Source organism: Pipra filicauda, unplaced genomic scaffold (assembly GCF_003945595.2).
Source record: "Pipra filicauda isolate LSUMZ 115617 unplaced genomic scaffold, ASM394559v2 scaffold492_size439525_pilon, whole genome shotgun sequence".
Lineage (NCBI taxonomy): Eukaryota > Metazoa > Chordata > Aves > Passeriformes > Pipridae > Pipra > Pipra filicauda.
This window is the reverse complement of record NW_024104634.1, coordinates 188,948-312,116: the sequence shown is the minus strand read 5'-3', so window position 1 is coordinate 312,116 and position 123,169 is coordinate 188,948. Positions and strand designations below refer to the sequence as shown.

Sequence of the window (123,169 nt, the reverse complement as noted above, 5' to 3'; positions counted from 1 at the left end):
AGAGTAAGAAAACATTGGAAACTGTCCTGCTGAAAAGCACAGCTGCCTCTGTGCTGGGAGAAGCGAGCTTGCTTCTATGGGGTGTTTTCCAAAGGACTCTATTTTGGTCTGCAAATCTTTGCACATATTTGCTCTGTTTCTTAGTGGGCTGCTTGTGGGTTTAAGAAGAGCTGGACAAAGGAAGTTGAAACATCTGGTTAGGACTAGTTTTAAATGCCTTGATTAATGTGAGAAGCAGGAGTGACTTCCATTTGGAAGTAAGATACTTCGCAAACTTTCAGTATATGCCTCTCCTTTTAACTCCGTAGCTCCTCTTATTCCTGTTTCCCTCTCCTGTTTGCAGAGGTACTTGTCTGCCTTTTCTTCCCTCAGGCCTCCTGGAGCAGCAGGCCTCTGTTGTGCTGGTCCGTGTTCTCTACCTGGTAATCTTTAATATACCCTGGCTGCTCTTGCTGGAGATGGGAACACCAGTTCAGGCCATGTGTGCAGATCTAGCAGCTGGCCAACTGTTCCTGCAAATACCTAGATGCTTAGAGCTGTCTGCCCTTATGAGATGGGGAAGAGGTAAGACTTGAGGAAGATCTTTCAGGACATGTTGGTGCCATCTTTTCACTGCAGGCTCTGCGAGAGGATCCAGTTCCCCCAGGACCTGAGTCCAGACAAGCCTGTGGTGGGTTACACAGCTTTGTCAAGCCATCACTGGTAACATCATCAAGCTGTATAAAGGCTAAGCCATGTCTGACTCGGCAAGCTTTAGCCTCTGCTTGGCAATTTTTCTGGGCCAAATTTTTGAGCTGACGCTTATGAAACTGAACTTGTTTCAAGGCTCCAGAGGATATTCCTACAAGTGGTGTTCTGGCTGGAGAGGAAAGGGAGCTGTGGTCTTCAGCTTCTCATTGTACACCAGTCATTGCTTTCAACATGATGTGGTACTTTCTTTATGTTTAACTGAGCTATGTTGTTCCTAAAGCCGTGTGCTGTTAAATCAGCAGCAAAGTCTCTGGGGATACCTCTTGGAATTGCTCACAGGGATATTGTGGGTGAATTTAAGGTACCTTTGGCACCCAGTGTGATGGGAACGGTTTCAAAATCCCAGAACTCCTGGATCCTTCCTGAAGTTACTCCAGGATTTCCCTTGCAGCTGTTCCCAGACTTGCCACAGTCTAGCTTTTATGCAGCAGAGAATGTTCAAACAAGTCTCTTGCACTGTTTCTTCTCATGTTGGGAGGCTACCTTATGATGTAACCTAGCATCACTGTGTTGACTTGCATGAATGCAAGGCTGATTTACACCAACAGGACTCTCTGGCTGTGTTTGCCTAGCCCTGAATATGGCAGAGTATGACGTCTGTCTGGAGTCAACATGCGGCAACAATGATGATCTGATCCACGTCTCCCTTTTATGAGTGACCACAAAGTGCCACGTCCTCCTTTCTATCACCAGTCCTCCCTAGGTATATTTGCACAAGTGAAGTCCCACCCTCTGTATTGCTTTATTTTCCCATCAGTAGCTGATAGTGTGTGTTTTAGATGTCTTCACCTTGATGTGAGGTTGTATTCACCTCTGCCTCTGTGAGGCTGAGCCTTTTAAACTTCAAATCCATCTGTTGCAGAAAGCCTGCTTAACCCTGGGTCTGGCATTCTTGGTCTGGACTGGCACTGTTTGGCCCATTGGTGTAGGACCCGGCTGGGTTTCTTAAAGGCTTCCTGGTTCTCATGGTGTTTCTAGTCTTGTGGTCTATAAAACATGCAAGGTGACATGGAAACCACTTACTGATGTCAACAAGACAATGTGAAAAAGAAAACCCCTGCCTTTACCTCATGTGTGTGCAAAAAGAGGACTTAAAGGCAATAAATGAAAACAAAGATAGTCTCGCTGGTCTTCAATTTGGTTGTCAGTGACAACCATTCTGGCAACTGTGTGTTGCATGGAACCTGTTTTTTATTTTTAGAGGACCCAGCAATCCTTTCTTTAAAAGAAGAGGCCTCGGAACATGGCTCAGGGATAAACAAATCTCTCACATTAGACCCTAGGACAGCGTCTTCTTCCTGTGTGGCAAGGATTGGCAAAAAATATCCAGAGCTTGGTATTCTGCAGGAGAAAGGTGGGAGGTGCAATGCTCCAAAAAAGGGACTGAATGGTTGTGTGTCTGCCTATCTTTTGTATTATGGATACACACACCATCTCTTTATATCAGACACTTTGAGGGGCTCTGGAGAGGGTGACGTAGAAAATCGTTTGGACTGCATTAAATCAAGTGCAAAATGTAACGTGGCATCTGGATGCTGTGTGGCTCAGCCTTCAGTAGAGAGGTAGAAGAGGTAAAAATGCATATTTATTTACTAAATTTGGAACTGTGCATGTAATGTTGGTCTGCTTGAGTGAAATGGCAAGCTGGAGAATGTGCACTGAAGGAAGAAACGTGATGCTTGGCTGAAAAACTTCTCTCTGGCAAGATAATTTAGTCTAAAGAAACTGGTTAATCATAGAAGCCATGTGGTGTGTGAGTACACAAGCCTTAAACTGCCAAAGCTTCCTTGGTGCACACAACAACCAGAGGGAGGTACAGTGCAAATAAGGAGTGCTCTGTAGGAGACAAGCATCCCGTGTATTAGTGGTGAAATCTTTGTAAATAAACCACCTGGCTCTGTTTGCTTACAGAGGAGCTAAAAAAGGAGCAAGGATACTGGGAGGATAGGCATCCTATCTGACAGCTGGTGAGAGATAGATTGCTTTGGTGAAAGATGGAGGTGGTGACATCTTCCTCCCCTCTTTCCTCTCCCAGCTTCACCCATGGCAGGAAATATGTAGGAATTATGTTATTCCATGTTAGCATTGTGCTATTGAATATTCCTGCTTGGTGTTCAGTAACCCCCTCTAGGGCAGGTTTTGCAGATAAGAAGAGGCCTGCAGCATGGCTTGGGGAGCAGGCACAGCAGATAGCCCATCTATGTCCTTGGCCCTGGAGCAATGGATCTGGGATCTTCTGGCAGCTCCCCTGTGGGCTGAACAGGTAGGGCACTTCTGGGGACATTGCAGGAGGCATAAAAAGGGACCAATTCTTTTGAAAGCACAACAGAGAGAAGGAAATGAGAGCCTTGAGGGCACCTCCTGCTTTCTGTCTGCCCCTTTATGCCACTGTGCACCTCCTGTGCCTACAAAAGCCACAACATAAGGCAGTCCTGCAAGGAGATTTGTTTGCTGAGTGAGTGACTCTGAGCTTCAGGCTGAAATTACACAATCCTTGTTTAAGTGGCTGTCCCGCAGCTCTGCAAAGGTGTGATAAAGCAGGTAGGGTAGAGGTGTGCAGGTGTCTGTGCTGCAGGTAGTTGCGGGGGGGGGGGGGGGGGGGGCAGCATGGCAGGGCCATGACATGGGGTGCTCGTTTCTCACTGATTTGGCTGGAGGTGTGGCAGTACCCCCTAAGTGTCAGCAGTCTCTAACAGCATAGTACTGTGACTTTTCAATGGTGACAGATGGTGTCCCTTGCTGTCCCAAGGAGGTGAGGAACATCCTGTATTGGACATGTGTTTGAGCTACTTTGCCTAGGGCATGCCATGGGGAGTTGGTCAACAAGTCAGTCAATGCCCCGGGCTGCACTGTGGGTTTGGGAACAAGTTGAATTCTGCTGAGCTCTATGGAAGAGACATTTTCTGTCCCTGTAATGTCAGCTGGATGCACTACATAACATGGATACATCATGGGTACTCTGGCTTTACAAAAAGCTCTGTTTCTCACTCAACATTGTCAGCTCTCCATAACTGTGACTGTCGTGTTTGCCGATGAGGAGTGCACACATGCCAGCCACTTGGTTCCCATGTGGAGGACAAGCTTGTGTTGCTTGGTGGGAGGAGAGAGTAAAGAAAACCTTTACTCTGCCCTGAACTTCCTCATGGGTTCCATTATGGCCTGTATCCCTGCCTGGCCGCTTGATTAGGCCTCCTGTGCCTCCTGGTTGGGCTGTGCAAGATGTGTTCTTGCCGTATGGTTTTTGTTGCCATGAGTGAGTGAGTCCAGAAATCTGATACATGAAAGCAATATCACAGCTGATTTCCTGGAACCAGTAAGGACAGGAATTGGAAAAATAACTTGGCATGTTTCAGCGAGGTGCTTCTTGTAGCATAGCTTTAGGCTGGGAAATGAAAAGCAGAAAGTAGAGGGTGATGAACTGTGACAAGGACACTGCAGCAGGTAGGAGGGTTTTTTTTTTAATGTGCATGTTTTTAATGTGAGGGACCCTGCTATAAATTTGAGAGGAATATGCTCCTTTACTGAGGCAAGTCTAAGTGAAATTTTCCCTGTTAAGCATCAAAGTCAGGCTCTGTGGCCAGCATTGCCCTGATAAGCGTAACTTGCTTTCCAACCAAGTAAAAAGGAGAAACCCCAGGAAACTGGCCTCATGCTTTGGATGGCTGTGAAGGTCAGATCAAAGAGGAATTCATAAATGAGCTTGCAAAAACTGGAATGAAAGAGAGTCCACCCACCCTAGCTTGTCCTTAGGTTTCCAAATGGGGAAATGAGCATCCACGGGGTTATGTTGTTATAAAGAAGTTAAAGATATGCAGGGTTTTTTGTGGCCAGGTTTGGCCAAATCTGTATGTTATTACGTTACCTCCAGAACAGGGTAGCCATGTCCATGCTGCTGCTGGAAGTGCTGTCTGGCCTATGCTGAATCTTGGATACCTGCAAAACGAAGCTACTTGGCATGGACTGAAGCCATACCAAGGACCATCCTAATAGTGATGGTTCCAATTCTCAGTCAACCCAGAAACTGCCTCCTCCTTACTTTAATCCAGTTGATCTATATGAGGACAGTAGGAATGTTCAAGCTCTGTGGCCACCTGGACAGGAAAAGACTGAATTTACCTAATGGAGTGTCTTTTGGGCATTTGGTGGTGTCTGATGGTAAGGGGTTCCTCTGGCTGCTCATCTTTCCTGCAGCAGTGCCAGCCTTTCCTGCTGGGGAGCAGGCTTACTGTCACACCAAAGCCTGATGTGGGGTGCTGTGCTGAGGCTGGTGTGCTGGAGAACCTCGTGTGTTGCTATGGCCTGTGATTGCTTGGCAGGTTAATAGGATCGATTTCTCACCCCTACTTCAGCTTTGTTCGGATCAACATCTCAGCTTTAAACCAAATGTTTTGAAATCAGTCTAAGAAAAAGTTATTTGCAGCTGAAATGGGATTTGCCAGGTCTGTGTCTGCAGCAAACACATGCCACAGCTACCCTGTCAGCTTCATTTGCTGCCCAGCAGCACCCACAAGCACAATGTCTGGCAGAGCTCCCACCTTCACCTTGTCTGTAAATATTTGTATCCTTTCCTTGTCAATCAGCAGCCTGGTATTTGCACAGAGAGAAGATAACAGATGTTTGAAGAATTAATTTTCTGTGCAGCCCATTTCCAGGAGCTGTGTAGGAAGGCTTCTGGGTGGGACTATGGTGTAATAAAGCAGAGAAAGCAGCATCGATTCTTTCTGCTGTGTAATTCTGCCAAGGGGCACGGTCTCAGCAATGTTCCTCTGGGGATTTATGCACTGAGCCTATCTAGCACCTGCCTGCAAAACAGGAGGTCCTTTCAGCTTGAAGCACTGGTGTTTGTGGGCAGGTACAAAGAACAGGGCTCTTTGTATACTAATGACATGTCTAATCTCTCATCTTTTAGTGCTTTCCTGAGTCAAGCTGGTTACAGGTTTACAGTTTCTTTTTTCTGTCTCACCATGGGTCTGCAGTAGCCCAGTTGCCCAGCAGCAGGACAAGGTGGGCAGGCATCCCTTGCCAGCACTCCTGCAGAGCCACGGCCCCTCTGGGATCAGCAACATTCCACTCCCAGTGCAGGTTTCTGCTGCCACGTGGAGCAAAGGGACATGGTGGGGCTCTGATTTGAGCCTCCTTCTGGGATCTCAGCAGCCTTAACTTCCTGGGGCCCAGCTTGGCAGTTCCTACCTGAACACCACAGATTCATCAACACTGAATGCATGGATTCATCTACATTGCCTTGATCCACAGCGTGAGGGTTGTCACCCATGTGATTTCTGCCTAGCCTTGTCCCATCAGTGGCTGTGTGGTGGATTGGACCATGTGTCTGCTCCAGCTTAAAACCCTCTTCTCTCCTGATGGATTCTTCATCGTCCTCCCAAAACCCAGACATACCTTGTTCCATCATACCAAAAAAGTGTCTGATAGTTTTCAAACTCTCATGTTGTCTTGATCCCACTCTTAGGGACAGTAAAAGGAAGAAGGATGAGGAGACAAGCCAGGCACAGTGAAAGTCATTAGCTTAATTTCTTCATCTCTAAACTGCTGTAATTGCTGTAGAAGATGTAACTTGCACCTTTAGGGCACATCTACATTGCAGTCTTTGGACAAAGCTGGTTTGTGGATTGGTGTGTGGACTGCTAATATCACCCTTGCAGCGGTCTGGAGCATGTCAAGCATCCCAAGCAGGATGGCTGTTCCCATGCTGATGCTGGGGAAGGCTCTCTATTACCACATTCTTCTGAAGCAAAAGGAAGCATCCCTGGGTGTTAATGTACTGCTAAGTCTGCTATGGTCTGCTTGACAAGATTTCATTTCCATCGTTTTTCTTGATGCTGTTCAGGAACACCCACCCTCTCCCTGCTCAAGTAAAAGAAGCTTTTGGGGAAACATTTGCCAAATGTTTCTCTTTGCAGGAACACAGGCTTAACTAACGCTCCCTGTTCTTGCCTCCTCCTTTATCAACAACACCAGAAGTAAAACAGAACTGATCCAGGATAAAAATAACCTTGTAAAACTGATGGCTTAAGTGTTACTGCTGACACCACATGTAGCCATGGTCAGAGACGTTAGTTAGGTGGACTTCCCAAGAACTGCTCTAGGATTTTGGGTACAGGCATGTTTTGTCTGAATAGCTACAAAGGCTGGTATCAGAGAAGGGTTTTGAGAAATGTGCAGCTGCTTCTGCTGGTGTGCAGCTTTTGAAGGTAATGACAGCGTATTTCAGGGCAAGGAAGCCCACCAGAATTGGCCTAAATGAGTGTGAATGATGCACCAGGCAGGTTCTAATGTTGTTCCATTTTCTGATTGTCTTGCTGGGGAGATGTTTGCCCTTATTAGAGGGGTATAACACTGTCCCAGAGTCAGAAATTCTTTTATTTTGACCTAGTGAAGGGAAGACAGGAGCAGAAGGGGTTAGCCAGCATTAGCCCCTGAGGAGGCAAGAAGGCAGCTGGCATTTTTACTGGTAAATCTCTGCCTCCTCCACTTGCACATTTTCACACTGTATATTCCCACTTCCTGAGGAAGTGCTCATTTCTTTGAGTGTAATAGCAGTTTCATTAATAGCTTTGCTGGGTTGAATGGAGAGATACTTGCTTTTTCAGAAATGGGTTGTTGCTTTTTTTGCTCAGTGCAGAACAGCTCATGGCCTTGTCTTGGCAAGTCCAGCCATGGTCTGTCCATATTTTTTGCCTTTCTCAAGGCACTGGAAGGAAGATTTTTTAAATACTTTCTTTTGTTTTATTTCTTCTCATTTCTCACCTTCCTTGTGGGTTCAGCTTGGGGCAACCTGGGTGAGAAACTGGCTCTTCTTGTTTGCCTGAATGTAAGGACAAACTGGTCTGCGTGAGAAAGGTCCGGTCTGCTTTCCTGCTAAATGAGACAAGGCCAGTCTGTCTGTAGCCTGGTTGCACGTGTGGTTTGGTTCATGGCCTAGTGAAACTGAGCAGTGCTCTCCCAGTGACAGCTGGGCCATGGCTGGAGGTGGTGGCATGCAGCAGGTTGCTTAGGGAATGGGATGTGTGTGACTGCCGCAGGGTTGGCTCCTTCAACCACCCCCATGCCAGGGCAGTAAAAACTGCTTGCAAGAAAGGCTGTAGCCTTCATATGATTTAAGGAATGGGTAATTAGGGCCACAACAACATGGTGTGGGGCTCAGGGGAATTCCTGCCTGCTGTAACATGGTGGAGCTAAGCCACATCTCTGCCTCAGCCAGAGGTTGTCTCCAGCCTCTCTATTTAGAACCAAAGAAAGTGTGGAAGCCCCTGGGAAAAGCTGGAAGTGATATTGCTGTTCCCTAGCAGGTTATCCTCTTCCAGAGGAGAGTCCAGAGTATGCTGGAGGTAATCTTTCCTCCTCTTGTTCTCCTTGGTTGCTCTGCACCCATCCTTGAAAAATGGTGGGGACTGGGAAGGTACAAGCCTCTAGGCTACTTGCATCTCACATCAGCACATCAGTACTTCAGTGTTTACAGGGACTCCTGAAAAGGAGAGTGCTGGGAAAGCCCCTTCCCTCAGCATACTACACTTCAGCGTCTCTTCAGAGGAGAGAGCTGGGTTTTTCTGAGGACTAGAGGGAAGTTAGGTGCCTGAGCCTGACCAACAGGGACATAATGTCTGCTTCCCTTTGACCTATTTCTGTAGCTCATCCATTTGGTCTGTGATATACTGGGGAAACTAGGCCTGTAGCATGGGTGGAAATTCACTTCTGACCTTTGTGGGTTTTGCATGTAGCCAGTGATCCACCAGAAATGTTCCTCAGTTACAGGTCAGGAGTAAATTGCTGTGTGTTTTCTGCCCTAGTAGGTGTTTGGTGAATGTGTGAGTGAGTGTTCTTCAACAAATGACAACACAGTTGACTTCTGGGCTGAAACATCCTTGGTTTCTTGGGGTGTGGTAGCATCTTGCCATAAGCTGCCACCACCTTTCCCAGCTGTGGCTGTGCCTAAGATCCCTGCAGAAGCATCTGCCATGCTCCTCCCTGGAGGCAGAAGTATTTCATTGCTGGGCAAAAAAACTGTGTCAACAGCTGCCATGCTTGATTCTTCTCCAAAGGCTACCAATTAATTCCTTACAACACAAACCATCTGTTCTCAGTCTCTAAGCTGCTTGAGTTAGGGGCTGTCTTTGCAGTGTGTGCTTGAGCAGTGCTGCAGAAAGGAGTCCTGGCCTTGAGCATGGTCATGGTAACAAGAAGAACATTAAACTTTTGGTGAAGTGGCTGTGAGTCCTGGTGCTACTATAGGCTGATGAAGCTGTCACCGGAAATGGCCTATTCTTGTCCTTTTGACCACCTGCAGAAACCATCAGAATTGCAGAAGTATGTCTGGTCAGTTTAGAAGTGTTTTGCTCTCCCTTGTACAGCTGCTGTCCTACCATTCTGGGTACTGCTAAACCATGTAGGTCTTTTTCATGCTGTTCTTTTACTGTTATGTTTTAAGTTCTTAGGCTCTTCTGGAAGCGTGTTAGAGTAGCTGAGATTTGTCTCTTCACATGTGTGGTCCTCACATAACTGTATTTCAAGGCCCTGTTCTCCAGAATGAAGTGAGGGCAACAGTTCTGCTTGTCACATGCAGAACTGCTGTCACGTGCTGCTTCCTGTCCTTTGCAATGTTTGTTCCCTGGGCTGCAGGCTGTGGTTTGAAAGCTCCTGGTAACAACATCAAAAATATCCCAGCCCCATGATGCAAGGCACTAATGACCCATGCAAACTCACTTTTCTGGTTCAGATTCATTAAGTACTTTTGGCAGGCTGATGGGAGAGCCTTGTGCCGCATCAGGAGCTGCCTGTCTCTGTGTCCCACTAACTGTGTGTTGGACCACATACTGCCTGTTTTGCTGCACAGAGACAACATAAACTCTATCGACCATGGCTAATTGGGTAAGAATTAGATGTTCTACTCATGCAAAACTGAGATGAAGTGTATGCTGTTGAGTGGTCTGGGGCACAGATGCTAGTTCACCACAGTTCCTGGTGGTGAACGTTTAGCCCTAGCACTTGGATGCTCTCCCTGTGTCTTGGCACAGCCTGCTGGGGTAAGAGACCAGTTGTAATCATGTCTTGGGAGACAGTGCTGCTTCATCACTGGGTCTTTTACACTGCTGGGAGTGCAGGTGTGGATGCTGACGTGGCTGAGCTGAGATGTGATAATTCTTTAAGTCCCCATAGGTTTTAGCACTTGAAATCAATTGTTTCTTTCACTGTAAAATTGTTGCTACATGATTTCACTTTGCAGCCTTTCAAATAGGCACATCTGTCAGACTTTGTTTTCAGTGTTTTATCATGTGGTATTTTCTTTTTATTAAGAGTGGGGCTTTTACCCAAAAAAACAATCTTAATCACCATCTCAGTTAAAACAGTACATCTGAAGGTCAGCTTACCTGAAGTCCTCTTGGGGACTGTTTTATCTTAAGGACAGCATATAAAAAACCCAGCATCCGTGATCGTAAAATCTGAACAGCTTTTGTCATTCTCCAGGCACTGGCAGAGAGAAGATGTGATCTGCTTCATTTTCATCCTTGACTTTGCCTATATGGGTAACATAATGTCTATTCGAACACTAGGAAAAAAATTATATAGGACACCTTCTGTGTATACATGGAATTGGAGTCCCACAACTGATGTTCTGACCTTCCCTGTGCTTTCCAAGCCAGAGTGTGACATGCCACATCATCCCATGGGAGCGTGAGGAGAAGAGGGCAAGGGAATCTTTTCATAATTGTTATGGTCATCAAAAAGTCAGTCCCTACAGCAACACTTATCCTCGGGAGCTCGTTGCCAGCTTAAAGGCTGGGTCATGTGATGTGGATGCAAATTCAGTGCAATTGAAAACTGAGTTAAGCCAGAGGGCTGTTCAGTAAGCCTGTGGAGAACAGCTGTTGTGGCAGCAAGTAAATGAGTGGGAAGGGAAAAACACTCTTTTCTTGTTTCAGAGAGAGAAGAATCTCTGCCTGGGGCCCTGCTATGTAAGGAGCCGTGGGGCTGCATGTCAGGCTGGGGTTTGTATTGCAGGATCAAGATGGGAACAACTATCTTGGCTATAGACCTGAAAGGATGGAAAACCCCACACTTTTGTTTCCCAGAGTACCTAATATGTGTCCAAGGGAGTAGGCAAAGTGATAGTGAGAGGCTCCAATGCCACCAGAGGAGCAGCTGAGGACCGCTTGGATATCGGAAGGGTTAAGCAGTCTGGACTTGAGGAATGAGCTGTGGTGTTCCTTCTGTGATTCAAAGAAGGGAAAAATGTGCTCTCCCTCTCAGATGCTTCCTTCTGTCCAAAAAAGGCTAAATAGGCTCAGTGAAAAACCAGCAGAGGCATTCCTCATATTCTCTGGAGTAACTGTATGTAAAAGCCCAGATTTAAAGGGCTAGCTTGCAGCAAATTAAATGCAACTCTGAAAGGAATTCACCTTCTGTAGGAAAGCTGACTGTGATTTCGTTAAGGGAGGACAAGCTGGGGGCTAACTAGAGAAAGATGAGATGGATATTAACAAACACAGATGATTCATAAGTCATCACAGATTATTAAACACAGGAGGCCTGTTCATCTTCTTTACTTTATTAAGGACAGCTTACATGCACAATCATAACCCCAGGACTCAACTGGGCTCAGCAGGTTAACAGGCTCAGCACCCAGGTTAACAGCACCCTGATGCAAAACCTGCTCATGTCAATGGGGGACTCTCTCCTGACTTTCAACATGCTTTGGAGCACAACCAAAGTGAGTTTAATGAGCTCTTAATATATTCTGTGATCCTTCTGCAGCCAAACAGACTGTATTTTGTTCTCTGGGCCAGGATTGCAGGCACTTACTACACCATTTGCTGGTGGCTGTCTGCCTGTTGCGAAACACGTGAGGGCTGGTTTGCAAAATCACTTTCACGCAGAGAAAAGCCACCTCTGCCAGCCAGCAATGAGTCACAGAGACAACCTGGGGACTGAAGGAGAGGTGAGGGGCAGACAAATCTTTAAAAGTGAAAGGAAAATTAAGTAAGTAGGAGAAAGGGAGGGTGAGGATGATTGTCAGTGTGATGGAGAAGGGAAGAATCTCTGGCAGACAGGTACTGTGTTGTGGTCCTTCCTTCTCATCTCCAGCCAGCAAGAGATGAGAGGACATTTTCACAGTGGATAAATAGCTGCCTTGCCCTCCCATCTGGACCAGAGCTGGAGAGAGGTCCGCTCCACTCTGCTTGTTGCCCAAAAGCAGAATTTCAAGGAGGCTGGGCTATGAACCATCCTTGTCCTTGGGCCATCCTTGTCCTAGGGGATGAGCAGGAAAGTCTCTGTAGGCCGAGGAACCTTGTCAGGTGGCACATACCACCTACTCTGGAAAAGAGTAGGTGAGGTCTACTACACAACAGGCTTTGCTACTGGAGAGACATTGGATGCTTGTTCCATCAGCCTCCACACCTCTGGAGGAGGGGTTGGTGGCTTCTTTTTAGGTCCCAGTTCTGTTTGAGGTGGAGTTTCCCACTCCTATGAGAGTTCCTAGTGAGCATGGTTAAAACTATGTGAAAAGTGAAGGTTAGAGGATAAAGTGTGGGAAGAAGGAAAACAGTTGGTATGGGAGTTGGAGGAGGTGATCTGGAAAAATGTTTCGGTCACTTTGGGTGGCAGTTTCTTATTTCCCTTGGGCAGAATGACTTTCTGGATGAGTGGGATGCAGAAGACCAGGTTTCTTCATCCCTGAAGTCGGGGCTGCCTTTGCTTGGGCCTTTATATATGGGAAAGAGCCTCAGGAAAGCATCCAGAAGAGAGACCGGAGATGCAGGGAATGGAATAGTGTGTCACTCCTTAGCTGATAACTGCCTTTGTAGGGTAAGGATTAAGCTCTTCACCCTAGTGGCTTCTGCAAATGCCAAGCCTGGGCAGCACATTCTCCCTTGCAGTGCCTGGACAGAAATGTTGCAGTTTCTCAAAATCTAACCTATATCTGTTGGTGAGTTTTACCCTGGAAAACTTGCTTGCAGGAAGCCAACCATGGGGCTGCCAAGCTGCAGGTCCTTCCCCACTACCTGCTGGCAAAGTATAGGTTTTTGGGGTGTTTGACAGAGCAGGGTCTTCTTGCTGAAGGGCCTACTGGAGCATCTCACAAGGGTCACAGTCCCTTGGTCACTTTGCATATGACTTGGAGACACCTTAGGAGCAGACTGCATCCATCCAATGTGGGGAGTGCACTCTGTCCTGGCTCCTGCACACTCCCTGAATGGTCCTGACATCTTGATGACAACTTTGTGCAAGGCGTTCAGGAGCAGTTACTGACGCTTGGCAGCACTTCCATGCCAGTGCTGTGCGAAGGCTGCAGATCAGATCCTCTCAGGGAGCTCAGCTGGGTGAGAACTTTCTGCGCATCAGTGTCTGGTGGTTCTCTGAGCAGTTTCCCATCTGATTTCTGTGTTTATTGTGTGCCTAGAATGTAATGTATATGCAAGCTTTTTTCTAAGGAAAGGTGTTAAAAGTTACTACCATGAGCAGCAGGGTTGGCTTCACTTTTTATTACTGGGGAAAGAAAAGAATTGTCACCAAATTGAAGTAGCTTTTTATGTAAACTAGATTGCTAAGTGCCCACCTGCAGCAAGCTTAAACCGAGAAACTACCCTCTCCTTTTCCCTCTCCCCTGCCAAGTGCCTGACTCTAGGCAGATCTATGCTACTAGAGTAGCACCCCACAAAATCTCATAGATCTCCTATTAGGTAAAGCGTTGTCCAGAGGTGGGAATACCCCCATAGGTTTTCTGTCAGAGCACAGCCAGCCTTGACAAGGTTATGAAGTTAAACATGAGTGTGTTTAAAGGGAGGGAGAAGAGATGGTTTGCCTGGGCTTTTACTTGCAAGGAAATGCCATTTCAGAGGAGCCTTGGGAGAGGGATGCCAGAACTCAGGGAGCAGGACACAGTGACTTCCAGAAGCTGCAGAGGGGGAAGGACTGCAGTGAGGTTAATTTGGACCTCTGCAAACTGAGGGTGTCAGGGAGTGATTGAGCTGGCTGTTCTGCTCGTGACTGCCTGCAACACTTTGCAGTGCTGTTGAAGTAGCTTATTAAATGGCAGATCCTGGTTGCCCCGCCTGAAATTATCCAGCTTGGATTTGCCAGATGTATTCCAGAGGAGACCATTCCTGGCTGGCTGAGATGGAGTGGCTAAGGGGTCTTCAGGCAGACAGTTGGCTTGCCTGCAGCTGGAGATAGCCAGCCAGGGCCAGCATCCCCAGGGCTCTGAGCAAAGAGTTGAGCTGGTGGCTGAGCCGGGAGCCGTGGTGGGAGTCCCAGACGGCCCAGCAGCTTTGCAGCACTTCCTTCCCATTGTGCCTCGGTGCTCAAGCACATGTGGAGTGCATGGGCAGAGCATCCTACTGGGAGGAGAGAATTGCTGACCCTTGGAAAGTAAAGGGCAAAGAGAAGCCTGGTTTAAAATAGCTTTGTTGGTGAGACCTATTCCAGCCCACATGCCTGCAAAATCAGCTAATTTAGTTAAGAATACAAGAAGGGGTGTGTTTGTGTGTGTGTGTGTGTGTGTGCGTGTGTGTGTGTGTGTGAAGGCCTGGTTCCCCAGATCTGAGGGTGGGTAGAGGCATAGGGCTTCCACATGGTTGCTGGCTGGGCAGTGGAGAGGCAGTACCTGGTGCTGCTCCATGTGAGGCTGGCTGGGAGCTGACTCAGACCAGCGAGCATCTCTGGGATGTCCTGATGTGCCCAAGACACCCACCACCTTCACAGAGGGAGCCAGACAGTCCCACCAGGGGAAGGGAAGCCTGTTCTCTCTGCTTGACAGCAGTAGCATCAGAGTCAGCATGGCTGAAATATGCTCACTGGCCTACCCTGGCCTTGAGAGACTGAGCCATTCCAAGCACTGAATAAGTCTGCTCATCCCTTCAAAGCCTTTTGCTTGCTTGTCAAGACCACAGGCTTTTCTTGGAGAGCAAATACACATTGTTTAGCATGGCATCGATGTAAAAGCTGGAGCTGATCCACCTCTTGTGATGACGGAGGTCAATACTAAAATCTCAGATACCTGTAAGAAGAACAGGTCCTGTGTCTGAGTCCAGATGGGATCACAGCATGATTAGCCAGTGTGTCAGCCAAAACCCCATTTCTTTGTTAGAGAACACCCATGATATCTGTGAAGACAGAAATGGTGTGGATTTGGACGGAGCACAGGGCAGAGTGTGGGAAGCCTTCATCAGTTTGTGCAACACTGATGCCAATTTGTAAATTGGTTCTTGGTGTTTGCCTTGGTTTAGTCTTTCAGAAGGACATCAGGGTGACACTGGCAGAGTCTGCTGTCTTGAGTAACCTGGAAGAGGAAGGGAGAGGAAAGACAGAGTCAGGAAGTCAAAACACAAATGGAGAGGATGAATCTCCTGCCTGCACTGAATCTCTTTCTGGCTGTGCTGAAGTTATTTTCTCTCAACTTGCAGACTTCTAAGGTGCTTGGATCATCTTTCCCCTCACCCCTTGTTTTTAATTTTTCAATCTGAAAAGGCAATTACTAAGTGAAACCATGCGTCTGGGACTTAGTTAGGAGTGTGAAGCAGTCTTTGCAACAGCAAGTGCCCAAGGCTCCCAGCTGTTGAACTTGCACACCTGGGCACAGGTGAAGTGCTCAAGGGGTTTATTTTTTCGTCTACAAGTCTCTTATTCTGCTCAATTTAAATTGTCTGCTGCTCTTTCCTGCTGGTTCTAACTGACCTTTAGGGGAGTGTGTATCTGGATTGCAGGCATGGTCAGGGTACAGGAGCCAGGAGTATATCTCTCCAACCCACCTCATATTCCTGGCTCTGAGCCAGGACCCTTTTCCCAACTTTATCACGCCCTTTATTTAATTTTTATATTTCTATGACTTAATAGTCAGTAGACTGAAATCACAGTGCATCTATCGCTCTCCTTTGCTCATGATGTGCATCAAATCTCTGCAGGAGGCTTGTGTCTCCATTTACCCTTAAGGAACCAGACTGTACTTTTCTAGCAAAAGAACCAACACCTTGATTCCTTGGGCACCAGTAAAATCCCTGACATGTGAGCATCGCTTTCCTGCTGCATGAGTGTGTCATAAAAATCATAGAATCATGAACATGCTTTAAAAACTTGAGAGTGCTGAAACCTACCTTCTAACAATTTTTTTCTCTATGGGCAGAAGACAGTGTGTCTCTTCTATTTGTGCTGCTTTAGACAACAGCGGAGATTTCTTTGCAGTCACAACTCTGGTCTTTGAGGAAGAAGCTCCCGTCACAAGAGTCATGAGTGTTGCAAGCTGGAAAATATCTTCCACTTTCCCTCCCCTGTCTTGTAAAAGGAAACAGGTAGAAACCCTTGCTTCTTTCTTTATGTCAAAAACAGCATTGAAAGGGGTTTATGGTGGAAAATACAAACCCAAGGAAGATATTGCATGACCTCTTCCCCATGACTGACCCTTTCCATGTGGCTGCCCTTTTCCTTTTCCTTTATGTCATGGTTTGAGATAGCCCCAAAATCTAATTTCCTAGTCTCAACCTAATGTGAGATGGGTTTTTCCAGACAAAAACACGCCAGACTCAAAGTGGGGGAAAGGGAATATATTACAATGACTGTACAAATAAATATTATAATACATCATACACACAATCACAACTATCTCTACCATGACATATAGTATTTACAATGGATCAGATCTCTTCTCCCCTCCAAATAAAAGTCCAGGAGGGAAAGAAGGACAGATCCCTTCCACATTTAGGGCAGCAGCTCCTCTTCTGTCTTCCATGCAGCAGTTACTGGGTTGTTGTAGCTGGATCTCTGTTCAATACACACAGGGGGGTCTCCAAGCCCCTCGGCTCTCCTTCGGTCCAAGTGAAGGCCTCACCTGTGGACTGCCAGCAGGGACAAGACTCACATCACCACAGGTATATCACGAAATGCAGGGGCATCTTCGTGAAAGTCCCTTCCTCAGGGGATTCAAATTCCCCTTTGCAGAGCTCTGTGCTCTGTCTCCAGGCAGCGGGGGGGCGAAGCCCTCCTCCACATTCCTTTGGCTGTCCTGGTCCAGCTTCAGGACGCCTTTGAGCTTCTCAGCTCCTCTCTGTAAGTGCTGTAGCACTCCAAGGCTCTTTCAAGTAAGAGTCCATCATCTTCTCCTTCCAGGAGGTCTCAAAGGAGTTTTGGGGGGTCTGGTATCAGTTCTTACCCCAAACTCTGTCTGTAGAGCTAGTTCTGCTCTCATCTGCTGCTGTTGGCTCTCTCTTGGCTCTCTGTCTCCTTCCAGGAGTTCTCTCTGTGTGCTGCATGCTGTTTGCTGTTTGGTTCAGTTCTTATCTGTCCTGGCTCTCTGCCACCGTTTCTCTGGTCAGTGCCGGCTGCTGCTCTGCGCCCATGGAGAAAAACATCTCCTGGCATAACTACAGGCACCTAACTCAGCTTTATGCTGTTCCAGGTCCCCACAGGCCCCTGCTGGGGGCTGGGGGCCAAAGCCCCCCCTGTGAGGCTCTGAGCCCCTTCCTCGTGGCTCTACAACATGGCCACCACTCCTCAACAACCAAAACTACAACTCTCCCCTTCCGGTGAGCTTGTGGAATGTTGACATTTTTGCAGGAGCGCCCATTGGACAGAACTTCAAAACTTCCAGGGGTTTCCACCCCTTGGGGTCTACCACTTTTCTTAGCCTCTGGGGGAAAACAAGATTCAAACCACTACAACACTCCACCCCTCGCTCCTGCGAAATGTCAACATATCACAACAACTGAAAAACTCTAATCAACATGCAATCTTCAATAAACTAAAATATAATCAAAATCTCTCTACTACACATCAATATAACATTATCACAAACTTAACTCTACTCTTAGTACTTAACTTACATTACTATAGCCTTACTCTCTCTAGAATGGTACAGTCTGTGTTTTGTCTGGAAAACTCTTTCTGTTATAACAAGCATCATGGCTCTTATCCCGATGGTTCGCAACCATCCTCTGCTACCATTTATGTCTTTTCCACAATATTTCCTATTTGCATCTCTGGGAAAAAGCAATACTTTGAGGCACACATTTTGGCTGTTGCAGCAGTGAGCAGGGCAGGTTTCTCCCCCTTGGCCACCAGCCCTGGCCCTCTTGACAGTGCTGGGCTGGCAGCCCCATGTTGGGGCAATGACTCAGTGCCTGGCAGAGACAGGAAGGGCAGGCGGCAGCCCCCAGCCTGCAGCCGAACAGGCTCAGCTTTGTACTGGACATCTTAAAAGGAGCTTTATGAGTCCTCTCAGCACAACATGAGCCCCAGCTCCTGCACAGGCTCCTCTTTATGGGGGGATGACGTGGTCACTGGGATGGAGGCAAAGCCAAGCAGGAGGTGGGGAGGAGCCCTGCTGGCAGGGTCCCTCAAAGGGACTGAAAGTGGGAGAGGGTGAGAGCCAGGATGAGGAAGCAAGACCCCAGGATGCTTAATTCTAATTCTCCCAAGAGGAGGTAAGCGCGCTAAGGGTGCACCAGGGATCTGATCCATCTGTAAGTTGATGGTGGTCCCTAAATGTCACTTAGAGTCACTGAATGCATTGTTAGGTGCAGAAGACTGCAACTCTTGCAAGCTGGCATCAGAGATCCCAGCGAAAGATAGGGGAATACTTAGGAGGGCACACCTTGCCAAGAGTCTCCTAATTATGTGTAAATAAGCAAAATCTCATCTCTGCAAGGTTTTTATTCACACTTCCTCTGCTTGGTTTCACATTAAAAATCCCACCAAACCTCTTGCAGCTGCCTTCTCTCTTGATTGCAGGGGCAACTGTATGAGCAATTGCCTTTGCAATTTGTCTCTCACCAAAATAGCAATTTTTGTTTTGCTTGAACTAAAAGGTTTCTGGATCATTCTTTCTGGAGATGGTTTCTCACTCTTTTCTCACATATTTATATCACTGGGTAATGAGAACATGAGATGTTCTCAGCTCTCTTTTCCTGATGCCTCTGCCCGGGTGGCACATGTTTGTGCAAGGCACCTTGCTTGGAAACACAATGGCTAAAGTTCCCCTTGCTGCCTCTCCCATTGGCCGTAAGCACCTTAATCTCTCCCTCAGCCTCACCAAGCAGACATCTGCTGCTGTTTTTCCAGATGGTGTCATGCTGGGGTGATAAAGCACAGAGACGGCTTCTACTGCTAAACTGCTTCTTAAGACCACCTAAGACCTAAGCTCACCAGCACAGTAGCGCAACAGAGACAAACGCTAAGACCCATCATTCAGCCTGCATTATGCAATGCCAGAGGGTCTTGAGGAAGGGAGCTATTCCACACTTCTGCTGATGGACTCCTTCCTCAAGGGCTGCACTGCATCATGTTAGGATGATACCCATGTGTTGATGGGGTTTATTGCAACATAGGGGTGGGAAATGTCCCTTCTGCAGCTGTTGTCTAATTTTGCTTGAATTCCACTAAGCTATACAAGAACTCCCAGGCAAGGAGCTAAAATACAAGAATGTTAAAACACTGTTTGCAACCAGGCCACTGCCCACTCCAGTGTTAGTGCTCTACCTCTTCTGTGGTGTCACCTCAGTAGCTGCAGGGCATTTGCATGGCAGAAAGCTTGGAGTGATGCAAGATGAACCTGGCCTACATGTGTAGAAACAGCTGAGACTGAATAATTTGTCTCCTAGGTATGCCACTGACTCTGAAGACAAGGCTGTCAGGTGCTATGACAATACTTGAGTGATAATAGCAACACTTACAGCAGCCATGCTGAGGTCTGCCAGTGCTGGGCTGGTGCCCAGGTGGACGTGGGAAGCACCAGTGGTCTGCAGGTGAAATACCTCTGCTTACAAATCCAGACCTTGAGCCAGGTTTCATGTCTTCCTTGTGCCCTGCAACTGGGTACAACAGTGATGGCAGCATGGACTTGGGAATGGATCTGCAAGAGTGTTCTGAACCAGTGGATGTGAGGCATCCCAGACCCCCAAGTTCAAGCATGAGTTGCTCTGCCAACCTCACCAGCACTCCTGGATTGAAGCTCACGGGCAGGCTTGAGTCCTCATGTCTACATCTAGTTCCAGCCATATAGGTGATGTCCCAGTTGGTGAATCCCTTCCTTAGAACCAAGAATTTTTCTCAGAGGAAGCATGAATAATGAAGATAAATCCTGATATGACTGAAGGGAAAAAGCTGTATACAGGACTCCTGGAGGAAGTAACAAATTGCTTTGTGAACCGTCACATCTTCCTATCCTTGACTTGCCATTGTATCCCAGACAAGAGCAATTTGTGATGGCATTAGCAGCAGAGGAGGGTCAGGACAGGCAGACAATGCCAGCAGAGGTGCCTGCTCGGGTCTTGGTGCAACGTCTTGATTACCCCAGTGATAGCTCTGTATGTGTATTGGCAGCTTCAGGGGCATTTTCAGGCTCCAAATCACAATATCTGACTCTGAGGGCCAGCACTTGGCCCAGGAGAAGTGGGCACAGAGCTTGTCATGCTGCTGGACTTGCAACAGCATGGGAACTGTTACCCATCCATCAGGTGATGTCCAAGTGTGCTTGTGGTCACATGGCTGGACACAGCACCCCCTCTTTTCCCAAGCTGCTGCATTACAAAATTTACACATCCTAAGCCTTTTCAGGAGCAAACCTAGATGGGCAGAGCACTGCTCAGGTGTGCAGGAACAAAATCATACAGGGTTCTCCCCTTCTTTAAGGCTTACATGAGTAACCTTCTCTGGAGCAGCCCCCAAAGGCATCAAGCTTGTTGAGCTTTGATTGGACCACACAGTATGTACTAGGTGTTACATATCGGGGGAATCCTGGGAATTCCTCCTGTCTCCGATTAGTTAGTCCTGTCCTCTGATTAGATTAGTGATGTTTTTGGACTGGACAGGATCCATAAATGAAAGGTTTTCCCCAAACTCAGGTGGGAGGTACCAGCCCTAGAGTGCTCAAGGCTGGCAGGATGGGATCACACCCTTTTGTAAGCCTGGAAATACTGGTGCTGGGCTGCCCATTGGCATTTTTGAGAAGCTTTTAAGAAAAATAGCTATTATACATGGGCCTCTGCCCAGAAACCCATGCAGCTGTATGGCTGGGAGGAGCTGGATCACCTGAAACTGCTGCAGAAGAGCATGATGCTTTTTTAAATGGCCCCCTGTCCTAGTTAGAGCAGCCAGGACCAGTTCATCACCGTGTCAGTGTAACCCAAACTGTGTATTCTATACCCTCTATGTCATTTTCCAGAACCTGTTAACAACAGACCATTTGCAGCAGCTGCCCAGAGCACACCTGACCCCTCAGGCTATAAGCTGGGTGTTAAGAAGCCTGTGAGAGAGGGGGATGTTCCTATCCTTGCAGCAATGACTCAGGTGTGATAACTCTCCTCTGGGGAGTCATTAGCACCTTCACACCCAGCCTGAGGGGTCATGTTGCTAATGGGCCATCAAGGATTCCAAAAATATCTCATGACTTGCTATCACCCATCTGGAACTCCCTGTGCTGTGGGAGGTACTGGGCATTCCCACTCGAACCTGAATGTATATAATCTTGGGGTCTTGGGACTTCTGGGCCTGACTCGTCGGATCCAGAGGAGGACCAGAACCTCGACCGGACTGCAACCACCACTATTGACCGGACTGCGATCACCACCCTCGACCAGACTATGACCAGCACTCTCACCAACAGGTTTTCCTTTCCTTTTGCTTTGGACTCAGGGGGACCACATCGGGCTCAGCACAGGGGCCAACGAACACCATTCTGTTCGTGCCCCAGGGTGTTGGGTTATACATCTGGGTTTTGTGGGTTAAAACCAATTGTTTGTCTGTATAATTGTATTTGTTATTAAATTGTAACTGATTTATAATCACTTTTGAGCTGGGTTCATTTCTCCTGCCAGTCTACCTTTAAACCAGCACACCCCCTCATCACAGATTACAAGCTAATCATGGCCAGTCTTCGCGAACGAAGATTTGGGAAAGGTCTCTACCCACATTTGTTACAAGCACGCTGGTGATACAGGGCTTTGCAAATGCGGGTAAAGCCTTCGAGCCTGCGCAATGGATTTTTTAGGTGAGACACAGTGTGCGCTGAACTGAGCCCACCCGTTAATCCTAAAGTACATCTGCCGGGGCCGAGCGAGCTTGGACGGTGGCAGCGAGGTCCTCAGGACGTAGGTTTGTTTAGAGTGACCTTCTCTTAGATGGATGGCCTTACAGGGCTGAACGAGCTCCATCTGCCCGGGTTTAGAGTTGTCCTTCTCTTCTGTGTGTTCTGGGGCTCCCCTCTCATCTCCCACAATGGCACTGTCTGCACAGGCGAAGCTCCCATTCTCTCGCTCCTTTCAGCGCCCGAGGCCGGGCTGCACCGCCATGCACGCCACAAGCTAATACTTCAAGTGAAAAAAGATACAATATAACACACCTCTTTAAAGTGGGAAATAGTTCACTTGCAGACATGGGCATGCTAAAACCAGGCAACAGCTAAATTAACATGACTAATAGCCACCTTTTTAGTTCTTGAAAGGGGCAAGGTATATTTTTAGCACCAGAATTTTAGATGTTTTAGGTACAAAACCACCTCAAAGGCTGAAAGTCAAGCCTGCTTTACTGAGCCCCACAGCTGTGCTTGGGGAGCCAGGCATTAAAAAAGTAAAATCCATGTAGCTGGAGAATTCAAACACCATCTGTTGCAAACCTTATTTGCTAGGAAGATGAGGCAGGGACAGGGAAAAATTGGTTAGAGACATTTTTCTGCTCTTGTACCTCTGTGTCGAGAAGGGTTTGAGGAGATTTAGTGAGAATAAAAGCCCAGCTCCTGCAGCAAGGGGTATCATAGCTCACCAGGGCATGTACTGTCTTCTGACTCTTGATTTAGGTGGCACACAAAGTCTGAGTGATGAAAGCTGAGCTCTTGAGGAAGGAGGGGAGTTTTAATCTGGTACTGTGAAATGACTTGCTTTTGCCAAGCTATTTGAGGGAAATAGCTGACTATTGTGAGAGAGATTTGTGACCAGGTCTGCCTTGGAAGTTCCTCTTTTCTGAGGAATACTGCGGCTCATCGCTGTCTGTGGCACAGGTATCAGTTAAACTAAACCTGTATAAAGGCTGCAACATTCTCTAAATTAATTTTAAAGTGGACTTTTCTCGGGATAGCTGCAGCAGAGTCCTGAATCTGTGCTGGTTGGATGAGCTGCGCTGAGGAGCTGGGTGGGTAGCTGGAAGGGCTGATGGGTCTCATGCTCTCCTGCCACACTGTGACAGGACAGTAAATTTGGCTGTAGGGCCTGTGGAATGGCCAAGCTTATTTTTCTGTATGAAAATTTACAAGGAGCAGGGGAGGAAAGCAATCCTAAAACTTCCCTCTCCTAGCTTTCCTCAAAACTCCCAGCAGAGCAAGCAGTCACTTGAGGCACATCCACACTTGGGCCCACCCAAGTTTGTTGAGTCAGGAGAAAAGATATAAATTCCATCCCACCAAGTCTCAGGTTTCAGGAAAATACTTTCTTCTTCTTTATGTCACGAAGGAGGTTTCCCTCAGTTGAGAGCACTGTGACATGCAATTTGCAGGACTCCCACAATAGAATTTAGAGGGCAGGAAAATTCTCTCCATTTTGCAGGTCCTGAAGGAGCAAAAGGCCTACACCCAAAGTGATGATATTCCTGCATTAGGATCCAAGGCTGCTGGTTGTCCTTGGAGCTGGGCTGGAAGAATCCCACAGGAATTGGAAGGAGACAAGGTAGGGAAGAGGTAAAGTGAAGATGGAGGGAGACAGAGCTGGGTACAAGGAGAGACAGTTTGAGATATTGAACAGGTTATTGAGCATGTTAAAATTGTGTTTCCTGGCATCCTGTACAAACCTTCCATGATTTACAGGGACAAAATCTATGTTTTTCAGCAACAGCAGTTTAAGTACAACCCTGAGACTGATCTTGGACCCTCATGCTCCCCTGAGCAGGCTCATGCCTCCTGTGGGGAATGTCACATGACCATCAGTAGAGCAGGTCCATCAAAGCAGTGCTGTTGTCCCATCAATGTCCTCACGTTCTGCGGCCATAGGGACCCGGGCTTCCACGCAAACACTCAGTCCTGAGTCTCTCACTCTGCTGGTTCCTCTGCTTTGCTGTGAAAGTGCTAGTCAGAATATATGTTTCCCCCTCAATGTGCTTCAGATGCTTTAAGGTGCTGGGCTGTGACTGGTCAGGCTCAGAAGGAGAGTTGGAGGGAAGATGGCCAGGTGGGTTTCTGGTGGCCATCCCCAGAGTGGGTGGGACATAGGTCAGACAATCTCAGGAGAAGGTGAGCTGTGGTGGGAAAGGTCACCTAGACCCAGGAGGAATGTGGCCCCTCTGTGAGAAATAAATAAGACAGTTTTATTACAAGCAGGGATTTCCATGGTTACCTCATGTTGAGATACCTAGAGGTCATTTTTGAGGAGATTGAAGAGCCATTTTGTGGTCAGGAGCTGGTAGGTTGCAAGTTGTTCTGGACACTGTTACTGACTGCTGCTTACTGCCTTGTTTGCTATTCTTATTGTTCTGGTTGTTCTGATCCCTGTTACTACTGCTGACTTACCGTTTTGCTTACTGGTCTAGTAAGAAGGTGAATTGGAAAGTATGTAAGGCAGTGAGACCAATTTGGGCTCACTGCCAGGGGACCATGAGGCCGGGGGCAGGGAAACAACCTGACAGGTGGATGAGAACAACCAATGAACTGTACCAAAAGGCCTTTTGAGGAAGAGGGGAGCAGGGCCTGGTGTGGGAGGTGTGAGGGAGTGGTTATGTAAATCAAGAGACCTTAAAAAGGCTTGTCCCCTCCCAGTCAGGTGTGCTCTAATCAGGTCATGAGTTCGGTGCACCCAATGCTGTTAATAAAGTTCTTTGTTTCACTTTATTTGGCCATCTCCAAAATTTTAATTAGAGATATTTGTCGCATCTATAACAGAAAAGAGGGACGATAGCAGTATTTGAGATAGCAGTATTTGAGATAAACACTTTGTCTCCTGCTAATTTATGTGGCTGATTCCTGCTCACTGAGTCCAGACAGGCCTTTTGGGGAAAGTTAAACAAAGCAAGCAGGGCAGCTCCAATACACAGGGCAGCTCAAACACAATGTTGGGGGTATGCTGAAGGGCATTCACATACAGGCATGGTGGACAGGGGCCCTTCCAGGTGCTGGAGGTTCAGTGTTCAAGGCTGCCTTGTATTGACTCATCAAATATTTGTTTGCATCTGTGACCTTCAGACTTTCTCATCATGGGGATGATTTCAGCTGCGGGTATGCTGGCAGCCACTTTGAATTTCAGTATGGGCCAAGAGCAGGGAAGGATAGAAGAGCTCTTTATGAGTACTGTTCCTCTCACAAGGTTTAATTCCAGATGTACCCAGTGTCAGGCCCTGGTAAAACTCACCCCAGCCCTGGGGGCAAGGCTCTTACCAGCACTCTTTTTTTCAAAAAGTTTTTCTTGAGCAAAGGTGGTGCCAGGGGAACCTCTGCAGCTGCATGAACTAGACTTGGCCACCCCTATTTCCAACTGGCAGAAATGACTGTTGCTCTGAACAGCAGTGGGGAGCACTGCTTTATCCCTGGTCAGGACACTCTCTTTATTCAAGCAGGCAGAGAGTGGACTCTCCTTACTGAGGCAATGTGGTGGCCAAAGTGCTCTTTGTCAGTTCAGTGGAAGAAAAGCACAAGCCATCTCATGATGCTTTACGGGCAGGTGAACACCTCTGTTCCTTTCAGACATCTTATTTGCCCCGAGGGAGAATTTGAAGTCAGTGGGGTGCAGCTGTTACCGTAAAGGTCCTCTCATTGACCCCTAGGAAAAAGGCATCCCTTCTCCTGAAAGGTGGCTTCCCTTCAGACAGATTTTTGTGCTTTTAGAAAGGGAGCTTCAGTCTTTCGCACCTCAGGCATATGGCTCCATTTTATACAGGTTGTGGTGAGGTACAGGACAAACTTTTCACAGCAGTGGCTTCTCTTAGGGACTGACTGATTCTCAATGTGTGTGTCTGTTTCCTTTTGTGTTTACCAAGTGTAACCTGCAATTCTTATTAATTATGGCAATATCCCCAGCTGCTTATAGCTATTTAGACAGAACCATTTATGTGCTTTCCACTAGTTAAATGCCGCATTGCTAACTAGACTATTTCCTGATAATACTTTTTTCTGTGTTTCTGAGGAAGCTTCCCTTTATCCTAGACCTCTCTTCTTCCTAGCTCAGGACTCTCTTCCCCAGCCTGGCTTGCTCTTGCTCCTTGGCAGGGTGCCTTGCTGACTTGGTAACTTGCTTTCTTGCAAACTTATCTGAACTCAGCCATGACTTTCTTGGCCACTCTGAGTTTGCCTGTTCCTTTGTAGCATAAAAAAAGAACAAGCTAAGCAGCTGGTGATGGCTGCAGCTACCAGCAGTGATGCAGTTTTTGTTTCAGCTTCTGTTTCCTCTTTCCAGAAAAGCAAATTGCTATAACTGAGCTGTCAGTGACTATGGACAGAGGCCAGGATTTGGGCTGGCTGTGTGATTTTATGTAGGCTCTTGCTTTATGTGCCAGTTGGGAATTACCAGTAACAGTGCTACAAATCTCTGATGGTCAAGGCTTTTGGCAGTGTTGAAAAAAATTCACTTGGTTTTATGCCCTGATGTTGAGGTGCTGCTTTCATATAAATACCCTTACCAACCCTGGAGCGTGCACCTTTTCCCCAGGATTTATGTTTAATATACCAACTGGTCAGAGAAGTGGGCAGCAATGTTCTGCAGTGTTTTCTGATATACCTGCATGAACAAGTGTCCACACTGGACTCAGGCTGGACATCAATCAGGAAAACTTGTGACAGGACCTTTGGATGTGATTTGTTTCAGACAACAGCTTAACATGATTTAACACAGCAATGTGAAGTCCATAGAAAACTAACTCTCTGTATTTGAAAACACAGCTCTTTTTCCTCTCTTCCTCTCTTTCTTAAGATATGTGCTGCAGCTTGACCTCAGTCAATCCCCCCTGGACAGGGAGGGGAGAAGCAACTCTTGCCCTAAGATAAACTGCTGCCAGTGATGGAAGGCATCTTCCTGGCTAGTGCAAGCGTCTTACCAAAAGATTTCACAAAAATATTTTCGATTCAAACTTTTCATGCCTTTCAGGATTTGTATCGTAGGTGTTGTTCTTCTGCATCTTTCAAGGTGGCTGAATTGCTCTGAACAACCACGTCTTCTGTGAGGTACTTTGCCTTTATCTCTGGAGAAGGTGCAACACTACTATGAAATCATTCATAGAAGTCCGTTCTGGGAGATGGGGTCTCTCTGGGGAGAACAGGGATAAATGACCATCAGACTACATATCCTGTAAGTCCTTGATGCAGTATGTTTTGAATCCACCTGATTTGGAGCATTAACCAAAAGAAGTTTGGGGAATTTCCTTTTCCCATCAGAAAACCACTTGAAACCCTCTACAAAGTGACAATTTTCATGAAAACATATGCAAAAAAGTGAGCTGGATATTAAAATCACCTTTTCTATTCCTAGTAGCAGATTTGCATGGCTCTTGTGGGGTACTACATTCCATTAGGAGTCACTGATGACAATTTTAATCAGTCAGTGTTTCACACTGCATTCTGTAGCAGTCCCCAGCAGGCTTTGATATGACCTGGTGAGCAGCCTGACTCCACTGGGCTCTGCTTATTAGGGTGTTATGCACTGGGACAGCAGAAATGCCTGGTTCCACAGCCTAGCAGTGCAGTTAACATCAAAGTTTTCACACAGCTGGCACTGACAGCAGGTCCGTCCTTCTGCAGCCTGGGGTGTTGGGGATGCACCCTCACAGGCAATCTGGATGTGCCACACTGGACCGAGGAAACCTCTTCATGCCACTTGGCTTGCTTGGAGGCACTTCACCTCAATTTTCCTCTGCATCCTTTCATTCCCTGTGTCTGTTTTCATGCTCAGCTTAGTTGCTGTCTCAGTACCTGTGTTCATAGTGAACAGGTTATCAGTGCTGATTCTGGTCACAATGTGTTGATTCAAGTGATAGTACACTGCACTCTTTTATTCAAGTGGGTAACAGTCCCCGAGAAGATTTAGTGTTTCCTAATATCTCTCCTTTGGAGACAGAGTTGTGCAGAAACACCTCTGGTGGGGACACTCACTTTTGTGTGCTCTGTGTGGCCATTGATCTATTTTTTTTAAACTCTGAATAGTGCCTGTTTGATGGACATTTAACTTGTTCTTTTAAAAATATCCATGTCAGTATGCTGGTCAGTAGAGCTGCTGAAAGGTGACATTTAGAATCATAGAATCATTTAGGTTGGAAAAGACCTTTAGGATCATCAAGTCCAACTATAAGGATGTGAGGACCAGGGCCATTCACTATCTTGGTAATTCATCATCAGCTCTTGCTTCATCTTACCACTTTCCATTACGCAGGGTGTTGCTTTCTGTTCCACACCCCCAAAACCACTGGGCAGTTCTATCAATGTAGTGCAGATTGGCTGCAGAGGTAGTGGTGGGATGTATTTGGCCCCTCACTACAGCATCATGAGATCTTGTATCTTTATGGTTGTGCTGCTGTTCCCCTCAGGCCTCCTGGCTGGACATTTGTGGTAGCTGCTGAGTGATGTGGCCTAGCTGTGGCAGGACCATGAACCTGTCCTCCAGTGTGGTCCTCATGCTGTGGCTGAGCCCTGTGCTGTTGTATCCTGCCACATCTGCATGTCAGCATTGCTCTCATTCAGCTCTGAATTTTCAGGACTAGTATTGCAATTTCTGGTATTGTGTCAGCTTGTGAACTGAAATCCAAGGTAGAAATGAGATTGGTGATGTTTAGGGAGGTGTTTGAATAAGTACTTCTAGCTGCAAAGAAGAAAGATCATGTGCAAGTCTGATGCCACACAGATGGGGGATACACACAGGGGGGTCCCTGCTGATGCCAGGGAGTGTTTCCCCTCTGTGGAAAGCTAGGAAAGGCTGTAAGTTCAGCCTTTCAAAATACTTCCATGCCAGCCAAAAGTCTCTTTCCACATGTTGGAAAGACAAATAAAATGTAACACCGGGGAGCAGGAAAAACTGGTCTTTTATTGCCAGCATTTCTTGGCTAGTCAGTGAGGAGGAAAGGATATTTCCCTCAGACCTTTTTTACATCCCTCTGTCTTGAGTTTTCCAATAGGAAATTGTGAGCACATGAGTTAGGCAGAGCCCTGGGGAACAGCAATCTCCATACAGAGATTGCTGGCAGGGTGCAAAGCTGGTGGCTGGGTAGGATGTGCATGTACTCATCACACACTTAGCATCGCTCAGCTGCTTCACCAAATTCCTTCCCCTCCCCTCAACCCAGACTATCTTTCCCCAGTTCCCGTCACTGTGGGTGGTTTGGGAGTAATGCCACCACATTGGCATTACTGGGGAAGGTCCTGCAAAAGTAATCCCTGCTTCTTCTCTCTCCCTGGTATTTCTTTACAGCTGGATCCGTTCCCTGATCAAGTTATGCCCCCAGTCAGGGACAGAGTGAGCCATGACAAGTGGCCAGGAATGGGGAGTGGGTGTGCTGCCCATGGCTGTGGGGAGCCAGGCAGCACAATGCTGCCTGGTGGGTTTGCTACCAAAAACCCTGCTAGGGAGAGTCAGGGAAAGGCAATAGCTCTCTTCTGGTTGGCCCATGAGTCATTGCACTCTTCCCCCCCGCCCGGCATTCTGAGGCCATTCGGGCTGCAGCCACCTTGCTCTGTCGAGGCTATAGCTATGGCTGGTCCATGCTGTCCATGTGGGAAGGAAGTGATGTCTTTCATCCCTGGCATGAGCCCCTAAAATCTCTTGGGAAAATCGGCACCAAAAATACTGATTGATGCCCTCCAAGCAGTGGAGACTCCTGGAGCTGGCATGGCTGCTGTTACATACCCTGGATGTCTGTGGGAGCCAGAAAAGCCTGCAGCGTCAGAGGGGCAGGCCCTTGTTAATACGCCTGAATGATATGTTGCCCTGTGTTGAACCCGAGAGCATGTGCTGGCTAATGCACGTCAGCACAGAGTCCTTCCAGGCTGGCCAGGAAAACCCCAGGAGATGGAGAGATTGCGAGATTTATGCTGGAAAAATAAATAAGTGTACTTTCTGTGACGATTCAGTCTCCAGCGGACTCCTATGCAGCACTTCTCCCCTGCAGCTTCTGCCCAGGGTGTTAATGCTGGGAGATATCCTGTGTTACTTAGCTGTCTCCTGACATTGCTGGAAGGAGCAGGGAAGTGAACAAAGCCTGTGCTCTCTCTGCAAGATAGCAGCTTCAGCCACGATAACTCAGCTGCTGGAGAAAGGAAATCTGGAGCTGGAGGAGACAAAGCCTCTGCTGCTCTAGAGAGTATTAACAACAGTTTCCAGCTGCTGTGGGATGGGCCCTCAGTCTGGATCAGCTACCCAAGGAGTGAAATATGTCCTGTGTCTGCCCACTCATCTGGACAGCACCAGGCACAGTGGGACCTCCTCCTCATTACAGGTCTGCCTGCAGAGCACCTAATCCAATACTATTAATGACAAACAGAGCAAACACGATGTAATTTAACCCATTAGGCTTCTGTAAAGGGATTACTCTGAGGTGTTGACCTGCCCAAGGATGGTGGAAAAACATTATTTTGTATAGAGAAAAAACCTCCTGACACTTCAAAATGCTATGGGAAGGAGGAAATAACTATCAGAAAATAGAACAGACCAGGTCTTCCTTCCTCTGATGATCTGGTGGGTGAGCAGAAGCACATCAGCTTACAGAGGCAGAGATATAGCTGCAGGCAGTCTGGGATGAGGTTTTTCAGCTCCTACTGCTGTAGCTCCCTGAAACGTGACAAGGAGCTGGAAACCTTTGTCTTCAGGCAGGAACGTGCTCAAAAAGCGAGCCTCAGAAACTGCACAGTGTTGTTCCCTCCCTTTCCCATTAGACCTGCTATCCAGCCCTCGCTGGCAGGGAATGCACACAGGATGCACAGGAAAGCCTTACCATGTGTGTGGATGCTTTATCTGGCAGACAAGCTTTTCCTGGGAATGCACAGCCCACTTTGATGAAGGATGGGATGCAAAGTGTGAGTATATGCCTGACAACAAGCTGAGAGCTCCCTCTCTGGTGATTACAACTCTTGCTTATAAATGCAAGAGCTCAAAAGCCCAGCCTGATGGAGCTAGTCTTGAGACTTGAATCCTTGCCATCCCCCCAACATTCCAAGGTATGGATTGCTTTAACTCTCTGGGGTCAGGTAACTTTAGTGTGAGGATGATTTCTTTTGGTTTTGCTTTTAAACACTTTTGAGACAGTGGGTGACAGCACTCCTCCCTGTCTTTGTAGGGCATTTGCACTCATTGGGATCATGTGATGCAGAGCACTAAAGCTTTCACACAAAGAGAACCTGCTCACAGGTGCACAGAGTGAACCGAGGACTCTACCATGCAGATACAGGCAGTGTCAAAGCTGAAGACCTGTAAATATAAGCTGCATATAAGCAAATATGAGCCTGGAAAGCTGGAGGAGATGCCTTGCTTGGCTCTTCTGGCAAGTAGTTGTAGTAATCTCCTTCAGGGCCCTTTGGTCTTGGCCTTCAGAGAAGTTCTGGCATGCACCTGGCCTGAGCCACTGCTGAGATGGGACACTAACAGCAGCCTTACTGACACGCATCTGTGTTGATGGAGAGCTGTCTTTGACTAGGAAATACTGAAAAAAACCTGAGACCTTCTCTGACCAGGTTCTCACCTGTTCTCTATTAGAGAGATGGCTCTCTATTTCTTCTGGGCCATTTTCTGTAGTTCTAGGTTGTCCTCTTGCATTTCTCTGCCTGGTTCTGTCTGCAGCAATGTAGTTTGCTTCTAGCAATTGCTTTTCTTTGGCCAGAGTGTTAGACTTGCTCCGTGGCTTGACCAGCATGTCTCTAGTCCTTGGACAAAAAATACAAGGGGCAGCATGGGAAATTAACTTCTCAAACCCTTCCTCTAGCAAAAATCGGGCATCTCTAACTCTGGGAATGGACAGGATGGGAGACATTTCTGTAATGCTGATTGCCCTTGCGCATATGTGTCCCAACCCTCCCTGGCAGACTCACAAGTCGTGAATGGAGAAGTCAATAGGAAGAAGAACTGTAACACTGATGAATGCTAGGAGATCATACTGTGCCTCAGTAAAGGATGAAGAAAGAAACCACCCCAGAGTCACTTGGCTTGGATGAGAACAAAGTCTGAGCACTCTGCCCTTCAGGCTGGTTTTCAGAGGAAGTTTGGTGCTGGGAGGCAAAGGATGGCACAGAGAAGAGGACTTTATGCACATAATAACCACCTTCTGCAAAGCAGTCCTGGCCAGAGTAAGAAAGATCTATCTGCTTCCTATGATTTGGTGAGAAGTGAACTGTGGGGGGGAAAAAACTGTGGGAAAGAAGTGTGTGAGTTTGCAGCAGGGGTTGTCCCCTTGAAACAGTTGTGCCCACATCCTCTCCATATCAGCAGCCAAGAGTGGCTACCCCCAGGCAGGGCAGTGCATCTACTGGGGCTTTCCCTGCTACCAGACAAGTGATAGTTTCCGTGATGGGCAAATATGAGCAAGCAGGCTGGCTCTTCTGTAAGGTGAAAGCATATACATCTGACCTGCTGTGTGGTTTTCCTGTATGGCACCTGGTAAGGACCGTAAAGAAGGGATGTTCCTCTGGAGAAGGGCTAAGTCTGTACCATTTGCACAACCCAGCCTAGACCTTCACTGTGTCGTACAAAGGCCTGGCCAAATCCCAAACCCTTCCAAGGAGGGAGAGAACAAGACATGGTCCATCCCTAGTCAGATGTCCACAGTGCTCATGCCCCCCATAGTGGGGAACTGGCAGTATCCCACTGGATTAGTACTGTAATTATTGGCAGTAATCCTGAACAGAGCTGTTTTTTGTGTCAGCTCTGGACCCATGCTGCTGCTGGCTTAATGGGTGGGAAGTACATGGGTTGCAAACCACTGCCTGCCTCATTCACTGAGGGCATGACCTCCAGGGAGTCAATGGTAGGCCTGGAAAACCTGAAGCATCTCTGCCTTGAAGCAGGCTTAAGTTTTTTCCTTGATCACTCCCTGGCTATGTGTCTCATGGTGGCTAAGCTGTGCCATGCTGGATGCCCTTGCAACACAGCTTCCAGCAAATAATTCTCTGAACCCTTCCAAGCTCATGTCCCTTGCATCAGGGACCCATCCCAGGTGGTTGTGCCACTCTGATGTGCCAGGTGTCTATGACCAGGTCTCTCTGTCCTCTGGGATGGCTTCTCTGGTGTGAGCTTGAGCTCATACTGAAGCCTTTCTGGTTGAGAGTGGGGGCTTCATAGAAGGTCTTCAGAGCTCTTTCTCCAGAAAACTCTTATCACTCTCTATAAAATCTTTTTGAAAGGGGCCAGTGGGTTAAAATGTTAAAAGAGGAGGAATGATGAGCAGATGCCGCTCTTGCTTAAGGTTTAATGGCCTTGAGAAACCATATATTAAAAAAAGGAGTTGTTTCCAGGAAAAGTTTTCCTTTCCAGTGTCATGAAAGCTGCTCTTTGATAAAGATTGTAATTTAAAAACCCAACAGTCTTATTTTTTTCTCCAATTCATTTTGATGCTATAAATTCAGTGGAGGAAGGGAGTGCTTAAAAAGCAAATGTCTGTATTTTCTCATATAAACATATCGTTCTTAGGAAGACATTTACTTCTTTGACAAGGGTCTTTCTGTTGGAAAACCGTTGCTTAGCTTTGCCCTGACAGCCCAGGGACAGTAAAACTTGTCAGCCTGGAGAAACTGAGTGGCTTGGCTGGAATGGGATAATGTTCATATTAAGAGGGCAATTGTGCTTCAAATTCTGCTTTGGTGGTGCCAAGCAATCCCCTCCGATTCTCGTGACACCCCCCCTTTGGAGCTCAAATGCAGCTGCTGACCTGTGGCACATTTCTTTTCCTAGATGTCACCTTGCTTTTTTTCCCCCCGCCTCTCTGGATTTCTAGAGTGCTTGAGCTCATTTCTGACTGTGGTATTGCAGATGTGGATGGCTGGGCTGCGTTTTCAGGATCTGATTCAAAGCCCACTGAAAGCAGAAACAATTTGCTCTTGATATCCGTGGTCTCTGGAGCAGGCACTGTGTAACTGCTAATTTTTATTCCAGGCAATTGCAGTTAAAAGGAGTGAAGAAAGTAACCCAGGTCCACTGGCTGCTGAGCAGGCAAAACAAGGATGCTACTTAAACCAGGGTTTTGCACCAGACTCCCACAAAGAAATGAGAGATAACTAACTGTTCACCTCTTGGAAAAATTGAGGCTGTCCTCTTTAAAACACAGATTTTATTTTCTCTCTTTGAATTTTGTGCTCTAAGCAAATGAAGGGCTTTATAAAGAGAAGGGAGGAAAAAGCAAAACCTGGGAACCTGCAATGCATCCATCCAGTTGTGAACCTCTGAAAGGTCTGGCCATGGCAGCACAGCCCATACTGGCCTTACCAGTGAGTAGCAGCTGAGATTGTACCTCCAAGAGAGGGTAGGAGCTTACAGAAATTGCTACGTCTGTCAGCTGGGAGTATTACTGGGAGGAGGGGGGGTTGTGAGTTATTCCTACTACTTTGAGTAATTTCCTTACTCATAGAGGCCATTGCTTCCAGTGTTTCTGCACTGTGCATAGTGCATGTAGGCTGGTGCATATCACCAGAGACCAAGTTCAGCAGAGAAAATGGTGGTGTAATGTAGGTTGGATCAGTGAATCTCTCCAAAAGATGTTTCTACCAACAGACCCAAATTCCTGCTTTGCAGCCCCATAAGGTAGTGGAGGGGGAGGCTATGTGTCAGACAAACCTTGTTTGCCATGTGGCTGTGTGAAATCTGACAGCAAGAACCACCCTAAAAGTGAGCAGCTTGGAGGAGCCGATGTCTGCCTGCTAGCAACAGGAGCCAAACAGCAGGGCTAGATGGGAGATGCATCATTTTGGGATGGCTGAAGCTGGAATGACTCCCTAGGCAGAGAGGGCCAAATGCTGCAAGGCAAAGCGTGCAGATCTGCAGATGTGAATGGGGCACAGGGCTACCACCTCAGCTCAGGATCTGACTCACGGCCACATTGTTGTCTTGGAGGGTGGATGACGTGAAATGATTCACCAGTCACCAACCATTTACAGTCACCAACTGTTGGCATTTGATGTAGTTGAGTCAGGCCCAGCAGGTGTAAAAACTGGTGAACTGGTTAAATGTTTTTGTGGACCTCTGGATGGTAGCCAGCTTGCATGCGATGCTCTTCCCAGCAAACACAAGGCTGGTTGGCAGAGTGTGTAACCAGAAGTCAATTGGGTCTGTGAAGAGCTGACTTTTGCTGCCTCTCAGAGATGTCTCTGGGCCTCTGTTCACTTGGAAAACAGAGCTCTGTGGGAGGCTGGAGGCTTCTATCCTGTGATGGGCACAAAGTGATGGGAGTGTGTTGTCTTCAACCTGGCAACTGTCTGGCTGCTTCTGTCATGTGTCCTCCCCATGCTGTGGGATGCTGGTCTCCACTGGGTGACCTGTGGATCCCACACCCTGGGTTTGAGTACTGCGAGGTTACATGGAAATTTTCTGCTTTTAAGGCTGCTCAATTTTTGTTTACCACCTTTGGAAATCTTTAAATACCCTTGTAAGTACAGGAAGCTCAAGGAGAAACACCAAATGCTCAGTCTCATTACAAAGTCATGGACACCAGAGAGCTGCCCAGGGAGCAGGACCCATTAGCACTTTGTGACTAAAAGAATGTATGTATAGGTAACCCACAGCACAAACTCCCAGTAGGGGGGCCAAGCTGCAAGTAGGAGCTGCCAAGGAGGTGGTGTCCTACTTACAAGGATAGGGGTGGAGTTCTGTTTATTCCACACTACCCACGTCAGTGTGGAAGGATGGGGTTTTCAGCAGAAAATGCTGACGTGCTGGAAGCCAGGAGCTCATTTCTGTTCTACCTTCGTCGGGAAGGGGTGGACTGCCCCCTTGAACCTGGCAGTGAACTTTCTTTTTCAGTTGCCCACTGGAGTTGTGGGAAATTGTAACTATTGCCAGAGCTGGCGAGTGGTAAGTGTGGCCAAAGCTGGCAAGCTGGAACTGCTGCCGGGCTCGTGGGAGGGTCAGAACCATCCTCGAACTGCACTGCGCTGTCACCCCCCACTGTGGAGCTGCCACAGAGCCACTGCCTGGGACCGGGACTCCGCTGTACCATTCACCGCCACCAACACTGCTGCTGTTCCACCGTCCCCGGAGAGAGAGAGAGAGAGAGAGAGCCCCTGCACCTGCACCACTCTCTGCCACCGTGCCACGGTGGGAGAGAGAGCCTGTGCCTGCGCTGCCATTGTCAGAATCAGCATACCGGCACTGCAATTCCTGATTCGGATGATATAGCTTCCTAGGTTTTTGTGTTTTGCCCCTATTCCCCATGGTTTGTCTGGTCAGGGGAGGGCATTAAACCATGGAAACTCGTTTGCCACATTGTTTTTCATTGTTCTCTCAGCCCACACATCCCGTGCAGGGGCCCTCTGCCATCTTGCCTTTCTTCCCAGGAGGCTCTGTGGCATGGTGTACAGGAACATCCACCATCCTGTTTTGCCCTAAAAGGGACCAGGCAATAATTTGCCTTTGTTGGTTAAACCATTCTCTCTTTTGTACAAATTTCTTTTCATTGTTGTGTTTATTGCTATTTTCTTCAGTAAATTGTGACTCTAGGTATAATCTCTCAGGTTTTTTTGTTTTGTTTTCTTGTCCACTATCTACAGGAGGTGGCTTAAATGGTCTTAATTTTCCCCAAAGAGTTTTTAAAACCATCACAAGTGGCTATTTAATTGGAAAGAATTACAGAGTCATTGGGACCAGATTGCTTATTTGACTTTCCTTGGGCTTTATCCAAAAACTGCTAAAAGCTAACATGATTTTCTTTTCCACCAACTTCTGTGGGCTTTGGATCTGGATCTTTGTGCCTACAGGGTTATCTCAGTTTTCTGGAACTCACTCACTGTTTGCATTTGCTAAGTATATTTACTGCCGGGCTGCTTTCTTCTTTAGCTCCTGCTGGCTGATTGCAAAAAGTTCCTGGCAGCTGCTGGCTACAGGAGCAGCATTTCTCTCTCAAAACTGGCCCTGCACATCCCTGAGTGTCCCCTTCTCCAGCTGGCCCCATGTAAGTCTTAAAACGTCACAAAATCCACTATGCCTCTTGCAAATTATTTGGTGCAGTTAGAGAATATTCGGGAGCATTGGGCACCATTATTAATTTTTTCTTTTCCTGAACCTCAGACAGTCTTTCACATAGACATAGGCTCCCTGGAAGTGATGTTTGCTCTGTGTTTACTCCCTATTTAATTCACTTGGTCATAGTCAGGCACAGTACCAGATGGAGCATTCCCAGCACTGTCTGCCTGCAGAGGCTGGTGGAGGAACAGGGCTGAGCCACTGCATGTCCTGAGGGTACTCCTCTTTGGAGCCCTAGCAGACAATGGAGAGCCATCACTGGACAGTCTACCCCATTGCATCTCCCAAGAGGTGTTACTTCTTGGTGTCACTTCCAGTCTCCCAGCCAGGAGCACAGGTGCTTATGGTTGAGCAAGGATGATCGTGAGAGTTCCTTCAGTAATATCTACTGACTTGCAAACAAGTATGTTACTTGCTTTTCCACTTGAACTAGGGCAAGTTGACAAGTACCTATTCTTGTTTTCTTAGGTGTTAATGGAAATGTGACACTTTTAGGAAAATGCATCTCATCCAGGAGTCAAGATAGGCCTTTAAAATACAAATAGGAGCAGAGGCAGCAATACAGACAAGCTTTACATTGTATTCCCTTGAGTACACAGAGTCAAAGTACATATATATATGTATATATATATAAATCCAGGGACAGGCTGCAGCTTTCCAGTGGTGAGTATGCTGGCTTTATTCTCGGTCAGTGGTTGCCCTGTACCCTTCTATTGTGTTCCTGGGACCTCTCACCATTCAAGCACGAGTGACTGCCACTGGGAACTCTACCTGAATCTGCTCTTCTAGCAGTACATGGACACATGAAATTACAGCATGTGTCTAACCAGGACAGTTGAGAAAAAGTCTAAGTATGACCCCCTGCCCTCTGTTAAATTTAAGTGTGTGCTACTATGTCAGAAAGACCACAAAATGTGTTATTTGAAAGGATTCAGTGTGGAGGCTTTTTAAGACAATCTTGGCACTTATGTCACATTTAAATGCTTGGATTTTACAACATGTTGTTTATAAGTCATTCCAAGAGGTTAAATACACTGTATGAAGAGATTAATTAACTTTACAAGAGCCACTGCCCCTGGCAGTGGAAATGGGAACCACTTCTGCTGGCTGGGAGGGATCCACACTGCATCTGTGGGTCCAGGCGCTCAGCTCCTGGGAGGTATGAGCACGCCAAAGGCCATGCCCGTTGCCTATGAGACAGCTCTGCTGTGTTGCAATGCTTCAAACTGACCAGTGTCGTGATGACCCGATTCCCAGCTTTCCCATTCAACCTCCTTTCACTCCAGTTTTACTTTTAAGGCCTTTGTCAAATACCAAATAACACTGCCCCTTGCCAAGTCAATCACTGGCCAGAAGTCCTCTTTTAAATCAAACTGCAGGCTTTCCAGTGTTCATGGTCATTCTGGGAGAGCAGAGCCTAAGTGCAAGTGGCTGGGGACATGCCTCCCCCTCCAGAGCAGATTTTATTTCAGCACACCTGAAAAATAAGGTGATAATACCAAGGTGTCAAGCTAGGTTGGAGTCACTGTTGTGTTAGATGGTGCATGACTATCCAGGGAACTTAAAACTGAGCAGATGAGCCATGGTACATCAGGGGATGAGCAATGGTACATCCAAGGGAAGAAGTGTTCAGTGTTTTGCAGCTGTCCTTCACAGCTCCCCTTGGAGACATAGGGATAAGCCTAGCAGTGCATTTTAGGATTTTGAGGTGCCTTCCCCCTACCAGAGTTCAATGCCACTATCACAGGGCTGGCACAAGCAGCCACCCTGGTGTGTCAATTCCATAGCAGTCTGTTGTGTTGTGGAGGGGGACAAGTGAGATACCTCTGGCAAACCTGAAACTGGACCTGAAACTCCCACAATTCCAAGCTCGCCCCTGCATGCCCAGAAACTCTCCCCAAGCCCAAAACACATGATGTTTTGGCACCCCAACATGAGCATTTATACTATGGTGCTGCAGCGAGGTCTGGGGCTTGCAATGTACCATGCTGCTGACCCATACAGCCCTTCACCTGGTGGAAAAGTTGGCCCGGCCCCTGGGAGTAATCATATATGTACTCAGAGAGGTCTTTTTTTTTTTTTTTTTATATAAAAATCCCTCCTCTGCTAAGAGACAGGATTCTGACTACAAAGCATTGTGTGCAGGCAGCAAGCACAGCATGTTCTTGGACAGCAATGTGCAAGTACATGGCTCTGCCCTAAGAAGAGTAATTCAGACTTAGGATTTACCTTGGCATTTTTCAGTGCCACCTCAAACACAGATTAACCCCAAGCCTTAGATTTCCAGCTATATTTTTTGGAAGGAAAACTGCTTAAGAATATATTTTTTAAATTTTCTTTTCTCTTTTTATTTCTTTTCTTCTTCTTTCTTTGTCTTTTTTTTTTTTTTTTTCTCTCTTACTTCTTTTCTAATCATGATCTGCTTTACTGGTGCTGTTATAGAGTCAGTACAGCAGTTCAGCTTCTCTGGATAAATAACCATCCTAGGTGTGTCTAGTTTAGAAACCATCTGATACATTTCAACGGTGATGCAGCAGATCCCAGTTCATGGAAATAAAGAGATTTAATGCAGGTGGAAGGCTTGTCTGCTTTTTGCTAGTGCACAGGAGCAGAGGAATGAGCAGTAGGGTGGTAGCCATGTAAGCTCACGTGGTGTTGAGCTCAGAGGGGAAGGTTTCTGTCCCCCCCATCAGACCAGAAGGATGGCAGGGGCAGAAGGGGTGTCTGGGTCCCACAAAGAACCTCTCCCAGACACAGCCAGCACCCAGCCACAGGTATAACCTGCCTCCTGTTACCACAGTCCATCTGCACACTCGCCTGTCCTGCCCAGGCTGCCCTGGACCAAGAGGGATCCAATCACAGCCCTTTCTGTATTGTGAGACCTGATTGTGATGTGACACTTGTGTCCTGTGCTGGAGGAGAGGGTCCTGGGACACCTGCCTGCCTTGGGCTTTTCTCCAACACAGTAATCTGCTGACTTCCCATCTCCTCTCCAGTGCTGTCTCACAGATCAATTCCACCCATCATGGGCATCTCTTTGTTTTCTATGGGCTGGAGAAATATTCAAACAGGAGAAAAACCAAGGGAAAAAATTACAAGTAAATTTTTTTCCCATAGAGCGGTGGAGTGGGAAGAAAATTTCAAACAGGAATTTTTCTCCTTCAGAAAAATATGCCACTTACAGAGTGTATTTTTTCATATGAGCATGGAACACGATTTCTTGGGAGGAGCCACTGTGCATCGACAGGCATCAATGGTGGGACGATGCCATGCTTGTTGCAGAGTCCATACATTCAGCCGGGACCTGGGAGGTGCCTCCACTGCTGACCCAGGAGAGATCTAGGAGAAGCTGCACTGCTGTGCCTGCATTCACCTCCTGAAAAGTGCTTGCAGTGGCTTGGTGTGACATACTGAAAACTGACATTAGTGGCATATCCACCTAGATGCAAAAGCCATGGAGAGATTTTTCCCCTGTGTGGTTGTGCTGACATCCCATCAGGCAGCCCAGGAGGGTGACTAAAAAGGTGCTGTTTGCTTTTCCTGCTTCTCATCACAGGGCAGAACCCAAGGTGAGAGAAACTCTTGCTGTGTGCTGATGTGATGTGGCATTTAATAAATAAACACATAAAACCAAATTACCTGTCCAGAGGCAGTGAATGTCTGGGCAGAAGGTGTTACCTCTATCTGCAGCTTTCATTTTACCATGGAACAGAAGAAACCCTCCTCAGCTCTTTGCTTTCTCTTGTGCCAATATTTTGCAGTCCCTCCAGGTGCACCCAAGCTTCTGACTGTGAACATGGTTCACATTTTTTCCCTGTTGGCTCCTGGCAAAGCCAGCCCAGAGAATAAAAGGAGCTGGTGTGGCAGGGTTATTATAACTGCTGTGCTTTGAGCTCCCTCTTCCCTTTGGGTGCCTAGTGGCCCTGAGGCTTTGATGTGTAGGTTTTGTTGTGTGGGAAGCCAGGCCACCCCTGCTGTTCTTCCCATGCAATGTTCAGGGCCTTCCAAAATGCTTGTTGTGGTCTTCACCCAGCCAAAGCACTGGTGGGCTCTCTGGGTACTTTTCTGGTTTTCATCAGCCTCTTTGAAGCTTACGGCCCATTGTTAGATCGGTTGGAGATCGGACAGACTGTCTCTTCCTATCCCTGTGCTTTGTGCAGGTTTCACCAGGCAAAAAGCACCTGCAGAAGCCAATGCCTCTACTCTCCCCAAAGGCTGCTTCAACCAGGGGAGGAGAGGTGTTGCACGGATTTCACATGGGAGGTGTGGTGACAATAGGCAGAAGAGCCTTGTGAACATGGGAGAGCTTTAACCAGAGAATCCTGTCCCCAGCTACGGTGTGTTTCTTCTAAGCCAGAGATACTTTGTGCTTTTTTATTTAATCCTGCAAGTGCACTGATGTCCTCTACTCACGCTCTGTAGCACTAGCATTCCCAAAATACCTTGCCCTGGGATTGCTCAAAGCTGAGAACTGTGTTTGTTCCTGGCTTGTTAGGAGGGCCTTCCTGGGCCTTAGTTGGATTAGAATTTCCAGATATTGAGTCATGCAATGAGCATGAACCCTGCTAAGATCATACATGGGAAGTGAGAAGAGTTCCCTTAATGTAGCCAGTGATTGCCCCATCACAGTCTGTTGGCAGTGGAGCAAGACAAGCTGCATGTCCCTGAACTGCTTCAACCCTTCTCAGCTGATTTTCTAAGTTCTGATGAAGTTTCTTGTTAAGCTTCATCTCCCTGAGTCACGTGAGTTTGTGTCCAGCCAAACTTTCAAGAGAAGCATGAATTTTTCAAAGCCAGTTTGGGGATGGGAAGAACAGAACTGTCCTGCATCCAATGTGGATGAAGACTGTCTGGAGGGGAGAGGTCCCAGTGCTTTTTTCCTTGCCCAGATGGAAATGCCCTTTCTTCCAAGCTGTGTATATACCTGGTCCTTCAGACTGGCCACAGGGACACCACAGTGCATGGTAAAGGATTAGTTAATTTCCTTCCCTTCACCTCTGGAAGGTGTTTTGATTAGCATAATCATTGTGTTCCCAAATTAGCTTGTGCTCCTGCTTTGCCCTTAGGCTGGCTTTTCCTGTTACAAGCCTGCTCTGGCACAGTGATACAGTTTTCCACTGCAGTATCACAGCTTACATCTGTATGGATCCAGCCACACTCAGTCTTCCAGCTGCCCTTCCTGACTGACCTTATGCTGATGCTGAGTCCTGTGCCTGGCAAAGCTGCATGGAAACTACAAACACCCCAAGCTTTGTTGTGAGGCTTGGGGGACCATGGCATGTGCTGGACCAAGATCAGCAGCAAATAGGACAATAGTGCATCTTGCTCCCTGCCATCGTGGCAGAGGCTATATTAGCTTCTGGCATGGGCTGAGGTGCACAGCTCTGGTATCTCAAGCCATCCTAGCTAAACAGGTCTTAGTCCATCTTGCACATCCTCTGCTAGTCACTCACCTGCTTCTGTTTTCCTCATGCCAGGAATCACTCTCAACTGAAACAATGCAAAGTTCTGGGAAAGAATTAACATGAGAATGTGAAATACTTTCCAAGTGTCAACAGGATAGACACACAAGCACATAGAGTGATTAATCAGGGGCACCTGATTTCATGGCTCCTGAGCGCTATGGAGAGCAAGAGCTGCTTGCAGAGTAGGCAGGCAACTGAGTAGCTGAAGTTACGCGTTGGCACGTCTCCTTGGTGTCAAGCCTTATCCACACAAGATATATCTGGGGGTCTGAAATCAGATGGTTAACACTCCTACACTGCTGGCTGAGCCACAGGAGGTGGGGTACCTTCACAACCCTCCCTCTGTTTAAATTTTCACACAGAACAGGTTTAAGTTCTGCTTAAAACATCTCCAAAGAGGGATAGAGGAACTGATGAAGCATACAGATATTTGACCTTGCCCCATTCCAAAGCTCATGTCATCATGGCTTGAGATTACCCAGAGCAATCTTCCACCAGATTTCAGATGGGCTTACATAGTGGGAGCCCAGTTATGGCCAGGAGGGCAGAAGAAAGATGCCCCAAGAACACGATGTTCTTGATGAGGCCAGTGGGCAATGTGGGAAGTAGCTGGAGCTGGGGAGGAGAGAAAGAGGTTTCCTTCTCAAACCCTTCATCAGCTAATTTAACTCCAAGCTCCTTACCAATGCCATCTACTTCTGTAAATAGTTCAATCATCAGTGGGCCCAAAGATGAAGTCATTGAACTTTTGGCTTCTGGTGGCTGCCCGGCTAGTGCTCCTCCTGCCAGCCTTTGGTGCAGCTCATGAAGCAGAGCTGTAGGGATGGGAGAACAGCAGAATAGGAATCTAAGGTGTGAACACCACGACTTTCCTGGAAAAGTGTTATTTTACAAACATCCAGGGCAAAGCCCAGCTGTGAGACACAGGGATTTAGTGCCTGCTGAGAACTGGGCTGTCCCACTGGTCCCTGGCTTCTAGCCCACCGAAGTGGGGGTATCCTGCAGGTCCTGGTTCATATTTCATATTCAGGTTGTAATTTCCAATCCCACATGGAGGTAGGTGGAACGGGGGCTTAGGGGAGGCTGAGCAGGAGGTGTACTGCTCCCGAAGCAAATACAGCTGTGGCATGGTGCATTTTCTAATCCAAGCCTCAGCCATGCCATCGCAGAAACATGAGCAAGGAAGGAGAGGAACAATCTAGAAACTCTTGCACTGTGCTCTGCTGCAGCATCCACCTCTAATTTCCATCACTAGAGCAGGGCCGCTACTTATTAAACCCAGACAAGCGAGTGCTTGGCAAGGCACGCAGGCCAGGAGGGACCACCAGGGAGCCAAGGGGAGGCGAGACATACTGATTTCTGCTTTTATGAAAAAGGAGAGGCTGCTTCCAGAGTCTTCAAAGGGATTGAGTGTGGATGTGGGGCCACTTGGAGGATCGGCCTGGCTGGCAGACAACACAGCATTATGTCCATAGCGCGGGCAGCAGGCCACATCTGGAGCAAAGGACTGCTCTGCTCTTACTCCTACCAGTTTTTGGTGTATTCCTGTAGCAGTAAGTATGCCATGGTGGGAGTGAAGGGAGCAGGCACCTCCACACCTCCACAAGGGCTCAGGATCAAAATGCACCACCAGGCCCAGGCAGAGATGACTACTCTCCTAGAAGAAAGCACAAGCCATGCCTGTCTGTCTGCTCAGCTGCAGCCTGGATGCAGATCTCATGGGGAATGGGATGAAGCATTTGATTGGCTCCCCCCAGGTAGGATTTCACGGTCATCTCTGCACAACTGAGCCTGGACCTTCAGAAGGAACTGGGCTGCAAGGGACCTCAGGGAGCCCTGCAGACCTTGTGGCAGCATTTGTTTGATGACTGCTGTGCAGAGCTAAAAATACTCCAGCTATGGTTATGAATTTAGGATAACTAATACATCCAGTGAAAGATTTGGAACTGTTCCAGGGCTAAACAACAGCTTTCTGTGGATGCAAAAATAACTAGGAACTGAAAAACTTAAGCTGGAGCAGGTAATTTTCAAACTGAACTAAAAAAAACTTTCTAGCGGTGAAGATGACCATGAAAAATTGCCAGGACTTTGGTTGTTTTAACAACAGCATACACAGACCTCTGGATTTGGGCTGGATACTGCCTCTGGGCAGGAGTTGGGAAAATTAGTATTTAGGGAGAATGCCTTAGTTATGAAGTAAAAGCAAATTACACTGATAATATGTTATCCCAGTGGCCTGGATCAACAGCATAGTGCAAGAATCAGACAGAAACACCATGATGGGAGGTATACACTTGATATCTTAAAAATTGGGGTGAAAGACACAAGAATAGACCGACTGAGGATGCTGGGAGGACTGCTGTGGTGTGAGTCAGCTTCCAGCCATGTAGGGGTTAGCTGGTAAGCAGAGGGCAAGCAAGGGTTTCATACATCTGTCTACAGACCCGAAACACAGCTAAGGAAGGAGCAGAGGGAGCTGTCCTCTGAGAACATCTGTGCCATGGTGGCAGAGGACACCCAGGATCACATTCCAGCTCTGTCTGCCTGGGGTTTCACCCCATGCTGTCCATTTCCCCATACATATGTCCCTTGCTCTGTCCTTGCTCTTGTTCCATGCTGAAACAGACACTCAATTATTCATTTGGCTGGAGATCGTAAGAGTGAGCCCAGCTCCCCATGCCCCGGGTGCTTGGCTGGGGCAGTGCCTGCCAGTCCCTGCCCCAGCAAAAAATGAAGTAGATGGTGCTTTGCTAAGAGAGCTCAAAAGAGCCCAGTCTCATGTCTCTCATGTCCAGCAGGCATGAGAAAACAGCCCTAGCCCCCAAGGATGCTCAGGGCAAGACGGGTGGCTGGGAAGGGTGCCTGGCTGTAGCCAGGGAAACAGAGGTCTGCGGTGCTTAGGACTTCAGTGCTGTTCAGCCCCTGCATTCCTCCTTCAAAGTGCTTTGGTTTGGAGAAGGTCCTTAGTGAGTTTAATGAGCTGATGATCCCAGGTGGACTGGGGTAGAGCTGGATCCCAAACCTTTGTGCCTTTGCCTGGAGGCATCATAGCCGTCATGGGTCTTCCCACCCTAGGTCCGGGCCGAAGTGGTGAGCCCTGCCCTGCCCTGTCTGCTTTGCCTACAGCCTGTTGAAAAGCTTGTAGAAAACCCAAAAGAGCCTCCAAGTTCTCATTAGTGCTGAGAAGTATTTGTGCCTATTTCAGGTTCCTCTGCAGAAGCCATATTACCATAATTAGTTGAAATGTTTCTCCATTAGCATATTTTTCCTCTTCTTCCATCACATCAGCCTGCATGAAACAGTAAGTTATTCTCCCCTTGCCATTGTGTCAAGATGTACCAGGCTGTGGGCAGGACCTGCTGCCCTCCCCAGCCTGGCCTCAATAGCATGGCTTGTTCTCTGTGCAAGGGGCAAGGATCTAGTGGCAGCTGATGTAAATCCCAGGAACACCGCTGACAGCAGCCTCAGTTGCCACCCCCTGAGAAGGTCTGGCCACTGAAATACAGTAATGTGCAGCATCTCCTGAGGACGCCCTTCTCCAATGGTTCAGCCTAATGGTTGGTTCCGATGTGAAGGGAGCCCCTTCTAACCCTTACTTTTCTGGAGCATCCAAATCACTTCCAGATAGCTAACTCCCTCCGGTGCGAACAGGCACATGGGTAATAAACCTTGCATTTCTTCTACCCCGCCATGGGAGGTCACAGCCAGACCAGGAGGCACACAGAGGGCATGTACCGAGAGTTCAGCCACCATACGGGGTGGCACTGGCTATCGGGGGCACGGTTTTCTCCCTGTCCTGGGACCCACAAGCTGGTGGATGATGGACCAGTCCCAGCGCTGTTTACCCATACAGCATTTGCAAACCTTGAAAAAAGGCTCCTTGCCGGGAGCAGCCATCTTTCGGGTCCAATCTGCTTCATGGTGCCCACACTCAGCCCTCGAGGAGGGTCCCAGCGTGGAGCAGCACCCCCAATCCTTCCTGAGAAGTCCTCGAATTCCCCAACCATCTTCTTCCCGCTATGCCTCAGGGATGACGCTGACATCCTCAGCAAAGGCCGGCGGGCAGCCACCGCCTGCGCAGGCCGATCCCTGGCAGCTCAGCCCGGGGGCAAAGGTCCGCGGGGATCCCCGGGCCCGGGGCGCTCGGTATCCCCTCCCCAGCCCACCTCCTCCCGACGCCCGCTCCAACCGTACGGCTCCGCGGCGGGCAGCGGCGAGGGAGAGACGGGGACCCCGCGCCCCCGCCCCGCCCCGTTCCGCCCCGCCACGCTGAGTGGGCCCCGCGGCGCGGAGCGGCGGGGCGGGACGCGGCGGCCGAGCCCGGCGAGACAGCGGCGGAAAGTGCCACGACTCCACACGTCTGCAGCAGCGAGGAGGGACCGCGACCCGGCACGGGTGGGTAGGGGCTGCGGCAGCCCTTCCCTCAGCCCTTTCCCCTGCCACTTCTTCCACGACTCCTCTCCGTCTACCCCGCGCTGCGAGCGGGACCCCCCGCCCGGCGCTTCCCCCATCCCCAGTAGCCAGCAGTCGTGGAGCGGGGTGAGGACCTCCCCCGCGACCTGCAGCCCCGCCGCTCCCGGCGCGGAGGGGTGTCCCGCGGGGAAGCAGGGCAGGGAGGAAGGTGGGATCCCGGGCTCGGGGTCCGGCCACGTTTGCAGAGGGCCGGGTAGATGAATGGCCCGCGGCGCAGCGAAGGCTGCGTGGAATGGCGGCGTGTGCAGCCGGGGAGCGGGGAGGCGAGGTCCGGGCCCCGCGCCGCCCTCGGGCCCCGAGCACCGCCGGCCCTGCCCCAGCGCCGGCGCGATGACATGCATTAATCTGATTAATCGCAGTTACAGAAGGTCACGGCGCTCGGGCCGTTGTCCTTGTTTATTTTTTTCTCTTAACTAAGCCCCCTCAACAAAACTCTCCTGGCACCGGGAAACCCCCGGCAGTGCGGGGTCCCCGAGCTTTTGGAGAGTGGCGTCGACCCCATAGGCGGAGACCCCTCGCCCCCACCCTGGGGTCTTTCCAACCTGGACATCACCAGGCTTCCCGCGGGTCTGCCGACGGAATGCCCCACTCCTCGGCCGTTGGGGAAGCAGTCCAGGGGGAGAGCGTGTGCTGAACACGTGGCTGGACGCGACGGAGAAGCCTCCACGCCTGGAATGTCAGCTCTGCCCTTCACTGAAGCAATGGCAGTGGCCTCTGCTCACCTGCATCATCGGGAAATGGCTGGAAGGAGTTGGGGCTACCTAGAAAGTGAGCCCCCGGGAGAAGCTGATGAGGGCCAGCTGCTTTGGGCCAGAGAGGGGAGAGAAAATTTGTAGTAGCTGCCTCAGAGAGTAGTCAAACTGCAGCTGTGTTATGGTGCTGTTATGCTCTTCTCCTAAATATATATGTGTGTGTGTGTATGTATATATATATGTATTTATATATATGTGTATATATATATATATATGTATTTTCTGCCTGTTTTTTCACTCCGGGGCTTAGGAAGGGAGCTGGCAGCACTGCCAAGCACTGCTGGCAAGCACAAGCTAGCTGGCAGCTGGCTGCTGCTGCTGCAAGAGCTAATGGAACACTGAGACACGTTCAATTAAGTTGAGCTATAACTGTTGAGGATTGGCTAATCCGGAGTTGCTGTGTAGAGTAACATATGCTGCCGTGAGCCTGCAAGTGCACAGTCACATAGAAAATTTATTTAAACAGAGGCTGCTGGGGACGTGGGCAGGATCCGCTTGTGGTGTGTAGGCTTTCCTCATTTGTTTTTAGTTTTCAATTTATTGCAGTAGGGCAGAGAAAAACTCTAGGAGAAGTATCTGGTGATTGTTTTTTATCTGCTGGCAGCGCTGTTGTTTCTACTGCTGCTGGATTGCCTTGCTGTTCACAGGATTAGGCCTCCCAGTTCCCTCTTCCTTGCCCTTTCCCTCCTTTTTTTAAATCTGCTGGGAGATGTAGAGGAAAGAGAGCTGCAGGTGCTTAACATGTTGTCAGGCATTGCTGTGGGCTATGCAGAACCCATGTCTCTTTCCCTGCCCTCTGCCCCCTCATTACCTCTTGTGTATTGCTCTAACCTGAGATGCCACCTTGACGCCATGGTGAAGTGCAAGTTTTGGGTTGCTAGAGGAACAGCATCCTGCTTGCAAAGAGTGTCTTTTCCCAGCTGCCGCACCTATCAAGACCAGGAGGAGACAACATAGATTTTCCTTTGGCTGTGAAAAGAAATAAGGTTCCTGTAGTTACTGCACAACCTGTCTCTTCCTTTGCTCCTGCCCACCTGACACTTGGCCTGGCTGATTTAAGCCAGGGTTGGTGGAGGGCTGGGTCACAAAGTTACTGAATTCCCGTGGATTTCATGTGTGGTTGCAGAGGGAAGGAAAGGCTGAATAGGTGGCAAGGTTCTAGCCTGGTTTTTGACTCTTAGCTGTCAGTGACAAATGTGACCACAAGACACTGAGCATGGCCCTGGTGCTGTCATGTCACGTGTCTGTGGGTTGGTTCATCCTGGAAATTATTTGGTGCTCAAAAACCAGCAAGGTTGAGTCCTTTACTTTACTTGTTTAGCTTCCTGAAGGCGAGTTCGACTTTTGCTCGGGTCAAATAGAGGTGATGGGACATGCAGGGAGTCGAGGGAGGTCAGATCTCTTGGGCTGTTATCTGGGATGTTGGGAAATCTGATGGATAACAAGCAAAAGCCCCAGGAATGGAAGAGTTGGAGCACAGCATTTCGGCCGGCTCCTTTACGTGACAAAGCCAAGTGAAATACCAGTTGTCCAGCATATTCTTGTTCTTGTGGTGGTGAAAAGCTTTATCTGGACAAGCTATTTTGGAAAAGGAGTTTGCACATGGAAATATTTGATGATTTCCACTATTTTGGCTGGGGAAGGAGTAGAGGATGATTCCACTCAAAAACTTCATGGAGGCATATGCACTCAATGTTGCATGTGAACTTGATTTTTTGAGCATGGACTCTGATAACTGGTGGTGTCTGTGCACCCCTTAGGCACAACCCTCTCCCAGAACAATCTGGGTGTCAGATTGAAAAATGCCATTGTGAGTGCAAAGTCCCGTGGAGGACCAGAAGTTACAGAAGGGAGGATGCTGAAGTCTTCGAGCCTCTTCAAATTGTGGCTGTCAAGCTGAACACATGAGGCTACCCTTAGACATCTGCAAGCAGACAAGCAGTGGTACCTTTGGTGCCCTGTTTTGCCATGTCCTGGCTAAGGCTTTGTGCAGGTGGGAAGCAAGGAGGGCTTTCCTGCCGAAGGGCAAGGTGCGCACACACCTGCCATGGTGCTTGCAAAGGGGACTGCTGTCTTTCTGTGCAAATCCAGGAGCAAACTTTCAGCACTTCAAAGGGCAAAGGTGGCAAAGTCAGGAAATGCCACAGCAGAGCTTCACTCCTGATGCTAATGCTGTGGCATAAACGCTTCTTGCATCTATGCTTCAGTAAGTTCCCAGAGGAAGACTTTTCCTTATCCCCAAAATGCCAAGACCAGCCTGCTTTGATTTAAGTGTGTTGTGGTTGTGTACAGCCTGCTGCTGTCTTCACATCATTGGAGAGATAGGCTCTTCCCTGAACAAGCTGCTGAGCTAGTCGTGCCAAGTCTCGACCGCAGGAGGAACTCTACAGGTAGAACTTGCTCCTTGGAGTCAGCACTGGGTCTGACAGGACCAGCCCAGTGCTGCAGGCTGCAGGGCATGAATGTTGAGACAGGACCAAAGTTTGCCATGATAGTGCTGCTGAGAGTGATTGCTGCCGGGTTGGCATCTCTCACTCTTCACTGTGGATATTCTCCTGGCACACCTGCACGGAGTTTCTCTGGTCCAGAGGTGGGAACTTGGATGGCCCCTGAGAGTATCTCAGCTGCTTTCAGCATCTCAGCTGCTTTCAGGAGCTCTGGCTGCTGCCATGGCTCTCCTGCAGGTTCACAGCTCCTCTATCTAGTGCTCTTGGCTGCTTTTTTCCGGTATTGGTTTGAAGGGGATTGTTGGGGTGTTTTTGTTCAGCTAGGGAGAACTTCAGCTCTAATCTGCATCCTTATCTCACCCTGACTGTAAAGCTGGAGAGGAGGCAAGGTACAGGCAGCTTTTACTGCAGCTGATGGGGCTGGGTAAGGGTGCTTGCAGGGGAGAGGGAGTGTGGGGCTCAAACACTGTAAGGGCTTCTAGGGTTCATCCCTGGAGGGTGTGGGGCAGGCAGAGGGCTCCAGTGCTGTGTTCTTTCACCCATCCTCTGTAGTGGAGGTTTGGATTTTTCTCTCTATTCCCACCATTTTGAGGGTGGCAGTACCAGCTGGTGGGGTTGGAGTGCATTTGCCAGCATTGGGGATGCTCTTGCCCTAAGCTGAAGCAGATTTTTATCTATATATGAAGCTGTGGCAGTGTGAGGTCAGGAAGGGTTTAATGTTACTGATGTGTTTGGGTTGCTGGGTGAGGAATGCAGGTTGCCTTGTTCTGCCCCTAATACAGCTCCTGGGTGCTTTGGTGTAGCCGTAAGTCCAACACAAGGTTGTGGGTATGTGTTCTCCAGCCCTACATTTTATTTACTGCCAGGGAGAGGAAATCCAAGTCCTTTTAATTCCATGGGTTAGGAATAATCTGTCTGTTGGGATCATCCTGAAGCGATGCTACTAGTCAGAAGGCAGTGACTTAGAACCAGTTGTGCTGGGATAGAGTGGGCTAAGGCCATTTAAGTATGAAATGGCCAGGGTAGATGTGAAATAATGATGCCTGTAGTCTCAGCTGGGATCTCGAGTGGTGCTGTGGGGTAGCAAATTGGCCCTGACAGGGGAAGCCGGTTCCAGCTGGTGCTGACAGCCCTCCTGCCTGCCAGCTTCTCTCTCCCGTTTTGCAGGGATGTTTGGAGAGGTGGGCAGGGAGAACTGGGCTGCTGGTTAGAACATCCTTCCCTAGGCGTCCTTCTCCAGTGGGAGATGGGTGCTTTGCAGTTCCTTCCAGCTCTGCACCCCCTGGTCAGGTGTTGGAGGTGAGTTTTTCATTGCATTGTCCCCACCTTGCTGCAGGAGCAGCTTTGAACTGCGGACACAGCTGCAAGTTCACTGCTCCAGCTGTTAGAAAGGAAGAGCCTCTGAGGTGTCTCCCTGCAATCACTGCGGTTTGAAAAGATGCTGATCTCCTTAGTTTTATTCTAATTTTTGCCTCCTCCCTTTCCAGCCCCTCCCTCCTTCCTCAACCCACAACCTCTTAAAGAGGAAATTTGATAATGACTACAGGTAAGCAGGATGAGAATTTCTGATACCCGAGGACTTTCTGCATTTTGCTCATTGTGTTTTGGGTCACAATGACGGGAAACCAGAGCCTTTGCAACTCCTGGAAAGTGCCCCTTCGCAGATTAACTGACACCAGCATCTGGGAGCTCATGAGCCACCTCACTGCCACATGAAAGTGATGACCTGATGGATGAAACACATGCATGGGACAGCAGCAATTGGTTTTGAAACTAGGACAGGGTTCAATTAGCCATTAAGAAGAGTGGAGGTAATAGCATCTTTCTCCAGGTGTGGCTGCACCCTGCTTGCCAGATCTCAGACCAGGCAGTATGGTCTCTGTTGATGCTCCATGTGTTATACAGGTGGAGAAACTGGCGAGGAGGATGAGAATTGCCAGATGAGAATGTGCCCGATTTTCTTGCCAGCTAATAGCAGAGGTGGAAAGAGAAGCACCATATCCAGCACTCCCTTTGCAAGTTTCAGTTCTTCCTGCAGAAATCTCTTTGGAAGATGAAATAATTAATGACCAGGCTTGACTTCTTTTGTTAGCTTGAACTTAAGACTTTTACTGGTAAAAATGGTTGTGACTTGGTCCTGTGTGTGGTGGCCGTGCACACAGCATTGTTGCTGGGGTGGTTCTCATCTGTGGGAGCTGGGAGCAGCTACCTAGTGGGATGCAGTCAATGTGCATCCTCCCTGCCAGGCTGGGCAGAAGTCAGCAGTGCCACAGGGTGCAGGTGGCAAAGAGAGAAGGGAAGGGCTGCTGCAAAGCTGGAGAAAACTCTCCTGTACATACTTTCTCCTTCCAGGGGGATATTTTATTCCAAAGCTGAGACCTGGATATGCATCTGGGTTCAGTGAGAAAGCCAGTTGCTCCAGGAAAAGCCCAGATCTTGGCCAACCTGCACCAAACAGTCTGAAAGTGGGCTCTCTTACTGCTGCAGGTATTGCCTAGGGTCATGCAAAACCATCCCGTTGGACATGGAATGAGGCTTGTGGCTGTCTCTGATTGCATCCCTGTTTTTTAATTCCCTCCTCTTTGATTCTTCTGGAGATCACTGCAGCCAGTGGAGTTCAATCACTGGGGTACAACCGGACTGCTGTGCATGGGCAATGCAGCAGAGGAGCACAAACTTGGGGGTGTGTAGGCAGGTTGCCCTCAGTTGTGTGAATCTTGAGTGTTTGTCTTTTCAGTGCACGGCACCATTTGGAGGCACAGATGTCCATGTGAAACTCCCTGCTCAGGGAGGCCATTGCATTTCTTTCCTCCGCCACCCCCGCCCCACTCCTAGCTGTTGTTCTGGTGTCTTGCAGGCACAGAAGAATAAGGCAGGATGGATGTGTATGACCCTCAGACGCTGGGTGTTGTGGTCTTCGGAGGTTTTATGGTGATATCAGCCATTGGGATCTTCCTGGTGTCCACCTTCTCCATGAAGGAGACATCTTATGAGGAAGCCTTGGCCAAGCAACGCAAAGAGCTTGAGAAGACCCAGCAGCAGAAAATGGAGAAAAAGAAAAAAGAGAAATCTGTTGAGAAGAAAGGAAAAGCAAAGAAAAAGGAAGAGAAACCTAATGGAAAGATCCCAGAGCAGCAGATGACTCAGGAAGTGACAGACCCTCCCAAGGATGTGGTTCTTGAAGCTGCTGTGGTACCTGAGCCTTTAACAGTGGAGTTTCCAATTGCAGCAGTGTCAGTTGTCCCCCAGGAAAAGGAGAAACCTGTTCTGTCACCTAAGGAGAAGAGGAAGAAGGAGAAGAAGGTGGCAAAGGTAGAGCCTGCTTCTAGCCTGATGTTGGCTTCACCTCCTGTCAGTGTCCCCAGAAGTTCTCCTGTCCTGGAGGTGGCCCCTAAGGAGGTGCCTGTTGTGGCTGTGCCACCAGTTGGCACACAGCAAAGTGCTCCTGTCAACCCTGTCACCATCAAGAAAACCGATGCTCTTCCGACCCATGAGGAGCAGAAGCATGATGGACCTGTCAAGAAGAAGGCTGCATCCAAGAAGAAGAGTGAGCCAGGTAAGGCCAAATTCCTCTTCGTATATCCCCATCGAGTAAGCCGCCAGGGTATCTTGATGGTGTTAAAACAGGCCTATCCCATTCTGAGATCTCTTCATTCTTGACCCCATGGCCTGGGGGTTGGAACTAGAAGATCTTTAAGGTCCCTTCCCCAAATCATTCTATGATTTTGTGATTCTTCAGCATTGGAAACAGGACAGCTGTAGAAAGGCTGTCTCTGATGAGATGGGCCATGTGCGCCTTGGGATAGGTGGGCTAAAAAAAGCCTGTACTGGACTATCATTCTCTCTGGGGGGAAGTAAAGTTGAAGTCAAGAGTTTATTGACTTATTTTCACTCTGCAATGTGTTGCCTCCTGATCAGGTACCTCTAGTTGGTGTTTAGCTCCTTGGTCCTGCACACAGGTTGGAGAGTTACAGGTTCTTTTTGGATTTGCTGTTGTGTTGTGGGTCTCAGCAGATCTGCACATGGGAATGAACAGGAGGTGCGTGTATCCATCGTGGAGAGGGACAGCTGCCAAGGTGCTGGACATCTGGGTGGAAAGCCAAGATGAGGTGTTTTCCCCACACACCCGTGATTATTAAAAGCACAGAGGATCTGTACCACGATTCTACGTGGAAGTGGGTCACTTGCTAGAGTTTCCTTGTTCTTCAGTGGAGGTGAAAAAGGATTCTTCAAGGAGAGAGAATTGATGGGATTTTATACTGCAGGGGATTGATCATAGGGTAATTAGAAGGAAATTACTTTGGATATGTCACAGGGAAGGGAAAACTTGTCCATCGTCAATCATGCCTCACTTGATTGACTCGGAGATAGAAGAGATTAAAAGAGGTGGTCCTGAACTCTCCAGGTTATAAATAGGTGTAGGGAGGGGGAAATCAGCTCTGTAGCTGGATTCTTGCCTCTCTTTGTACCAATGGGAACAGTTTGGGATTTATTTTTGGCACTAAAAATATGCATGCTTTCGGACCTGTAGAAGTGTTCCCATGTGGACACATGGGAGAAATCTCTCAGGTGTTCTCAAAGATGTGATGTGGTGTTTCATTTCTTTATTTACAAAAAAACCCCAGCAAATCCCAAAAAACCTACCAAATAAAAACACATCCCTTCTTGCTAACCTTCTGCAGCATCTCCAAACCTAGATTGCAGTGTAACCTGGCAGTTTCCACGCCCACATTTTGGAAGAGGGCCTGTTTCTCAGCAGGACGTTTGCAGCTGCTGGTTTCCAAGGTTGGGTTAAAACCCTTGTGTCTGCTCTTCTGAGGAAAGAGTTTTACTAAAGGCCATCTCCACATAGTGATGCAATTTGAAAGGATTTGAGAAACTGCTTCTGGAGGGTATTGCAGTGATGGTGTTGGGAAAACTAAAGGTGACTGGTTTATTGTGTGCATCCATGGATGCACTTCTCTTAACACTGGAATACATGGATGTGCTGAAAAACGTGGCCCTAAATCCAAGCTGTAACAGCTAAGGGAGTGTAAATGGGAAATGAACTTCTAGCATTTGTTAAGATCGGAGTTTTTCTAGCTGCTCCAAACTTAGATTCCCTTGGGGATGAAGTGCCAATCCTGCATGTCCTAAAAACCAAGTGTTGTCTTAGCTGCTCCTGTGGGATTTTTCAAAGGAAAGCTCTCAGCAGTATTTGCACCCTGAAGCTGACTGCAGTTTGACCAAGGTCTTGTGGGCAGCCTTTGGCAAGCTGTGGTCTCTCCTCTTCAAAGGCAAAAGCAACAAATTATCCTGTGGCAGATAACAATTGGTGTTCAAAGTGTTCAAAGACATGCTCAGCACTGAAACAGATGGCAAACCTGACGAGAGTAGCTTGTGGTATTTTTCTCTTGTGTATTTTGTTTCACCCAAGTTCCTTTGGGGGGAAGAAGTGGCTCTTCAGACCCCTTGTCCTGCTGTGCTTTCCCATGACAGCTCTGCCACATGGCTGGTTCTTGTTTCGTTGCTTCCTCAGCAAGGCACAAGGTTTCCGACTCTTTACATGGACTCGGTGTCAGCATAGGCTTCCTTGTGCCACAGCTTGGCAGGCTGCCCAGGCTCCACGTGCCATCTGCAAGGTGGGGTTTGCGTTAGGCCTGCCTTTGCAAGGCTTCATTGCATGACACTATTGGGAGATGGACAGAGTTTTGCTTTGTGTGGGTCCCTCCACCCAGTGGAACTGAGCCAGGGAATGTGATGTGCTGTCCTGCATCCATGCAGTTGCCAGCCTGAGTAAAGTGTGAGCCAAGCGTTGGGCCCTGGTTGCACTGCTGGGAAGTGGCTGTTGCTGGTGAGACAAACTCTGCTGCTGCCAGGGTTAGTGCTGCCATCTCGGAAGCCAGGAGGGCTTCTGGTAGCCAGAAGCCAGGAGCGGCTCTGCCGCTCTGTTGCTGTGGTGGGTTGACTGTGGCTGGCTGCCAGAAGCCCACCCAGCTGTACTCTCATGCCTCAACAGGATGGGGGAAAAATAAGAAGAGGAAGCTCATGAGTCAAGATAAAGACAGGGAGATCACTTAGCAATTACTGTCACTGGCAAAACAGACTCGACTTGCAGAAAACTGATTTATTTGCAATTAAAATAGATCAGAACAAAGACAAAATTAAAACAATACCTTCCCCCCCCTGCCCTCACTCCCAGGCTCAACTTCACTCCTTCCCTTCTGACTTCTCTAACTCCCCTCCCTGAGTGGTGCAGGGGGATGGAGACTGTGGTCAGTTAATAATAGCCCCTTTCCATAGCTCCTTCCTCCTCACAGCCTTCCCTGCTCCAGTATGAGGCCTTCCATGGGCTGTAGTCCTTCAGGATGAGCCTGCACCAGCATAGGCTCCTCTCTGGGGGCTGCAGGAGAAACTCTGCTCCAACACAGTGTGGTAACTCCTAAACCACTGCTCATCACCCTTTATCCATTGTGACCATGTGCATGTCCTACAACAGCATTATGGTCCCTGATGCTCCTTGGCTTTCCCAGGTTAGCAGAGGGGTAGGGGAAGGGTTGGAGTCATGTTTACCCCTAGCAAAGAGCTGGAGCAAACTTGCCTGGTGAAAGATGGGATGCATTCTGCATCACTGCCACCACTGCATGGGGTGACATCCTTCAGCAAGGTTGTATTGTGGTGCAGTCCAGCTTCTAATGCCCAACAATCTGTGCTCCCTGGCGTTGACAAAGCATACCCAGCTCCTGCTGAGAAACAGTTTGTTGGTGGGTGATAGGAGTGTGCTGGGACCAGTAGCAGAGCCAGGCAGAGGTAGCACCTGGCTCAAGAAGCCCATGTGTGGTATCATCTCCAGCACTTTTCATACTGCTTTCACTTAGAGAGGCATCAGACATGACTGTGGAAATCTGGGTAGTTGATGGTTTGACATGGCAGTTGTGGGGTTGAAGCCAACTGAAATGTTACTGTATCTCTACCTCTGTCCCCAGCAGTCCCAACCCCTCCTCTCTCCTCCCTAGCACCTACGGATTCAGATGGGCCCCTCTACCTACCCTACAAGACACTCATGTCCACTGTCAGCAGCATGGTGTTCAGTGAGGGTGAGGCCCAGCAGCTCATCGAGATCTTGACGGAGAAAATGGGCATCATGGACACCTGGCACACGGTAGGGCTACCAGTGCCATTGTGACCACCTGCTGCCTGGGCTCTGCTGAGTCTTGGAAGGTGGGAGGGGAGGGAAGACACCCCAATTTTGGGCAGGCTGGCCCCTTGTAAACCAGACCTGAATTCTCCCCTGGAGCAGAGAGCAGGATCTTGTATGTGTGCAGAGGAGGGTATGGGTCTGAAGGTGGTCATCCCCTCTGATGTGCCACTCCATGCTGGCAGGCCACTCAGAAGGGTGACCCGGTTGCTATCCTGAAACGCCAGCTGGAAGAGAAGGAGAAGCAGCTCTCAGCCGAGCAGGAAGATGCAGCTGCTGCCAGAAACAAGCTGCGGGAGCTGAGCAAGGTAAGCACTGTGCGGCTCTCCTGGCATCCCTGGTGTGGGCTGTGTTCATGATGGCTCGCCACAAGCCTGCTGCTCTCCACATCTCATCCCCCTTGCAGGTGAAGCCCTGGGGCTCTTTGGTCTCTTCACCTGTTTGCTGTTTTCTTCCCCAAAAGGGGAGGAGATCCCCACCAGCCCGAAGAACTGCAGGGTAGTGCCCTTTGGCAGCCATAAGGGAAACAGGGGAAAACCCTTCCCTTAAGAGATTGCAGCTTTCTTCTGCTTCAGGGAGAAAAGCAAATCCCTTCTCATCCCTGCCCAGATCCCCTGAGCTGAGAAGGTGCCTTTGTAAGGAGCCGGATGCTATCTACAGTGCCCTTTCCTTACTCAGACCCCTGCCTCCACCTCTTTTGGGTGTTGAAGGCAGAACAGACCCCCACCATGCTGAACTTGGTGGCTGGCAAGTTCCATCTGTATAATTTTCCTGCTTTGTCCCAAATGTTATGTGATGTTATTGATCCTGGGGGAGGGAGGGGGGTGGGGAATAAAATTCCAGGCTGTCTTACTCCTTTCTCTTAGCTGGCCCAATATGGAACAACAGTGGCATCCAGTGGCCACAGAGCCCAAAACAAAATGCAGGAGTGCTAAACAAAGTGCTAAACGTACCTGGGCATGGGGGCACCAGTGAAAGTGGTAAACTTTTTAGTCTTCTGAGCTAGGAGGCCACTGGTTTTGCATCCCCTTAAAATGGGGAAACCCATACTCTGAGAACTAACTGGATGACTTCTTTGCTTGAAGGACCTGGCAGCTGAGCGGGCCAAGGCGGCGGCTGCAGAGGGCAAGCTGAAGGAGCAGCTGCTGGCCCGTGAGCAGGAGATCGTGGCAGTGCAGGCACGCATGCAGGCCAGCTACCAGGACCATGTCAGCGAAACGCAGCAACTCCAGGTCAAGGTGAGCCCCATGCTGTGCTCTGAAGCTTCTTCCTTTATCTGCCAGGTGGCTTCTGGTGCCAGATGTGTGATCTTTGGGAGAAGACTGAGCTGTGTGAAGGGACAAGAGCCTCTGGGGGGGCGAGATCCTGTGATGCTCCTGGACCATGGTGGTCGAGGGAGAAGAGGCCCATGGAGCAGTCTCATGGGATGTCATGTCCCTGGGGGCTGTCAGCATCAGTAGACACCCTCCGGCTTTGCTAGTCCCTCTTGCTCATCTCATGGGCTTCAACAAGGACGGTGAAGTGGCCAGTGGTGGCATTAACCCCTGTTGGGCTCCTCTAGATCCGGACCCTGCAGGAACAGCTGGAGAATGGCCCCAACACACAGCTGGCTCGCCTGCAGCAGGAGAACTCCATCCTGAGGGACGCCCTCAACCAGGCCACCAGCCAAATGGAAAGCAAGTAAGGGTGGGGTGAGGGGCAGAACCTGGGACTGCCCTCTGGCAAACCCTGGGGTTGGCTGACCATCGGGCATGGCCACCCCCTTTCTCAAAGGTGCTTTTACAGGCACCCCAAGTAGCTGAAGGTAGAGGAGGGAATGAGGGAGGAAGAGCTTGCCAAATGGCTTTTGGGGGGCTGCCAGGGGAAACAAAGATGTTCTTCCCAAATGGATGGGTGGGGGGATCAGTCTCTGCATCGGGGTCACCTGTGCTGATGCTAGAGCCAACAGGCAGTGGAGGTGGGAGAGGGGACCAGAAGGCACTGTGGCACTATTTCCCCATAGGGAAGCTCATACTCTTATACTACAGCATTGAGAAGAAATGCAGCTGGCTCTTTGATGGGAGTGATGCTGCAGAGAACAGAGACCAGCCCAGTGTGTGCAGAAAAAAAAGGAGCTAGGTAGAAGAATTTCACAGTCCTTTTTGTAGGAAGTCTGAAATGACTGGTGATTAACAGTGGTCAAATAATTACAGAGCAGACTCCAGCTGCTTATAGTACTTCCTCTTGTGTCTGGGTAAGACAGATCCTCATGTCCTCTACTTCATAAGAAAGGAATGTCTCCCGTGACTGAAATGCAGCTTTTCTAAAGTAATTTGACAGCTCTTTCAGACCCTTCCCTGAAGGACCAGGCGTGTCCTAGAAATAGGCAAGTGAAGCCACTGAGGTGTTTCAAGTCCTGTATGATGCCCACAGAAGGATGTGTTCCCCCCTAAGCAACATCAGAGAGGCTTGAGTGGCCTGTGGGCTAAAATAACCCTGCTTCTGTTAATGCAGGCAAAATGCTGAGCTGGCCAAGTTACGGCAGGAATGCAACAAGCTGATGAGAGAGCTGTCTGAGAAATCAGAGGTGCTGCAGCAAGAGGAGCAGCAGAGGAAGAGCTGGGAGATCAAAGCGGCAGCTTTGGAGAAGCAGAACAAACAGCTGCAGGTCAGGCAGGCACCAGCAAAACCCGCTCCCCTCACAGAGATGGGCAGGTGGCTAACTTGCACGGGATCTGTGGACTTGGCCACGGGAGGAGCTAGGAGGGAGATGAATGTCCATGTTTGGGAAGGAAGCTGCCTTGCAGGCTTCCTAATTGCTTTCTCCCCCATTAGTTTGTGACATTCAGTGTGCGCCTTGCACACCAGTGTGATGCCTTGTATCACGAGCAGAGCCCAGGGAGCATGATCTTGAAGCCCTTCTTCTATGGGTGCTCTCTTGAAACTCAGATGTTTTTAACCCTATTATTCTCCCTCCCTGGTGCAGGAGATAGAGCTTGTGGCTTTTTTTGTTGTGGCTGGGTCTGGGGTGTTTAGGGGTGTTAAAAGGACACCTCCCAAGTAGACCTCTGAGCACACAGTCGTGTGTTGCAGGCAGCCAGGCTGTACTCACATGTACTCACATCTTCAGGGGGGGTTAACAGTGCTCTTGCTGGGATGCTGCTAAAGTGGATGCTGGGGCCATTAATCCCAGGGTAGCAGAGTAAGGGATGTGATATGTCCCTCGGGCATGTGCTGTGGTCTCTGAATTGCTCTGGCTTCTTTAGGAAGGGGCTGTGGTGAAGGAGACCTTTGTCTTCACATGCCAAAATAGTTTTGTAGAGGTGTTCCTATAACAAGGGTCCTTTGATATCCTTACTTTTATTTTTTTCTGTGCACATCTCTTTTTAGTGGGCTGCATTTGGCTCCAGCTGCTTTTGCAGGCAAGGGGGATGATGTGGACATGCAGCTGGTGTGAAGGCAGAAGCCACCTTCCTGGCTCAAAACACTAGCTCCTAGACATGCTTTTAGGAGAACTTCTCCAGAACTTCTTTCAGCTTGCTGCAACACCTTGATACTAATTAAATAAATCATACTACCTGGAAGACTTTGAAGTCAAGGATGTGTTTAAAATGCAGGGGAGAATGTAACACAGTAACACCTAGATCTCTGAGCTGAGAATACGGAGTCAAATCCTCAAAAAACGGAGAAGTCCTGCTTTCTTGGTGTGCTGGAAGCATCACTTGGACAGAGACCATCCTGCTGGTTTACCTTTCTCTGTCCCCTCGATGCAAAACAACGTTTCTCCATCTGCAAGGGTGCAATTTGTACCTGCAGAGCTGCGTCATCCTTCTCCCCTGCCTTCCCCCTCAAAATGCCTGCCTTGGCCAGGCCTCTTCCTTGCTGCTTTCTAAGATGGAAAAAAAAAGTATTCCCTGGCCCAAACCACACAGAAGATTCCTCCATGTGTGGAAACGTGTGGTTGGGTGTCTCTGTCCTGTTAAACACCTCTCCCTGCTGGGCTGGGGCAGTGTGTTTGGACCGGGGTTTTAAGAGGTTTTTCAGAGCTTAGGTTTCTAGAGGGGAGGGTGGTCTTGGCCCAGAACCGAGACATTTGGGTATTGTCTGCTTCCCAGTTTGAGGGCTGACAAATGACAAAATGTGAGCACGAGGCAAGATGCATCAGGGGGAATGTGGGGAAAGGGTGACTTAAATCCCCTAAAGTATGGCTTAAAAATAACATTATGTGACATGTGGAGCTTTGCTTCAAATTGCCTGGGGTATCTGTTACACTGTAGGTAACCTTCTCTTCCTGCCATGCAGGCTTCCCAACAGGAGGTGGAGGTGATGCTGCAGAAGAGGCTGGATGAAGTCAGTGATGAGCTCCACAAAACCCAGACCAGCTACAAAAGCTTGTTAGCAGACGCAGAAAAGGCCAAAGGACAGCAGCAGAGCATTGCTGGTGAGGAACTGGGATTGGCATGGGGAGAGCTTTGGGGCAGACTGAGAGCTTTCAGAGCTGGGTGCTTGGTGGAGCTGGTCCAAGTAATCTACAAGTAGACCCAATTTAGGCTGCCTAGTATTGATGTGAGCAAGATATGGGCTGGTTCATAGTTCTATCCTAGGATGTTACTCCAATGCCACTCTCCTGTGCTGTCCTGCGTCCCTGCCTCCCCTTTCTGTGCCTTCTAAAAGCATCCACAGCCAAGGCTTCTTTGGCTAAGATTCTGCTTGGGCAGGGCAGGGTGGGGAGTCTCCAGGTTTGTTTGCATCTACCCTACCATGTTTCTCATCCTTTCCTCCAACAGAACTGCAGGCCAAGCTGCTGAGCTCCGAAGCAGAGGTTAAAAGTAAGTTGCTGGAGTTGGACAATGTGAAAGGGAAACTGCAGGATGCCAGTTTGGACAATACGAAGCTTCTGGAGAGGATCAAGTCCATTGAAGCTCTGCTGGAGGCAGGCCAGATGAGTGGGGCAGAAAAAGACAGAGACTTGCAGGTTATGTGCTCATTTAATTGGGGTGGGAGGAAGGGAGTGGGTTATGCTGCTCACACAGTGCCTGTGTTATCTTTCCTCTGGGATCCCCTCTGGAATGCCACAGAAAGGATTGACCTGCATCACGTGCCATGGGCAGGTAACAAAAGTGCTTTCTCTCTTCCAGGCAGCCAATGAAGCAGAAATGAAGCAGCTGCGGTCAAGGTGGGTCTGGCTGCACATGGAGACTGCTATGGCAACCTCCAGCAACCTCCAGCTTGCTGTCCGTGTGTCCCAGGCTTCCTCAAGCACTAAGCCTGTGGGTGAGGGCTTCCTGCCTTCCAGTCAGGCTTGGGGACTGCCAAGCTGGGAAATCAAGGTCAATCCTGACCAATAGTGCTGTTTAAAATATTTATTGGCTCCAGCACTGGCCCCAAATAACAGCCAGTCCATTCTGAAGTGGGACTGAATTGCTGGCAAGCACATGGATTCTGACCAGTCTTACAGAATAGGAGGTTCTGGTGGTGTTGGTCCTGGGTATGGAATGTCTCTGATCCAAATCCCTGCTCAAGGCTGGGCTAACCAGAGTAAGCTTTTTGAAAATATTTCCAGGTATCTCCAAGGATGGAGATTCACCACTTCTCTGGGTCCGTGTTCCAGTATTCGATAACCTCTTCCCCCATCCCCTGGTGCAGAAAGGTTTCCTGGCATTTAAATGAAGTTTACAACTTTTTCACAACTTGTGCCTTTTGCTCCCTGTCCATGTGCTGGGCACCTCTGAGAAGGCTCAGGCTTTGCATGGGGGCAGGATTTCTCAGCTGCCCGCATTGCCAGCAAACATCCAGCATTCCTATAAAGGAACGCAGTGGTTCAGTTGTCCTGGGACCCCAAGAGACTTGCGTAGTTCTTGTCAAGGATCTGAACCTTCCTTGGTTTGCTCAAGCTGAGGGTCCCTTCAGGGCAGATGTGGGATCTGTGGAAGTGGAGAGACGATGCAGGCTCTCTGGTGTCTAGTTGGCAGCCCTGATTTATGGTTACTCAGAACACTAGGATGATACTTCCAAAATGCAGAGCTGTGGGCTACCTCAGCCTAACAAGCTGTGGATAGGAGCAGACTCAGTTTTGGCTTTTGGATCACTTTTCTTCTTCCTCTTTTAGTGTGTGTACAGCCAGACAGCTAATTGCTTTTTTGTTATTGCTCATAAGATGGTAGAAAACTAGGTCCTACTCCAGTATTGCATTGGCTGTGGTTTTCAGTCCTGCTCCCTCTCCATCCTGCTGTATGTAGATCCCGGAGCAGACCGGGATAGGAAGGGCTATCTCAGGAGCTTGCTACCCAGGAGGGAGATGGATCCTGAGACTCACTCCTGCATCCTGCCGTTCCAGACTCCAGGAGAACACAAACCAGCTCTCATCTTTGGAAAGGGAAGCCACAGAGCTGCGAGAGGCAGTAGAGCAACAAAAGATGAAAAACAATGTACGTGAGTGAACAACAGTCTGTCACAGTCATCTACTGATGGCTCTCTGGTGCAGTCAGAGGCTCTTCCAGCCCCACAGACCACTGGAGGCGTTGCCTTGTCTGCTGGAGAGCAGGAAACACCCCGGTGGCCTGTGTAGCTGGAGCTGATGTGCTGTAGCAGGTGATGGGCTCCTGGGGTAGTATGTCTGTCCCCTGTTCTCTTGGGAGGTTTAGGACCTGGTAAGCCAGAGAGATTCTATGTGGCAGGGCCAAGGCAATCCTTGAGCAGGCTCCCTCATGTCTGCTCCTGCGCTCCTTCTCCCTCTACTGTAAAGTGGTATCAGTTAGGTGGAGGCCACCTTACATCCCTCCACTTGGCCTGTGTCTTCTCCAGGCAGAGGGTGCTTGTGGAGCTCCTGCCCCCTTCCAGCTCTGCCCTGCTCCTTCAAGGCCACTTCCTGAGCAATGCGGTGCATCAAGCTACTGTGAAGATGGAGGGAAAAGGGATGCATGTGGGCAGTGGGATGGAAGACTCTTGAACAAACTGATGGACTGCTGCCCAGTTTCCTAAGTGCAGGCTTTGAAATCCTCCTCAGTGCCAACAAGCAAGTTTGTGGCCTTTGGCATGAATTGTGGCTTATTGCCCTCTGTGGTCTCCGCAGGACCTTCGCGAAAAGAACTGGAAAGCAATGGAAGCATTGACCATGGTGGAGAAGGTGTGTGAGGAAAAACTACTTGCTGCTACAAAAGCAAAGGTGAGCTTGGCATTTTTCTCTGGCAGGGATGCTGGTGTTGGAACAGAAGCCACTAGACATGCTTGCCCTTGGGTTGCCTGCCTCCTCTTAGGAGCAGTGCTGGTCCAACCCTCCTGCCAGCTTCTCCAAAGTTTGTCTTGAGGGCTGGGTATCCCTGCTTCCTGTTATGGCTGGGGAACCGAGTAGATGGGTGAACTGGAAGTGATGTTTTCATAGGTCCTGGTGTCAGCAGTTTTCTGTGTTGACTGGTTTCCTGTGCTGGCTCACCCCTGTAGGCACAGAAAAGCAGGAGCAGTGTTGGCAGCCTGGCTGACAGGTGCCCAAGACCTCCATCCCATGACAATTTGTCTCTCTTACAGGAAGAGCTGGCCCAACAGCTGAATGCATTCCAGACACGAACTAAGCAGACTCTGCTCTCTGCCCTTCCTGGAGTCACTGTGTCCTCACAGCAGGTGGGCACAGGTTTTCTCAGACCCTCACAGAGCCTCCACCACATGGGAAGGAGAGATATCTAAGCATCCTCTTTCTTCCTTGTTCTTTTTTTTTCAAACTCAGGATTATGATACATGGCTACAAGAGTTTAAGGAGAAGACTATAAGTGTGCTAAAGCAGCAAGTGATTACAACAGAGCCCCTGGCAAGTGAAAGGGCTGGAAAGTGGAGGGACGAGGAAGTGCTGGAGGGTTATATGTTACTTTTCCTCACTTCTCTCGCTCTTCCCTCCCTCTCTTTTTAGGATTCAGCTCTTAAATTGAAAGAGGCAGTGGAAACACAAAACACTTTACAAGCAGAATGTGAGCAGTATAGAACTATCCTCGCAGAGACAGTAAGTTGCTGCCCTTTGTGCTGTGTTGGCCTTCCACTGGAAATACCTCTTGAGAGGTCTCCTGGCAGCCCAGGCTGCCCATGAGCTCAGTGTGGGCATCCCTTGGTATGTTGGGGGGGCTACCATGGGGAAGACTGTTTGTCACTGAGACAGAGGATTAGGAGAAACGTAGGTTTCTAGAGCTCTTCCTCAGCCTAATTGTGTTGGAAACCTTCCTGGTGGTGATGGGATGTGGCACAGATGAGCAGGGTGGTCGAGCCAGAATAGGAATTAGGAGCCTCCAGCCCCACCTGAGGCGTCTAATTCTTTTTCTTGGAGAGGCTTTGCGTACGCCAGGGCTGCTCAGGTTAGCTGGGCTCAGCTGAGACTTTGCCAACAGGAGAGGATGCTGCGAAACCTGCAAAAGAGTGTGGAGGAGGAGGAGAAGGTCTGGAAAGCAAAGCTCACAGCCTCTGAAGAGGAGCTCCAAAAGGTGCGTTTGCAGCATACCTGGGTTTGTTGTTCCTGGAGATGGACTTCCAGGAGAAGGAGGGCTGTTGGCAAAAATCAGTTGGTGACCCTAAGTGTTCCTGCCAACTTTGAACCTCACAACATGGGGACTTTCTCTTCTCCCCAAATATACTCCTCCTGTCACCAAAACAGCTGCCAAAAATCCCACCTCATGCAGAATCTGCACCTGTCTTCCTCACAGATCCCACATCTCTGCCTGGTGTGTGCCTAGACCCTGTCAGTGGAGCTGCAGGAATGGCTTCAGCTCCTCGGTTCAGGCATGATAGTTGTGAAACTATGTTGCCTCTTCAGTAATCCAAGCTCTGATGCTTGAAAATCAGGCTGGGCCCTCGTGGTGGGCACTGGCTAGGTGGGAGGAGAGCACGTGCAGGGCTCTTCGACTCATTTGCTGGAGAACTTGGCTTGCTCTCAAAACATGGATTGACCTTGGCACTTGTTGAGCCTTGAGAAAGGAGCTGAGATCCAAGTCACGTACTGCATATAGTTTAGGGTCCAGCTGTCTGTCTAGCTCTGGGTACTGCTCTTCCTAGTTAAAAAGCCAGCCAGCAGCTGCCAGAGAGCTTCTGTTGCCCAAGGGGTTGGTGGGGAGTATGTTCCATGAGCTCTTGTGACTTGGTTGGCATCTGGGAAAACTTGGCTGGCCATGCCTTTTCTGCAAAGCAGACTGATGTTGTCTCCTCCTTCTTGAATGCAGAACTGAGAGGAAGCTATTTTCCACGGTCTGCCTCTCCCCATCCATCAGATGGGGTTTTGAAGTTAACTGGGACTGCAGGGAGGTGGAGGAGCTCTTGTACAAGAGATCTTTGATTTCTCAGCCTGTCACTGGCTCCTGGAGCACCAGTGCTGCTGAGGACTGGTGTAGGATTGCAGAAGATGACGTGGCTGTTGGTGGTGTATGTGATGAGATGAATGTCTGGTGGCTAGAACAGTTCCAGAGCAGTCCTGCCTCTCAGTGGAGAAGAGGTGAATTCCTCCTTTCAAAAAATTTCAGCATCTGTGGAGTCCTCTTCAAAAATCAGTCCGGGTTTAAATGCAAACCCCATGCTTTTTCTGGTAGATTGGCTTCTCATAATAGTGAAGTCCATGACACCTCATTGGAAAGTCTACCTTGCTGCTTCCAAACTAAAGAGCGCTTTCAGTAGGAAACTTGTGCAGAGTCTGGTCAGCTTCTTGGGTGTTGAAACCGGACTGTAGCCAGCTGAATTCCTGCAGGCAAAAGGTATTACTTTGCTCCACGACTTACGGCCTGGGCATGTTGAACTTGTCCTCCCTTGGAAGAAGAGCTCCTTCTCTCCAGGCTGCAGAGCTCCACTTTGGCATCAGGTCTCTTTCACACTTGGGTACAGGATGAAGTGGGAGAGATGGGAGTGAAACATCAGCCAGTTTTTGATTGAACCAAAGTGAGTACACTGTCCCCATGAGATGCTGTTCACTGACCTTCGCTGATGCTTTCTGCTTTTAGTCACACTTCCAGCTGAAATCCCTTGAAGCCATGGTGGAGAAGTTGAAAGCAGATCTGCAGAACACAGATCAGGTGAGGTTTTTGGGGTACGGGAGAAGGTGTCTGCACAGGTGCCAGGCAGATAGATGCTTTGCTTGGGTTGAGTCTGGTTCCATTGCCCTGGGGAAGGCAGACTTTGACCATGGGATATTTGGGATGTGTTGGATCTCAAACAATCAACCTCTTCCTGCTTTTGTCTCTTTTATTCCAGCTAAAGGAATACACCTCTCTTCTGGAAATGCAACTGGAAAATCACTTGCAGACAGCCAGCTCTGAACGTCAAAACTACACAAAAGAAGTTGAAGTTGTAAGTGTGGTGGCTGTTACCTTCTTAACCACATTTTTCTTCTAACCCTGACTTACCACCCGTGCACATTTTGGGGATTTGAGGAGTGCCCTGGGGATCTGGGAAGTGCCCCAGTGATCTACAGCTTTGCAAAGCAGAAGAAAACAGGTGGAGGTAATTGCTCCAGTCTGGGTTGTAGACACTGAAAGTCAGGAGATCCATGGACAAAGTGATGGGTCAGAGAGATCTGTATGGAGATGCTGTGCACTGCTTCTCGGTGGCCTGTGTGATTTCTGTGGCTCAGGTGAGATGGAGCTGTCTCATGGCCATCTCTGTGAGCAGACAACAGCAAGTGATAATATCATGACCTCTTTTGGAAGATGTTGCATCGTAAAAATGCTTCCTTGGGCCAATGGGTTCCAAAAACAAGTGCATAAAAGGACTTTTTTTTCCTTTCCGTTCCTCCTCAACAGTTGAGGCAGCTCTTATCAGAGTCCCAGGAGCAGCTGGAGGCAGCAAAGACTGAAATGCAGAAGCAGAGCAAGGAGCTGGCACTGGTAAGGAGGGGTCCCCAGAGGTGTCCTGGTGGGATCTCAATGCTCTGCCTGGGGTTGGTTTGCAAACCCAGCCATGGGACTAGCACCCTTCCTGGGGGTTCAGGGAGGGGAGGAAGGCACAGCCAGTGCACAGGGGAACATGGTGCTGCCAGGCACTAGACTTCCAGAGGGGATGTTTGAGACACAGGAGGAGATTTTTATTTTTCTGTCTTTCCTCTCATGATGAGGGTGGGAAGGAAGGGAGAGCAGCAAGGCTTGTGCAAGCTGGTATGTAGCAGAAGAACCCAACTGCCCCACCACTGGACACTGGTTACCCCAACACCACCCTGGGGTAGGAGTTTGGGTGCCTTAAGCATCCATCCATCCACCTCTGGAGGACTGAGATTGTGCAACCCATGTGTACAGGTCACTCAGGGATCTGAAGGATGGGGCTAGGTTTCTGCAGGTAGATGGTAGGGAGAGAACTGGGATATAGGGCTGAGAGAGCTAGCAGACCTGCCAAAACCACGAGGGCTCTAGTTTTTAAATCTGTTGATGCCTTAAGCCCCTAATGGTTTTTATTTTTCTAATACTTGTAAGTTTTATAAGTAGTGGAAGTAGACTCTAAAAGCAGCATCCCTCACTCCCTCCCTTGTGCCTTTCCCTGTAGCACCCTTGTTTACACATTCCTTAACCCTCTTACCCCATTCTATGCTCCCTATATCACTCCTACCCCCGAATACAGCAGAAATATTTAGTCTTTTGTCAAGGCAAGGCCCAGATTGTTGGCAGAACAGCATATCAGGGCCTAAACCACAGAATACGGTCAAGAACTGGGTGACTATGTACCCTTTGTGCTCTGATGAAGATGAAGATGGGATGAACAGAGGGTCCCGAAAAGCCCCCAGACCCATTTCTCAGGGGGTGGACCTGGGGCGGTCCAGAGTAAAGGCCACGGGGTGGACACATCTGGGATTGGATGGATGGTATTATAAAATGTAACATCTCAGGCAGGGCGGGCGCGCGTCTTGTAACATCTTTGCCTTGGCATAATAAACCCTTTCTTATCTCACCCCTAATTAACTGCTCTGGGAGATTTTTTTCAGCACCTAACTCCCACGGCAACACTGTACTTTGATTGTGAACCATTGGGAGTTTGTTTTGATGGTGCTGCTCACCCATTCTTGAGTGCTGACTCTTCCCAGCCTCACATCCACTACTGTCTAGCTCGCTCAGCGAGCTGATGCACCCCCTTGCTCCCAGGGGGATATGGCATGGGATCATCATTAGCCTTAATCTCATTAGATGGGCAGGCAGTTGTAAGTGTGGAATACACTTGTGTTCATCCAGCAACTTTCCCTTCTGGCCAAGGCACACTGTCAGCTTGCAGCTTGGCTGCCACTGCTGGTGTGATGCAGGATGGAGACCTGGTGGTAAATGGAATGTGCGGAGGTTAGTTGGGGGGGGGCAGGCAGTGTTCAAGTAACTGCCTTCCCAGGCATCTCAGTTGTGATCCATGGCAAAATGGGACCTGCCACCCTGCCTTGATTTATTTAATACCTTGACTGTGTTAGTGCAAACCCTCAAGCAGTGGTTCTAAACACAGGTGCCAAGGGATCGAAGCAGAGCACATGAGGCGTGAGTGTGTGTTCTGCACCCCTGGGAGCTGTTGTGCCTCAGGCTACTCAGGTTAGGTACCACTGTCCTGCACGTAGCAGAAACTGAGGTGGTTTTCCAAACATTTCAGCTTGTGTGAAAGCAAAAAAGCTGGCACGCTTTATCTGTAGGTTCTTGTGAGTCGTGTAAAGGCTGCAGCACAGGGATGTGTAATTGAGCCAGGCTTGCTGGTCCTCCCTCCAGGTCAGGCAGCACTTGAGTGAGATGAAGAGCCATGTACAGGATGGAGAGGTCGTGAGGTTACAAGCTGACCCAAGCGAGCCTGCACCCCTCAAGGTTAGGATGGTGAGACCACTGCCTGTGGAGGCACTGACCCTTAAGCATCCTGTCTCACCATCTCTAACTGCATGGAGAACTGCACGTGGCTTTACTTGGGGCTGTCGTGGCTGTGTTGTCTCCTGTGCCATGTGTTGGGGAAAAGCTAGCCCCCTATCCCTTCAAACATGTGTCTTGTTCCCACTGGGAACATACCACCAACTGGCTTTCACCAGGTTGTTCACCTTGGGAGCCCTCCATCATGGCATCAGGCTGGCAAGATTTGAGGGGGATGCAGGCAGGGCATGCTGCAAGCCCTTGGGCCAGCATTACCATGTGACAATGCCCTGTTGAGTTCGGGGCATGGGTCTCCTTGGAGGAAGGGGACACCCCAACAAAGTTGTACCAGGATCCCTTCCCAGCTGGTGAGGATTACGATTACAGAGGCTCCATAAATTACTGGAGCTGGGCTGAGGGTATTAGCAGTGGCTGTTCCCTTTCAGGCTGACACCTCTTGCCAGTAGCAGTGCTGCCACAAGTTGGGCTCTGTCTTTCTCCTTTAATCCTGTTAACTGTGAAGCCTCCTCCCAGGCATGGGGACCTGCCAGGCACATCCTTCCCTATGGGGTGCCTCTCATCCCATGTCCCAGCTGATGCTACCTGAGGAGCAAGCAAAATTTGGCACTGCAAAGCCAAGCCCCAGGCATCAGTATCCTCCCAGCTCTTGTGCTGAGGAGGGATGCTGGTACCTATTGCCCTTTGATGTCCTAGGGAAAGCTTCCATTTTTATTTCTTCTGTCTAAGCCCAGCTTTCTTGGTGATGTCCCTGCTAGCTCATTTCTTGAGTAATTTTTAAATTTTATTTCTGACTGTTTTCCCCTTTTCTCAACACAGCTGAAAACCCAGCTAGAGCAAAACAAAATGCTGGTGGAGAAGGAGCAAGTGCTGCGGCAAAAGCTGGCACGGGAGCTGGAGGAGGTAGGTGTGGGCAAGGAGGATACAAAGGTTTGCAAAGCCTTTATGGGTTCCCGGCTGCTAAAGAAGCCCAAGAATTAATTTGAAGGTTCTTCCCCATCACTGTCTGCATTCCCTTACAGCAGCATGTGGCAACACTCGCCCTTCACATTGCCCCTCTCCCAGTCCCCCCATGTCTTTTTCCAGCTCTTTGCCTTGAGCTGGGTTTCATGCTGCTCCTGGCGAGAAATACCATCTTCCTGGTGGAAGCTGGATCAGCAGAAGCAATGCACTGGGTTCAGTGTCCTGCTGATGGCGGCTGTACAACCTAGCTCTTTACCAAGGGCACACCCACAGGGGACTCAGGTTGTACTCTGTGGGACGTGCCTGCCACTGTTGGCTTCTGTGCTTACTGAGTAGTATGTGTCCCCCTCCAGGCCCAGAGCTCAGCATGCACATTGCAAGCAGAGCTGGAAAAGCTGAGACTGACTGAAAACGCAGCAGCTTCGGACACGGAGGAGGCCCGGCATCTCAAGGTGATTTGGCTGTGCCAGGACAGCAAAAGTCATGTTCAAGCAGGACTAAGGGCATGATTTATCATTTCTGAGGAGGGTGGGGCAAGGTTGGTGGTTACCCTGCAGGGAGGTGGCTGAGAGCTCCACCACAGCTGAAGGACAGCAGGCTGCAAGTCACAGCCACTGCATCCATCTTGGCCAAGATAAGTGCGATGCCCTGAGCAAACACTCTCACAGCCTGGGCTTTTCATGTACTGGGTTACTGTCCAGTTACCATGAGGTCTCAGCCCATGGCATCTCCAGATTAGATGCCAGAGTGAGCTTGTAGCTGGTCATCACCAGGGGTGATGCCTGGTCTCTCTGCTGAGGAGGGAACTGGGTGCTCCTCTGGCTTGTGGCTACTGAGGCAGCTTGATGCAGACCTGAGGTGACCTGGGATGTTTTGGAGGGGGGAAGGTCACCAGATGTAAAAGAGAGGCTCAGGCAGATGCCTTCTTTTGACTCCCATGTAGGAAAGACTTGACAAAGAAAAAAAATTAACAAAGGACCTGGGTCAGGCAGCAGCCAAACTACAGGAGCTACTGAAGGTTGCCCAGGACCAACTGGCCAAAGAGAGAGAAACTGTGAAGACATTGAAAGAACAGCTTCAGGAAACGGTACTTGTTGGTGGCCATGGCCATCCCTCCCCTTGATACTGGTGGAGGCGCCAGGGAAGTGTACATCAGGCAGTGTTTTAAAAATGGAGGCAAGAAATGATGCCAGAAATGATTTGGTTGGATTTTGGGAAGCCCTGGGACCACGCGAGATTATGCTCATGGTTCTCCCTGCCCAAAAGGCAGGACTAGGCCTCTTTGTGAAATGCTTTGGGGCTTGAGCTGCCATGAGAATGATGAGATACAGTTGAGTAACCCACCTTTTTTTTCCTTCTCCAGGGGAAAGAGGACAGTTCAAAAGAAGGGACTTCAGTTTGACGAGTCTGCAACCTAGACCTTACCATTCAATTTACCAAAATGCCTTACACATTCCTAAAAATAAAAATATGTGCTAAATTCACTGTATATAAGAGATTTTACAAGCCATTAGTGACCCAAAACCTAGTTTTGAAACTTAAAATATACAAAAAACCCCAAAAACCCAGTAAACACTGCAGTTTGTAAGAAAATCTTCATACTGTTTGTACAACTCTTTGTTTCCCAGGGAGCCTCTCTGGCAATGCCAGGGCAAGTGCTGGGGCTTCACCTTCCTTGTTGCAGCAGAATCCACAAATATGTGCAAAAGGGAAGACTGTGTTTGTACATCAACTGGTGCAATTCTATATTTTTTCCTTTTTTTTTTTTTTTTTTTTTTTCTGAGTGAAAGGAGTGTGGAAGTAACACCCACCACAGAAGGATGCCGCTCTTTGATGGGTGGCTTTTGGCACGTATCCTTTTTTTTGTATTTCTGGGTGTTGATGCAATTAAAATGATGTAGCGAAAAGAGCTTGTCCTTTCTTTATTTTTCTGGGGTTATGTCTGTGTTGGTTTTTTGTGTCTTTTTTAAGTTTGCAAGCCAGGTAGGTCTTTTGGGTCACTGAAGGACTCTGCTTTGGGCAGGATCATATTCTTTATTCCCACCCTTCCTTGCTTTGTCACAAAAGCCATCCCCTCTGTTTTCGATCCACTACAAGCAGAGGAGACTGTGTGTTTTCACGCTGGCGGTACAGGGGTGGGTTCCCTGTCTGGGGGTTGGCAGAGGGATTGCCACCCTTGCCATGGTGGCAGGGGCATGGGGGCAGCCCAGGCTGCTCCCTGGCTGTGTGGTCATGCTGAGGTGGGGATGAGCATGGCGAGGTGAGCAACATCAGCCCTGTGGGGACCATTCCTCCTGGGAATCGTTTTAAACCTTAGTGCTCCCCTGTAATCTGTCTCTGCGGGTGCTGTGTGATGGTGGTGCAATGGTAAATTGCATTTACACTCTCAGGCTTTCTAGCTCTGCTCTCTCCTTGTGGCTTTCCATTTTTGTGTTTGTTTTTTTTTTCTTCTTTTTTCTCTTCGTTTTTTTAAATTGTTCTTTCTGGTTTTGTTCTTTCTGGTTTTGTTCTTTTTTTTTCCCTTGCTCTTTTTTTATTTTCAAGCTGGTTTCTTAGGAAATGGCAGAGGCCACATGACAGCTTGGTGCCTGTCTCCCCACAATAAAGTTGCTGAGCCCGGTACTGACATCAGCAGGAATTTGAGAGAGAGGAGAAAAAGGCCCCCAAAGTGCTCAGTCCCTCCAGGATGTGTGAAGAGCCAAGGCTAGGAAGGAGGATGAGGGACAGACCTGCCTCTATTTTGTTCCTGGGGAAGGCCAGTGTGATACCAATTGCACACCAGAGGCTCCACAGGATTGGGTGGACATCCTGTCCCTCCCCTAGCTCTATGGCTTTTGGGGCCATGATGGAGAAATATGGGGCAGGAAGTGTGTGTGACTCATCTTTGACCAGGTAAGAAAAAGGGGTCCTGCTGAATTCTGGCTGAGGAGATAGCAGGATGAAAGCCACACCCTGCCCCCCAACCTGTCTCCCACCCTTGTGTATCCCCTCCCCACACCCTTCCCAACATAGAGCTGTTGCATGCAGCAAGTCTCCCCACACTGTAAGGACAAACTCGGGAAGACCTTAGCCCCACAGCCAGGATTAGGCTTCAGTTTCTCTTTCTGGGCTTTGTGGCACATGGAGAGGAATGCATGAATCAAGGACCACTGGTGACCTCAACATGTCAGCATAATCCGTCACTTGCCGCAAACCACTTGCCCGGTTGGCTTTTAAGGTCCCCAAAAGTGAGGGAATGCCTGCATTTTTTCAGAATTGCAGAAAAACCCCACCCACCCCAAGGCTGGAGAGAGCTGTGGAACGTATCAGAATGGCCATCACCCCTAGGGGGTCACAGGCAGGAAGGGCCCCACAGCAGCAGGTGAAGTGATGCAACTCCCTAGGTTTTTCAGTTTTTTGCTTTTGCAACAACTCTTTCCTTTATTGAGAGCTCCTGTGCAAATGAGAGCAGATACCCAGGCATGCCCATGCAAGCACTAAAAAAGACCCCAAAACAGCCAATGCAAGGAGGGCAGTCATTGTTCCAAACACCCTTTGGAGTAGGTTGCCTCTGGTGGGGCTCCAGAAGCTCACAAGAGCAGATTCAGTGTGCCTGGCACAGGGGCATATGATGCCCTTCTGGGACACACTGCTGAGCTGGCTGTTTTAGGAATAAAGAGAGGGAATGGTCTCATTAAGCAAAGATATAAAAAACAAGTCTCTTTGCGGAAAGATGTTAAGCAGATTTTTTTACCTGGAGTTGTACTGTTGGGATTTTTTTCTTCCCTCAGCACCTTGGTTGAAGGGGAAGGACATCCTGAGTGGCTAGGAGAACCCCAAGCCTTGCCCAAGACTGTGCAGGGCTGAGGACTGGCCAGTCCCCAATCTCCCTGCAGCTGGTGGGATTTTGCCATGTGCCCACCCCATTGGGCAACATGCGGAGGGTTATCTCCTTTCCTCCAGGCCACCCAAGCTTGTTACTCGTCAGCCTGTTACTCACAGCTGGTATGATCAGCAGCCCCAGCACCACAGGCAGGAACCTTTATTAATAAAAATCAAGAAATTGCCCAGGTGGAGTGACTTTGGATAGGAACACTGGATTCTTCTGCTGATTCAGCCATGCCCAGAGTTACCTTTCAGCCTGGGTACCTGGGCTTATCAAGGCTTAAGACACTCAACCTTTTGTTGGAACAGCTAAATTGCATTTACACTGCCTGCTGTTCACACTTAGGCCTGAATTATCAGTCTGAATCTTCCTTTCCCATTTTCTCCCAGGTGTAATGGACAGAAGTGGCTTTTGGGAAACCATATCCTGCATGTGGACTTCAAGATAGTTCCAGCTGCTCTACCCTTGCTGCAGCCAAGCTGCACTACATGAGCATGTCCTGCTGAACTTGTATGGCTCTGAGCTGTCTTCATCACCTGAACCTCTTCACGTTTTTCTTCATGTACCCCTGTTAGAAAGTAATTTCTCTCCTCAGCAACCAGCCAAGTTATAGAAAAAGTCCCTCATATTGTCTTGCCTCGCCTTTTCAGGTCTGGGTGATTGGGAGAAATCTTAAAAAGTCACAAGAGTAAACACCTTCCTGTGCTTTCCATCCCCTACAAAAGCAGAAGGACAACCAACTTTGAGAGGGGGTGAAATTTGGTCCACAACCTCCAGTGTGGACAAGCCTGAAGCTCTGATGGCTGAGTTACTCCCAGCCCTGGAGTGCAGGAGTACTCTTCCAGAGAGGCCAGACTGTAATTTCAGGAGTAGCTGTGAAGGTCCTAAAAGCAGCCAAAGACTTAAATCGGCCTAAACTGTGAGAGCATATCTAGCCAAAGCCCAAAGTGCCACCTCAGACCTCTTATCACTTAGATCAGGGACTTGGGTTCAAAGTGCCTTAGTCCCAGAACTGAGGGCTTTCATGCTGTGGGAAACACTCTCCTACCTTACAGGTTTGACACCCTTCCTCTATTGCAGCATCTCCCGCTCCATTTTTTAACCAGGGGATGAAATCCCAGGCAGAAGTCCACCACAACATCACCTGGGCTACACATCCCTTCAAAGATGCCTGCAGTATGGAGGCACTAGCTATCAACTGGATCTTGGCTAGGAGCTGCCTTTGTTTGTCAGGCAGCACTGATCCCCGTGTGTCATACTTATTTCCTTATCTCAACCTGGACTTTGGACAAAGACCAGTACTGCAGACACCTAGGCAAGGAAGAGCTGTTTATGAGGACAATTACCCCCTTGGGCAAGCTCCCAGTTGACTGAAAAGAAGCTAAAAGCTCCAGCAGAAACCAAGGCAGTTTGCTTTGCTCAAAATCAGAAAGCTTCACTCCAGTGGATCCCTTTGTATCAGAAAACCTTTTGCTCCCAAACCGTGTGACCCGCATGGGTGCCAAGTTAGAGCAAGCAGTCAATGCCTGCCTAATGAAAGGTTTTAACCATGCAGCATGGCCAGAGAGGGCACATGCTGAGTTAGCAATGGACCATTATTTCCCCAGTCCTGCAGATATAGCAGCACAGCGCTGGCACTGCTCTGCCAAGGAGCTGCAGGGACAGTCTGTTTTCTGTCCCTGCACAGCTGGGAACAGCTTGCAGAGGAAGGGACAGCCTGTAACTGCCTGAGCTTCGTGGGGCTGGCTAGAGAAAGCTCCCTCAGTCCTCACAGGGAAAGCTGCACAGGATAACTGTCACGTGGCTGGGTTTCTGCTGCTCAGACTGCAAACAGGGAGATGTTTCCCAGGAAGCTGCCCAACCCATGGACATTTGCATACGAAGCCTAGAACGCAGAGAGCAGGTGCTATTCAGGAGCCAGAGCCTGCAGCAGGCAGGCAGTCATGGTGAGAGGGGTGCAGGGACAAGGAGGGGAGCACACTGCAGAGACGAACATCCTATCCCCCCAGCTCCACCAGCTCTTCCTTCCAGCCTGTCTCTCCCCCAGTCTTGCTCCCCTGAGAGCAGCACAGGGCAGACAGTAGCTGCAGAAGGCAGAGCAGCTCCCTGAGCACACAGCTCACGCAGGGCACTGGTGTGCCCAGCCACGGTGCCAGCCCTGCTGCAGGAAGGCTAATCTGGAGGCTGGAGAGGAATCAGTCACTGACCCAGGGGAGGGGAAGCCCATTTATTTAAGGCTAGTTGAATTTGGCACACACAGAACATCACAGTAACGCACTGGAGGCTAACGGTTTTGTTTTGTTGTTTTTTTTTTTTCTTTTTCTCTACAGACATACAAGAAAACTCTATGCAACTCCCATGTACACATTACACAAAGGAAACAGCTTTAATCAACCACTGGTGAAACATGGAAGCTTTCAAGCTCTCTGTAGCTGGCACAGGAATGTTCTCTACCCCCCATACAAAAGGCATTTCAGGTCAAACTTTCTAGCAGGTGATATTTCCATGCATTTCTACAGAATTAAAGAAGCTAACAGACAAAAAGCCCAGATCAAGCCATATTAGTCAGGCTGATTCATTCTACTAGGTTAAATCAATGGTAATTATGGACAAATGGACCAAGTGACCAAAGACTGGGGCTGAAAATACCACTTTTCAAGTTGTGGTTCCTTCTCATTTTATTACCGGTAACTGAAAAGCTCTGATATAAGAATCTGCATTTATAAAAGCCTCAGAAGCATCTGATCCACTAGTAGGTGTGTATTAGAGACAGTAAGGTAGTTCTAAATTAAACTATGTCAACAGAAAAAGCAATTTTTATAGAATCACTCAGGCTGAAAGAGACCTCAAGACACTTCATAACAAGGAAACTGAACCTATAGAACAAGTGAACCTTTAAATATTATTACTGCACCAGGAGTTTACAAGGGAGGGGATTAGGACTATTTCTCCAGAAAAGTGTGTCTGTTTTATCTTTAACTTCAGAATTAGGCTAAAGCAACCTTTTGGTACCAAACTGGGTTAAACTCTTAGTGCTTGCAGTTGCAGAGCTGTACTAAAAAAGCCTAGGTTTATCTACAGGTTTTAAGTTTTGTCTTAAATGGTTACAGGGGAAAAGCTTTTGAATTTGGCAATTTGGCCAGTACCCTCAAAACGACTGACTGAATTTTGCTCGTTACAATTTAGAAAAGCAAGAACAAGAGCCAGATTGTTCTCACCTCCCCCCCTTTTATGATCCACTGCTCAAATTTTTTGAGACCTTTAGTGTTAATCCATTGGGGACAGTATTGGGCTGGACAACCAATGCAAATATTAATACACCAAGATAAATCCTTAGATTTGATTTATTTAGGGTCATTTGTACATACAAGCTACATCTCCAAAATCTACTTTATTCTACAAGACAGCTTCCCTACTGTTAGTGAAACCCTTGCCTAGAATGTTTGCTTTATATAACTGATATATTAAAACATGGAATGCTTGTAGAGTTGTGGCACTGTATGACATCTACACAGGACTTCCTTCAAAAGCTACGACTAGGGAGCCTCCTAGCTTCTCAGCAATGCAAGCTCGGTTGAGGTCCTCTGGCCCATTTGCTTGACATTCATGCTTTATGCCTAAAAAAGAGGCAAAACACTCAGTAATGCAGTATGTCAACATGCTGATAATCAATTAAAGAAACATACTTGGTAGTAATATTAGAAGAAGAAATCCAGTCACTCAAACACACAAATCCTGCCTTAGCTTAGGAAATCTTTTTTTTCCCTGATATGTCACCAGAGACATCTGGCTACACACCACATGTCAATGCAGGGACATGTGGGGAGAAATTTGTCACTAGATCAGAGCTCAGTCTGTTGGCCTTTCATCGCAGGCTCTTACAACTGAATCCCTCATGTCTTGAGCTGTCCTGGGTACAGCTGGGGAGGGAGCTACATGCAAGCACATGGAGATGGCCACCTCAGCTCCTGCTGGCTCTGCAGAAGAGGGTGAAAGCATCTAGAAAGCCAGTCTAAGGAATCAACAGTGTTTTTTTCTTTTTGAAGGGTGGGGATCCCAAACCATGCCTGTCTTCAGTGGTGAAAGGCAGAATTTTTTCAGGATTTCTTTTTTTTCAACTTCCACATGTGCAGCACACAACAGCCTCCCTGGGCACTTCCAATCCCTGGGGCACGCTGTCCTGTGAAGGCTGGCACTGCTGCCCAGTGATCTTGTCAGTCTTGCACACTGCAAGATTTTGGCCCAGTGCAGCACGAGGAACTTAACAGGGGACAGTGCTACCTGGCTATAAGCCAGACTGACTTAGCATGAAATTTCTGAACGCTGCAAGGTGTTTACTCCTTGGTTAATGGTGCCTGACAGGCTGAATAGAACTTCGCTTCTCCACTTGGAGATGCAATGCTTTTAGGAATGAGTAATCACAACTGCATCTCTGAATCAAGTGAATTCTTAAATACTGTTACTACAGCGCAGTAAATTTATGACATTTCAACAGACACAGGCTTGAAAGTCCTCTGCCACTGAGGCAACTCTGCACAAAATCCAGCTTTGAGTTATGAATCTAATGCTTTCTAGTATGGTACAGATGTGCTGCTCTGTACAGTGCGGCCACAGTGTCACACATTGCAAAACCTGCTGTTGCTCTGAGCACAGTTCTAGTACCTCCAAAATTTAGTCAGACAGTATAAATTTTAGCTAGACCTCATTTTAGCTCTGTCACGTGACATTTCACCTCTCACTAGTTTCTCAAAAAAACAAAATAAAACAACACCCAAGCCCCAAACCAATTAGCCAATGGTTAAGCCTTCCTGTGTAAGTATCCTAGAGGCAGGGCAGAGCTAGGAGCATCAGCTGTATTACATACCTTGAAACTTCTTTTTGATTGCATCCTTGGAGCTGGCGTAGATCATCTTACTTTTGAGAGGTGCTTGTTCTGGTGCCCTAGTGGGATATGCCAAAGAGAGTGCAATTACTGACACGGATTATTCAGCACAGCCAGAAGCAGTATCCTTCCCACTATGAACAAGTGAAATGTCTCACAGCTCAGAATACAGGCATCAGGCTGCCCGACTCACTTTAAGCCTACCATCTTGCCAGCCTGGACAATACAAACACTCAGAGACCTCACCCGCAGTGCTTGGACTGCACGTTAGGAATGAATCAGTTGGGAAGATGGCTTACCACAAGAAAAACATCAGCTCTTCTTTTTTGGATTCCTTGGTCTCGAAGCTTGCATCATACAAGGCATAACGGCAATCCTTCTCAGGAAGCATCTGCACAAAGTGCTTGAAAGGGTCGGTAACTGTCACACCGACATCTCCCACCAGAATCTCTTTGCCTTCTTCCACAATAATGCACTTTTTGTCTGGACTGAGGCAGAAGATGACAGCCTTCTTCCTCTTCTTAATTTCCTCAGGCGTAGAGCACTTCCGCACTTTCATGTCATAAAAAATACGGCATACCTCATCGGCAACTTGTACTCCAGATGCCTGCAAAGACATGAGCAAAGACCTTTAGGGCTACCACGGCAAATTTTTGCAACTCCATTACTGCACTACCTTAAACACAAGGCTAGAAGACAATAGATACTAACAATAGTCACTAGTGGCCCAAGAGTTTCCTCAGAAAAGGCTGCAGACCTTCTTTTCCAAAGCCAAGTAAAGAATCTGGAGTCTGCTGCTGACCACAGCCAGCTGCCAAACCAAAACTATTCCAAAGAAGGCACAATCCTACTTACATTAGAACATTGTTTTGGGGGAGTTTTACACACATGTCCACTCCTTATTCTCCAAGATTACAGAAGCTTAATTTTGTTACCCATTTCAGGCTGGCTAGACAATCAAGCCCACAAGGATCTGCTATTCAAAATTTCCTAGCCATTTCTAGCATGCTTGCTAGCAGCTTTAGGAACAGAGGTAAAACTGGCCAAATTCCACACTGGCCAAATTCCACACGTGTCATGTGGACTTAGTTTAGAGATCAAGAGAGATGTAGTGGGGTACTGGGACTGCAGTGGTACAGTTTTTAGCTGAACAAACCAACTTTCAGAAGTTGCTCTGAATTCAGGATTTTAAAGGGAGAAACTGCAAGTTCCTCCATCAGTTTTTAAAGCCAGCTGCCTGCCTTCTCAACTTCCCCCCCCCTTGAAGTCTGATGGGAAATTGTAGTTAGTGGTATGGTATCCCCTGTGTTTGCTGTAATAGGAGGTGCACATGCAGCATTATCAATCTAATGTTAAAGGCAGCTGCACAAAATAAAGAGGACAAGACCTAGCAAGAACGACAACAGGCTGAGTTGCATTTTCAGCCTGCTCCTTTTTTGGGAATAAGACAGGAAAAAATTGTGGCAGGGTAGAAGCATTTGCATCTGAGTGTTGTTCTCAGAGTACAGCAAAGCTGGAGAGCTTAAAAGAAGCTGTGCAATAGCGTGGCCAGAGCAGTAAAGACCAAACTGAAGGCTGTCCGATACTCAACAATCTGTTCAAAATGCTGTATGCAGTGCGAACAGTGAGATTCCTTTAAAATACTGCTTCCTCCCTCACTGGTCTTTGGTCTTCAAATTCAAATGACGTTATCCTCAGATATGACAACTCATATCTCAGATGGAAAATTGCCTTCCTCCCTCTCTGTAAACTGCCACACGTCACTGCTATGAGCACCGTCAGCAGTACTAACAGTCAGGTACAGCACCATCTGAGATCCACCAACTGAAAAAGGCTAAAGGTTGTTGTTCATTTTGTTTTTCCTTACCTTCAGGCCCAAAATGTAAGCTCAACAGATTTATTTTGTGTCTTAGAGAAACAACAGAGTTCAGCTGCAAAACCAAGGAGATAGAGGTGCAGGGGAACTGCTCAGTGCTAGCTTTCATACAGGCTGTCCTTAAAAGATGGTTATAGATTGGACAATGACTTAATGTGTGTGGTTTTTTTTAAGCCTTGACCAATGACTACCATGGAGGACCTCAGATGAGCCCAGATTCTCCTCTTTCTACCAACATGTCTCCTTCTGTAACTTTGAGTGGCTGGCATAGCATTGGTAACCCAGTGAGGAGAGGTGGCACAGCTAGCAGAATCTATTACCATGGAGTTTGGTATCTACATCTCCCAACTGCTGGTCACGGAAAACCTCACCCAGCAGCGTATCTGAGACAGAAGCTTTTCTGTAGTATGAGAACAGTGCTCTTTTGAGGTTTACCCAAATACAAGGGGACATCCCTCAGGATTTATAATGCATGGCCTGTCTACTAGGGGTAACCTATCCAGAATTCCTTGCACTTACTTTGGGACAGGAGAACAGCAAGTCACTCACTGCGCCTCAGCTCCCTGGCAGGCAGCCATCCTTTTGCATATCACCAATAAGGCGAGGAAAGTAAGCAGAGAAAGCCTATTCCAGGATAAACTTGAGCAAAAGTACAAACATCAACTCCAAGTGACTCATTCCCATGTCACCTCAATCATATAGAGAGACTGCACTTTGTCAGAGTGTGACTGGGAGGTAATGAAGCATGAAGGTCTTTCCCTTCCTTGTCCCTGTGTTTGGTGTAGGCAAGAGCCTCTTTGGGAAGACTCTAATTAATACAAAGTTGCCTTAATAAAGCAAACAGTGCAGCAACTAGAGCTATTGTATCATTCACTAGGGACCAATCCACAGGGAACTCGAGAACCTTTTTCCTCCCTGAAGTTTGCAATGGCACCTCAGTAGCTGACAACAGGTGTTAAGACCTGACTTTCAGTCATAGAAAATGCACAGAAAGCCTGAACTAGCATGGGAACAAGGCAATTAATCACTTAAAAGCCCTATCACTTACCTCCACCTTTGTTCATTCTTGATCTTTGCTCCAACATCACAATAACTAATTCCCCTGCACCAATTCATGTTAACTTTGAAAGAAAAGGTTAATGCTCAGCACAGAGCAAGAAGCAACAGCAACAGAGCTGCAGGTTGATGCAAAGTGTCCAGTCAAGCACATGTGCTTGTACTACTATACAGCCAGAAACATGTCTCCAAGCAGGGAGACAAGTTATTACCTTAAAAAGAAACTGAGCACTGCTGGCCAGTCAGTTCAGATTCCAAAAATGTTGAGTATTTAGCCTGGAAACTCAGAATTCAGTGTTAAATTGCAGTTTATAACTGGGACAGACCAGAAGCTGAAGGGGCAATAGTGAGAACTGGATCTGTTAGCTTTTCAAAGCAAAAGGCTGTTAGTAGCTGGTGCTACTATTTTTTTGCAGCCCCTGTACAACCCCTGGATTCATCACACAGGCCGACATTAGCAGCCATTATGTTGCTAGGGACAATGCAGATTCGTTCCATCTCAGAAAAGCCTATAAGCTGTGTCACAGCAGTAGTATGTCACCCATAAATTCCCAGTGCAATGAACTAATTACTTCCAAAAAGAGGATCTACTATTGCAACTGTAGGACTCCCTCTTCAACTCTGGGCTTGTACCAGCCACGGCTGGCTTCACAAACATACTTAAAAAGTAAAAAACCCCAAACCCTAGACAGCTTCTGCTGTAAGGCGGTTGAAACCACTCTGCATAGAACATCAACAGGATGACTGTTAAGAGCACTGGAACAAGGAGAAATGCTATATTTTAAGTACATGCCCTCAATAAACATTTTAACCTCATCTCTGGTGTCTTGTCCAGAAGAAGAGCTGGTGAGAAGCCTCCACCCCACCAGTAACGACAGACTAAACATTTATTTGTTAGTCTGGATTTTCTCTCTTTGGCCAGATACCACTCTGTTTAGAGGATGCAATACAGCACATTCATTATTATTTTGTGCATTCCGGCTTGAACACTGTAGAGCTACAGTAGTTAGTCTGGTTCTGTTCCTTTTCCAGTATAAAAGCAGTTATCCAGCTCTGGACTGGTACTTGTGAGATACATAACCATGAATCAGTTGGTGATATTTTGCTGTGGGGGACTGAACCTTAACTGCAGGGCCTTTTAACCTCACTGAAATAAGGCAGCAGCAAGCAGGCAAGTCACGTAATTACCAGATGGGAAAATGATGCCAGTACAGCGTATTGAGGGAGATAGATACTCAGGCAAGACCAGACAGAGTGAGTTTCTCTGAGGAAATGAGCAAAAATGAGTTCTCCCCAGCACCTCTGTGCAACTATTGCAAACATGGTGTGTCTTGCGGGCTGAGCTCTCCATATATTGTTCCAGGGCAGTTATATGAGTATCCCCATTGTACTTTCATATGGACTGCTGCATGCACATGACGTAATGATTGCATTAAATGCCTTGTCAGCATGCACTAGAGTAACACAGTGGCTCTTATTCCCTACACAAAGCCACTGTTCCTGCCTTAAGTGCAAGGCACTGCAGAAGTCTTGCAAGAGTAGAATGCCCTCCTTACACAGGGCAGCCCAAAGAGTGAGCCTTCTGTCTAGCATGCTTCCTACTGCAAGAGCCATATGCAGCTGCCCTCACTAAGAGCTTCCAACACTTTGCCTCCATTGCCAAGTACCTGAACTGAAATTTAATCTTAACTGGGGAAGACCAAAGAATAATCCAAAGCTTTCTCAGGAAAATCCCCACATACAGAAACCTGTTTCAGGAGTGAGATACATGCCAGACACCTTATAAACTGGATTTGTAGCAAGCCTGCATGGAAACACAACTTTGACACACCGAAATTTGCCTTCTCTTTTGTTAGGAAATCCTGTGCACTCCAGTATTTTCCTTGAATATTTAAAATATTTTACCTAAGGAGAGTCTTTGTTTCCTCCTCAACTGTGAGACAGCCAAGAAGACTTTAAACTAATGACTTAGTTTGCCTCAAGACAAGTTTGAAGGATGAGATTTGGTTTTAAGTCTTGACCATTTTACACTGTTGGGTTTCTCTCCTGTGATTAGAATCCAAGAGCTCTCCGTAGTGGTGCCTGTGCATGCATTATCTACAGAGACATTTAAAGAACATTGTTTTGTCTGGAAACCACACACACACATTGTATACACCAGGGTGATACTACTCACAGGTACTCAAGTGGAAACTGGTGTTTCTTGGAAAAGCATCATCAATTTTTCCAGAATTTGACACCAAGACCTTTATTAAAGTATGTCTTGTTTAATTGCAAGGGCAGATTTGAGGACACTATGCTCCCATGTTTGCTAGTCACATTATTGTATGTATTTGGTTCTTAGTTTCTTCAGCAAACACTGCTTCCCCTATGCTTGGCATATTATCCTTCCTATCTACCTTCGAAATTCTCTGCCACTGCCAGAACTGCTTGTGTAACCATGTGGCATTTCCATAAGACTCAGTCATGTGTCATAGTACATCTCTGCAACAAATACTCTTTCAATTTAAACTACTACCACCCAACTGGTCTGGGACAGCATCCTTCACAGAGCTGTCCCTTACACTGCCACACAACATAATGCCCTGGGACGTCATCAGCATGGAGACCTTGAAGGGCAAATTAAGCTAACGTAGTTGTGGGAGCACCGAGCAGAAAGGGGAGGTCACAGCCTGGCTGCACTAACAGGCTGGAAGACAATTTTGCCAAATCAGGCCTCAGAAAAGGGTGTCACGTAAGGCCAACAAGCCAACTGAAAATGTAGGTGGTCAAAACCACGGATTTGAAATACTGCTTTGCTTTTGTTATTTGAGCACTCAAGAAAACACATCGGATACTACCACCCCCACTGTACTGAGTAGGAAAGGTGCAACGACTTTAACTTGATCCCAAAGATCAGTGTTGGAACACCAGTGACTTCCTGACTTCTTGCAAGGCCCACATGCCCTGCTATCTACAGCCGGACAGATAGACACCTCTGTTTAGAGGGGACAGCCTGAAAGTCCAAAGCTTCAATTCAGATGTGAAGCATGATGGGAAACATAACTAACTGCCTTTTACTGCTGTTGTGTAACAGGCTATATTTGCACACCATAAACCAGCAAGAACTACAGAGTTATTTGCATATCACTTGTAGACAGATCTTACCAGCTAGACTCAAGTTTTTTATTTAGCATTATTTGGTCTCTTTTGGCAGGAGGAGGGGTGGAATCAGAACTCTATTCAGCTTTTCTCCCCCCCCCGCCAACAAGAACAGTTAACGACAAGGAGAGATGAGAAAGAAAGAAATCATTTAAAAAATAAGAAAAAACTATCCCTTGAATTCCTGGAGGTCATTTCCTCAGCTTTCAGCCAAAGAGGAAATTACCTCCTTCTCTGAGCTACCATGAAGTTCACTCCCAGTTTAATTATCAAGGTAGGCAGAAAAAGCAATACCCACAAAAGGCAATCCCAGCAATACTGCTGAAAAACAGCCAGTAGCAGGGTAGAAGTTTTGAGTAGCATCCATTCCTCTGTTGAAACGCAAGGTTTTAAGGTAATGCAGGTGTAAGTTGGCATGCAACAGGACTCTTGCAGAAAATTAAAGCTTCTTAGAACATATTCAGCACAGAAATCAGCTATAATGAGCCCCAAAATTTTCATACTCCAGGCACCTACAGCAACCTAAAACTTAAAAGTTACCCTCAAAACCAGGCTTTGAAGGCCTGCTTTGGGCACCACAGATACTTGTTAATAAAGGACCCTTCCAGAACACTGCCTGAATGCTGAACAGCCAGGCAAGCGAAAGCTCCGAACAGCTTCACACACAAGTCCTGGCTGCCTGCAGGTTCTCCTACATGGGATCGCTTAGGTCAGCCCTTGCACCCAGCAGGAGCCCCTTGACAGCAATTCTGGCAAGGCAAGTAGGAACATGCCAGACACCCACACTACCAATTGTCATGAGGCTGTCATCTTGTACATGAGGCATATGTACCTTGTAATTACACAGATTTGGGAATAGTATTGACTAACAACCAAGAAAAATAATTTGCACGGTCCTCCAAAGACCATGAACTCATTTAATCCAATAGCAAAGAAACTGAACCTTGTGGCAAGACACAAAAGCAGAAAATCCAATGCTCTTTTTATACTAAATGATGCCCTCCTGCTGACATTACTGTATTTTGCCAGAAGGCCTACAATGCCCATAAGCAAGTTCATTTCCAGCATCTCAAAAAAGCCAACCCAGACCCTTGTTGCAAAAAGATCACTGTGAGAAATACTAGTTTTGACTGACTGGGGAATTCTCTACTTCCAAAGCAAGATGAAGCCTGACACACCAAGTAGTCAGACTAAACTCAGTTTGCATTCTGCAGAGGTGGTAGCTGGCTTGCTGAGACAAGCCTGTTTTAAACAAGAGCTGCAAGTCTCGTCAGACTTTTTAACAACTTCAGCTGCAACTCCCATCAGCTCTGCTCTATGTTGCAGACCAGTCACAGATGCTCCAATTTGGGTGTTAGAGGAAGCAGGGAGATTACTAGTACATCCTGTCTGCCAGCCCTGTATGGACTAAAAGTTCATTTACTGGATATACCACACATTCAAACTAATGAGGAATACCATGAGAAGGCCTCAATATGTAACACCTCTAATAAAGACAAAAAACCCAGACAAGTGTGTCAAAACACAAAAGTGTCTGTTGCTGGACTCAAGCAAAAACAGGACAGGAATTAAAATTGCATGAGCTAGTAATTCAGACGAATTTGCCAGTCACAGCTCCCACAGTTAAATAGGGATGCAAACTTTGAGCACAGGCAAAGCAAACCGAGAGGGAGCCACCAGGAAGTCGAAAAGGCATTTGGTCTATTCCGCTCCATTTATGCAAGGAGTTCCTTGGCACTTTTGGTTTTTTGAAAGCCTGGAAACACAGGAAAGTCAGTGTGTATGCTTGACACGTTTCTATGTTTGCAGCATAATGTCTTAGTTAAAGTGTTTCCAGCACTGTGCGGAGGAGCAAAACAAATAAAAAAAAACCAACACAAAACCCAAGTCCTTGCAGCAACTATCTTAAAATTTAAGCTTCCTCGAGAGGCCGCTACGAAACTCTGTTTGTTACGATCAGCGCTTCCCTCCGCGGGTTCCGCTTCCCCCCTTTTGTCCGCTACCAGCGCTGCCGGCTCCAGCCGGGGCCGGCGAGCAGGATCCCAGCTGGCCCTGGGAGGGCCCGTGCTCGTCTCGGCTTCCTGTGGAGCCGACGCCGTTTTCTAGGCCAGGCCCGACCCCTTCGGCCGTGGGAAGATGGCTCCCGCCGGGACCGCGCCGGGGCGGCTGCGGCGGTGGCCGCGCTTCCTCCCGAGCTGGGCAGCCCCCGGCCCCGGGGAAAAGGGGCCTCCCACCCGCGGTGCCTTTCTACCAGGTTGCGATCCCCTCCCACGCAGCCCCTCGCGCGGAGGGGCGGGGGCGACGATGCCCCTCTCCCCACCCCGGCCGCGCCCTGCGGCGCGGGGAGGGGCCGCGCATCGCCCCCTCACGGGCTCTTCCCGCCTCGCCCGCCCCCCCCCCCCCCCCCCCCCCCGTCACAGGGTGGAATGGACGCGCCCGCCCCAGTGCCTGTGTGCAGCACGGAACGTACCACCACCTCAAGGAGAGGTGAGGAAAAGGAGGGAGGACAGTTCCATCGCCTCAACGGGGGGAGAGTAACCTTCCGCCGCCTCATGGTGGGATGGGGGGGGCGGCAGCTAGGGGGAAGGGAGGAGAACAGATTCGCCGCCTCAGGTTCAAAGGCGAACGGGAAGGATTGGGGGAGGCTAAGGTGGGGGGGGGGAAAGGAGAAGAAGAGGGGGGCGAGATACCGCCGTGCCGCCGTGCCCAGTGGCGGCGCCAGCCAGGATGCGGCGGGCGGTACCGCCGCCCCCCTCCCCACTTTCCCTCAAGGATGAAGGCGGGAGAGGGAAAAGCCTAACGCCCTCCTGGCGTCGCCCGGATCCCTACCATGGCGTCGGCTGGGCGCGGCGGGCGGGTGGGCGGCGGAGCGCGGTGCGGCGGCGGCGGCTCCTCTCGGGTGTCTGGGCGCGGCGCGGACTCCGGCGGCAGAAAGGGAAGCGGCGAGGGCGCGAGCCGGGCGGAAGCGCTGCCGACGTCACGGCCGCTGTGCCCGGAGGAGGAGGAAGCGGTTGCTATGGCGGGAGCCCCGCGTGGCGACGCCCTGGCCCCGCGCGCACGCGCGGGCGGGGAGGGGGCACCCGCAGCCCATACACACGGCCCCCTCCTGCCGCCCGGCAGAACTGCCCAATCACAGGGGAGCCGCCGGCTGATTGACGCTTCGGCCGACCAATGGCGGCGCCCTCTTAAAGAGGTGAGGCGGGGCTACCTGCCCCAAGGTGTGCGGCGCGGCGGGGAAGGTGCCGAGGGGAGAGTGGGGGCTGAGGGAGTCGTGTGGGAAAGGATGGGGGGCGGCTGTCAGCAGGGCGTAAGGAGGATTTGGGCTGCTGAAAGCGGGGCTGAAAGGGACTGAGATGGGCGTGAGGGGTCGGGGGGCGTCCATGGGATGGCCGTGGGGCGGGCGGGAAGCCCGCGGGGCTAGGCGGCCACAGCAGAAACGGCCAGAGCCGAGCGGGCGGAAGAGCCGGCGAGGCGGAAGTGTGGGACTTTCCTTTCTCTCTCTCTCTTTTTTTTTTTTTTTTTCCTTCGAGGGTTTTTCACTACCTACTTTGGTGCGATCTCAGTTAGGCACTCCTGATTGGCTCGCGCTGCTGCAGCAGGAGCCTTGCGCTTCCCGCCGGCACCCGCGAATCCCGGATCCCGGCGTCGGCTTCATCCAGATGGCCGAAACAACCAGCTTTGTCCTCGGGACAAAGCTGATCCTGAGAAAACGCTGCTAGGGAGACCGGGGCGCTCGGAGAAGCTGCTGTTCCGTGTTCATGGCAGTCCTGCTCACTCTGACCGCGACGAAAATACTCATTCCTTAATGTTTCCAGGCAGTGAAGCGTAGGCTGCTCATAAACAGAGTATACAGGCACCTACTGATGTTACAAAATATATAGAAAGTTAGGTTTTATTACTGAATCCTGACTACAGTGATGTTCCCGGCTTGAATCAATAAGCAAAAACTCCCAGCATCAAGCTTATTTGTTAAGTCTGTGCCTACTTGTATGCAGAAAACAAAACCAAGACTCGATGGCATGTTTTCAGGTCTTGGGTATGAGGCAACTAGCATGAAGCTTTAATTCTAAAGGTGTGAGCCATGCTTACACACCTTACAATTTTCATCCATATTGCTGTTCTAGTTAAAGGGGTTTGATTTTTTTTTCCCCTCCTTGCAGCCTACCCTAGTAAATGCCCTTTGTAGATGCTGTTAAGCCTGTTCACATTAGATAGAAGTTGCTGAAAGACCCCATACTGAAGATTCATGTATTGAAAAAGCAGTGCTATTGCATTAGTGCATCTTGTGTTGGGTGACTTAGTCTGACCAGGGATTCCTTTTGTAAGAGAATTTGCAGCAGATTGGTGAAACTAGCAAAGACTTGGACTTGAATTGGACTGAGGGGGTAGTTCTTCTTTAGCGTCTTTTCTGATATTTTTAATCCTGGAATGCTTACATTTGAAACCAAATGTTGACTTACTTTGGAAGTATTGGCAAGAATTGAGCGGGGACATGTTTGATTTTTTCTTTTGAGATAAGTCAGATATAATGCCTGTGTAATAGGTAGAGCTTCAGTCCTAAGAGTATGTTTCTCTGGACAACTTGTGGTCCTGCTTCCTTGCTCTGACTGTCCTGGTGGGGAGAGGAAATCAAAGGCAGGCTCTGTTTGGCGGTGGGGATCAGTGCCATATGGCAGTGCCATGGCTGACCTCCATCTCCAGTGGCATGTAGCAGAGACCTAGGGCAGCTGTGCTTTTTAGTCTTAATTGATGTAATTTCTCTGTTACTGTTCCAAGCTTGCTCTTCATAGATGAGTTTCGCTATGACAGAGGGTTACAGAAGTGAGACATCCTGGGGAGGAGGGGAAGAGATGATGTTAAAGTCATGAGAACAGGGCTGGGACTGTTTCATGTTGTATACTTATAAGGGAAAATGAGTTGGAACTGGCCCGTTGGCTCACTGTTTCAAGAGGTCTTTTTGGAAACCCTGCAGTGGGTTGAGAAGGTATATAACTGGTTAAAGAAACTTCAGTGAGGACAGGAACTCCTTCACCAGCAGAGTAAGAGAAATCTCTCTCACTTTTCCTGTCTCATGAGAAAAGTGCTTGCTCTGGGAAGGGCACTCACCAAGAACCATGATGGCTTTTTGAATGATTGCATTCCCCAAAAGACAAAATAGCATATAGCCTAGTGAGGCATAAACACAGTGGCTGTGGTGCTTTGCAGAAGCTCGAGGCAGGAGCTGTACACCAAGATGCACAGACAAGTTTGTGGTTATGGTGGTACCAGCCTGCCTTGGCATAGGCTCCACAGACTCCTCGTGCTGTAGCAGCACTGGCACTGGGAGCTCCAGCCCTGCACCGAGAGCTGCCTGCTTGGGATTAGCAGTATGTATGTCGTGGTTTGGGAACCACTGCTGCATGTAAATCCTGTGCTGCTGTTTGCATAGGGGAAAGGGAGTCTGGTTTTCCAGCCCTGTGCTGCTCCCTCATTTGACAGCCCTCTCCTCACATGTCTGTGACCTTAAGCATCACCCCTGTTTGCAGCCCTGCAGTTCCCTCAGCGAGGGCTTGCAACAGGGTCCTCTAACGGCTGCTGCACAGCTGTTGTCTTGGTGCCTGAAATGAGGGGAAGCTTCCTGTTTTGGGAAGGGCAGGAGGAAATTTTGGTTCTATTTACAAGGTCCCTTTTCCATCATCCCACCCTTTTGATGGGATAGGGACCTGAGCAGAGGTGAGGAAGTTGTGCCTTGTGGCTTATTGCCACACTGACAGTAACCCTCCCACTGCTTACTGTGCGCTGCACACCCGTGTTATGGCCAGCTGTTATGGTGTATGAGTGAGCAAGGCTAAAGGCTCCTGCAGTGAGACTTACCCCTTTGTCCTCACCTTTCAGTGCACTACAAGGTTGTTACAAAGACAGACGTGAATGCTGTGAATTGCTACAGCACTGTGGAGAGGAAGGGGTTCTTTACTAGCTCTTCTGCCTTTCAACACTGAACAAGCTTTGTCCTTTTTTCCTAGTGTTAGTGCTATAAATAAGCTAGGCTGAAAGCTCAAGCTGTATGTTTGGATGAACCAATCTTGAAAGATGAATTCTCCTCCCTTTTTTAAGGTAAATGGTATTTGCAATTAGCCTGAAACTTCCCCCTCCCCACCCCAAAAAATCCATCCCCTAGCCGTAGGGGACCCTGAGAAATTTCAGCAATCCTGTAGCTGGTGGTGACTGCTTTGGCTCCAGGCAGAAACACTGCTGTGAAAGTGCAGTTCACAAGTGTCTGTCCAGTGAATGATCGCTTCAAAATCCAGCGTGGTCAATATAAAAAGTCACCCATAGACTCCATTTTTGTATGAGGCCCTGCATCAACAGAAACCCCAGATCAATACATCTGCCTCACTGACTAGCATTTGCTAGAATCACATTTGAGAGGGTGACTACTTGCTTACTTTATATGCCTCAGCTATTTGAACTCCCCCTCCTGTCCTCCAAGCTACTGACTCATTTCCTCCTCTAAAACCTTCCTTTTTTAGCCTTTCGCTCTGAAGTATTTGGTGGCTGTTTTGAGCTGCGTGCTCCATACCTTACTTAGGCAAACTCCTACATGACAGCCCTGCAAGCCTTGCTTTTGTACCATGGAAATCGTTTGTTTTTCCCTAATAGTTCTAAGGGGCAGTCTTAGCTACTGACTGTGTTCTTTGGCAAATTGCTTCTTTGCTGTTTGAAATCAGGGAGGCAGACAATCGGCAAAGCAGCTGGTGAGCCGAGGCTGCCGCTACTTATGCTAATTACTGTTGTCTCCCTCTTAGCCCCCGCTTTCCCCATCGGGCTGCATCCACCTGCTGTTTTTCAAACATTTCTACCCTGATCTTGCAGTTCGAGCAGGGATCACAGAGACTTCTCTTAGGCTGGACAACCACCCCATGACTGCAAAGCACCCAGATGGCAGGATCAGGCCCTGACTCTATGTGCTGTCTCACACAGCAAAGGAAACAGGTGGTGTCCCCCTGTGTGAGGCCTGGCATGGTGGTAGCCCAGAGCTTTGGTCATGGCTGATTGATGGTACTGTAACCACACTAGCTGTGTGTGCTTGAAATGTAGTCCCTTTTTCACATGACTTATGGAATATTGGTTCTGTACTTTTGGCGTCAGAAGGATCAGCAAAGATAATTTTAGACAGGAACAGAAAGTTTCTGTAAACCTTACATTCGTAGCTATTTCACTGGCAGAAACAAAGCCACAAGGAGCCTTATTGCTGTGCATTGCTAAAACATTCAGTTTAGTAGGTGCATTGGAGTAAATATTTAAAGGGAAATTTTGGGTGAGAAGAAGAACCTAAAGGTGATTTCCAGAAAGTGCTGTGATGCTCCATTCCTTTTCTAAGGAGGCAGTGAGGTGCAGCAGACAGCATGCAGGAACTGAGAGCCCAGTGTCTGGTCCAATGCTCTGTCCTAGCCCATGGAGTGAAACTGGGCAAGCTGCTTTTCCCCTTTACAATAGATATCTGGTTTTGAAGCGTTAACTTTGTTCCTGCCTTTTCTATATTGCAATTTGAGATTTAGTGCAGATCAGAGCTAGGTGTTGTTTATAAATACTTACTATTTTTACAGTAATGAAAAGGCTGTCCTAAATTGCTACAGATGAATGCCAGAACTCATATTCCTTTTAATTTGCTGTCAACTTCCACAATTGCTGCAGGTTGCAATCCTTTTAATTTCCATATGGTAAAAACTGCAGGCTATGAACAACTGGACCAAAATCTGACCCTGCTTGCTGCTGGGTTAATTTTCATCAGAAAGCAGCTCTCATCAGAACCTTTCTGGATTGAGTGCGATGGGGAAGGTAGCCCAATGCTTCATCATCCCTGGGGCATTTTTTTCCACTAGAAGAACAAAGGAGGAAATAGCACAAGAAGGCAGCTCAGGAGTGGAACAGCTCTATGTTAATTTAAGTATGCAAGAATGTCATCAAGCTACTCTTATCTATTTATTTATCTTTTTTTTTTTTTCCCTTTGATTTTGTTGCCACTAAAGGGCCTGTCTGAAATACTTTGTATGGTGAGAATGAAATGCATCCTGCCCCAGAATCAGCTTAAGGACTCGTTGCTGCTCAACTCTCCCCTAAATTGTCAAAACAGGCAATGTGCAAAACTTAAAATTATATGTTTTCCCTGCATACATGTGAACTGGATCTTAAACCCTGTCAGTCTGAGAAGGGAGGCTCATGTTGAGCACAGAGGCCTTGAACTTGTCTTAACCAGTGGGTAAAGCTTTAGGCAGCATCTCTGGCTGCATTACCTAAAAGCTTTGCAGCATTCACTGTGATTATGCTCCTGAGCTTTTGCTGTGAGACAGGGCTGCAGCCCCTTTTATAGATGAGGAGGGCTGAGCTGAGAGAGGCTGCACAACTCTCCCAGCCTTGGGCAGGAAATCTGTGGTAAGTCCAATGAAGCCTTTGCTACCCTTACAGGGTAACACCCTAACCTTCAGGCCATCTCTTTTCTGCACTTGTAAGATGATAATGCTGCTACAGCAAATATGCAATGGCTGCAGAAATTTCTAGGAGAATAAGCATTTTTGGCTTATATGGGCTTTGTTCCAGGTGAGGAGGTGTTTGCTGATGCCATTAGCAATTGCTATCTGCAATGCTATTAATAATTATTTTATTTCCTGACTAAATTAACCCCTATTCCTCTCACGCTGTGACCTAGACAGAAGGTTGTTGTAGCAGTTTGATTTTCTTAGACAGAGTTTGCACTTAGCTGCATCAGAATAACAAAGAAACCTTTTGAACGCGTGTTGCTCCTGCAAGATGGCAGTTCTGGCTTGGGAACTGCAGGCCTGTTTGTGTTTGTCAGGACTGCGGCCACTTACTGAACCTGTCTAGGTTTGGCACTGTGGAATGGGGGAAAGTTGGGCTCTTGTTACTGGGGTGGTTAAAATTGGGAGTTCATTACAAGGAGGGCTTCTGAGGGTAAGATTAGATGGCATGTGAATTAGCCCTATCCCATGTGTCACCAAACATGCAAGGTACAGGCACAGACTGGAAAATCCCCACCCTAATCTGCTTACTGTCTAACCATAAGAAATACATGGGGTAATGTAAAAGGAAGCAATGAGACCATGATTAGGATGTTCATCAACAGAAGCCTTATAGCTGTGGAGGATTTGCTAGAGGATAGCGAAGGCCCATCAAAACTGTCAGAAGATAATGAAGTAGCATTGAATGTGATTTCTGGGAATGCAGTGGTGTGTGAGGGGAGTGCTACGAGAATTTAGGGTGGTTACTGCAGGCCTGAGTTGCAGAGGCAGGTATAGAGAGGTAAGCACTTGTTTCCAAAGCACACAGCCCTGGCCATTGTGATGCTGGAAGAAGCCACAGCACTGCCAATGCCTGTGGAGCACAACTGGGGCAGGCTGCAGGACAAATCTGCCCACAGCCTGGGATTGGGTGGGTCTAAGCTGGATGTGCCAGCAGTGCACAGCCAGGGATTGGGTGGGTCTAAGCTGGATATGCCAGGTAGGTACAAGGGAGAGCAAGCATACTAGGTTTGTTTGCCTTCCAATATATCAGGCAGTCTAAAAAAGGGCATTGCTTTCCTGATGAATCTGCCTCACACATAAATGGACAACACTCCTTGCCACTTCTACCACTTGGACTGTGCAAGGTGAGGTGTAGGAGTAGAAGGACATTGCAGAGACAAACTGGAAAAGAAGAGGGTCTCACTGTGTTTCCTGCAAGTGTGCAGGCAGACAGCACACAGGTATGGATGGGAGCCTCTGACAGCATCCCTGACCTCTCTCCTGTCTCTGTTGTGGGTGCCATCATCCTGCAGGATGTGGTCTTTGTGCATAGATCATGAATGGAGTCGAGTGGCTTGATAGCTATAGCTCTGCCACCTGGGCTGACAACTGGGCCATGGTGAGCTATGTGTACGTGCTGTGGTAGGTCTTATCCAGGGACGTGGCTATGGGGAAGTCTCCACTGAAAAACTGGGTAGTGTGAGTGGAACATTCCTTTCCCACCCCCCTCTTTAGACCTGTTCTCTGTGTCTGCATCTGTATTGGTGGCCTGTGCTTGGCATGCTGGCTCTTTTCTGGCATGCTGAGTGGAGAAAGGCTGGCTGGTGTGGTAGGATGAACCAGTTTGGTGAGCCTGCGTATTTCCAGTCTTCAGCAACCACTGATCTCTTTCTGAGCATTTGCATTGCTTGAGTGGCACAGCTCAGTTCTCCTGATGGGTTGTCACCCAACACGCTGTATGTGGATGCTGGCAAGAAGCATGACTGCAGCTGCATTTCTAAAGGAGGCCAGGAAGCACAGGTTGCCAGTCACAGAATATGCTGAGTTGGAAGGGACCCACAGGGATCATCAAGTCCAATCCTTTGCCCTGCACAGGGCCATTCCCAAGAGTCACACCATGTACCTGAGAGTATTGTCCAAACACTTCTTGAACTCTGTCAGGCTTGGTGCTGTGACCACTTCCCTGGGGAGCCTGTTCCAGCACCCAACCACCCTCTGGGTGAAGACTTTTTTTCTGATATCCAACCTAAACCTCCCCTGACATAAATTCAGGCCATTCCCTTGGGTCCTGTCACTGGTCACCACAGAGAAGAGATCAGTGCCTGCCCTTCCTTTTCTCCTCATGAGGAAGTTGTAACTGCAATGAGGTCTCCCCTCAGTCTCCTCCAGGCTGAACAGACCAAGTGACCTCAGCCGCTCTTCATACAGCTTCCTCTCAAGGCCCTTCACCATCTTCGTTGCCCTCCTTTGGACTCTCTCTAATAATATCTTTCTTATATTGCAGTGACCAAAACTGCACACAACTCCTGGACAGTGCTTCCCCTGTCAGATTGCCCATCACAGAAGTCTTACTCCCAAGATACAATGCTTTGCTGTTGCTGTGCTCAAAAAGGTGCTTCTGACCTTCACTCCAGCTCCAGGGGCCTCAGCTGTGGGCAGGCAGTTCATTTACCCTCCTCTCCTGGATCCCAACTGACTCAGTCCCAGATTCAGCCTCACAGTGGCTCAGGGTGGAGGTGGCCCTGCAGCTGTGAGATGCCCCGCTGGGGAGGCCAGGCCCTGGGGTAGAGCAAGGCTGCCGTTGCCCTCTCCTTGCAGTTTGAGGACATGCCCATCGAACGCAGGTGGAGGAGGGAGCAGAGGGCTGTTGTCCCCTGCCAGACCAGCTGCCTGCTGGTGACTGAAGACACGGCTCCATCTGGTGGTGTGAAAAGAATTTGTCTGCATGTCTGTCGGAGAGCAGCCCTGACTAGTAGTCTCCAACTATTTTTTTCTCCCTTTTTTTGTTTTTTCCTCTCTAAGGCCTTAGGCCCCTCTGTGGCTTTGCCTACCTGCCTGATGTTCTTGTTTCTCCCCAGCTGCTGCGATTACTTCTTACAGAGAGGCTTAAGCTGACAAATGTGTCCAGCTCTGGGTCATTCCTGGAGCATGGTACAATTTCTCAGACTGGGAAGAAGCGTTACAGAGCTGCAGAGGGCATTGCCAAAGGACAGATTCTCTGCTATGGCCTGAGATGTGACAGCTCTGCTCCCATTAGACATGTCCTGGATCAGATCAGAGATCTGTCTAGCCTGATATCTTCTTCCTGGCAGGACATGCGTGGGGAAGGATGGACAAAGTCAGCTGACAGAATCTAGTGTGCAGGCAGGAATGTCTTGAGTTTGGCACTGTGCCTCTATTTTTAATAACCTTCTGTGGATTTCATCCTTTCTGATTTTGACTCATCACCATCTGAGCCCATGAAGACTCCTGGTGTTGCTACACCTTCTGGAGGTGCAGCTGGATGGAAGACTTCTGCCCTGGGCTAGGAGGTATAAACAGCTGTCCAAGGTTGCATGGACACAGTTCATCTGCATGCTAGAGCTGCAAGTCAGAGCACTTGCCAGAAAAGATTGCTGATATTTCACTGTTGCCTCTCTTTTCCAGGTCCCTTGGAAGGGCCAGAGATGCCAGATGTATCCAGACTGTGAATCTGCTGTTCTTGAGGCAGAGAGGAGCAGTGGCACACAACTGAGAACCAGATGTCAAGGTGGGCCTTAAGGGGAAACCTTGTACCTGAGCTCTCTGTATGACATGGAGTGGTTTGGGTCCTCCAGATCCCACGAGACTCCAAACTGTTTGAGGGCTATGGGACACTTAATCTTGACTGTTGCCTAAGAAGGCAGTGCCAAAAATCAGGTAGGGAAAAGTGGAGGCCTCTTATTTTGTGAAAATCATGGCAGTCCAAGCTCTTTTTCACCCAAATTCTGTTTTTTTTTTTGGCTGGGTTTTGCTTCTGTTTTGGCATTTTGTGAAACCTGGATGATGAGGATTGAGGTGTTTCTCCCCTGGGCTGGCAGATTACACAGATGCTAGCATTTCTCCAAGCAGACCAATTTAATGCATTTCCCTTTGATTTTGCTGTTGGCTTCTCACGAGACATCCCATCAGCTTTCCTGTTGTCTCATTAGGATCTCAGATTCCCATAGCAGTACTGTCCCCCGTTTTCTTTGAGCTGGAGCCACAGCAGGCCCTAAAAAACCACTTATCTGGCTGTTTGCTGTGGATTATGTCATTAATCAAATACAGGTACCTCCTGGCCTCTGAATGTGTGTCCCAGCACAGCTTGCATGCCTGGGCTGGAGAAAGGGATGCAGGGTCATGAGCAAGAGCTTGTGAACTAGGAGTTGTGCTGGGCTTTGAAACAGGCACCCCTGCACTAGAAATCACGGTGTCCATTGTTTAGGTCTGACTGCTCTCAGTGCCCTAGGAGAGGGCAGCATGGGACTGTTTTCCTGTTACCTCTTGAGACTTCCACATGAGCAGAGAAAAGTATGGGGCCACTGAAAGTCCATCTTTGCAGATTCACATTTTGCCACCAGAGAGCTCCCATTCTCTACACCAAGGGTAAGGAAATAGACCAACGTTGCAAAAAAGTCCCTCAGTCTCCACTACATCCCAGCTTCTGTAGTATTGACTGGACTCTGGTGCTTGTTCTGCCTTAAAAAAAAAATATTTTTTTAGTGCTTGGATGAGTTTTGCCCCTTCATTGCAGGCTTCTTAGAAGAAGGAGAACATTGAGGCTGGGAATATTGATGCTGCCTAATGAGAGAAAACACAGTGAGCAGGTGGAAAGCTGATAGCAGCAGTGCATTTTTTCTCACTCTGGTGATTTTGGACAGTCTTGCTGATAGAATAGCAGGACTTGAGAGGGTCTGCCTGCAGCACACTCCCGCTGCTAGTTGACCTACAGAAGAATGTAGCACTTGTGCTTCTGGAAAGAGTGTTGGCACATCCAGTAAGTTTAGTTTTGTGCTAATTTGGGTTTGTAATCACCAGTGATACCACTTTTTCTGTTTGATTGCAGGGTTGAAGCATTTACTCCCCCAGACAATGTAATTCTGGCCTTTTCCATCCATTCTCCTCCCTTCCAATGCCTACTTCCTTTCCTGCTCTTACCTGGCATTTTTGCAAACACATATTTCATCCTCCCACATTTCTGCTTTGCTGACGAGAAAAGTCTTTCACACCTGGAGGAAAAGATAATTGGTATAGTTCATTCAATATGTGAAACTCATAACTGAAAAATTAGTCTGAACACTATCGTGAGTTTGGAAAAATGACTGCATTCCATTTTCTGAAGCTGATGTGATTGATGTCTTGCTTTCTGTCATGGGTTTACTTGTTCTAAAAAACCAAACGGGAATTTTTCTTTCCCCTGCTGCATGTGGGGGAGGGATGTTGAATGGAGAGGACAGTTTTCTGCCTTGGGTGATTATCTACACAAAGGAGCTGGCTAGCAGAACTACATTCCAGCCTGATAGCCCTCTCTGGGGCTGGGTAGGGGGTGGGAAGTTTTTCTCCCCTCCTCTCCTTGGAAAACAGCGCTTCACTTTGTGCCTTAAGGGGAGCAAGGTGTGTTGGAAAAGCTTGGAGGCCGTTTTGCTCTCGACCTGGTCATCTGTCTGTTCTCCGGCCTCGGTTTGTCTACGGTCTGCTCTCTTGCCAGCCGAATCTGCTCAGATTTCATCGTAGAGTTTGTGCCCACTGACGAACAAAGGGGGAGTCCTGTCTACAGCCAGTCGCAGACAGCGTGAGTTTAGTGGGAAAGAAATCGCCTTTCTTTTCCCTTTCTTCCCCTTCCCCTCCTTGGTGGGGGCGGAGATCTCCATTTCGGCTCCTCCCGTGATCCGGGGCCCCCACGTGGCGACCACCAGTGATCCAACAGCGCCCCCTGCAGGCCACCACAGAGCACTGCAGGCTCTGCACCTCCAGCGATCCAACAGCGCCCCCTGCCAACCGTGATTAGAATTGCGCTAGAGGATAGAAGTATCAGGCTGTCTCCTTTTTGAAGGGGACTTTCTGGATACAGAATTATTGCTTAGTTGTTTTTGTGTTCTGTTACTGTTTTTGCCAATATACATATATCCTTTAATAAAGGGTTGTTATTTCTTCCTTTTTCCATACTTCCTGGGTTGGAGCCTCTTAATTTTGGCTTTACAATTTCTGAGAGAGAAGAGTTTGGTCTACCTCATAACTCATCCTCCTTAGCAAAACACTCCAGTCTCTTTAAACTGAGACACTTTCCTTCTGCGTCTTTCCTCCCAGCCCGTTAACCATGCTGAGAGCGTGAGGAAGCTCTGGCTCACCTGGAGCCTGTGAGATATTGGCCAAGGAGCAGTGGCCACCCCCATGGCATCTTGGCAGAGATGAATCAGCAAACTAATGCCCTCAGCTCCTGGCTCTAGCAGAGTTTGAAGGGCCCATCCTTGCAACTGCTCTCAATTTGCTCCATCTCCTCCATTTTTGTTTAGACACCCCTTTTCTGTGGTGCCCTGTGCCTGACAGAAATCTGAAAGGAACTGAGGGCTGAGGAGAATAAAGCACTAGAATTCACAACAGTCACAGCTCATCAGATCTACTCTCCCTTGTCCTATGTTAGAGCCTCTTCAACAAAGGACCTGTCTGCCAACAGTAGCAAACGTACCTCAAAAAAGCAGCAGTAGCTGTATATTTACAACAGCCCTTCCCTGTAGAGCCTCCAACCAGTGGATGTAAGCTGTGTGACTATGCCCCAAAGACTGGCTCCTTCCTCTCCTTGCCTTGCTGGCTGGAGATGATGAGTGAGTGTCACACTTGGCTGTAGCCAAGAGGAAATACACAGCTCAGTGCTGTGGGAATTTTTATTGCAACTTACTGTGCTCTGAAAATTGTCTGGTGCAAACCTAGGCTTGTTTTTCTCTGTTCCTTTTGCTTCTTGCTTGGAGTCCTGCAGGTTGTCTTGGGAGGTGGGTTGCCTGCAAGTTTCATTATGCTGACCACTGATGGGCAGTCATAATACAGGGGAAGTGGGGCCAGAGCTAATCAGAAAAGCTAGGTTAGTCTAGAAAGTGTGATTTTCGAGGGAAGATGGAGGGAACTGGAAGGCTGTTTAATTCAAGGAAGAGAGGACTTCAGAGGTTATAACAATCTCCAAAAATCTGTGAAGTCAGCTGTGGAATAATAATGTGTTCTTGTGTTCCTGCTAGCTCTTAGTATTAGATTATAGCAAGGGACATCAGAGTTTGAAATCAGAAAAATGTTTCCAAGGATGAGGATAGCAAACCAGAAGACCAAGTTCCTTGGGAAAGAAATTAGTGTCCTTTCTTAGAGATTCTTAAAAAGCAGCATCAAATATGGTGTAACTCCTATCCATGTCCTCAGCTGGTCTGTCAGAGCAAAGGACGTTCTCAACAAATATTCCTGTAGTATACAAAGAGAAGAGTTGAAGCACACCTCAAGAGACTTGCCAGGCAAGTTTTTTCTCCAGGAAACCAAGGACACAGCTCTGGCACTTTTCAGTTTGACGTGGCTTCCTTCTGCTTTTGGTTGGAGTTAGCTGTCTGGAAATACTATCCTAATCCTGGAGACAAGCCTGTTCTGCAACACAGAATCTGGTTGCAGATTCACCCTTTTCTGGTCACGATCATCTCTGGCTGCACAGGGCAGTAGCATTACATCAAGCATGATCTCCCCAAGCTAGAAATAGAAAATTGTAGCAGTCCTAAGTACAGCTTGGCCATGTATGTCCCTGTTTGAAATAAGAGACTGCAGCAGCTCTAGGGAGTTTGTAGGAGGCCCCCAGGGTATTGTTTTTTTCTTGGGAGTGCTGAGTTAGGCAGGATTGCCAAGCAAGGCAGAAGCTTTGTGCTGTCTGACATGCTGTGAGCTCCATCTTGCTGAAAAGCAAACCAGTTGAACTGAACAGCCACCTCAGAGAGAGACATCATCTGCAAAACACTCCCTCTTGGTGAGCTCCCTGCTCTGGGTGCAGAACCTGATTCTCACTCCAGCATGCGGGAATTTTAAGTGGAGTGTGAACTCATGCTGGTGCCAAATGAAGTGTCCTCTCTTTCTCCTGAACCATGTAAGGGATCTTTAACATTAATGAATTGTCTTCAGTGCTGCAGCAGCTGTGAAATGAGTTCCACTTTTAGCTGAAACAGGCTGCATTTTGACAGAAGAATTTTTCCTCTCCAGATTTTCACTAGAAATTTATATCTAAAGAATATATATCTTGTATATCATTGACCATCAGAACAGCTTCTTAGCCTGAAGGAATCCTGGTTTGCAACACAACTGTGTCACAGGACCAAAACTCTGGGTGAAGAAGGCATGTCCTGGAAAGCTGTCTAACCTGTGAGGGTGCATCAAAGCAGCAAGACTCCTGCAATAGTAAACCTAGCGCAGGTCAGGGGAAATGTTTCAAGTCAGGGTGAATTTGGGGACATATATTGGAAGACCAGCATATGCTGGTATGAATCTGTGTGTGAATATCCAGAGGCAAAAAAGGCAGGGCTCTTCTAGAGTGGAAGAACTCGCTTCATCATTTATTTACACACTCTAACACTTGCATTTTCATGAGGCTTGGATATCTCATGTATTTGCCAGAACAAACACAGGAGGGGACTCTTCTAAGCTCTCGATAGAATAATTAAGGAGCTTCATGTCTACTTGTGATTTTCCACTTTTTTGAGTTTACTTTGAAATGTGAACATAAAATCTGGCACTATGTGAATTTGTGATGGTTTTGGGAGCACTGCTTCTCCATAAAACAATGTCTTGATCCTATCCAAGCACAGATGTTTGTCTGTGACAGCTGTAGTATCAATGATATATGCTTGTTGTTGAGCTATCCAAGTCATACTTTAATGGAAATTCTTTAAAGAAGTTGCAAATAGTTCATTTTAGTAGACTGATTCAGCAAACATTGCGTAAACTCTTTGGAATAGAGTCTGAATTACACAAATAAGAGAGTTATGTGTGAAGGTGAAATGGAAAGCAGTATTTTTTTATGGCATATTGCAGTGGCTACCAAGCCTTATGGTTTTGTCAGCAGTCTCAGGATGTTGTATATATTTTTTTCTTAAAATCCCAGCTGCTGGAAGGAAGATATTGAATAAGAAACTCCATTTTATCATTTTAAAAAAGTAAGTTTCTAACCTTCATGGTTGCATAGAAAAGCATGAAAACATGAGCTGAATGTTCCAGACAGGATGTTGAAATCAAACCCAAACACAATGGAAACCTTGTTCATAGCTTTATACTCCAGACAGCAAGTAAACAGGCTTAGATTGGCTTAGAAATTTTGCAGTTTGGAAATGTATCAATGTCTGACTTTTGGGATCTGACTGCTGGCATGACGGCACATGTGATTTTGGAATCAGAATTTAGCCTCTTTTGTTATACCAGGTTGACAAAATTATAAATTAATAAAATGTTAATATTTCTGCCAAATAAAAGATTTTTAAAAAATATTTCTCTGGTGAGAACACTTTTTCAAAACTTTCTTCAACATTGCTCGAGTCCCATTTTGTCTCTTGTTTTGTTTCTCAACTAATTTTGTTCTGCTCTAATTTGAGAATTCCATCTTGAATCTCTTTTGGTTCATGCTTCTCGACTTTAATATTTCTGTCTGGAGATGTCCATTTGGTTAGGTTTTGCTGTTAACCTCAGATTTGGTGTTATCTTCCCTTCCTCATTTTGGCTTTTTCATCCTGTTCTTTGCTTTTCAACTTTGTTTTGAGCTAGTGCTGTAAAATTCCACCTTGGGTGATGGGTGATGTTCTACCTGGACATTGCCTTTTGTCATCTCAGTGCGTGATGTTTCCAAGTGGCTCAGTGCAGATACTCAAAGTCACATTCGAGCTCATCTTCTTGTGACTGGGGAAGTTGTTGGCTTGTTTTGTTTTTCCAAAGCTGAATGAATTTTTCGTGAAAGACATGCACGATACAGGAATTCATGGAGTGGGAATTCCAATTCTCCAAGCAGAACTAGCCCTGAGGGTCTGTAGTGGCCAACTTCATGCCTGCACTGTTAGTGAAGTTGTTGGGTGCTGTGAGAGAAATTGAAAGATGAAAAACAAAGAGCTCCTTCTCTCTCCTATACCCCATTGTGTGACATGGTAATGGTGACTGTGTAACTTCATCCATGCTGCAGCCTTCAGATAAGCTTGTTTTTGCGTTCTGCTTCTGGAGCTCATAGGCAAATTGAAGCTCACAGTTTGCCTTAGCCCAAACTGTGGCACCTTCTGAAAGCTGGAAGACAGATGTCTAAACACACTTTCTGTGGGCCTAAGATCTTGTTCTTAGGAAGTGGAAGAATTGGGCAGAGTCCATCCACAGCAGTGAGCCTGAACTTAGTCCCTACATCATGAATATTTAGAGGTCAAGCTACCAGCCAGCAAATGAGAAGAGAAACCCTGTTGTATCCCAGGCCTTAAGCCTGCCCTTTGTCTTGCAGAAGAGTTCCCTTTCCTGCCTCTAGGCTATGTTGAGAACTGTATTCCACATTTGCAGAATGAAAATAAACATCCTGCAAAACCCTGGTTATTGGAGTCTGAAGGGACAGCAGTGGGATGAGTATGACCTACACAGGAAGCTCACGGCAGGAATATTTTGTTGGGGAAGTCCTGGTCCAGAGAAAGTCAGGAACCAGCATACAGCACTGTCCCAGGCTGTCAGCCCATCTGAAGAGGATCCTGATGTATATATGACAGCTGTGGGTGCATGAATCAAAGAAAGGCATGATGGTGTGAAGTTAGTTTGTTTCTGTACAGACCAACTGCAGGTGAAATTGTTTCTTTGGAGGCAGTACAACCAGTGGCTCTTATCCAAAAGAGAGTCATCCTCTCTAAACTTGTCCTGCGCTGTTTTGGAAAGGGTATAATTTCTGTCCTAGACTGTGGGAGGCAGATTGTTTTTAGGGGAGAAACCACAAGTTAGTACTTCCACACAGGACTGAATTCTGCAACTGTCCCTACAGGCTGCCGTCTCTCAGCTTCTCCTATAGCGAGGCTCCCAGCATATAGGACCATTTCTTCCCTGGGGAAATTTCACGTTAGTGAAATGATTTTTAACCTGGACTTTACATTGTTTAGGATATACAAAGTACTATCCCTAGTGTGATTTTTCTTTTCCAGATGTTTTTTGTTACTTTGTTACTTCACAGAGTAAGATCTGCAGCTCTGAGCATCAAATATATGAGACAGAAGTGTCTTAATCATAGTCAGGCTTGGTAGATTTATTTGTCAGAGTCCTTGTCTTCAGAGCCTAAGGATTTGTATCTATCATCTTGTAGCTTATCATGTAGTAGACCCCTGGCTGTCCAGGGCTTCGAGGTCACATGGATTATTAGCAGTCAAGCTCTTACATTCCATCTAATTCATGTCTTTCCTAGTATTATTAACCTCATATGGCCCTGTTTATGCTGGATGCAAGGCAAGGGCCAATCCATACATTAAGCAATGTACGTCAGGCTGCCGGAAGGTAGGGGCAGGGGTAGCTTTACTCCCATTTTAAACCAACATTCCTTTGACCCATACCTCAAAGCATGAACTGACTTACCTGTGTTTGCCAGCCTTTAATAAGTGGTGTGTACACACATTTCAGAGGAAGCTGTTGGATGGTATATAGCGATTAGAAGCACTTGAGCAGGCAGTTAGAGAGAGAAAAAGTTAGAAGTGGCATGGCCAGATCTATAAAGATACTGTGGCACTGCTGGTCTCCAGAGCAACTAGTTACCCCTTTTCAAAGCACTAATTTCCATATTGCTACTTAAAATTCCTGACTGGGAACTTCGTAGAAAGCATGACCTTAGAATGGGGCTGGTGGGACTCAGCATTCTTGCTGGAGCAAGATGCAGTAACAGAATGAGTGAAAAATGTCAGTTTTTATTTTTCATTACAGGCTTTCTCAGCCTCTCCTCAAACTCCAAAGTGTGTTGGAGTTTGACCATCAAAGCCCAAATCCATGAGCTGTAGTAGATCTGAGAGAAGTAATTCCTGACAGAGGTGATGCCTTTGGTCTTTATTTCTCCTTCCTTCTCCTCACCCAGCTGGGGTGTCATTGCAAGGTGACTCTGATGTTTCTCACCAGTGCTCTTGATATTTGCCAGTAATCACTGTGCCTGGTTGCTGGGTATGTTTGGGATTGGCCTGATGGAAGACTCTTACCTGAGTAATGTCTCCTGAGTAATGTCTCCTGTGAGATATTTGTCCCCTGTATGGAGTTTGGTTTTTCCTTTTTTTTTTTTTTAAAAAAAAAATCAGGTTTGCTGTGTAAGAGCATGCAGGAAATTTGTATTTTGGCCTTGTTCTGTAATATTTGCTTGAAACTGGCTAGTCCTGTAAATATTCTTGAAAGTATCAACAGAGAGCTCAAAGTTCTGTTGTACAGTGTAGTAACACAATTTTTAAGCATTGGATATAAGTGATCTACTAAAATGTCTAGTTTCTTGTTAGAATGTGAGTAGGACAGAGCAGATAAAATACAACTCCTAGTTATCAGAGGTGGAAGAGACCCTGACTGTCCATTTTGTCCATTTCCCTGCCAGCATACAGGATTAGCCTAAGTAAAACTTAATAATAGTTGTTTATCCAGTGTCATGAATTCTATTCCCTCTCCTGGCAAATTCCACATCTGAACAGAATAAACTAGATGTGCCTATTCCTGCAATGGTTGTTGAAATCTGGATCCAGTGTTTCATTGCATGCTGAAAGGCATGAATTCATTCCAGAATAAACCCAGCATGTATCTACTTTACTTGTGTGCATGTTTGTGCTTCAGACCCTTGTCTGAGTTCCTTAGGGTGCTGCTGCCTTCCTCTCTCTGTGTTACCAGATGTTTTGGGTTTGTGAACAGTTGTTTTTTGGGGCACTGTATCTCTGTCCTAATGAGCTGAGAGAAAATTTGTCTGACCTGGGTGTTGAGGAACACACTAGTGCAAATAGCTGGTGTGCAGCTGAGGTGCGAGCTGCAGATTACGTCTGGGGTGGGGGGAAATGGCTGGATCCCTTGGCAAGGGGCCATGACCTGGCACTGACCCTTTCCCTGACAAAGGGCTTGGGGCCCTGCGGCATGGCCGGGGGGTAGCTGGTCACCCAGAGACTCTGCAGGAGCCAGTGAACAGCGAGAGACCCCAGACTAAATATCACCACTGGAATGGATGCACAGACTGTAAGGGTACAATATCCAAGGAATTCCTTTGTTGGGGGTCCCTCCCTGGGTGGCACCACCTCAAGGTGTTTTGGTGTTAAAGGAACCAGTTGTGTGGGACTCTGCTATGGAAAACCTGGGGCTGAGCTGGTGAGGGAACTGACTGTGAGTGTGGTGTGTGGTAAGTGGGGCACTGCTGTGAAGGTGCTTTGGTCCCAGCAGTGAAAATCTGGGATGGTAAGAATTTGATTGTCAGAGTGGTCCTGAATGATCAGACAGGAAGGTTTCCTTAACACTGAGAATCTGATAAGAGCTGCAGAATATTTTTTGAGAGTTACTGAATGGTTTGGTAGGGTGTTTTTACTGCAAAGATGCTCTGGTGAAAAGTAATGATTTGTCTTCCCAGTATAATGCTGGGAAAATTTACATCTATGTCTCCATTCCTTGCCTGGATTGCTTTTTGAAGCCCTAGTTTGCCAGTTTTGTGCTGTGAAAAAGGAGAGAAGGTTAACCCTCTGCTTCCTAAGGCTAGGAGATGCCTTCCTGTATACACGTGGCTAAGGTTCTTCGTGATGGCTCCACCACCCTTCCTTCTACCTGTCCCCTGCAACCCCTCAGCAGTCTACAAGCTCCTCTTTTGTTCATTAAGCTTAGAGGTTGCCCCTGTACTTCCTGGGCCCGAGAAGTGAGTCCTAACCAGTAGGCTTTGTGCATTGGAAGTTTCAGGCTTTTGAAGCTGGGTGTTGACTTTGTCCTGGGGACAGCAGATGGGGACTAATTTTGACACTGAAACATCAGGAGGCTGATGATCTGGAAAACTGCATTTTTGGATTGCTATAGATCTGGAGACTGTGTCACCTGGCGTGAAGAGTTGTGCCTGGATTTCTGCCATAGGATAATCATGTGGGTCCTATGTTCCCTAGTTTTCCAATAGGTGTCAAGGAGACACTTGGAAAACGCTGGCCTTGGCACAGCTGCAGACAGAACCGTGGTTGTGGGGGTTTGCAAGCAATGTGACCTCATCCGTGACCCCAGATGCCTTTACAGAATCTGGCATATCCCTGTACTATCTCCCCTTCTGTGCCTGGTTCATTTTGACTCCTCTGTACTTGGCTTTAGGGATACTGTGTTGCAAAAATATGTCAACGGAGAACATCTATGCACTTCCTCGTAGTCATGCCCCAAGTCAGGGTGTGGCTGGTTACCTGACCTGGTTTGTGTTTATTGCTGCAGATCCAGTGCTTGCTTCGAGCCTTGGTTGATGCCACACTCTTCACTGTGGACTTGCAGCTCCATATAAATAAGAGGCCTCCCTGGGACTGTCTGTGGAGTGGGCTTCCTCTGCCTGATCCCAGCTAAGGGCGTGTGCTGAGCTTGGCTGAGCCACAGGGCTTACATGTTATACTGTAAGTGGCGGCTTGCAACAGCTAGGAGGATTGTCTGATTGCTAGGGTGGGCAAGAAGGGAAAGAAGGGAATTTCCTGCCCATACTGTGAATTTTAGAGGAAAGATACACATGTGGGTTTGGGGGAAGAAAGGATGACAGACTTCCATTCAGCGGCACTTGGGCGGTGGAGTTCCAAGGAGTGTTCCCTTGTCATGCAGTCAGAGGAAGAGTAGGATTGATGCCCCAGCACCGAGGTAAACAGATTTAAGGTAGGGACTGAACTGGGAGGTTGGCCAGTGTGTTTTCATGGCGAGGGAAAGGGGGAAAGGAGGGACTTGCCAGCTTATGTGGAGTATGTGTACCTGCAAACAGATGTGAGGTGTCTGCAAAGTTTTATAGACTGGACTGGTCCTATAGGCTTCACAGAGAAGCCGAAGAGTAAAAGAGATTAAATATATGTGTGGTTCTGTGCACACCCTTGCATCTTTTTGTTTACTGAAAGGGCAGTGCTCCTACATATGAAGCACAGAGCTTGTGCTAGGTATTACTTTGTTTGAGGGGCTTAGCAGATTTTGCTGTCTGTCATAAGGATGGGCTTAGCAGGTTTTGCTGTCTGTCATAAGGATGGTGGCTGGATTTGGACTATGTTCTTGAAGGGCCTTATCATCCTTTGCAAGGTAACGCTTCAGAATACTTTAGGCCCCCTTGGAAGTTACCACTGTTGGTGTCTGTGCTTTTTGGTGTCATTTTGCTGGATAATTACTGACACTGCCTGCTTCTGAGCATTCAATACATACAGCTACAATTTAATTTTTCCCTCTGAAAACTTCCGCTGGGAGAATCGGTGTGGTTGGGCAGGTGTTTAGCTGTGTCAATCTTCATGGGATGCATTCTCTACAAAATAGGCAAAACTGTAATTGCAGCTAAAGCCTCTTATTTCTTCTGTTTAATTGTGTATGGCTGGTAGCAAGGATGTCAATGAAAAAACAGCGAAGTTTTTTTAAAATTGGTATTAATGAGAATAGACACATGGTAAGAGATATGTGAGCACTGCTTCCAGCTTAAAAGCAGCAGCTGCAGAAACAAGCACTATTTCTTTATCAAGACTGTGGTATGTCCAAGAGGAAAAAATGCATGAGGCTGGGATTCAGTGGTTGGGTCCCAGGTCTCAGCCCTGCTAATGGTTGCCTGAGAGCCCTACGTAAATGAATTTCTTTCTTCCTGGCCTGGGACTCTTCTGTGGTCCTGAGACAAACTGTTTGCTTACTTCTACTTGGGTTTTTTCTTTCCAGAATCTCTAATCTCAACTGTTTGGTGACTGCATGACTCCTAAACTAGCAGGACACTTTCACCATTCAAATTCAGCAGTGTGGGCTTCACAACAGAGGATGGCTTGTTGAGGGGACTGGTTGGGCTGTTCTCTTGAGCATGGGTAAGAGGGTTTTAGAGAAAGTGCCTTTCATGTGGGGTCAGGATCAGAGAGGACTGCAGAGGCCTCTTCTGCAGTGGGATCTCCCTCCCTTGCTGCCACAGGCTTCGACTCACCCCAGCAATGAGTCACACATGGTGACTAAGCTGGTTAAGCCCAGGCAAAGAAGGGAAAACAGCAAGGAATCAGAGGTGGAGGAATCTCTGGACCTGCCTGATCCCCAGGCTGGAGTCAGAAGGGGAGCAAAACAGGGGCAGCTTAGAGGTCTCTCATGATTCTTTGGCCACTTTCTCAGCCTCCTGTGTTCTGTGGATTCCCTGCAAACCCAGCTTCTGCCTCATGCAAAGGACTGTGCTTTCCCTGGTGTTACTTCTCTCACAATGAAAACCCTTGTGCTCTTTCTTCCCCATATCCTCTGCTAGGGAATGTCCAGTTGCACAGACGCTATGTCTTAAGGAGACTGATTCACTGATCATCCACATCATTTCACCTGCCCTTGACATGATGTTCCCTCACCCACTTGGCTATGCAAACCCCCTTAGAAGGGCCCCACTGTTGTTCATGATGAAGCAGATGGGGTTTCTAAGCAGCTTAAGTTGTCTCTTTAAGGACTTGTAGAGGCAGGTGTTAGAGCCCTTGAGTTTCAGGCAGCTGAGGTATTGTGTAGAAGTTCTCTGCATGTTTTCTGCTATAAATTCTATCACTGTCTGCAACCTTCTTTTTCCCTCCTAAAGCACCTGCAAACTAGCATTCATAATAGGAAAGGTAAGACTATTTTTGTTTCCCCAGTGATCCTGGAAACTAGGGCCCTAGCAGGTGCCTTCATCTGGCTGTGGGGAGAGAGCAGGTGGTTTTCACCTGAATTAGAACAGCCTTTAATCTTGTTCAAGGCTGTGTAAGTGAAGGGGTGAATTATATCCAAACCTGAGACTGCTGAGGTGTCCTTGAAATACTGGACCCTTTTACAGCCAAAATTCTTTGGGGTGGGGGACGCTTGCATTTCTGACATTATTAAAGTGGACATTGTTAATTACATGTGAGGTTGGATTACTGCATGGCATGCAGTGAGTTCTTAACGTTAATCAATCAGAAGTAGATGAAATACACCTTTTGCTTTATTAACAATGACCTCCTGGAGGGACTTTCCCCTGTGGTTGAAAGGAAATATGCTGAGGGAAGAAATAAATAAATAATAATGTGATTAAATGAGATGTATTAAGGCATGGATTTTCCATCTCTCTCTCCTGATTCTGGGCCTTGATTCAAATCTCATTCAATGCACTCAGCTACGTTGTGTGTTATTGGACAATAGCCTTGGTTGTGCTGGTTTTACAAGCCGTCGGTTGTACTAGAAGTTCAATTGATAGCCATATTGACAGCTCCCCAAATTCACACTTTACTTCTTCAGGAAGGATCTGAGTTTCAAGACAGATGCAGAAAGATCATTCAGGAAAGATCTTCACCCAGCATACGCTGACTTCAGTCCTGTGAACTGCAAATGATTTCTGGTATTGTGGCACTTAAGCACTGAACTCCTTCCAAATGCACCAGCATAGAAGCAAGCAGCAATTACCATGCAGAGCTTCAACTTATTGCATAGCAAGAACTGGACACAGTGGCAATCAGTTGAAAAACACGGTTTTAATGCACTATCTTCCTGTCCACTGCCCTAGTTTCTCATCAAACCAAAATTTTATTCTGGAATTTGAAGGAAAAAGACAAGGTAGCTTTGTGAGTGGTTTAGATGAATAGTTTTGGAGGAAAATAGAATTTTGTCACAGAAAGCCAGCAAAGGGTTCAGGAGACATGTCCTCATATTTGACAGTAAGGATAGCTAAGATATTATTCCTGACTGCTGTTCGCATCAAGAAAGCATTACCCCATGTAATGACAGAGTGACAGCTATGTGGTTGCCTGTGTGTTTTCAAGTTCAGAATTGAAGTGCTGGCCTGTAAAGCCTCCAGGCTTCTTCCTTGGTACCCACTCGGCACAGTGGGACTTCTGCTTTGCTCAGCACAGCAGGACTTCTAGGTAGATAAAGCTGCTTGATGCTGAAGTGGCTGTGACATACTTGTAATGACTGCCTCAAGGCATGCTTAGCTGCTCTCTATTTTCCTAGTGAAGTGCAGCCATGGTAATCAGGCCTTTTTGTTGTTGAGTGATTTCCTACTAGGCAAAAAACTGATCAGCTAGGGTCCTGGAGTTTAACTGTAAGTATCTAAGAGCCCAATGGAATACTTAAACCTGACACAAAATTATTCAGAATAACTGGAAAGAAAATACCAAGTGTCAATGTATTTTATTAATTCCACATCAAACTGCCCAACTTCTCTTTATTCTGTCCTCTCTGATTTTCAGGTTCCTAGCGCTAGAAAAGAGGAAGGGTTGAATGCACAATGCCAATGCATTTTCCAAGTGAGACTGCCTACCTCATTAAAGAGTAACGCTCAAAGAGCTGACAGGCATTTTGGCCTTTAAAAATCTCTCAAGAATACAGGATCATGCATAATTTCTATTCCCCTTGCTGCTCTCACTCAGGTAGTGCTTTGTTTATTGGAGAGGTGTGTCTGTGTGTGTTCATATGGGCATGGTTTTATTAGTTTACTCAGTCCAGTAAGAAATGTATCTTGCATAATAAATATCTCTAAGTATTACATGTTGCTGCTGGGCTGGTGCAGTGCTGTATCATCACAGCCTTGCTAACCCTTAAGGATTTTGTTTCCCTTCAGACATCTCACAATAATTTGCAGGTTCCAGCCCTTGGGATTCACATGAACATATGCAAACCGTGCTATTTGTTACACTGCATTTGGTGCTGGCTGCTGGTTTGACAGAGGAAAACTGGGAAATCTAACCCTGCTTTATGACTGATGTATTTTAAAAGGAATCAGAAAGCAGGTTAAAAAAGCATTTAAGAGTGTATCGGTTTTGAGATATTTCAAAGGTAATCTCTTACCTTTAGGAAGCGTGATTATTTTTCAATATCTGAGGTTTGCTATCTCATTACTCAGCGACAGCAAAAGCTGTTGTCCCTCCTGCAGGCCCTGGTTTCCGTCCTGAGTGCCATGCAGAGATTAGAGCTCTGCTGGCTGGCTTTCAAGCCCTGCAGGAACCAGCTAAATGCAGTTATCTTTAGGTAAATGCAGATAGCAGGCCCAGAGCGGAGGTACTCAGATAATGTGCAAGAGGCTGCCACCATGGAGGTTTTTCTGGGAAGTGCAACCAAACTCTGAAACTGTGTTCAGAGAATAGCTCTGTGTACGTGTTAGGAATTGTCAAAGCAGAGAGCAGGTGACAAAATCTCCCACCCTTTAAGATATTCTTTCCCTTAAGAACACACGGCCCTGAGTTAATTTTCATATGATGAAAACAAACTAACAAACTTGGGGACATGGCCCACAGCAACACTACGCACTGATGTGAGCCATTATACTTTCACCTGCCACTTCTGGTCCTGTCTTTATGGGCAGGAGCCATATGCAGGCCCCCAGATGGTGTCCAGCACTCACCAGTGACTTCGCAGGAGAGACAGACACTCAGACCTTGTGTCTCCTGCCTTGTTTGGAGACCAGCAGTCTGCCTCTGATGACTTGCTGTCCTCAGACTTTCTTCTAAAGGGGGAGGAGAAAGAGATCCCTGACAAAGAAGCTGCAAGAGAGGGGGACACCAATGTACAGAGCACATCACTTGCCTTGTTAAAAGAAGAAGAGGCAGAGCCAGCAGCTTCTCCCTTGGCTGGAGATCCCTGGGACAAGAACTGCTTTAACTCTTTATTTTAGAACTTTACTTCTTTATATTAGATGTAGTAATGTGATACATTAGATGACCAATAGTAAATAAATTGTATTGAACAGGACTTCCTGGCCTGAGGATATTTTATAGTTTAATTTTTACCAGAAGAGCAATTATCAATCTTGCCATTAAAATAATACATATACAGTAAGGATTAATTATGTTGTAAAATAGCCATGGAAATCAACAGAAAGCACCACAATATGAAATATAACAATTTGAATCCAGTTTTATTAAAAAAAAAAATCAGACATGCAATTTCCAACAGAGATTGGATGTTCACAGAATGTCACAGAATATGTGGATTTGGAAGGGATCCAAGGATCATCAAGTCCAATCCTTCGCCCTGCACAGTACCATCCCCAAGAGTTACACCATGTGCCTGAGAGTATTGTCCAAACACTTCTTGAACTCTGTCAGGCTTGGTGCTGTGACCACTTCCCTGGGGAGCCTGTTCCAGCACCCAACCACCCTCTGGGTGAAGACTTTTTTTCTGATATCCAACCTAAACCTCCCCTGACATAAATTCAGGCCATTCCCTTGGGTCCTGTCACTGGTCACCACAGAGAAGAGATCAGTGCCTGCCCTTCCTTTTCCCCTCATGAGGAAGTTGTAACTGCAATGAAGTCTCCCCTCAGTTTTCTCTCCTCCAGACTAAACAGACTGAGTGACCTCAGCTACTCTTCAAACATCTTCCCCTTAAGGCCCTTCACCATCTCCATTGCCCTCCTTCAGACACTCTCTAATAGCTTAATATATTTCTTGTATTGCAGTGCCCAAAACTGCACACAATATTCAAGGTGAGGCTGCCCCAGTGCAGAGCAGAGCAGGACAATCCTCTCCCTTGACAGGCTTTGCCCAATGCTCCCCAGGACACGATTGGCCCTCCTGGCTGCCAGGGCACTGCTAACTCATATTCAACTTGCTGTCAACCAAGACCCCCAGGTCCCTTTCCAAGGCACTGCTTTCCAGCATCTCATTCCCCAGGCTGTACCTACATCCCTGGTTGCCCCATCCCAGTTGCAGAATCTGGCACTTGTGCTATAATACTGCTTACTGTGTGGGTGACCATGCACTGGAACAGATTGCCCTCAGAGGTTGTGGAGTCTCCCTTACTGGAGAAATTCAAGACCTGTCTGGATGCAATCCTGTGCAATATGCTCTAGGATGACCCTATTTGAGCAGGGAGATTGGACCAGATGACCCACTGGTCCTGTCAAACCTTACCAATTCTGTGATTCTGAACTGGGCTCCATCAACACTATAGCACTGTGGCTGAGCTCTTTAAGAGTGAAAGGCCTGATCCATGCAGCTTTTCCTACAGGAGCTGGACACTTGACTCCCCAATAAATTACAGTGAAACTAAAGCTTCCTTGTCCCTGCTCTGCTGTCATGTTCATAAAAGGCTACTTATTATCCAGCTGGGAATCTGAGAAGAGATATGTTCACACAATTTTATTTTTTCCTTCTCATGTTTACACAATTTAATTATTCCCGCTCACATTAAGCCAGTGCATTTGATCTGTTTTTTACAGAAGTATGTGTTACATAGATTGCTGGGAGAATGTTGTGCAAGTCTTTGTGGACAGCTCAAAGGGTAAGTGTTGGCCTCCTAGGTGCTGAGACCCATTTTTTGCTATTCTGTCTTATTAAGATTCCTTTTTAGGGTTCATGCTGGTCATATCAGCTGTGTTACATGCTGTGATCTGGCTTTCTGTCTCCTTGCTTGCATGACTGAAAGTTTCCAACTGGAGCGAACTGACTGCCAGACACTGGATATGAAGCAGTCACCTAATTCACACATAACCACACACTTCTTTGAGTAAAAGAAGTGCTCTGAAAGTGAGTCTTCACTTGTGCACTTGAGCTTACTGAAACCTGAAGGATGGCTAGCTATAAATGGGGGATGCAGCATGGCCCATGGATTAACAGTGTATTAATTAAATAATGATTATAGATGCAGTAATCTTATTTATGTATAACAATATATACTCTTCTGGAAGGCCCTTTCATGTTTTAGAGTGGCTATTTTTATTTGCCGAATGTACATGTATAGAGCAGCGAGTGAAAAGCTGACAGGGTGAATTTTGGGGTTATTCACAATTTTACTTCCTTCTTGAGGGGAAAAAGTCTTAGTGGACTAGTATCCGAGTTTGTCTGGTATGGGTGACTGGTTTTGTTTGCAAGCTACCTTGACTTCCAACAATTTCTCTCTCGCAATTGTTATACACAATAAGTATCCCTGCCCCTTTCTCAATGCTTCAAATTCAACAAGCACAATGTAGAAAAGAGCTTCAGTCTTTCCTAATGAGAAGCAGGGAGGAATCATGCTAGCAAGTCAACCCTTGGGAACAGGCTGTTCTCTTCACTCAGACAGTTCATAGACAAGAGTTTTGCTTCCCCCTCCCCTGCAAAAAAACCTTAACCAGGCAGAGCTTTCTGCTCTGAAATTTGGAGCAGACAGGAACCATAACCACTTCAAAACCCAGCACAGAGGTTGTACCTATGTGGGGGTTGTGAAAATATCCAGGCTGTGCACCACTGGTTTGTCTTCCAATGAGAAATCAATGCAGTTACTTGAGAGCACAACATTTGTCTCTTAAAAAACAACAACAAAACCAAACAATAAAAAAACCCCAAACAATAAAAAATCCCCAAACAAAAACAACAACAAAAAACCCTCCACCAGAATAAAAAAAAACCAAACAGGTTGTGTCTGTTTGTGCAGTGCCATGCAATCCAGCATACTCTGGCTTCTGGTTTGGCTCTGCTGGAATCGTAGCAGAAGAGCTCACTTCAACTAACAAAAACTCGAGGTTCTGGATGTCCCTTTATTTGTATGTTCTTGCAAAGATTATGGATTGTGCTCTTGAGCACAACGTGTATGAAGTGGCCTAAATATGTATAGCTAAAGGATGATATCATGCTTAGTGAACACTAAAATTTGTGCTATATGCCAAAGCCCTTGCTTGGACTTTGAAGTAGAGAAGTTACGCTACAAGCTATTGCCAAGGGAGGACAGGAGTGATTCGATTTGTAGAGTGAACAAAAGTGATGTGACCGGTGAACCACCTTCTGGGGATCCTCTTGGGGGAACTCTGCACAGACACCATGCTATTGCAGAGGACACTCTTTATCCTCTGGGCTTTCTGGGACCTGCGAAGCCTTAGAGTATGAGCTCTAATCTTTGCAGGCTTCTCTGTTACACTTTGTTTCTCTGCCATGTGCAGCCTGTGGCCCAAACTTCAAGAAATATCTTTTGTTATTGTCTGGCTTTTCTTTTACACTAAACTAACTTCTATTGAAACATCTGACCATTTCACTCCTAGTTTAGAGCTTGCTGCTGGAAGAGACAGGAATGAACAATATTCCATAGAATCATAGAATCAGCCAGGTTGGAAGGGACCTCTGAGATCATCAAGTCCAACCCTTGATCCAACACCATTGTGGTTACTAGACCATGGCACTAAGTGCCACATCCAGTCTCATCTTAAAAACCTCCGGGGATGGAGAATCCACCACTTCCCTGGGCAGCCCATTCCAATACCTGATTACCCTCTCTGTAAAGAATTTCTTCCTAATATCTAACCTAAACCTCCCCTGGCAGAGCTTAAGACCATGCCCTCTTGTCTTACTGATAGGTGCCTGGGAGAAGAGACCAACCCCCCCCCCCCCCCCTTGGATACCACCTCCTTTCAGGGAGCTGTAGAGAGTGATGAGGTCTCCCCTGAGCCTCCTCTTCTCCAGGCTAAACAACCCCAGCTCCCTCAGCCTCTTCTCATAGGACTTGTGCTGCAGTCCCTTCACCAGCCTTGTTGCTCTTCTCTGGACCTGCTCCAGCACCTCAATATCCTTCCTGAACTGAGGGACCCAGAAGTGAACACAGTACTCGAGGTGTGGCCTCACCATCACTGAGTACAGGGGAAGAATCACTTCCCTGGTCCTGCTGGCCACAGTGTTCCTGATACAGGCCAGGATGCCATTGGCCTTCTTGGCCACCTGGGCACACTGCTGGCTCATGTTCAGCTTCCTGTCAATCCAAACTTCCAGGTCCCTTTCTGCCTGACTGCTCTCCAGCCACTCTATGCTCAGCCTGTAGTGCTGCAAGGGGTTGTTGTAACCAAAGTGCAGGACCCGGCACTTGGCCTTGTTGAACCTCATCCCGCTGGAATCAGCCCAACTCTCCAGTCTGTCCAGGTCCCTCTGCAGAGCCCTCCTGCCTTCCAGCTCATCGACACTCCCTCCCAACTTAGTGTCATCTGCAAATTTGCTAATGGTGGACTCAATCCCCTCATCTAAATCAGCAGGCTGCTGGAGGGTTACACAGCACGCAAACATACGCTTCATTTTAGGCTTATTCTTAGTCATGTGAAGTCACCAGTATTTCTCAGAAGTTAAGCTTAAACATACACTTTGTGCTTCAGATGGGATCAGAGACCAAGGACAGAACTCATTCTCTTGTCAGCTCTGAACCAAACGATTCCCAGGGAAGAAAAAAAACATCTAGTAAGAACTAACGAATACAAATCTTATGCAGCAAAGCTATTTCTCCTGAAGGCTGAGGCAAACAAATACATAAGAAGAAAGAAGTATACAGAAGAAAAGAGAATGGCCAAATAGAAGCTAATGCAGCAGTCAAAGGCACCAGATTGCATAAAATCTCTGGTGATAATTTTGAATATATGCTATTGCTGTGCCGGCATTTATATTTCTTAGAGTAAAATGGATGCTGGTGCAAAGGGGTTTTTTGCTAACATCCCACATGCACCAGTACTTCACTTAAATCAGCACTCACTATCAATACCGTGGCTTCATTGCTTCAGTTGCACAGTCTGAGGATAACTGGTTGCTTGCAGTTATTTGAAATGAAGCTTTTCTGCTGCCAATTACTTTATTTACTGCTTGTATATAAAACAATAATGCCTTCCCTCCTGAGTACAAAGGCAGATTAACACCAGTAATTACTAAGCAGATGTCTGTATGAGAATACACATTTTTAGAGGCAGATAATCTTCTGCATTGCCGTAAGGGAAAGGGATTTAAAGCAGGTGATGCTGTCATCCCACAAATGATGTGAGCAGCGTGGGACTCAGCAGAGAGCTGGGTAGCTCCCAGAATTGCTGTCTGCAGGGCAATAATCATTGACCTACTTGAGATCAGTCCTGAGTTGTTTGGCATTTAATTCCTGAAAGTAACAGCCAGTGAGTGAACAGGGCTCAGTGCTACTTGCACTTGCTTTCTGTTCATTTTTTTTTGCTGTTCCCAAGAAATCTTAGGCTGTGCTTTCAAGAGAACTCAACACCTAGATTGAGGACTTGTGTTTCCTTAATAGCTCTGTTCCCACGGAATTGCCTGAAAGGTGCACTCAGCACTAAGTGCTAAGCTTATTTAGGCAGTCATTGAACTTGAGAGCAGGTTGGGGGGGTGGCGGCGGTTTTACTAATCCGGTTGTACTGCCAGGACTGAAATATGTTTAGAGCAGCCCTTTGGTGCTTTTGAATCCTGTCATGGCACATAGTGTTTTTCAGCTGAACAATCACCTTGCAGTCTATCCAGAAAAGCCACTACTGGCTTTTGGATTGTGGTGAGAGCTTGCCAGCATTTGTACATGCCTATGTACAGGCAGATGTGACTGCGGTCCTGGTTCACTGGGTATTTTCAAATCAGCTGTCTAGCTTTTAGAGGCCACCCTTTTGAAGCTGAGGGCCAAGATAGGGCCCCGGTTTTCCTTGTGTGGACAAGTCATGGCATTGCCTCCTTTCCTGTCCTAAAAAAATGCTTCTCCATATCGGAGCAAGGAGTGGTGGCCATGAGCCTCAAAGGAAGGTAGATTCCCTGTTTCTCCCACCGTCACTGAATAAGCTGATATGGGATGGGTTTGTTTCCATAAGCAGAGGACACTCTTCCACAGCAGTGAAACGGCTTTGCCTTTGCTATGGAATCACTCTCAGCCCTGTCTCATAAAATGCTGTCATGCTCAAGGGGCGCTTCCTTTGTGAACCCCTGGGACTCACATGAACATATGCAAACCGTGCTATTTGTTACACTGCATTTGGTGCTGGCTGCTGGTTTGACAGAGGAAAACTGGGAAATCTAACCCTGCTTTATGACTGATGTATTTTAAAAGGAATCAGAAAGCAGGTTAAAAAAGCATTTAAGAGTGTATCGGTTTTGAGATATTTCAAAGGTAATCTCTTACCTTTAGGAAGCGTGATTATTTTTCAATATCTGAGGTTTGCTATCTCATTACTCAGCGACAGCAAAAGCTGTTGTCCCTCCTGCAGGCCCTGGTTTCCGTCCTGAGTGCCATGCAGAGATTAGAGCTCTGCTGGCTGGCTTTCAAGCCCTGCAGGAACCAGCTAAATGCAGTTATCTTTAGGTAAATGCAGATAGCAGGCCCAGAGCGGAGGTACTCAGATAATGTGCAAGAGGCTGCCACCATGGAGGTTTTTCTGGGAAGTGCAACCAAACTCTGAAACTGTGTTCAGAGAATAGCTCTGTGTACGTGTTAGGAATTGTCAAAGCGGAGAGCAGGTGACAAAATCTCCCACCCTTTAAGATATTCTTTCCCTTAAGAACACACGGCCCTGAGTTAATTTTCATATGATGAAAACAAACTAACAAACTTGGGGACATGGCCCACAGCAACACTACGCACTGATGTGAGCCATTATACTTTCACCTGCCACTTCTGGTCCTGTCTTTACGGTCTTGATCCTACAAATCTTACTGATCAATTAAATGAGGCATTTTGTCTTTCAGTCTCATGGAGACAGAGCTGCCTATATAACTGTGTAACTGGACACTGGCCTGCCTGGCTGACTGTATTTCACAGGATTTCTGTGCCCATACAGATGGAAGGAGGCTTTGGCTGGAGGCTGCAAAACATTTATTTGAAGGATTTTCTGCAAATAAGCACATATTGTAATGGCTAGACTTGTAAATGCAAAGATTTCGTATTTGAGAAATATATTCTTTGACTGAGATTGATGAAAATGTTACATAATTTATGACTGAGTGCTTGTATGACTTAAGAGTCATAAACCCAGCAACAAGCCAGAGACAGTGGAGGAATCCTGCAGCATATCTCTGCAACTCTTCCTACAGGAGTCAGGGACTTGACTCCCCAATAAATTGCATGGAAGGAAGGCTATTGCTTTGTCCCAGCAGAAACTGCTGACTATTTTGCTCAAGGGGCTTTCAGCCTTCAAAATTGGTCCTTTTATGAAACACTTCCCTTCTATTGCCTTGTGTTAGCTTCACAGCATGGTGGGAGGAGAAGGGGGAACCATGTCAGTACCCCACCCTTCACTGCTCTAGGTTCATTTAGCATGATGTAAGGGACTGACCCTGGTATGGATTTGGCTTGCTGTCCCTCAGTTAAGAGAAGTTGAAACAGATGTTTAGTGTTTGATCATTGTTTCCCAGTGTTCCTGTCTCTAACACAGTAATTACTCTTCCTCGAGGGTCATTCAGAATTCAGCTCTGTGAAGAAACTGTTGGTCTTCATTAAAGGACTAACTGCTTTTTCAAAGATCCTTGTCTAATTGTACTTTGAAAAACATGTCACAGTATTATAGATCTTTTGAGGTAGCTACTGAGTAGAGACATATATAATTGGTCCTTTGGATGGTAAAAGAGAGATGAAGGATGTCAAAAGCAAGGACAATGAATGTAGCAGTTATCTGGAGAAATGAGTACGCCTGATAACATAAAAAGCTCATCAGTCCTGTGTGAAGCTGAAACATAGACAAAAAGGTAGATACAAATATATTGGATGTTGCACAAATGCTTGAACCAACCACGTAAGAAGACACTAAAACGGTTATAGTGATAGCACACAGTATTACAAACTTCTGCAATGTTATCATGAGTCTCCTGCTGCTTGGTAAATTCCTCAATTACTGTATTCTTTGGTCATCTGGTTATTCAGGAATTTCTGCTTCATATTTTAAAAAAGCACCTCTGATAGAATAAGATAGTTGCACCTTTCAAAAACAAAAGGACAAATTGCAGTTTTATTTAATGAACCAGGTGCCCTTCATTCATCAACTGTAGAACATAATTTTTTGCCAAGCCTTTTTTTCTCATAATTGCTTTGTTTCAAGTCCTGATTTTGTGGGGTTTGGACTGGCAGTAGTCAACAAATGCAGCTTGTTTCTGTTTGGGGGTCTGCAGGTGGTCCCTGTTTTGGAGAGGATGATCCCTCTCTGTGTTGAGCCTTTTCCATCTTGTATGAATAATTATCTGCCTAAGGAGGAGGATGAGCCATTTCCTCCCAAAAGATGTCACCACCCCTCACATTACTGAAGAAGTCTCCTCTCCTTCCTCAGTTTTTTCAGCTGGAGTGCCTTTATAGCATCAGTTATTCATTGGGCCAGTGACAGACTGGCATGTGAGAAGAAACTGAAGCCCTGGGTTTCTGAGACAGAACAGGGCTGGCTGAAGAGGCATGCTGTGGCATCGAAGCAGGTGAGGGAGAACACAACTGTGTCATCCTGTACCTTGTACAATGTCCCCTTGCAGAAATTGCCATGTGATCACTAGGACTGTACTGAGAGCTGACTTGCTGCCTGCCACTGTGAGTTTAAATCACACTGGGATGCCTTAACTCCAGTAAGCTGATCCAAGCAGAGCTAAGGCTTTGCTTGCTTGTTTGCCTCTAAGGTCAAAACTCTCTGAATCCCCAGGGCACTGTTTTTCTCTCTCACGGTGCTTCCCTTGTGTGGTAGTGTGAGGCATAGATTCCTCCATGAGCTGTGTGGGGCTGGTGAGCACCTCTAGCGGCTGGGAGCCGGGGCACTGCTCGATGGAGGCCTGAGCTCGCAGGGCCAGCAGAAGGCAGTGCAAAGAGACCTGGCAGGTGACTGATTTAGATCAGAGCAGGCTGTTCCTGCTGGCAGCAGTCACTGACAGTGCAAAAGAGAACCTTCGCCTCTAAAGACACTAGGCTCTAACGTTGAGTTTTAAACTGCTCCAGTCTAGGTCCAAGGTCCATTAAGGAAAAGATAAATGGAGACAGACTCCTGCAGCTGCTAGCAGCTCTGGCTCACCTTCCAATACATGTCCTGGTTCCCTCTCTGGCACTTTGAGCAGCTTTGAGAAGCCTGGTCTAGTGGAAGGTGTCCCTGTCCAAGGCAGGGGGGTTGGAACGAGATGATCTTTGAAGTCCCTTTCAACCCAAGCCAGTCTATGATTCTTCCTCTAGCTATAAAAATGATCCCAATGCCCTGTCCCCACTGAATTAGTCACAGCTTGTTGGCAACTGCAGGGATTTTTCCAAGGGTCGCTCATGTTGGATACTGCGGCCCTGCTGGGTATTGCTGCCATGCAGGCAGCCTTTCCA

At 47.7% G+C, this 123,169-nt stretch overlaps 3 protein-coding genes across 9 annotated transcripts; 2 read left to right on the top strand and 1 right to left on the bottom strand.

The window, feature by feature from the left end:
- The first annotated feature begins 46,474 nt into the window (after nt 1–46,474).
- On the top strand, nt 46,475–72,850 carry RRBP1 (ribosome binding protein 1). 5 transcript variants are annotated; one of them, XM_039386570.1, is made up of 24 exons: nt 46,490–46,717; nt 52,852–53,550; nt 56,990–57,135; nt 57,357–57,479; nt 58,257–58,409; nt 58,733–58,851; nt 59,665–59,818; nt 61,453–61,591; nt 61,938–62,125; nt 62,289–62,326; nt 63,488–63,578; nt 64,223–64,315; nt 64,675–64,767; nt 64,871–64,951; nt 65,051–65,140; nt 65,520–65,612; nt 67,113–67,184; nt 67,363–67,458; nt 67,911–67,994; nt 69,834–69,926; nt 70,800–70,883; nt 71,297–71,395; nt 71,887–72,030; nt 72,307–72,850. In XM_039386570.1, exons 2-24 carry the CDS (start codon nt 52,872–52,874, stop codon nt 72,343–72,345), a joined length of 2,991 nt encoding a protein of 996 aa, XP_039242504.1. In that variant the 5' UTR covers nt 46,490–46,717; nt 52,852–52,871; the 3' UTR covers nt 72,346–72,850. The 5 variants fall into 5 exon arrangements, with proteins under 5 accessions (XP_039242503.1, XP_027598978.2, XP_039242504.1 ...); XM_027743172.2 differs by lacking the exon at nt 69,834–69,926 and having other exon boundaries at nt 46,492–46,717; nt 56,960–57,135; XM_027743176.2 differs by lacking the exon at nt 69,834–69,926 and having other exon boundaries at nt 46,496–46,717.
- A 4,171-nt stretch (nt 72,851–77,021) lies between these two features.
- On the bottom strand, nt 77,022–88,752 carry DSTN (destrin, actin depolymerizing factor). Of its 2 annotated transcripts, XM_027743179.1 has the most exons (4): nt 88,593–88,752; nt 79,990–80,297; nt 79,673–79,749; nt 77,022–78,425 (listed from the first exon to the last, which is right to left on the bottom strand). In XM_027743179.1, the coding sequence occupies exons 1-4, from the start codon at nt 88,593–88,595 to the stop codon at nt 78,316–78,318; spliced, it is 498 nt and encodes a 165-aa protein (XP_027598980.1). In that variant the 5' UTR covers nt 88,596–88,752; the 3' UTR covers nt 77,022–78,315. The 2 variants fall into 2 exon arrangements, with proteins under 2 accessions (XP_027598980.1, XP_027598979.1); XM_027743178.2 differs by lacking the exon at nt 88,593–88,752 and having other exon boundaries at nt 79,990–80,318.
- LOC113999595 lies at nt 88,453–114,196 on the top strand. Of its 2 annotated transcripts, XM_039386572.1 has the most exons (4): nt 88,453–88,956; nt 97,688–97,790; nt 99,647–99,833; nt 100,349–103,536. In XM_039386572.1, exons 1-4 carry the CDS (start codon nt 88,594–88,596, stop codon nt 100,371–100,373), a joined length of 678 nt encoding a protein of 225 aa, XP_039242506.1. In that variant the 5' UTR covers nt 88,453–88,593; the 3' UTR covers nt 100,374–103,536. The 2 variants fall into 2 exon arrangements, 1 of the variants encoding a protein (XP_039242506.1); XR_005565536.1 differs by lacking the exons at nt 88,453–88,956; nt 99,647–99,833; nt 100,349–103,536 and adding exons at nt 96,490–97,572; nt 111,440–114,196.
- The last annotated feature ends 8,973 nt before the right edge of the window (nt 114,197–123,169 follow it).

Coding starts and splice junctions, on each gene's coding strand:
- RRBP1 (XM_039386570.1), top strand. CDS start 52,872: ATGGATGTGTATGACCCTCAGACGCTGGGTGTTGTGGTCTTCGGAGGT. Junction 64,316..64,674: donor TTGCTGCTACAAAAGCAAAG/GTGAGCTTGGCA, acceptor TCTCTCTTACAG/GAAGAGCTGGCCCAACAGCT. Junction 65,141..65,519: donor GAACTATCCTCGCAGAGACA/GTAAGTTGCTGC, acceptor CTTTGCCAACAG/GAGAGGATGCTGCGAAACCT.
- DSTN (XM_027743178.2), bottom strand. CDS start 80,309: ATGTCTTTGCAGGCATCTGGAGTACAAGTTGCCGATGAGGTATGCCGT. Junction 79,750..79,989: donor GAGCTGATGTTTTTCTTGTG/GTAAGCCATCTT, acceptor ATATCCCACTAG/GGCACCAGAACAAGCACCTC. Junction 78,426..79,672: donor AATCAAAAAGAAGTTTCAAG/GTATGTAATACA, acceptor CCTCTTTTTTAG/GCATAAAGCATGAATGTCAA.
- LOC113999595 (XM_039386572.1), top strand. CDS start 88,594: ATGGCGTCGGCTGGGCGCGGCGGGCGGGTGGGCGGCGGAGCGCGGTGC. Junction 97,791..99,646: donor ACTGAGAACCAGATGTCAAG/GTGGGCCTTAAG, acceptor TTGTGCCTTAAG/GGGAGCAAGGTGTGTTGGAA. Junction 99,834..100,348: donor TACAGCCAGTCGCAGACAGC/GTGAGTTTAGTG, acceptor CTTTCCTCCCAG/CCCGTTAACCATGCTGAGAG.